The 132,500-nt window shown below is 37.6% G+C and overlaps 1 protein-coding gene across 2 annotated transcripts; it reads right to left on the reverse strand.

The window, feature by feature from the left end:
• Positions 1 to 33,976: 33,976 nt before the first annotated feature.
• LOC106883124 (BBSome complex member BBS4) lies at positions 33,977 to 94,347 on the reverse strand. 2 transcript variants are annotated; one of them, XM_014934019.3, is made up of 13 exons: positions 90,642 to 90,767; positions 89,310 to 89,418; positions 87,368 to 87,511; positions 83,699 to 83,810; positions 79,799 to 79,871; positions 77,691 to 77,744; positions 74,448 to 74,575; positions 73,129 to 73,183; positions 70,265 to 70,486; positions 62,847 to 63,018; positions 57,676 to 57,745; positions 40,461 to 40,599; positions 33,977 to 35,083 (listed from the first exon to the last, which is right to left on the reverse strand). In XM_014934019.3, the coding sequence occupies exons 1-13, from the start codon at positions 90,669 to 90,671 to the stop codon at positions 34,712 to 34,714; spliced, it is 1,680 nt and encodes a 559-aa protein (XP_014789505.1). In that variant the 5' UTR covers positions 90,672 to 90,767; the 3' UTR covers positions 33,977 to 34,711. The 2 variants fall into 2 exon arrangements, with proteins under 2 accessions (XP_014789505.1, XP_052828473.1); XM_052972513.2 differs by lacking the exon at positions 90,642 to 90,767 and adding an exon at positions 92,144 to 94,347 and having other exon boundaries at positions 34,685 to 35,083.
• Between the last annotated feature and the right edge of the window lie 38,153 nt (positions 94,348 to 132,500).

Here is a 132,500-nt window from a genome sequence, read left to right on the forward strand (position 1 = left end):
TATATATGTATATATATAGATATATATACTATATATATATATATATATATATATATATGTATATTATATATAGATATATATGTATATATATAGATATATATATATATATATATATATATATATATATATATATATATATATATATATATAGATATATATATATATATATATATATATATATATATATGTATATATATATATATGTATATATATATATATATGTATATATATGTATATATATAAATATATATGTATATATATAAATATATATGTATATATATAAATATATATGTATATATATGTATATCTTCTTTTCCAGTGACATTCTTCACTGATATTGAAAAGGTGAAAACAAGCAATGTTAATTCTCTAAATGAAGTATTAACAGTAACTGCACGATAAAGTGTAGTATATTGCCACTTAAGTGTGGCTGACCCCTAGGGGTGGATGTTACTGTTGCTTTTAGCCCCAGGAGGACATCTTCCTCCAGCTGGCTTATCGACACACGACTGTGTCCTGTTTGCCAAGGGAGTTATCCCTCTCACCACGACCAGCAGCACGAACGTATCCGGATTTCAGGGTTATTTCCCTTCTTCGGCGTTCGACAGCTGATGACCTTGGTGAGAGAGAAAAACCTGGCAAAATCTTATATCTTCTTTTCCAGTGACATTCTTCACTGATATTGAAAAGGTGAGAAACAAGCAATGTTAATTCTCTAAATGAAGTATTAACAGTAACTGCACGATAAAGTGTAGTATATTGCCACTTAAGTGTGGCTGACCCCTAGGGGTGGATGTTACTGTTGCTTTTAGCCCCAGGAGGACATCTCCTCCAGCTGGCTTATCGACACACGACTGTGTCCTGTTTGCCAAGGGAGTTATCCCTCTCACCACGACCAGCAGCACGAACGTATCCGGATTTCAGGGTTATTTCCCTTCTTCGGCGTTCGACAGCTGATGACCTTGGTGAGAGAGAAAAACCTGGCAAAATCTTATATCTTCTTTTCCAGTGACATTCTTCACTGATATTGAAAAGGTGAAAACAAGCAATGTTAATTCTCTAAATGAAGTATTAACAGTAACTGCACGATAAAGTGTAGTATATTGCCACTTAAGTGTGGCTGACCCCTAGGGGTGGATGTTACTGTTGCTTTTAGCCCCAGGAGGACATCTCCTCCAGCTGGCTTATCGACACACGACTGTGTCCTGTTTGCCAAGGGGAGTTATCCCTCTCACCACGACCAGCAGCACGAACGTATCCGGATTTCAGGGTTATTTCCCTTCTTCGGCGTTTCGACAGCTGATGACCTTGGTGAGAGAGAAAAACCTGGCAAAATCTTATATCTTCTTTTCCAGTGACATTCTTCACTGATATTGAAAAGGTGAAAACAAGCAATGTAATTCTCTAAATGAAGTAATTAACAGTAACTGCACGATAAAGTGTAGTATATTGCCACTTAAGTGTGGCTGACCCCTAGGGGTGGATGTTACTGTTGCTTTTAGCCCCAGGAGGACATCTCCTCCAGCTGGCTTATCGACACACGACTGTGTCCTGTTTGCCAAGGGAGTTATCCCTCTCACCACGACCAGCAGCACGAACGTATCCGGATTTCAGGGTTATTTCCCTTCTTCGGCGTTCGACAGCTGATGACCTTGGTGAGAGAGAAAAACCTGGCAAAATCTTATATCTTCTTTTCCAGTGACATTCTTCACTGATATTGAAAAGGTGAAAACAAGCAATGTTAATTCTCTAAATGAAGTATTAACAGTAACTGCACGATAAAGTGTAGTATATTGCCACTTAAGTGTGGCTGACCCCTAGGGGTGGATGTTACTGTGTTGCTTTTAGCCCAGGAGGACATCTCCTCCAGCTGGCTTATCGACACACGACTGTGTCCTGTTTGCCAAGGGAGTTATCCCTCTCACCACGACCAGCAGCACGAACGTATCCGGATTTCAGGGTTATTTCCCTTCTTCGGCGTTCGACAGCTGATGACCTTGGTGAGAGAGAAAAACCTGCAAAATCTTATATCTTCTTTTCCAGTGACATTCTTCACTGATATTGAAAAGGTGAAAACAAGCAATGTTAATTCTCTAAATGAAGTATTAACAGTAACTGCACGATAAAGTGTAGTATATTGCCACTTAAGTGTGGCTGACCCCTAGGGGTGGATGTTACTGTTGCTTTTAGCCCCAGGAGGACATCTCCTCCAGCTGGCTTATCGACACACGACTGTGTCCTGTTTGCCAAGGGAGTTATCCCTCTCACCACGACCAGCAGCACGACGTATCCGGATTTCAGGGTTATTTCCCTTCTTCGGCGTTCGACAGCTGATGACCTTGGTGAGAGAGAAAACCTGGCAAAATCTTATATCTTCTTTTCCCAGTGACATTCTTCACTGATATTGAAAAGGTGAAAACAAGCAATGTTAATTCTCTAAATGAAGTATTAACAGTAACTGCACGATAAAGTGTAGTATATTGCCACTTAAGTGTGGCTGACCCCTAGGGGTGGATGTTACTGTTGCTTTTAGCCCCAGGAGGACATCTCCTCCAGCTGGCTTATCGACACACGACTGTGTCCTGTTTGCCAAGGGAGTTATCCCTCTCACCACGACCAGCAGCACGAACGTATCCGGATTTCAGGGTTATTTCCCTTCTTCGGCGTTCGACAGCTGATGACCTTGGTGAGAGAGAAAAACCTGGCAAAATCTTATATCTTCTTTTCCAGTGACATTCTTCACTGATATTGAAAAGGTGAAAACAAGCAATGTTAATTCTCTAAATGAAGTATTAACAGTAACTGCACGATAAAGTGTAGTATATTGCCACTTAAGTGTGGCTGACCCCTAGGGGTGGATGTTACTGTTGCTTTTAGCCCCAGGAGGACATCTCCTCCAGCTGGCTTATCGACACACGACTGTGTCCTGTTTGCCAAGGGAGTTATCCCTCTCACCACGACCAGCAGCACGAACGTATCCGGATTTCAGGGTTATTTCCCTTCTTCGGCGTTCGACAGCTGATGACCTTGGTGAGAGAGAAAAACCTGGCAAAATCTTATATCTTCTTTTCCAGTGACATTCTTCACTGATATTGAAAAGGTGAAAACAAGCAATGTTAATTCTCTAAATGAAGTATTAACAGTAACTGCACGATAAAGTGTAGTATATTGCCACTTAAGTGTGGCTGACCCCTAGGGGTGGATGTTACTGTTGCTTTTAGCCCCAGGAGGACATCTCCTCCAGCTGGCTTATCGACACACGACTGTGTCCTGTTTGCCAAGGGAGTTATCCCTCTCACCACGACCAGCAGCACGAACGTATCCGGATTTCAGGGTTATTTCCCTTCTTCGGCGTTCGACAGCTGATGACCTTGGTGAGAGAGAAAAACCTGGCAAAATCTTATATCTTCTTTTCCAGTGACATTCTTCACTGATATTGAAAAGGTGAAAACAAGCAATGTTAATTCTCTAAATGAAGTATTAACAGTAACTGCACGATAAAGTGTAGTATATTGCCACTTAAGTGTGGCTGACCCCTAGGGGTGGATGTTACTGTTGCTTTTAGCCCCAGGAGGACATCTCCTCCAGCTGGCTTATCGACACACGACTGTGTCCTGTTTGCCAAGGGAGTTATCCCTCTCACCACGACCAGCAGCACGAACGTATCCGGATTTCAGGGTTATTTCCCTTCTTCGGCGTTCGACAGCTGATGACCTTGGTGAGAGAGAAAAACCTGGCAAAATCTTATATCTTCTTTTCCAGTGACATTCTTCACTGATATTGAAAAGGTGAAAACAAGCAATGTTAATTCTCTAAATGAAGTATTAACAGTAACTGCACGATAAAGTGTAGTATATTGCCACTTAAGTGTGGCTGACCCCTAGGGGTGGATGTTACTGTTGCTTTTAGCCCCAGGAGGACATCTCCTCCAGCTGGCTTATCGACACACGACTGTGTCCTGTTTGCCAAGGGAGTTATCCCTCTCACCACGACCAGCAGCACGAACGTATCCGGATTTCAGGGTTATTTCCCTTCTTCGGCGTTCGACAGCTGATGACCTTGGTGAGAGAGAAAAACCTGGCAAAATCTTATATCTTCTTTTCCAGTGACATTCTTCACTGATATTGAAAAGGTGAAAACAAGCAATGTTAATTCTCTAAATGAAGTATTAACAGTAACTGCACGATAAAGTGTAGTATATTGCCACTTAAGTGTGGCTGACCCCTAGGGGTGGATGTTACTGTTGCTTTTAGCCCCAGGAGGACATCTCCTCCAGCTGGCTTATCGACACACGACTGTGTCCTGTTTGCCAAGGGAGTTATCCCTCTCACCACGACCAGCAGCACGAACGTATCCGGATTTCAGGGTTATTTCCCTTCTTCGGCGTTCGACAGCTGATGACCTTGGTGAGAGAGAAAAACCTGGCAAAATCTTATATCTTCTTTTCCAGTGACATTCTTCACTGATATTGAAAAGGTGAAAACAAGCAATGTTAATTCTCTAAATGAAGTATTAACAGTAACTGCACGATAAAGTGTAGTATATTGCCACTTAAGTGTGGCTGACCCCTAGGGGTGGATGTTACTGTTGCTTTTAGCCCCAGGAGGACATCTCCTCCAGCTGGCTTATCGACACACGACTGTGTCCTGTTTGCCAAGGGAGTTATCCCTCTCACCACGACCAGCAGCACGAACGTATCCGGATTTCAGGGTTATTTCCCTTCTTCGGCGTTCGACAGCTGATGACCTTGGTGAGAGAGAAAAACCTGGCAAAATCTTATATCTTCTTTTCCAGTGACATTCTTCACTGATATTGAAAAGGTGAAAACAAGCAATGTTAATTCTCTAAATGAAGTATTAACAGTAACTGCACGATAAAGTGTAGTATATTGCCACTTAAGTGTGGCTGACCCCTAGGGGTGGATGTTACTGTTGCTTTTAGCCCCAGGAGGACATCTCCTCCAGCTGGCTTATCGACACACGACTGTGTCCTGTTTGCCAAGGGAGTTATCCCTCTCACCACGACCAGCAGCACGAACGTATCCGGATTTCAGGGTTATTTCCCTTCTTCGGCGTTCGACAGCTGATGACCTTGGTGAGAGAGAAAAACCTGGCAAAATCTTATATCTTCTTTTCCAGTGACATTCTTCACTGATATTGAAAAGGTGAAAACAAGCAATGTTAATTCTCTAAATGAAGTATTAACAGTAACTGCACGATAAAGTGTAGTATATTGCCACTTAAGTGTGGCTGACCCCTAGGGGTGGATGTTACTGTTGCTTTTAGCCCCAGGAGGACATCTCCTCCAGCTGGCTTATCGACACACGACTGTGTCCTGTTTGCCAAGGGAGTTATCCCTCTCACCACGACCAGCAGCACGAACGTATCCGGATTTCAGGGTTATTTCCCTTCTTCGGCGTTCGACAGCTGATGACCTTGGTGAGAGAGAAAAACCTGGCAAAATCTTATATCTTCTTTTCCAGTGACATTCTTCACTGATATTGAAAAGGTGAAAACAAGCAATGTTAATTCTCTAAATGAAGTATTAACAGTAACTGCACGATAAAGTGTAGTATATTGCCACTTAAGTGTGGCTGACCCCTAGGGGTGGATGTTACTGTTGCTTTTAGCCCCAGGAGGACATCTCCTCCAGCTGGCTTATCGACACACGACTGTGTCCTGTTTGCCAAGGGAGTTATCCCTCTCACCACGACCAGCAGCACGAACGTATCCGGATTTCAGGGTTATTTCCCTTCTTCGGCGTTCGACAGCTGATGACCTTGGTGAGAGAGAAAAACCTGGCAAAATCTTATATCTTCTTTTCCAGTGACATTCTTCACTGATATTGAAAAGGTGAAAACAAGCAATGTTAATTCTCTAAATGAAGTATTAACAGTAACTGCACGATAAAGTGTAGTATATTGCCACTTAAGTGTGGCTGACCCCTAGGGGTGGATGTTACTGTTGCTTTTAGCCCCAGGAGGACATCTCCTCCAGCTGGCTTATCGACACACGACTGTGTCCTGTTTGCCAAGGGAGTTATCCCTCTCACCACGACCAGCAGCACGAACGTATCCGGATTTCAGGGTTATTTCCCTTCTTCGGCGTTCGACAGCTGATGACCTTGGTGAGAGAGAAAAACCTGGCAAAATCTTATATCTTCTTTTCCAGTGACATTCTTCACTGATATTGAAAAGGTGAAAACAAGCAATGTTAATTCTCTAAATGAAGTATTAACAGTAACTGCACGATAAAGTGTAGTATATTGCCACTTAAGTGTGGCTGACCCCTAGGGGTGGATGTTACTGTTGCTTTTAGCCCCAGGAGGACATCTCCTCCAGCTGCCACTTAAGTGGCAATATACTACACTTTATCGTGCAGTTACTGTTAATACTTCATTTAGAGAATTAACATTGCTTGTTTTCACCTTTTCAATATCAGTGAAGAATGTCACTGGAAAAGAAGATATAAGATTTTGCCAGGTTTTTCTCTCTCACCAAGGTCATCAGCTGTCGAACGCCGAAGAAGGGAAATAACCCTGAAATCCGGATACGTTCGTGCTGCTGGTCGTGGTGAGAGGGATAACTCCCTTGGCAAACAGGACACAGTCGTGTGTCGATAAGCCAGCTGGAGGAGATGTCCTCCTGGGGCTAAAAGCAACAGTAACATCCACCCCTAGGGGTCAGCCACACTTAAGTGGCAATATACTACACTTTATCGTGCAGTTACTGTTAATACTTCATTTAGAGAATTAACATTGCTTATATATATATATATGTATATATATATATATATATGTATATATATATATATATATGTATATATATATATATATATGTATATATATATATATATATATGTATATATATATATATATATGTATATATATATATATATATATGTATATATATATATATATATATATATGTATATATATATATATATATATATATGTATATATATATATATATATATATATATATATATATATATATATATATATATATATATATATATATATATATATATATATATATATATATATATATATATATATGTATATATATATATATATATGTATATATATATATATATATATATATATGTATATATATATATGTATATATATGTAGATGATAGTTTACTCATTGCACCCTGTATATACAGGGTGTGATGGGTAAATTGTTGCCATTTGATATTTTTAATTTTATCAATTATACAGTATAGTAGGGTTAGTTGGGCACCATCTGAGGAAAATAGCACCATGACGCAACTCACTCTGCCAGAAATTTGGAAATGACATGCTGTACTGCTAGGCATTCATACCAGAAGCTCCAATATGAACATATCAGAATGTTTGTGTGTCAATCTGAGGACATATAACGAGAGTGATAAAAAGCAAACATCCAGTCAACATCATGGTGTTTGGAGTGATCACTAGCGATGGTGACGTTATGCCTCCATTCATTTTCCCACATGACCTCAGGCTCAACATGGAGGCCTACATCAAGTGCCTGGAGGAGGTAGTGCTGCCCTGGGTCAAGAGGGTGGCTACTGGAAGAACCTATGTCTGGCAACAGGACTCTGCACCATGCCACACAAGCAGGAAAACCCAGTCATGGCTGTCAGACAATTTCTGAAATCACACCACTGCTAATATCAGGCCATCTAACTCCCCAGACTGCAACTCACTTGATTATTATGTGTGGGTGCAGTTGGGCGAGAGACCAACAAAAATCCTTGTAACACCAAACATGAACTGAAGGCAAGGATTATGGCAACATTCACTAATTTAAAGAAGGAGACCGTCCAGAAGAGTTGCAGGAGATTCTAAAGTCGTCTGGAGGCCATGGTTGAAGCCAGTGGCGATTTTTTTGAATAAATTTACTGTTGAGTATTTCAATATATTTTTATGTAATTTTAGTAAATATATCTGTTAAAATGGGAGGTCAGTGTTATTTTTATTTTTGCGTAATTTAGACAATTTATTCACTGCACCCTGTATATATATATATATATATATATATATATATATATATATATATAGCACAGAATTTTGTCAGTGAACAGGTCGCGGTCTCAAAGCGACGAAAATATTTTGACAAATCAAATTTAAATGTTGAAGTGAATCGGACACAAATGGCTTATAAACACCTTCCACGCTGCAATTGTTTTCGTTCCAGCACACAATCTCAGATCAGGTCACTAGCTATGCAAGTACATCTATATATATATATATATATATATATATATGTAAGATAAAATAAAAAAGCAAGCTGAGTGTTGAATATAGCAGGCCCTTATCTAAATACTAAACTTGTCTCTGAATTCATTACTGATTTTCATCTTGCTGACTGCATCTCTGTACATGGCTTGTAATGGCTTTCAAAAGCCACTCATCTACACTTAGTTCCCTTATTGGCCACCAGATTACAAAGTGTGGCATCCTGTTAAAGGCCTTTTCCAGGTCAACAAAAGTTAAGTATAGTGGCTCAGTCTTAACTAAGTACTTCCCATGCAGGTGGTACCTCTGCTAAGTATAAATATAGTCAAACTGCATTTCATTTAGGTTAATTCTCAACCCAATTAGTTGAGCTATAACTCTTCTGTAACTTTCATAACTTAGTCCAATAGTCAGATACCGCTGTAATTATCTCTCTTTAAAGCATCACTATTGCTTTTGCAGCAGTTGGTGATGATACTGGTATACCAGTCATTGGCTAATGCCATTCCTAATCAAATGTGCTATGATTTTTTTTCAATAACATTCAAGATGCAGTCCAACACTATGATGTCTCTGTAATTGCCTCTTTCTACTGCATCTCTTTTGATCTTGTAGCACTTTACAATGATACTGCTACACCAGCCATTTGGTATGATACTTCCTGCATTAGCTGATTTACCATTTTAGTGAGTTGCACACACCTTACTTTGCCAATCATTTTCAGTATATCGACCACTATTCCTAATAGACAAGCAGCTCCCCAGTCACACTGCTGTTAGCTTGGATGCTTGTTTGTCTACATCAGAAGTTCTCAATGAATTTTTGCCTATGGATCCCTCTGATTCCTATTTTGCTCAGGTGGAACATCATAACTATTCAATGTTTAAAAAATATTATTATATAGGCGTAGGAGTGGCTGTGTGGTATAGGCGTAGGAGTGGTTGTGTGGTAAGTAACTTGCTTACCAACCACATGGTTCTGGGTTCAGTCCCACTACGTGGCACCTTGGGCAAGTGTCTTCTACTGTAGCCTCGGGCCGACCAAAACCGTGTGAGTGAATTTGGTAGATGAAAACTGAAAGAAGCCCGTCGTATATATGTATATATATGTATGTGTGTGTATATGTTTGTCCCCCCAATATCGCTTGACAACCGATGCTGGTGTGTTTACATTCCCGTAACTTAGCGGTTCGGCAAAAGAGACCGATAGAATAAGTACTAGGCTTCCAAAGAATAAGTCCTGGGGTCGATTTGCTCGACTAAAGGCGGTGCTCCAGCATGGCCACAATCAAATGACTAAAACAAGTAAGAGTAAAAGAGTATATTTTCATAATCAAACATTATTAGGAATTGTATAAAAAAAATGTTAAAATATTTTGTATATTGTAGAAGTATAACCAGTTCAGTGCACAAAAACTTTAACAATATCTTATATGGGCCCCAGTTGAAAACCACTGATCTGCATGATATAGACCAGACATGAGCACCTATCTATGCGATATAGTTCATCGTCAAACAGGTCACATGACTGTAAAAATTCAAGGTAATTTTTTGTTAGGTGTGCCGTTGAGAAAGTTTCACAGGCTACAGTTTACACATGACTGACATAGATCCTCTTTACCCATGCACTTTTTCTTTTGACAATCTCTCACAGTAGGAGTTCCACACCTCTTTCCTTTCAGCAACATTAACCCTTCAATACTTGAGCGAAGTCGTTGCCAGTGCCACTGGACTGGCTCCTGTGCAGGTGGCATGTAAAATACACCATTTGAGCGTGGCCGTAGCCAGTACCACCTGACTGGCCCTCGTGTCGGTGGCACGTAAGAGCACCCACTACACTCTCGGAGTGGTTGGCGTTAGGAAGGGCATCCAGCTGTAGAAACACTGCCAGATAAGATTGGAGCCTGGTGCAGCCAGTTGGTTTGCCAGTCCTTAGTCAAATTGTCTAACCCATGCTAGCATGGAAAGTGGACGTTAAACGATGAACGATGGTCATATCTGACCCAAATATTCTACTTTGTTTTGTTCAAACTAACCTGAGCTGTCCTCTCACACCTACCCTACAATGTCATTTTGAAAATAAACTATCATATCACCAAAATCTCAAAGCCACAAGATAATGCATGGTTAATTCAAATGAATAAGCATTACATTTAACAGATTAAACTGAATGCTAAAGAGTTAAAAGTGAGAATACATTGAGCAGTCTCAGTACATTCCCTCCTCACTGGCACCTTAGTTTTTTTTTTAGGCATACTGTCTTACAATCCAGAAAATCACATGATCCTCATATTGCAGAACATGTGCAAATCTCCTGTTTACTGCTTCTCCCTTAATTGAGAGACAAACATACAGAGAGAGAGAGAGAGAGAGAGAGAGAGTGGGGTAGAAAGTAACAATACACATGCTTTGGACAAAGACAAAACAATTTCCATACATATACAGACACACACATAAAAATACAAAGACAGAAATACACACAGACAAAAACACACACACACAGGCACAGAGACATATACAGATATACACACATTACAAAAATAGACATACACATATACACACACATAGGCACAAATACACACTGACACTCACATGCACAAATGCACTTAGATACATACACATAAACATACTCACTTACATATCCACATACCAATGCATACACAAAAATAGTACATACATACATGCTGATACACAGACAAATACATATGCTGAAGGCTCCTACAGTTTACAGTCTTCACATCATCAAGCTGGTTGTTGTCTTTTCTAACCACATTGCCTCCTGTAGAAATGAACATTAATGGGCTTTGTCTGCAAACAAGTTCAGCACTTCTTGCCAAATATACATTTTGCCATTTTCATTGAATAGAAACTGGCCCTTTGGATAAGCATAAATATCCAAGTTTCAGTTTCCTTCTGCAATGAAATCAATATAGCCAATCAAGCTTTGATGGACAACTGCAATCTTTAAAGGTCAAGCAGTTGATATTGTCTACCACATATTCAGTGCATTGAAGAAATAAATCACAAAGTAAACAGAAGTGATGCCATCAGACATATGGAATGGTAGGTAGTGTATATACGTATACAGAAAGAATATAAATATTATGTCTTAAGTGGGGATAAGGTATTTAAAATTATAATCATTTGTTCTCAACTAAAGGAAAAATAGATCAATGGTTTCTTTTATTTTTTTTTTGCATTAGTTATTACCCAATCCAGCAGACCTATGACCTGAAGATGAACAGTTGTGGTTTTCCTAATTTTCTAAAAAAATACAACATTTTTTAATAACAATAATAAATATAATGGTATCAAATTTTGCTACAAGGGCAGCAATTTTGGGGGAGTGTTCAACTTGACTCCGAAAAGATGAAAGGCAAAGTTGACCTTGGCAGAATTTGAACTCAGAATGTAGTGACGGGCAAAATACTGCTAAGCATTTCGTTCAGTGCACTAACAATTGTACCAGCTCGCCACCTTAATCATAATAATAATAATAATTTCATTTATTTGCCACAAGGGTAAAGGATGAGGGGGACAATACAAAGACAAAGTGTGGGGGTTTACATATAATGAAATAAAAAAAAGGGAAAAAATGGAAAGAAAGAAGTTCAGTATACACTGAAAAAGAAGGGACATATTCATAGTATATAAAGGTTAAAAGAAAAGTGGCAGGGAGGATGATAGAGATGTGACCCTCCTGATACAGGAAGGTCTCTAGGGATAATGGAGGAACCCCACTGTCCGAGATTCCCCTGAAACTCCCAAGAGCAAGTGACCTCTCCAATTCCTTCTCCCCAACTCACAGGTCTACACTTAGAGAGGTACCATCCATTCTTACGATTTTTGCAACTTTCACCCACCTTTCAATAAACTCACTCAAGGACAGCACTTCCCTCTACACTCTCAATTTCTTTTTCAAGTGAAACTTAAAGAAGTCAATGAGAGCTCTACTAATGAGGAATGTATCTGTCCTCATGCCTTTCAGCCTTGCCTGCCTGATTGAAGGAGGGCAGCAGTGCAATCATCACTAGACTTGGCTGACAGATCGATCTGTCCCATACGTAACAACTGTTCAGCATAACTCCACAAGTCAGCAATGCCCATACACTGAACGAGGGCATGCAGAATGGTTTCGTCACTCTGCATGCACTTTGGACAAGTCCATCTGACAGCACATCCATGCCTGTAGAGTTTACCTCGAACCAGTAGTGCCTCCTGGTAGAACTGTAAAGCCAAGCACATCTGAACATTATCCATGATAGTTCCCGACTGGAAAGTTCTCCAGAACAGACAAGCCAGTTCGTTCTAATAATGTGGAATGGGCTGCTCAACATGAAGAAAATTCTAACTGGGCCCTACCTGCAAAGTCATGCACTGTTTATCTTGATATGAGATCACCATGTTGCGCACATATGAATGTAATGCATGTGCATGGTGTACCCTTATCAGATGGGTAGTTATGATGGGTACATTGGGCTCCATATATTTGTACCCCAGTGTCACTTTGATGGCATGTGCTGCTCTCTTTCACATCATTGTTTTAAATGTCTGCTTTTCTATGCTTGCATGGGTTGGATGGAATTTGTTAGAGATGGATTTTCCAAAGTAGAATGCCTTTCTTGTGCTGCCAACCCACTCCTGTTTCCAAGTAAGTTAATATTCCTTATGACCAAGCATGTTTTCAAGGGAAACAGGAGACAAAAGTATGCATGATAGTAGTGCCATGCAGTGGAAATGAACCCAAGATTATGTGGTTGGGAAGCAAACTTCTTACTACACAGCTGCATCTGCACCTATAAGTTTTCTTTTTTTAAGTAAGGTATGATTTAAAATAGATGTGTTGAGTTTTGCTAGTTGGGTCATAGACAATCGACAGCCACACCAAATAATCAAACTCAAATAGCAATTTTCCTAGATTGGCACAAGGCTACAAATATGTAAAGCAAAGGTTATAGTTAAACAAATCGACTTCAGTACAAGACTGATAAGGATATGAATGAATGTCAAAGTCAACACTAGGTGAAAAGTGTACTTTTCACAACCATTTTCTTCTGAACTTGCTTCAAGCCAGCTTCTTCCTCCTTTCTTCACTTTCGAAAGGACGAAACCTGAAATATTACAATCTACATATATTCTACTACTGACCTTATGAAATTCAAGATTAGCCAGATTTGAACTAAGAATGTAGCAGACAAAATGAAATACAAGCTATTTTGGTGTGTTGTTCTATATTTTCTGTCACTATTTTCCTTTTTCTCCTCCTCCTCCTCTTCCTACCATTAATGTCGACAATTTGTTTCCAACAAAAGCACAAGGCATGAAATTTTAGAAGTGGAGCGTAGTTGATGTTTATCAACCTCAGAGGGATAAAAGGTGAAATTTGAATCTGGAATGTAAAGAGTTGAAAAATAACACTAACATGTTAACCTACTCCAGCACTCTCTATACTCTTCCCTGTCACCATTAAGTAAACTACTTGAACTACGGCCATCTATGACTAGACTTGGGATGACTACGGGAGAGGTTTTTGGCTGTCTTCTCCAGGCAGGTGGGATTTGAACTCATAATGTAGAGAGCCGGAAAATATACCTGAAAGCACTTTTGCCAGTGCACCAATGACTCTGGCACCCTTCCACCCACTAGAGCAATGTCTGGGAATTGAACCCATGGTCTAGCGAACATCCTAACCACTAAGTCACTTGCCTTCACAATACAAATAATAATAATTTCTAACATTTACACAAGACCACCTTGTTGGTGTGGGTTAGCCAAGGGTTTGAAACACAGTAAATATTTCACTTGTCTAGAGCCTGGGTTCTCTCTTCTTTGATGTCCAGTATCTATCTTAAAAGGCTTCTTTATAAATTTTTTTAAAATCTGCCATAGACTTATATTCTATACTGGATATTTTTATGCATTTGGTAATGTCTTCAGTCACAATTTACAACACATCTTGTTGCTACTCAGAGAAATATACAGAACTGAAGTAAATTTTTATGGTGCTTTCATTCTTCACAATATTTTGTATTACTAACAAAAAGGCATTTGAAATATCCTTTGATACTTTTGGCATTCACATTTTAATTTTAATGAGACAAAGCAGCAGTGAAACTATTAAAAGTACAAACTTTAATAAATCTTCTTTGGAATTCTGTATAATTTACCCAGTATAACTGTAGCTAAGCAAACAGTCATGTTCATTTTTATGTAAAAAAAAAAAAAGAAAAAAACTAGAAAAATGAAGAATTGAACTTTTGCAAAAGCATACATGCTTGAATTTCTCTCTCTCTCTCTAAACTTTTCTATAAAGATATTTTCAGTAAATCTAATTTCAATACTGCATGTCTGCAATTTTTCTTTTTTCATATTCTTCCTTTATATATCTTGACATTTTGTTGAATGTCAACGAAAAATTTTGACATATAGGAATTAGAATATCAAAATGAACTTTCTATCTTTTAACATTCCTCATTGGGTTACAAGTCTACATTCGTAAAAATGAAGCCTCATTCGAATAGATACGAAGATTTAATTAAGAAGTAAGTATATAAGTCAACTGAATTAATAACCCTAACCTAAATAAGCTATTGGTTTTTTAATTTATTTATCCAGGTGTGACAGGATGGAAAACGTCTAGAGCTGCACAAAATATCTTTTATTACCTATGTGGCTATGCAGGAACCAAATTTGCTTAGTGGGTGCAAACCCAGGTCCAAAATTTCTCTTAGAAACAAGGTCGATTTTCTCAACCTTTGTATAAAAAACAAAAACAGGTATAATAATAATAATAATAATAATAATAATTGTACATCAATCAAATCGTATAAATCCAATTATGGAAAAGTAATGTTTCAAATCAGATCAAAAACGTTTCTACGCTCGTTCGTTTGCAGGGGCATGTTCAAAATGTTTTCACTACCCTAAAAAAATTATCGAGGGTGCAAACGTACCCGCTGTGTTTCTGAGCCAATGATCGAAGTGGACACAATTTGAACTAAGAAACATGGGACACAAATTAAAGAGTAAATAATAAACATGTAGTCTTGTTTTCAAACTCCACCAAAGTCTATTGGATCGGAGTTAAATAACAAAATAGGGCAGATATACAGTCTAATTATACTATCTTCATTATTTACATTTCTATTCAAATAAATGCTGTATAGAAACACAGTTTGAATTGCTCTTAATTAAATAGGACCAAGTTTCACGTGCTTTTCTATTTGTTAGACATCCTCAACATCTGTCTACTTGCAAACAAATAAGAGTACTCTGGGAGTATAACGTACCATTCAAATTTTCACAAAAGCTTTTCGCCCTCAACCTCTAAAACATTCTAGTTGCCGGGCATTTGAAAAGAATAATGTTGATATAGCTAAATATTATTAAGAATTGTATTAAGATTGTTAAAATATTTTCTGCATTGTCTAAGTATAACCAACTTTAAGGATACGGTTGAGAACCAAGAAGCAACAGTTACATCATCATCATCATCAATATTTGTGGAACTTGGTGGTGGGGTGTTAAATTTTACGAGAGAATGAAAGCAGCATGTCATGCTCCGTTAAGAAAAAAATTTTTTTTTTTTCATATTCGTAATCTCCGAATCTAAAACGTAGGAATCCGAAAAATCTTTTTTTTTTTTAAATGCATTTTTCAAGGAGAGGTGCGAAACTGCATTAGCCCCGGAGGTTTGGCTGCTATTTCTAACAGATGGAGCGACAATATAGAAGCTCCTTCGTTGGTGTTTAACCACGAAGCCCACATTGTCGAAAGCCCTATAATTAAATGTCCAGCGATGACTATCCTGTTTCATATAATTTAGGACTGCATTCTCCTATGTGGCATTTACTTTCTGAGAGAGAAGACGTGTAGTTTGTGAGATATTTGGCTGCTGAGACTAGCAGGTCGAGCGACTGCGTAGGGTAGATAAGATACTTTCACAGTGGTTCGTTTTATAGTTTGCGTTATAAATAAATGTGCAGGTAGTACTTAAAGATAATAATAATAATAATAATTTCAAAATTTTGGTACAACACCAGCAATTTGCGGAGAGGGGATAAGTCCATTACGGCGGAGGTAAAGACAATGGACCGCACCCCCTTTGGGATGTTTTTTCAATTTTTTTTTTAGAGGAACCCACTATATCGAGTGCAGAGATTCCGAATCTGCAAAAAAATCTGCATTTCAAAATTTAAATCCCCCCACCCCAATTTCTTAAATTTTCATTAAAAAAAAATTTTTTCTGGCGAAATACGTAGAAAAAAATACGGAGATTATGATTCTGAAAAAAAAAATTTTGTAAATTTTCAATTAAAAAAAGATAATAATAAATAAGCACACCCTCCCCTCCGCCCCTATGACAAGAAGTGAAATTAAAATGTTATCTCTACTAATGTTTCATGACGAACATAATAACCCAACATGTGGTCAGGGTCTTTTGGAATTGAGAGATTTATGTAAAAATCAGATCTTTTGTTGACACACACAAAATGACATTAAAAATTAAAAATTTCTCTTTTGGTAATTCGTATTTAGAAAGTTGATCCTTGGTTTGGCTGTTGTTTCTAGCTTGTCAGATTTCCGATTGGGGCGATTTAAATTTTGAAAACGTGTTTCTAGCATATCAGGTTTTCTGTTTAGATACTTTTTGCGTCTGCTATTTTATAATTCTATGCATGCGTGAAACATTAGTAGAGATAACACTTTAATTTCATTTCTTGTCAGAGGGCAGAGGGCGTTTATTTACCTCTCTTTTACTTGTTTCAGTCATTTGACTGCGGCCATGCTGGAACACCGCCTTTAGTCGAGCAAATCGACCCCAGGACTTATTCTTTGTAAGCCTAGTACTTATTCTATTGGTCTCTTTTGGCGAACCGCTAAGTTACGGGAACATAAATACACCACCATCGGTTGTCAAGCGATGTTGGGGGGGGGGGGTCAAACACAGACACACAAACATATACATATATATATATATATATACATATATATATATATATATATATATATATATATATATATATACATATATATACGACAGGCTTCTTTCAGTTTCCGTCTACCAAATCCACTCTCAAGGCTTTGGTCGGCCTGAGGCTATAGCAGAAGACACCTGCCCAAGGTGCCACGCAGTGGGAATGAACCCGAAACTATGTGGTTGGTAAGCAAGCTACTTACCACACAACCACTCATTTATTTTTTGGAAAAATAGAATTTTACAAAAATTTTTTTCAGAATCATAATCTCCGTATTTTTCTTGGAATTTTTTTTTTAAGTGAAAATTTAAGAATTTTTTTTAGGGGGTGGGGGAATTAACATTTTGAAATGCAGATTTTTTTTTTTGCAGATTCGGAATCCTCGCACTCGACATAGTGGGTCCCTGAAAAAAACAAAAACCATCCCAAAGTGGGTGCAGTACATTGTCTTTACCTCTGCCGTCGATTACATCGACTCCAGTGCTCAACTGGTATTTATTTTATCGACTACGATAAAGTTAAAGGCAAAATCGACTCTGCGAACACTTGGATCCATAACGGAGTGGATGAAGCAAAGATATATATATATATATATAAGTAGTTATGAAAGATGACATCGGTATAGAAACCAACAGAAATGTTACCAGGGAAAATACCAAAATACAACTGAAAATTTGGCGATCTTTAGTAGCATCACCAAAAATGTTCAGATAAGTTTATAATAAATTACAAACTTACTGTACGCAAGACACTACTGTGTATATATATATATATATATATATATATATATATATATATATATATATATATATATATATATGTGTATATGTGTATATCTGTCTATCAAATTTAACGTCAAAATTACATAACGTTTATTCCAGCGGATTTAGATTGTATGTTTTCTCCCCTCCATTCGTCAATTCAACACAAGTTGCTCATTATAGGGAATACTATAACATGCTCTCCCGTGTTAATTATTTAGCAAAATAAAAAAGATCCAGCAGCAAAATGATATTTATTATGCTTCGTAGTAAACATGACTTGTTTAAAAATTATACTCACTGACAAATATATATATCTATAACACTATTTGAAGCTTTTAAACAATATCTGCCGTATGTAAACACCATTTTTTCATGCATACAAACATACACACGTACATATATATGTACAGTTTTATTTCCCGTTGCATCAGAATATAAAACCACGATGAGTATTTGTTGTCAAATGTGTGGAATGAATTTTCCGATTAGCAGTGCTTTATAATTAAGAACATCTTTATATATATATATAAGTAAAATCCCGCTAGTATTAAAACTGAAACAAAAGGGGGGAAATCAGACACGTGGAGACACAATATCTATCAAATGGAAAAAAAGCACAGTTTCCTTCTTTTAAAAATATTTTTGTTGTTCAGCCAGACTTAGGGTAAAAAGTGCAAAAGCGTTCCAGCCGTGACAATCTCGTCCTTTTTTTCAGGCCTAGGAGATTCTGGATTACATTTTTCAATGGGCATCTCCTTTTTTCAAGATGGTAGGGTGTAATTTAAAGGATATTTGGTTGTAGTTTCTCAGCTTTTAGACATAGAAGTTTCATCATTGGTTCGATAATTTCTGTAAAACTAAACAGAAGCAGTCGCCCATTTATTCAGACACATAATAAATAGAGATTATATAAAGTATCCCTTTCTTTATCTAAAAAGTTTTTCGAGGCAAAATAAATTATTAATATTGTTGGAAAACATTAATTCCACCTTTAAGATTTTTGATTCACAGAACGTAATGTTGCTAAATAAAATCTCACAAATAAATAATAATTTCATATTTATATATATATAATTTGATTACGAAATTTCAATAGCTTCAATGACAATAACATTTCGTAAGTATACACAAAACAGCAACAGTAGTCCGATATAAAAAGAAAAGACAATCATACCTGCATTTTGTGCTTTGTAACAAGATATACAGCAGAGATATAGTAGAAAAATGACAAAGTTCATGGATAGAAGAAAATTAGACATGGTTGCGGTAGTAGTTTCCACCGACTTACAGAATGAAATGGATCGACGATCCTGACGGCTGGTTCAAGTTTGGTTAGCAGGTGATTTGCCCTTGATTTAGTGAGACAGCGAAGAAGACAACTGAGATACGTGTGATACACTTTATGTCTTAATGTTCTGTTTGCAATTTCATTTCACTCACAGTTCTTGTTGATCAGAGAGATTTGTGTAGAAAATTATGGTTTTATTGTGTAACCCTTCGCAACAATTTGAACATGATAATATCTCTTAAAGCTGCTACTGCTTGATAATTTGCATTCTTGATTGAATTTGTTAATGAAAGAAGAGACAATATATTTTATTTATACTTTTCCTTGTGTATCATTCACAGACAATTTCAAACTAATAATTTTTTTTTTTACATAAGCGTAATACCTCAGATTTATTGCGAGGTGCGATACGAAGATGCAACATTCGCATATTTCCTATAGCTAATGATTGAAACTGATTCTCAACGTTAGCTCGTCGGACATAACCTCCAACACCCAACTAAATAACCTACAACCTCGCACATAAGGATCAGTGCAGCAGTATGCGGTTATTGTATTTTATTTGGATAATCTAACATTTTTTTTTCCTTTTGCTTTAGCGTGTTGAACTTTTCCTTTCAGAAGTTGCGACGTCACTGGTGTCAAGCCGTATCAGCTTTTGCCTTTCCCTTGCACAACATTGGTGGCGTGGAATGGGGAGAGTGGTATGCATAGGCGACTGCTGGTTTTCCACTAACAATTTACCCAGACACGTGCCTCGGAGGGAAACTTTCTAGGTGCAATTTCATGGTCATTCGTGACCGAAGTGGGTATTTACTTACACACACACATGTATATATGATGATTGGTAATTGCTTCATCTTGAGAGATAATAGCCGTCCCATCAACACACACACCACAGTACAATCACTCCGTTGACGAGCCCTTAGATAACTTTTAAGACCAGCTGCTGACTGACAGAGTTTAAAACCCAAGTGATAGATATTATTCAAGTTTCTTCTATAACTTTGCCCTTTGGAATCTGATTTTGAAGGAATGTTTTTGTGAACTCCAGGCGTCCCTGTCGTCTCATCATCTCCCCAGCCAAACTCTCGGCCCTTCGATCTCTCCGACGCCGCACTGACATCATTATAAAACCGGCCGACAAGGGTGGAGCCGTGGTGGTATGGCGCGCGGACCTCTACAAGTCCAAAGCTTTCCGTCAACTTCAAGACACTGCCTTCTACTGCCCTCTGACTCCACGCCCAGCTACCAACAGACTGTGTCCTCTACTATCCATGACCTCATCTCCGCCTCTCGTCTCCCCCGCCTCCAACCTCATTGTCCGCACCCCCGCACTCGCACCATTTACTTCCTCCCCAAAATCCACAAACCTAATAACCCTGGTCACCCCATTGTCTCCGCCTGTAACTTATCTCCAAATACCTTGACCATGTCCTTTCCCCCTCCTCAGTGGCTTCTCTCCCTTCTCACATTCATGACACCAACCATGCGCTTCGTTTGTTCAACTCTTTCTCCTTCCTTCCTGGCCCCTCTAAACTCTCGACATCCAGAGTCTTTACACGGTGATCTCTCACCATGAGGGACTGCGTGCACTCAAACATTTCCTTGACCTCCGACCCAACCCCCAACCCGACACCTCCTCACTCGTTCGTCTGGCCGAACTTGTCCTCTCACTCAACTGCTTCTCGTTCGCGGGCAATTTCTACCAGCAGAACTTGAGAGTGGCCATGGAAACGAGAATGGGCTCCAACTATGCGAACTTGTTCGTTGGCTATGTTGAGGCCCAAACATTCTCAAGTTTCACTGGTCCCACTCCCGAACTATATGGCCGTTATATTGACGACTGTATCGGTTCAACCTCACTCTCCCGCGAACATCTAGACTCCTTCCTCTCTTTTGTCAAATCTTTCCATTTTGCCCTCCACTTCTCCTGCACTATCTCTGACACTTCTGTCTCCTTTCTTGACATTTCAGTCAGCATTCACTACTCCACTCTTACCACCCCCATCCACTACAAACGCACAGACTCACACTCATACCTCAACTTTTCCTCCTCCCACCCTAAACACACCAAGCTGTCCAACCCCTATTCCCAATTCCTCAGTCTACACATGCTCTGTAGTGACAACCATGACTTTGAGACTCAGTCTCAACTCATGGCTCGCCACTTCGTCCTGCGTGGATATCCCCTCATCACTATCCACACCACCCTTGCCAGAGCACATTCCATGGACCGTGCATCTGCTCTCTCCCCCAAACCCACCCTGCCGTCTCCCACCTCCCTTTTCCCCTCACCTACTACCCCACCACCCTACCTCTCCAACGCACCATTCACCGAGCTTTCTGGCGTCTCCAGTCCGACTCCTCCACCTCACACTTCTTCCCTAACCGACCCCTCCTCTCCTTTAAACGAGCACACAACCTACGAGACCTCTTGGTCCACAGCTTCTTCCCAACCTGGCTCGTTCCCCTGCTCCCGCCCATGCTGCCGCACTTGCCCTTACCTCTCCAACACCACCCTCCTCACCGGCACCCATCATCAACCCTATCACATCACCGACTCCTTCACCTGCACTTCTACCAATATCATCTATTGCATCTCCTGCTCTCTCTGCCATTCTCTGTACATCAGACAAACGGGACGTCGCTTGGCTGACTGGTTCGCGGAACACCTCTGAGACATCTACCTTGGCAATGACACCTCGGTCTCACGCCATTTCCGCTCTACCTGTCCGTGTTCAGATTGTCCTTGCACAGGGGCCATCCGGACTCCTGTTTGTGCCGTGAACAGGGATTAATCTTCTCTCTTCGCTCCTTTGCACCACATGGGCTCAACTCTCCTCCCCTCTTCATCTAAGCTCCTCCTCTTGCCTCTCTCTCTCCCTCCCTCCTACTTCCTCCCACCCTCCTCTCCTCTCTTGCTCTGATTTCTACTTCTCCACCCCTACTCTCTTTCTCTCTTCTTTCATACCCACCTTCCCTTTCCCACCTTCATCATCAACCCTCCTTCATAAGCCCACCCCACGCCTACACATTCCTACCCCACTTTCCCTATCCTTCCCATCCCACCCCATCCCATCCCCTGCACCCTCTCCCACATACCCCACCTCTACCCCACTCTTTGCCTACCCACATACCCTACCTCTTTCCCCACCCTCAGCCTAATCCACAGGCCAAAGGTGTTCTCCCATCAGGATAATGCTTAGTCACATACAGCGAGGATGACATTCCAAAGGTTGGAGCAGTTTGAATGAGAAACAATGCCCCATCTGCCATATTCACTGGACATTGCCCCATTTGATTATCATTTATTCTGCAGTCTTCAAAATTATTTAGATGGAAAAAATATGAATTCTGTAGATGAGGTCAGAACAGTACTAGAAGAGTATTTTTCATGATGGACAAGTGAATTTTGGAAGAGGGGCCTTACAAGTCTACCAGAAAGATGGAAGAGCGTTGTAGAAAATGAAGGAGAGTAAATTTTAGATTAAAGAAGAACTTTGTTTATCTTAATTTTGAAAAATAAAAGAAGTATAAAAAAACTGCATTATTTATGGGATGACCCAATACATACATCATCATCATCATCATAATCGTTTAACGTCCGCTTTCCATGCTAGCATGGGTTGGACGATTTGACTGAGGACTGGTGAAACCGGATGGCAACACCAGGCTCCAGTCTAATTTGGCAGAGTTTCTACAGCTGGATGCCCTTCCTAACGCCAACCACTCAGAGAGTGTAGTGGGTGCTTTTATGTGTCACCTGCACGAAAACGGCCACGCTCGAAATGGTGTCTTTTATGTGCCACCCGCACAAGCCAGTCCAGGGGCACTGGCAACGATCTCACTCGAAAATCCTACGGGAGCCAGTCAGGCGGTACTGGCAACGGCCATGCTCAAAATGGTGCATCTTATGTGCCACCCGCACAAGACTCAGTCCAGGGGCACTGGCAACGATCTTACTTGGCTTGCCGGGTCTTCTCACGCACAGCACATTTCCAAAGGTCTCGGTCAGTAGTCATCGCCTCGGTGAGGCCCAATGTACGAAGGTCTTGCCTCACCACCTCAGCCCAGGTCTTCCTGGGCCTACCTCTTCCACGGGTTCCCTCAACTGTTAGGGTGTGGCACTTTTTCACGCAGCTATCCTCATCCATTCTCACCACATGTCCATACCAGCACAATCGTCTCTCTTGCACACCACAACTGATGCTTCTAATGTTCAGCTTTTCTCTCAAGATACATACACTCTGACGGGTATTCACATTTACATTACACATCCAACGGAGCATACTGGCTTCATTCCTTGCGAGCTTATGTATGTCCTCAGCAGTTACAGCCCATGTTTCACTGCCATGTAGCATGGCAGTTCGTACGCATGCGTCATACAGTCTGCCTTTTACTCTGAGTGAGAGTCCCTTTGTCGCCAGCAGGGGTAAGAGCTCTCTAAACTTTGCCCAGGCTATTCTTATTCTAGCAGCTACACTTTCAGCGCACCCACCCCCACTACTAACTTGGTCGCCCAGATAGCGGAAGCTATCGACTACCTCTAGTTTTTCATTTGTCAAATTTCTTGGTACTCATAAAAAATGATAAAATAAATACTAATTTTCAAAATAGAAATATTTATTTCCTGAAAATAAAATTAAATATTAAAACAGTAAAAAACTTAAAAATTGAAAACAAAATTACTCTCTGTATTGATTTTACATTACAGAAATTCACATATCTGTCTGTTTGTCTGTTTGTCTGTCTGTCTGTCTGTCAACTATCTATGCATACCAGCACAAGTGTGTCACCCCAACTTTGTTTTATTCTTTTATTCTTTTACTTGTTTCAGTCATTTGACTGCGGCCATGCTGGAGCACCGCCTTTAGTCGAATCAAATCGACCCCAGGACTTATTCTTTGTAAGCCTAGTACTTATTCTGTTGTTTTGTTTTTGCCGAACCGCTAGGTTACGGGGACATAAACACACCATCACCGGTTGTCAAAAGATGGTGGGGCGGGACAAACAAAGACACACAAATATATATATATATATATATATATATATACATATATAACACGGGCTTCTTTCAGTTTCCATCTACAAATACACTCACTAGGCTTTGGTCAGCCCGAGGCTATAGTAGAAGACACTTGCCCAAAGTGCGACGCAGTGGGACTGAACCCGGAAGCATGTGGTTGGTAAGCAAGCTACTTACCACACAACCACTCCTGCGCCTCCTAATAATTTTAAGAAAAATTGATATTGTTAAATGGAATTTTCTGCAAATACCTTTCAAATAGTTAAATTATGATTATATCAGAATTTAAAGTCTTAAAAAGAAAAAAATGGTAGGTGCATATCTATAAATTGGAACTTAAAATTTTGAAAGAAATTATATGATGTCTGTTTACATTAAATTCTGAAATACTTGGTATCTATACCATCTAAACAGTTTTTGTAGAAAATTTCATTAAGAAAAACATCCATTTTCCTGTAAGTTACAAGGAAACAAGGTTGGGGCAGTTTGAGTTCACATTCCACCAAGGTTGACTTTGATCGACATCCTTTCGAGATCAATAAAATAAGTATCAGTTGGGCCCTGGAGTTGATCTAATCAATTAACTCCCTCCCTGAAGCTGTTGGCTCTGTACCAAAATTTGAAACAAATATTAGCCAAACCCTAGTAGCTTTCCTAATCACTGTATGTAATCCTAAGATGGTTATTTATGATGTTAAGAATATTGGAAATAATGAAACCCAAATTTTTATTAACCAAATATGTATTTTTGAGTTATGATGCTAAGTATTAATCCAAAGTATTTCATTAATTTTCTCAATGTTGTTGATCTTCTATATATAAGACAAAATTATTTTCATAAAATGGGGAAATATAAAAAAAAAATCATAACTATTTATAATTTTAATATGCTTTTCTCCTTTTTTCTTTTATCTCTTACGTGTTTCAGTCATTAAACTGAGGCCATGTTGGAGCACCAAAGAAGTTTTAGTTGAATGAATTGACTCAAGTACTTATTCTATCAGTTTCTTATGCTGAACTGCTAAGTTATGGGAATGTAAATACACCAGCACCAGTTGTCAAGTGGTGGTGGGGGACAAACGTAACATATGCACAAAGACACATACATGTGTGTGTGTATATATATATATATATATATATATATATATATATATATATATGTGTGTGTGTGTGTGTATATATTATATGTGTGTGTGTGTTACAAGTTTCTTTCAGTTTCTGTCCATCAAGTATACTCACAAGGTTTTGGTAGGCTCAAGGTTATAAGTAAAAGACAATGTGCAAGGTGTCATGTAGTGGGAATGAATCCGGAACCATGTGGTTGGGAAGCAAACTTTTTACCACTTAGCCACACCTGTGCCTACAGAAAAAAAAACAGAGAGAGTAATAATTAAAGTAGGAATAAATATAAATGCGTCACCCACTACAGTAACAGGTTTTTATTTGTATAAAAATAATTGCGGCTTGGTAGTTGTGATTTGATGTATTCATATTGAATTCAGAAATAACACAAGACTATGCATTTGTAACTCACTCTTATCTTTAGAATGTGCACACACACTTGAAATATGGATATGAGACATCATGGCACAGCTGTTTTGGTGCTGCCTATTTGGTGTCGCTTTTTCAATACTGACTTATTTGACATTAGATGTTTTAATATGCTTCTCTTTTTAATGTTTTATCTGTTTTGATCTCTCTCTCTCTCTCTTTTTTAAGTGTGTGAGCATATTTATCTGTATGACCGAGACCTTGACTACTGACCGAGACCTTTGGAAATGTGCTGTGCGTGAGAAGACCCGGCAAGCCAAGTAAGATCGTTGCCAGTGCCCCTGGACTGGTTCTTGTGCGGGTGGCACATGAGATGCACCATTTTGAGCGTGGCCGTTGCCAGTACCGCCTGACTGGCTCCCGTAGGATTTTCGAGCGAGATCGTTGCCAGTGCCCCTGGACTGGCTTGTGCGGGTGGCACATAAAAGACACCATTTCGAGCGTGGCCGTTTTCGTGCGGGTGACACGTAAAAGCACCCACTACACTCTCTGAGTGGTTGGCGTTAGGAAGGGCATCCAGCTGTAGAAACTCTGCCAAATCAGACTGGAGCCTGGTGTTGCCATCCGGTTTCACCAGTCCTCAGTCAAATCGTCCAACCCATGCTAGCATGGAAAGCGGACGTTAAACGACGATGATGATGATGATGATGATGTATAAGGAATGAGAAAGTGTTTATGTCAACCATGTTCAGTTAATAAATTGCAGTCTCTCACTCTCTCTCTCTCTCTCTCTCTCTCACTGCCCATATCTGTATGTCTATATTTCTATGCGAGCATATGTGTGTGTGTGTCAGTGGTGTATGGTGGTTGCTGTATTAGGTGTGCAGCCACATCCAGTGCCACCAAATTTCAAGCAGGGGTATAATAAAAATTTTCCATTAAGATTAGTGATTAAATTAATGAGTAAAACGCTAACGTTAAACTCAACTTTACGATGAAAGTAAACAAACAAAGTTTGTTCTTTTTTAGAAGCGTTGAGATGTATTGTAAGAACAGAAATAAATTTATTTCTCAAATGCGTGATAATGCTATAAATAGCGTGATCAGGATAAATTATCCATATAATGCAGAAAAATACGTTGCCAGCCAGCCATGAGACTCGAACTCACATCCATGTGATTACGCGTCAGTAAGGTTAATATCTATAATGAATCTGCCATTTTCACTGGGTGTGTAATGCACACCTAGCACATGCAGAATATACACCCCTGGTGTGTGTGTGCTTGTCTCCAATGCCACAAACTTCAGTTGCTAAAAAAGTCATCACCAAAATGGGTTCAATGTCCAGTCAGCCATGCCAAATTACCAACATCCAAACAGCTACACCCATTTATCTCATTCTGTTGAAATATGGCTGCTATTAGAAATGCAAGGCTAATGCTTCAAAATTTCCCTAACATACTTGATTTCAAAACTAATGAGAAAAACAGAAATGGAATTTAAAAAAAATAAATTTTTAATTGTTTTTTGCTTTGGGCTTGTTTCATATACTTTGGTTTCAGAAATCTTCCTCTCCTGCCAGTGCCAAGTTTGGTTTATGACAAACATCTTAGTTTTCTTTATTTGAATGCAAAAATAATAATGAAAGGAAAAGAAAAAAAATCTAAAAGCAGGGTCTTTGTGACTGCATGGTTTTGGGTTCAGTCCTACTGCATGGCACTTTGAGCCAGTGTCTTCTGCTATAGCCTCAGGTTGACAAAAGCCTTGCGAGTGGATTTGGTAGACAGAAAGTAAAAGAAGCCCATCATCATCATTATCGTCGTTTAATGTCTACTTTCCATACTGGCATGGGTTGGACGGTTTGACTGAGGGCTGGTGAGCCAGAAGGCTGCACCAGGCTCCAAGCCAATCTGGCAATGTTTCTACAGCTCGATGCCCTTCCTAACGCCAAGAAGCCCATCATATATATATATATATATATATATATATATATATATATATATATATATATATATATATATATATATATATATCTGTCTAACTTAGATCCAAGGCTCCTATTTATTTATGTATGTATGTATGTATGTATGTATGTATGTACGTATGTATGTATGTATGTATGTATGTATGTATGCATGCATGTATATGTATATGCATGTATGTTTATTCATATATCTTTTATCTTTTACTTATCTCAGTCTTTGGACTGTGGCCATGCTGGGGCATTACCTTGAAGGGTTTAGTCAAATGAATAATCCCCAGTGCTTACTATTTTTACTAAGACTAATACTTATTCTATTAGTCTCTTTTTGCTGAACTGCTAACGTGTGGGGGATGTAAATAAATCAACACTGGTTGTTGAGCATTTGTGGGGGAACAAACACAAACACATAGACATACACACACACACACACACACACACACACACATAGACATACACACATTGGTACACAAACACACACAAACACAGACATACATATATTGGTACACACACACTTAAGTTGCTTTGACAGTCATTAGGCTCAAGGACCTCATCTACTGCAGCCCCTTGGTTGACGCACTTTTGGCAGGCATTGAAAAAAGGTTTAGGACCCTCCTGGAAGATGAGGAATGCTAGCTGGCTGCTGCCTTCCACCCCAGGTTTTGCCTCATCTGGTTGGATAAGTATGACAACACCAAGGTTGCCAAGGTGGGGAAAAGCATGGAGGGTAAGGTCGAGAAGGCCATGAGGCAGCAGTCTGATGAAGTGAGCAGCAACAATGAAGAGGAGGATGACTTCTTCGGTGGTGTCACCCAGCCAAAAGAGAGCAGCAGGAGTCACAGGTCACTCAAGGACAAGGCCCAGAATTTGGTCAAGACATGGTTGGAGACCAACTCCAAGGACTTGCTGACAGATGCTGCCTTCTTGGGTGAGCAAGTGTTGGTAGACTTGTTCATCATGTTCAAAACAGCCATCCCCTCCAATGCTGCAGTGGGGTGTTTGTTCTCTATGGGCAAGGATATCTTGAGTGCCAAGAGATTATCCCTGTCTGATGAAAACTTTGACATGCTAATTTTCATGAAGGGCAACATGCATTTCATGAACAAAATGGAGAATAAGAAGAACAGGCAAAATTAAATTATGTATATATTGTGTTTTTTATTATTTTTTATGGCCAGTTTATAAATAAACTTTTTTTAGTTTAATACTAATATTGTGTTTCATTTGAGGTTTTTTTTCTGCCTTTAAAAACCTAAAAAAAGGGCCAAAACTATAAAGTCAGCATTTTTTAACTCTAAAGCAAAAAAAAAAAAACAACAAACAAACTATAGTTTTGGGGTTCTAAAGCCGTTAAAAAGGCCAAAAAAGGCTGATGTTATAGTTTTAGCACTTCTTGAAGGTGTTTTTAGAGCAAAATGTGTTTTTTTTTTCTATAACAGAAATTAACATTAATGGTTTATCGATAATTTCCATTACATTCTTAAAGAATTAACTGATTAACAGTTATCGAAATTAGCTTTTTGGTTAACTGATTAATGGTTGACATAGTTAACTATTTGATTAATGGTGTACACCTTTGATATATATATATATATATATATATATATATATATATATATATATATATATATTAAATATATACTTTTATAAAACAAATTTTACAAAATATATAGTATCTGTTAACAGTCTTAGCCAGAAACTCACAGTTGAGTTTTTGTATATATATATATGTATACATGTCTCTTAAAGGATAGAGCTCAAAATCAATGCATTGAAGATACTTTATTGCAGCAACAATTATAATAACAGAAACACCCACAATAAGCCAAACCTATGCACATTTCAATAGGGTATCCCGGAAAAATAATGTGGTTTATTTTTCCGGGATACCCTATTGAAATGTGCATAGGTTTGGCTTATTGTGGGTGTTTCTGTTATTATAATTGTTGCTGCAATAAAGTATCTTCAATGCATTGATTTTGAGCTCTATCCTTTAAGAGACATGTATATATATATATATATATATATATATATATATGGTCTGTGATGTGTATGGACGAGGACAACTGTGTGAAGAAGTGCTGATCTGTAAGAGTGGAGGGAACTGTGGAAGAGGCAGACCCAGGAAGACATGGGATAAGGTGGTGATACATGATCTTTGAATGTTGGGTCTCACAAAGGCAATGACGAATGACTGAAACCTTTGGCAATATGCTGTGCTTGAGAAGACTTAAGCCAAGTGACATTGTAGTCATGGTCGATGCCGGTGTTATGTAACTGGCACATAAAAAGAACCCTTTGAATGTTGGGCTTCATGGAGACAGCGACAAGGGACTGAGACCTTTGGCAAGATACCCTGCTTGAGAAGATCTGCCAAGCCAAGTAAGATCATAGTTGTGGCTGATGCTGGTGTAATGTAACTGGCACCCATGCTGGTGGCACATAAAAAGCACCCACTACATTCTTGGAGTGGTTGGCATTAGGAAGGGCATCCAGCTGTAGAAACCATACCAAATCAGACTGGAACCTAGTGCAGCTCCCTAGCTTACTAGTTTTCAGTCAAACTGTCCAACCCATAGCAGCATGGAAAACGGATATTAAATGATGATGATGATGATATATACATATGTATCATTAGTAAATAATAAATCCGAAGGAGAAGCAAACTCTATGTAACAGAGTAGTAGAATATTTAGATAAAGATATGGCTGGTTCATAGGGTTACCCAAGATTTTGCGTCCCTAAGGCGCTCAACGTTACACAAGTCACATTAGACCCTAATGAATTAGCCATAACTATCTTTAACTAAATATATATACATATATATATAACTAGAAAATTGCTCAGAGCGGTGTTTCTTCAAGTATTTATAAATAGAAATAACACAAAGACAAATAAGGCAGTAATATTTGTTTATATTAATATAATAATATATTTACAAATGGGAAGTAAATGTTATCCATGTATTGTTATTTTACAAAGATGAAGTGCAGACATAGAAAACAATCATTGGTACATCACTGCTATTATGTTTGTCATAATGGGACCAGAATTTATATAATTGCATGCTTTCACAAAGATAAAATGAGTAATTTACTAACTATTACTACATGCTTTCACAATGTAATTGAACATAGTAGCATGTATTTTCAATATGTGTAGAATTTTCAATGACTTGCTAGAAATAGAAGCCTAAGTAATTTTTGGTCAACAATGTACCAGAAGTAAAGTTACTTCAATAAAGAATCCCTTACTGATATATATATATATATATATATATATATATATAATTAGATAGATAGATTGATAGATAGATATTTACTCTGAGGTTTATCTCTAGGTATTCACTGTCATGAAGTAGACTGTAAATTTTAGTTATAATAAATATATCTATCTAATCTACCCAACATACTGAATTCTATAATTGAAAATGTTTGCACTACACAAAACAGAAATTTATATACTTTATAAATCTAACATTACAATATATATATATATATACATGCATATATATATATATATATATATATATATATATATATATATATATATATATATACATGCATATATATATATATATATATATATATATCTTATCTATAAAAGGCAGATTTTCTGTGTGTGTGTGTGTATGTTTAAAATTCATACATTTACACAATTCCAAATTTCTTGGATTAAAGAATCGAAATTAATATTCTAAATACAATAAGTTAGGTTACAGCATCATTTTTTTCAGTCAAAATAACTCCTAATTACGAATAAAATCCATAAAATTACATAATCTATTTTTTATTCTATTTTTTTTGGAGCAACGTGAAATGAAGTGTTTTGCTCAGGAACACAATGCGTCGCCCAGTCCAGGAATCGAAACCACAATCTTACAATCATGATGCTGACACCCTAACTACTAAGTCATGCGCCTCCTTGTATTGTAGTCTATGATTGGATTGTTACTATGTTGCTCTTCAAAAAATAAGAAATTATAATTATTAATTTTAAAATTCTTTTTTCATCTGTCATATGATCATCAAAATCATGGGAAGCATTCTTAGAAAATTTTTTCTGTATTTAAGTCTTAAGATTGCATACCTTGGTATAATTAAGATAAAAATGAGTATTTGAATAATTTTCTATCAGCTTTTCAATGTGTTTAGATAAATATATTTACTTACTAAATACTTATAAGTGACAGAGGCAGTATTAATACCAAGAGGTAATAGTTATCTCCACTTAAACATGGATGTTCTGGTAGAACAAACTACACTGTGGTAGTAACCATGAGAGAAACTCTTGTATTGGCTTTTGGTCAAAATGCACTCTTGTGGTTGAACATCCAACACTGACAAGACCAAGGAAGGCTGAAATCACATGATCCGGTGTCTTGGTGCTGGAGGCTGTGGGAATTTATCTCCCTGCTAGTGATATAAACAAGAATGTATTTTGCACCAAAAGTCCAAATGAATTTCTCTTATGGTAACTGCAGTATAGTTTGCTCTAACAGAATATCCACATTTAAGTGGACATAAATATTACCATATGGTATTAATACTGCCTCTATTGCTAATATATATTTTTTAACAAGCTCATTGGCTAATTGTAACACCAATGCCTTTTCTGACACTGTTATTCTTTATATTGCTGGCAGGGAGATGAATTGCTGCTATCTCTAGCAGTCGAGCATCCATCATTGAGAAGGCTAAGGAAGGTGGAAATCACATGATCTGGTTATCTCTGTGCTGGAGGTGTGGAGATTTACCTCCCTGCTAGCAATATAAATAAGAGTGCATTTTGCACCAAAAACCAATATGGGAATTTCTCTCATGGTAACTATTGTAGTAAAGTTTGTTCTAACAGAACATTCACATTTAAGTGGAGATAAATATTATATTTATTTATATCTTATGTTGCTTTTGTATTTAGTTTGCAAGATTTTTAATGTAAACTCATATGTTGAAATAGATTTTTTTATATCTCAGGAAGGTTGTTATTAACCAACTAATAATAATAGTTATTAACCAACTAATAATAATAGTTATTCAACTATAGGCACAAGGATGGAAATTTTGGGAAAGTAGGCTAGTTGATTACATTGCAAAAAAACCCAAAAAACAAAGCAAAATCCAATGCTCAACTGGTACTTATTTTATCATCCCACAAAAGGAATTTGAACTCAGAACATAAAACCAGAAGAAATGCTGCTAAGCATTTTATCTAGCCTGGTAATGATTCTGCCAGCTCACCAACTTCAAAGAAGTGAAATCTAACCAATGTGGGTGTTTATTAATGTCATAGGGTCCCTCTCAAGATACAACATTTACATCTTACACATACTTTTATACCCTTTAAGACAATGCCCCAGTATGGCCACAGTGCAATAATGTGAAAGCAGTAAAAGAATAAAAGAACATACATTAAATGGGTGAAGGCACATTTGATGCTTATACCCTTAAAAATGCAAAGTAGTATTAGATATGCAGTAAAAAAATACTAATTTCTTACATAGGCACAAGGACGGGAATGTTTTTGGAGGTGGGAGAGAACATTCGATTATATTGACTCCAGTATTTGACAAGTACTTATTTTACCAACCCCGGGTGAATGAAAAGCAAAGCTGACCTCAGCAAGATTTGAACTCAGAACCTAAAGAGCAAGACCAAATACAAACCCACAAGGCATTTTTGTCCAATGATCTAATGATTCTACTAATCTAACATTATTGACCAATATTCCTCTTACATTTGTATCGAAAAATATGGGAAGAAAAACAACAGTATGTTTCACTTTTATTGCAACTCTTCAGCGGGAGTGTTTGAATTTACTGAAGAATGACTGATCAAATTATAAAGATGTAGGCTCTTTCTGCTTGATATGTTAGACTTCTCTTCACCACAACAACATAATTTAATCTACATTGCAAATGTTCTGTATTTACTATTTGCTATCAGAGACTATCCTTAATTTTCTGGGTTTCTACATTTTCAGTCTACATAAATGTGTGCTGTTGGTATAAATTAAGTGAATTAATGGAAAAATAGAAAATAGAGAATTATTTTGAAATATCAGCCAAATATTAATTAATAGCTAAGTGATTAAGGTTATATTTAGTGTTTATTGCATAGATTTTTTTTTTAATGACTAAGTAGGATTAGATGACATATATATGTATATATACATATCTATCTATCTATTTATCTATCTATCTATCTATATACATGTGTATGTATGTGTGTGTGTGTGTGGGTGTGGGGATGTACACACACACACACACACACACATACACACACACACAGTTGTTTTGCCTAAACAAATGCATAAATTGAGAAATTTAAAAGTAATGATGCAAAAATCTTCACCATTGAATGAATAAATAAACTCTACTACATGTATTGAATGCTATATCTCCCATTTCCACACCCAAATGTGTGTAATATACATACATATATATACACAAACATACATACACACAAACATACATACATACAGACAGACATAATATACATATACATAGACATATACATGCATATATACAAGGGGGTGCTGAAAAGTTCCTGGCTTTAAGGGTATTGCAAAAGTCTTGGTTGGAGGCCCAACCTTCCGAGTTCTTTTATAGGGCTTAGAAAAATTGTGGGACCACTGCAATAAGTGTTTGAATCTGAGAAGAGAATATGTTGAATAAAATAATAATTAATTGATCCTCCTGTATTTTCTTTTACCCAAAGACAAGAACTCATCAGCACCCCCTCAAACATGCGTGCACACACACACACACACACACACACACACACACATAAACATACAGAATATATATATATACATACAGATGAAACTTTATAAAAACTAATTTAAAAAAAGGGTCTAATATATTCCTTCCCTGAAAGGCCAGTGGTTGTGTGTAGTATACAACTGATAATAGTATATGCCTTGTATTCTCTGTTTATTGTGTTTATTGTTTTAGGGATTAAAATTTTTTGCCAGAATTTTCAGACTCCTTCATCAATGTTGGTGTCTTAGAAAATGATAAAGTTTCTCTCAGTTTTAGAAGTTCACTACTAGCTTGTAAAGGTGGTAAACTAGTTAGTTTTGATTGCTTTGGTCTTGGACTAAGAATGTTGGATGGTTCCCAGTTTTCAACAGAAGTATTATTTACATCAGTAGTTGCAGACTCAGCTGGTATGGGATTAATTTTGGCTTCAAAATTGGCACTGTTTTCTTTAGTTAGTGGTTTTGATGTTGAAAAGTCACTTTCCATTTCATCAGAATTGGAATTCTCCCAAGCTGGGTTTTCATTATTTTCGACAGCAAAATTGAGTTGATTGGCAGTTACCAAAATCTAACAAAAGATGAAAAGATCAGAAAAAATTAAAATTTATTTTACAAACATATACACATATGATATATATATATATATATATGTGTGTGTGTGTGTGTGTGTGTGTGTGTGTGTGTGTGTGTGTGTGTATATGTACCCTGCAGCAGAAATGTTAAGACTGATCATGCTGGTGGTGTAAAGCACTTGTGGTGGTGTCACATAAAAGAACCTGTGTGGAGCCATGTAAAATTGCCCGTGTAGTGCCACATAAAAATGCCTGTGTGATGCCACATAAAAGTGTCCATGTGGCACCATGTAAAAGCACCCAGCACTCTCTGTAAAGTGGTTGGCGTTAGGAAGAGCTTCCAACCATAGAAACCATGCCAAATCAGACTGGAGTCTGGTGTAGCTCCCCAGCTTGCCAGGTCTGGTCAATCCATCCAACCCATGCCAGCAATGACAACAGACATTAAATGATGATGATATATATATATGAAAGATGACAAAAGAAGGAATAAATGATTATCTTATAGACTTCATTAGCTTACAGCTGTAATTTAATTCTTTCCCAAATAAACTGAACTTCATATTCAAGGCTCTGATAAAGCTATAAGGTGTTACTCAGGTACTCAACCATAAGTCCACTGCATCTTATAGCAGAAACAGCTGTAAGCTAATGAAGTTCATAAGATGATCATTTATTCCTTTGTTATCTCTCTTTTTTATTACCACTCTATACTCAGCAAACACTTCATTCTGAAATATACATATATTGAGTTCTATGTCAGGTTATTGGTCTCGCAATACCTAAGTGATATATATATATATATATATATATATATATATATGTGTGTGTGTGTGTGTGTGTGTGTAGGAAAAAATAAGTTCAAAAGAGAACAATTCAAACTTTTTGAAAGGTCCAACAAGAGAGAAAGAATGATTTCTAATAAAGATTCATCATATTTATAGAAAACAGCCAGAGCAAGTAATAAGAATATGAAAATAGTAGTTGGAAAATATCATTATAGATATAGATATATCATAAACAATTAAAGAAAAAAGGAGGAGAAAAAGATGTTGAATTAGATTTAATACAAAATAGGATTCAATACATACGCACGTTTTAAAGGACAATACAAATATGTAGGAAAAAATTATAACCATAGTAATTATAATTAAATTTATGCATTGTCATTTTCATCAGTGTGAGGAATTTTTGTATGGACATCAAAAAAGGTTTAATAAAATAAAGTAAATTAAATTTAATAAGGGAGATTACAAATGGGGTAATACGGAAAAAAAATTGGATATTTACAAGCAAGTTGTAAAAAGAGAAAAAATAACAGTAATAATGACAGTAAGAGAGACGAAAGAGAAAAAAAGACAGACATATCAATGTGTATGCACGTCTATATGTGTGGTAAACTATAACATAAAAATAAGAATAAAAAACTAACGGATATGTTTAAAAAAATGGTAACAGGTTGAGACAAAATATAATAAACACGGCGACGTGTGTATAATAGAATATAACGTAACAGGTGGACTAGTAGAAAAAAACCCCATAAAGAGTTATACATATACATATTAAAATTGAAAAATGAATATATATATATATATATATTTTACAAGAGGCTAAAAAGTGATAGGTAAAACTATGTTTGAAAAAAGTTACAATATTAAAGTGAAAATGTACATACATGCAGAGAAAAAAAACCAAAGAGAACTTAAGGAAAAAGCATCGATCAGACAAGACTGGCTGGTGTATTCAAGATAGTTTGCTTTATTTTATTAAACCTTTTTTAATATCCTTACAAAAATTCCTCACACTGATGAAAACGACACTGCATAAATTGAATAATTTTTATGGTTATAATTTTTTCTTATATATTTGTATTGTCCTTTGAAACGTGCATATGTATTGAATCCTATTTTGAATTAAATCTAATTTTGATTCAACATCTTTTTCTCCTCCTTTTTTCTATAATTGTTTATAGTATATTTATACCTCTAACGATATTTTTCAACTATATATATATATACCCGGTGCATAAGATGTACCCGGTGCAATAAGATGTACCCGGTGCAAGCTATGGACAATAAGATGTACCCGGTGCAAGCTATGGACACATAAGAGGTGCAGCAACATCAAAGGCAGGTTAACTAGCAAGTTAGTTTTTGTTTGTGGCAGATGTTCAGGTGCAATAAAGACTGCAAACAAACAGGAAACAACTTCTATCTCATTCCAGGGTGAAAAACTAGAGGTAGTCGATAGCTTCCGCTATCTGGGCGACCAAGTTAGTAGTGGGGGTGGGTGCGCTGAAAGTGTAGCTGCTAGAATAAGAATAGCCTGGGCAAAGTTTAGAGAGCTCTTACCCCTGCTGGCGACAAAGGGACTCTCACTCAGAGTAAAAGGCAGACTGTATGACGCATGCGTACGAACAACCATGCTACATGGCAGTGAAACATGGGCTGTAACTGCTGAGGACATACGTAAGCTCGCAAGGAATGAAGCCAGTATGCTCCGTTGGATGTGTAATGTCAATGTGAATACCCGTCAGAGTGTAAGTATCTTGAGAGAAAAGCTGAACATTAGAAGCATCAGTTGTGGCGTGCAAGAGAGACGATTGCGCTGGTATGGACATGTGGTGAGAATGGAGGAGGATAGCTGCGTGAAAAAGTGCCACACCCTAACAGTTGAGGGAACCCGTGGAAGAGGTAGGCCCAGGAAGACCTGGGCTGAGGTGGTGAGGCAAGACCTTCGTACATTGGGCCTCACCGAGGCGATGACTACGGACCGAGACCTTTGGAAATGGGCTGTGCGTGAGAAGACCCGGCAAGCCAAGTAAGATCGTTGCCAGTGCCCCTGGACTGGTTCTTGTGCGGGTGGCACATGAGATGCACCATTTTGAGCGTGGCTGTTGCCAGTACCGCCTGACTGGCTCCTGTAGGATTTTCGAGCGAGATCGTTGCCAGTGCCCCTGGACTGGGTTGTGCGGGTGGCACATAAAAGACACCATTTCGAGCGTGGCCGTTTTCGTGCGGGTGACACGTAAAAGCACCCACTACACTCTCTGAGTGGTTGGCGTTAGGAAGGGCATCCAGCTGTAGAAACTCTGCCAAATCAGACTGGAGCCTGGTGTTGCCATCCGGTTTCACCAGTCCTCAGTCAAATCGTCCAACCCATGCTAGCATGGAAAGCGGACGTTAAACGATGATGATGATGATGATGATATTTATATATATATATATATATATATATATATATATATATATATATATAATGAGCTCACTTAGGCATAGTGATACTAATACAACACCCACTTTTAAGTGGGAATAAATGTTACCTTTTGATATTAATACTGCTTCTATCAGTATTAATTACTTTTTAATAAGTCCACTGGCTATTTGTGACACCAGTGCCTGATGAGGTACTGAAATTGTATGTATATTGCTGATAGAAGAATCACTGCTATCTCTTTTGGGTGTCTACCAGTGACGAGGCCAAGGAAGGCCAAAATCATGAGATCTGGTAGTCCTGGTGGTGATGGTGGATGATAATCTTCCACTAATGATATAAGCAAGAGTGCTTATATGCACCACAAGTCCATATGAGAAGTTCTTTCATGGTAACTATCACAGAATTCTGTGTTCTAATACAACATCCACTTTTAAATGGGGATTAGTATTACCTTGTGATAATAATACAGCTTCTGTTGCTATTGATTATACTAATAACTAGTTGTCAGAATTCGATATACATATGCATTAGAATAAAATGTTAGGTGAGTACAGAGCATAATATAAATGACTGAATGACATAATCAACTTCATTAGCTTATAGCTGTTTCTGCTACTGAGGTCAATGTCAGGAAAATCCTGCAACTTGTATCATGCAGTCCAGTACTACTTGTTTCAGGGTCAGGTGGTTGGCAACTAAACCAGCTCTCCTCACCTGGTTTGTCAGGATTGATAGGTGAGGTGGGTGTGTCATGGATACTCAGCATGATTGCAAACAAGACCTGTCAAAGCTCATTGTGAGTCCATTCATATATGTGGTGTCTTGTAAAAACATCTTGTATTTGGGTTGGAAGGCCATGCAGTTAGACCACGACCAGAGCCACAAAAACTCCAATGATAGACATACTGTACTCTCAAGTTGAAGCTGATTTCCATGAATGTTGTGAATGTAGAGCGAGAAGTTTCTGCTATAAGACGCGGTGCACTCAGAACTGAGTGCTTGTGCAACATCTTATAGCAGAAACAGCAGTAAGCTAATGCAGTTGACTATATAATCCCTGTTTCCTTGTCATTCAATAATATATATATATATATATATATATAGACAAAACTTACTTGGAAAAGGATGTGTGGCGTTTGATCATATAACAATATAAATAATAGATAAATATATGCATATATACATACATATATGTACATACTTACATATATATACATATATACATGCATATATGGGTACAGGACATCAAAAAAACATTAAACACAATGAGAAACGAAAACATAGAAAACGAACTTTTTTCGAACAACGAAAAAAACAAACAGAGAAACGAGACATGCAACATAAAGAATACACCCCTTCTTCAGTTATCTCTGTTTCATCTACTCCGCGTTTCAAAGGTAAGGACAATATGCGACTTTGTTGAAACAGTCCTTCCCGCAAAGCAAATTAAATAAAATTTGGGATTTTTTGCGGAGGGTGAAAGTGTTAACAAGAACATGACAGTGAGAACAAGACAGTAAAAACAAACGGTGAGGGCTGTTGAGCCAAGACGATGGAAAAATTATTATGAACACAAGGAGAATGAGCCAAGAGAGGATACAGGTGAGGCATGTCTTTCCTTTAGGAAGGAAATAGACAGAAAGATAGATCCCCTTTTGTCACGTGTCAGCGACGAGAGAGTCAAGGAGGAAGAGTGAGAGAGAGAGAGGGAATGGTGAAGGGGAGAGGAGAAGAATAGGGAAAGGGTGGGATATATATATATATATATATATATATATATATATATATCTTAGAAGGTTTGGAGGTGATGCACAAGAATTATATATTAGAAAAAATAATAAGGTACTCAGATATCTGGATGGTTGTATATTTACAGATTTCTGTTAATATGCCACATGTCTTTATAAATTAGTGCTTGCATCTATTCTAGTAGATTCTCCAGATTTAATTTTCTCTCAAGAAAAATTAGATCTGGAGAATCTACTTGAATAGATGCAAGCGCTAATTTATAAAAACATGTGGCATATTAATAAAAATCTGAAAATGTACAATCATCCAGATATCTGAGTACCTTATTATTTTTTCTAATATATATATATATATATATATATATATATATATATATATATATGATATGTATGTTTGGATTTTCTTTACCTCTTGATCAATAACTCCACCTGCTGATGAATAAGAATCCTTTTTCTGTTCAAAAAGTGCAAATTGTTTGGCAGCTTCTTGCTGTATTCCTTGTTTGTATAAATAGAGGGCATAATTCAAGCAAATGGTGAGGTCATCTCTGGAAGAGGAAGAAGGAGGAAAGGAATATTAAATTTTTGTTGAATGTAAAAACTACAGACATGCATCCTTAGGCTTACACACACATGTATGCACACTCTTATGCACATGTGTGTATACATATACTCTTTTACTTGTTTGATTCTGAACCATATGGTACAATCCCAGTGTGTGGAATCTTAGGTGGAGGTATGTTGCTTAGTGGTTAGGGTATTGGACTCATGATTGTAAGATTGTTGCTTTAGTTCCAGGACCATGCAACACATGCTCTTGGACAAAACACTTCATTTCCCATTGCTCCAGTCCACTCAGCTGGCAAAAATGAGTAATCCTGCAATGGACTGGCATCCTGTCCAGGTGGGAAATTTATAGGTCATGGAAACTGGCCCTTATGAGTCAGCATGACTTGAGGAGATAACTTTATTTTTACCTTTGTGGCATCTTGGGAAAGTGTCTTCTACTATGGCCTTGAGGAGCCTTGTGAGTGAATTTGATAGATAGAAAATGAAAAGCTCACCACGTGTGTGTGTGTGTGTGTGTGTGTGTGTGTTTGCATGTGTAGCCTTACGCTTGACATCATGTGATGCTTGTAAATGAGCATCACTGTCACACAAATCATGTTGCTCATTTCCAGTCTTCCATGTCTGGCTATGGGGAAATATTGCTTTACTTTGAAACAGGTGAGGGCTGGTGACAGGAAGAGCATCTGGCCATAAGAAAAACTGCCTAAAAAATTCTTTCTAACCCATTCAGGTAGGGGAAAGTGGATGTTAAATGATAATGAAGATGACAATGACAATGATGGTGATGTTTTGATGATGATGATGATGATGATGATGATGATGATGATGATCTAATAATACACACTCAGAAATAAAGATTAAGTCAGAAGGAAATTGAATTATGTCTAGAAATAACTAAAAGTTATATATATATACATACAGACACATGTACCCATGCTGGTGACATGTTAAAGGCTCTTGTGCCAGTGACACATTAAAGACATTCAGTACACTCTATGGAGTGGTTGGCATTAGGAAGGGCATCTAGCCATAGAAACCAAGCCAAAACAGACTAGAGTCTGTTAGCTCTCTGGCTTACCAATTCCAGTCAAACCATCTAACCCATGTCAGCATGGAAAATGGATGCTAAGTGGTGATGATGATGATGATGATGATATCAGACAAGTAGGCAGTGGGAACAAAGATATTTTTGAGGCTTCCACCTTAATTAACTGGTAAGATAAACGATAGGAAATGTTCTGCCTCTTCACACCTGCACATGGGGAGTGAGGGAGGAGACTTCCTCCTTGCTCCCCATGTTAAGCATCTGATAGTAGATTCAACACAACAATAGCATACTCATTCACTACAGTCACCATATGTCATTTCATTTGTGTGTACCTTCCTGTACATGTACGCTGGTGTGAAAATGTGTGTGTTATGAATATCTATATGTGTATTTGTAATTATGCATGAGCCTGCATCTCATTATGTGTTTTTTAAGTGCATGTGTGTCAACTTTATCAGCAGACGTGTTTTCTTACACTATTAACTTGATAATTCAACTTCAAGGGTGATCTAGTGACACAGTATCTCAAATTATACCTAAAATATTCATTGAAAGTTCAAGCTTAGTACACAATGCCCAAAATTTGAAAGGTGAGAAAAAAAACCCCAAACCCTCAAGAAAATGCTGCAATATAAATATCCAAACTTTTTATTTTAATTTTATCAGGTCCACACCTGTTGGTTGGATGAATTAATGAATAAATTACAACATCTGGTGTGCTACAATTGCCAACATTTAAGATGAGAACCATTTTAATGCAAACAGAAGATAAGAGAAGGCATGATAGAATGGTTAAAAAGTTTGTTTTACAATCACATGGCTTTAGATTCTGTTCCTACTATGCAGGACCTTCAGCAAGGCAACAATCTTCTTTGTTTAGTGCGTCCTTTTAGGGGACGCCTAAAATATGTTACATGTTTAATTCGTTAGTAATGAATAACTACAATGACACAGAGAGTTCATGATGCATTCAACAAAAGATTTATTGTAACACAGTGAAAATGTACACATACAAATGGAAATTCAATTCAAATGTATTCATACAAGTGGAAACACAATTCAAACAAATGTGTTCATACTAAGAACAGTTAATGGTCAAGTTGTAAACATTAACCCTAGGAACAATTGAATACTGGTTGCAATTCACTTAAGAATTTGTTGAGTGCGTGTTGCCAGACTTCAGGTCAACACAACAAGCTAACACTAGAATAAGTCAATTGAAAGGTCAAACTCCAGTGTTTGACCTGAGTCAAAAAAAAATTTTAAAAGAGTGCAATAGGTGTAAAACAATATGTAGTGAACGAATATGAAAAAAAAATGCATGCTGCCGAACGGAGGGCAGGGGAGAGGACTCGGAAAATTCACACAATCCGAAAACTCAATGTTAACAGAGTCCTCTCCCCCACTCCCCGTTCACCAGCATGCATTTTTTTCATATTCATTTACTACATGTTTTACACCTATTGCACTATTTTTTTTTTTGCTTGGGTCAAACACTGGAGTTTGACCAAAACGCGACTGGTTTGAACCTGGAGAAAACTGTCTTTATAGCAATGCCATTCAGAGATAACTCAGGTAAATAAACCTAATCACATTAATGGTGTCACCGGTCTTCACACATGCCTATATTTGTATATAAGTATATGTGTGTATGTCTTTGTGTTTGTGCTTGAACCTCTCACTGCTTGACAACAGGTGTTAGTTTGTCTTTTATCTTTTACCTGTTTTAGCCTCTAGACTTTGACCATGCTGGGGCATTACCTTGAATCTTTAGTCAAATGAATTGACTCCCAGTACTTCTTTTTTTAAACTCAGTACTTATTCTATTGGGCTCCTCTGCCGAACCACTAAGTTACAGGGATGCAAACACACCAACACTGGTTGTCAAGTACTGGTAGTGAGACAAACACAGACACAAAAACACACACATACACGTATACATACATACATATATATATATATATATATATATATATATATATATATACATATTTGTTTTGCAAGATTTTTTATGTGAAATCGTGTGTTGAAACAGATGTTGTTGTACTTGGGGATGGTCATATTGCCAGTTTAGCCAATAAAAACACACGCACTGTATATTTGGTGTTAATTTTTTTTTTTTTTTTTTTTTCAGCTTTATATTACATTAATCTTAATCTTAATCTTATTTCGGCCAGAGTTCTTTCGTCACACTTCTGTGACCTCATCAGTGGTCCTTTGTTTCCTTCTTTTTTATGTGTGTCTCACCTTGCTAACTATCAGCCATTTTTGATACAAAATGGCTGATAGTTAGCAAGGTGAGACACACATAAAAAAGAAGGAAACAAAGGACCACTGATGAGGTCACAGAAGTGTGACGAAAGAACTCTGGCCGAAATAAGATTAAGATTAAGATTAATGTAATATAAAGCTGAAAAAAAAAAAAAAAAAAAAAAAAAATTAACACCAAATATACAGTGCGTGTGTTTTTATTGGCTAAACTGGCAATATGACCATCCCCAAGTACAACAATATATATATATATATATACATATATACAAATTATAGTAAGAATGGATACATAAGGGTGGAAGACCACAGGAACAATACCGTATATCCAACGCAAGATTTAATATATGTGTGTGTGTGTGTGTGTGTGTGTGTGTGTGTGTGTGTGTGTGTGTGTGTGTGTGTGTGTTCAATTCATTCTAGAATCAATAAATATATATAGTTTTAAATCTCTAAAATGTCTAAAAAGTAAGGTAAAATAAAGTATACAGGCATATGCAATGATATAAACTTCAGAAATATCATGAATGTTTAAAATATTTCATCATCATCATCATCATCGTTTAACGTCCGCTTTCCATGCTAGCATGGGTTGGACGATTTGACTGAGGACTGGTGAAACCAGATGGCTACACCAGGCTCCAATCTGATTTGGCAGAGTTTCTACAGCTGGATGCCCTTCCTAACGCTAACCACTCTGAGAATGTAGTGGGTGCTTTTACGTTCCACCAGCACAAGGGCCAGTCAGGCAGAACTGGCAACGGCCACACTCAAAATGGAGTATTTTATGTGCCACCTGCACAGTCCAGCGGCACTGGCAACGATCTCGCTCAAATGACTTTTCACGTGCCAGGAAGGTGACGCTGGTAACGATCACACTTGAACGGTGCTCTTAGTGCTCCACTGGTACAGGTGTCATCACGATTTCACTTTCGCTTGCCCCAACAGGTCTTCGCAAGCCGAGTTTAGTGTCCAATCAAGGAGAGGTTGGCATGGGGGCCACTCATCGAATTTAGTTCGATTTCGATTTTGATTTCACTTGCCTCATACCCTAAACCTGGGACACAGCTTGGTGTACACAATTCTTATATAAAGAGGAATACTTTTATGAGGCTTGTTTCCCCCCATCTTTGATCTATCTGGCTTTTGCCCCCACTTGAGATCAGCCCTAAATATGTATGGGAAGTAGCTGTGAAAAGTATGGAAGTCCCTGATCAACCACTTGTTATATCTTTTATTTTTTTACTAGCTTCAGTCATAAGACTGTGGCCAGGCTGGAGCAACACCTTGAAGAATTTTTAGTCAAATGAATCAACCCCAGTACAGTTTCTTTTTAAAGCCTGGTACTTATTCTATCGGTTTCTTTTGATGAACCTCTAAGTTATGGGGACATAAACAAGCTAACACTAGTTGTCAAGCAATGGTGTGGGACAAATACAGGCACAAACACACATACATGCATATGTGCATGTACACACTCACCCCCACACTTGCACCTTTGTAGATGATATTAAGTTACATGCCGAGTCCAAGATACTGCTTCAAAAATCTTTTCCAGGTTGCCAAAGCCTTATAGTTGTGGCATCAGTATGGCACTTGGATTTAATAAATTCACCTGTGCCACTTTCAAAAGGGGAAGGTTGACTATATTTATTAACACCCACTGTCTGACATTTCAAAGAAATGGAAGTAGATATGTCATGTAGAAATCTGATAATTAACTGGGATCAACCGATTCTGCATGCAAGAATGAAGAAAATAATCTGGAAGGAATGCACCCACTGGACTAGAATGACCCTGAAAAAATAAAAAATAGGGAACTCAACTCAGATCATAAGATGAAAGAGCACTTAACACTGCAACAGTTCCAGCAGCAAATTATGGATTCAGTATGGAAGACATAACTTGCTGCTATGGAATAAGCAAATAACAAAAACAAATTAAATGCAAAATCCGCATCATCATATCATCATCATCGCTATCGTTGATGTCATCATCATCATTGTTGTCATCATCATCGTTGTCATCGTCATCATCATCATCATCTGCTAATGTTCATCATCAGCATCAACATTAGCATCAATGTCAGCATGAGCATGGGTTGGATGGTTTTGCAGGATCCAATAGGATCAAGGACTGCATTGTGAACCAATGTCTACTTCAGCTGGAGTTTTACTCCTGGATACCCTTCCTGACATCAGCTGACCAAAGGAAAGTATTGACTGAATTTAGACTACATCTTCCAAAAGTTGACAAGTATCACATTTATACAGTTCTATATTTAAGAGATGAGGAATTATGTACATTGTTTACATTTGATGGATATTTATCCTCATCCTGCTTGTTGTCAACACAACATTCCAGCTGATACACCCTCCAGCCCCCACCAGGTGTCCTGGGGAAACTTCGAACCTGGATTCTCATTCCTAAGGTATTTTTCAATGTTGTTGTTATTATTATTATTATTATTATTATTATTATTATTATAAATCTTAGGAATGAGAACCCAGGCTCGAAACCTCCCCAAGACAACCGATGAAGGCTGGAGGGTACATCAGCTGAAATGCTGCGCTAACAACAAACAAGATAAGGACAAATATATCCGTCAATTGTAAATAATGTAAATAATGTATGACATTTATGTTCCAAGACAGAATGAAAAGAAGCTACCATGCTACCATGCTAGCAATGTCCATAATCCCCAAACTGAAAGCTCCCTGGAATGCACAGTCCAGTTTATTCTAGATTCTTCTAAGGTGGTGAGCTGGCAGAAATGTTAGCATGCCAGGTGAAATGCTTAGCGGTATTTCGTCTGTCTTTACGTTCTGAGTTCAAATTCTGCTGAGGTTGACTTTGCCTTTCATCCTTTTGGGGTCGATAAATTAGGTACCAGTTGTGTACTGGGGTCGATCTAATTGACTGGCCTCCTCCCCCAAAATTTCGGGTCTTGTGTCTAGAGTAGAAAAGAATATCTAGATTCTTCTACAGAATTTCATTACTTTTTCCCACACTTATTGACTACATGAGTTCATGTATAATCCAATACATTATTATCCAATTAGCAGAAAAGTCTGAATACCTAGCAACAATCCTGATACCAGGTGCCCAATCCTGGCCTTTGCTTGACTCAGGACTGTAGTTCCATCAAAGAGTTGAGGAACAATTTTGTCTTACAAAAGTCTACAACTCCTGTTCCCTATCATTGTATCTCTATAGTAGGAGTAAGTCTTCTATACATGCATGTAAAAGTACCTGTCCTGGTGCCACATAAAAATAAAAAAAAATCCTATATCAGCACCACATAAAAGCAATCATGCTTGTGCCACATTAAAAACTCCCAGTTACACACTGTAAAGTGGTTTGTGTTAGGAAGCACATTCAGCCATAGAAATCAAACCAAATCAGACTGGAACCAGGCACAGCTCTCCTGCCTGCCAGCTCTGATCAAACCATCCAACCCACACCAGCATGGAGAATGGACATAAAATGATGATGATGACGATTACCATTTTGGTGCAGTATAATTCTAGATTCAAATTCTGAAACAGCCTTAGATTATTTTCTTCTTTCAGAGATATTATGTGCTCATGATCTCTGAGTAAAACCTTCCATCTTTAGAATATACATAATTTTGATTTTCTATACACAAAAAAAAAAATATTTTCTTCTTACATAATTATTCCATTGCCTGAGTGTCTGCGAATCTGCCTGTATGCATTAAACAAGAACACATGGCTTTTCTATTTCTTTTTTCTTATCCAGTCATTGAGTTTACAAAATGTCATTCTTCTTCTTCTTCTTCCTCCTCTTCCTTTTCTTCTTCTTCTTCTTCTTCTTCTTCTTCTTCTTCTTCTATTCCTAAGCTTGTTTCATGCATTAGACAGGGCCATACTGGAGCACTGCCTTGAAGGGTTTTAGTCACTGAAATCAACAGTGGTTCTTTGTTTTGTTAAGTTTGGTACTTGTAGTAGTCTTACTTTTTTTGTTTTTGCTTAACCAATAATTCTTGAAGATGTAAACTAGCCAACGCTGGTTGTTAAGCAGACAGACAGACAGACACGCACACACACACACACACATACATGTGTGTGTGTGTGCATGTCTGAGCATGTGTGTGCATTTGTGTGTGTGCATGCGTGAGTGAGTGTTATTTTAACAAAGAAAAGGTTGACAGTAACTTTGAAGTTTCAGCTTAGTCTCCCTTGTCTGTAAAAGACTTTTCCAAGCCTAAAACTCAAAATGCATTGAGTGATCCTTGAATTAAAGCTCCATTGATTTTTCTCTTATATATATATATATATATATATATATATATATATATATATATATATATATATATATATATATATAGGGCATCCAGCTGTAGAAACTCTGCCAAATTAGATTGGAGCCTGGTGTAGCCATCTGGTTGCACCAGTCCTCAGTCAAATCGTCCAACCCATGCTAGCATGGAAAGCGGATGTTAAACGATGATAATGATGATGATGATGATATATATATATACATACATATACATATATATGCACATATACATACATATAGACATAATTAAAGGATAAAATCATTAAAATAAATGAATTTTATCAGTGGCCAGCATATAAAAACTACCTGAATAGTTTTATACAATTTTGGTCAGTAGACTTTTCCCTATTTCAACCTGTGTATATTATAAGGTGATGATTCAGAGTGGCTGGATGTAATTGGTGCCTATTTCCAGCATATAGACATGGTAGCTTCTGTACCCTTAATTATAGTTGTATCCTATAAAATTTATATATCTCTAAATATATAAACATACATATATATCTATCAATAGATAGATACATACATATGTACGTATGTATTTGCATATATATGCTTATATATATATCTATATGCATATATATATATGTGTGTATGTCATAAGATCTGCAAATCTAATGGAGGCTTCAAAAGACATCTTAAGATCCACAATATATCATCATCATCTTCACCATTTAATGTCCATTCTCTACGCTGGCATGGGTTGGACAGTTTGACTGGGCTGGCACACTGCAAGGCTGCATCAGGATCCATAGTTTTCTACAGCTGGATGTCCTTCCCAATGCCGACCATTCCAAGACTGTAATGTGTGCTTTTATGTGCCACCAGCACGGGTGCCAGTTGCATGACACCGGTATCTGCCATAATTGCAGTTTTGCTTGACTTGATGGGTCTTCTACACAAGCACGATATAATGCCAAATGTCTTGCTCGTTGCCTCCATGAAGTCCAACACTCGAAAGGAGCTAGGCCACTTTGCGCCCATGAGACCCGATGCTCAAAAGGAATTCAGCCACCTTGCTACCTTGAGGTCCACTTGAAAGGAGCTCGGCCACCTCGCTTCTGTGAGGCCCAACACTCAAAAGGAACTCAGCCAATTTTCCCCCATGAGGCCAAGCTACAAATCCATTTAATACTTAAGTGCAAAGAATAATTCTGTGAGTCAGACTTGAGTATTGATGATGTTTTAAATTTCTGAAACTGACTTTTTTTGCTATTCAAAATTAATTGGAAATTCATCACTGAAGTAAGATATATAGACAGCAGACAGACAGACGATCAGAGAAGCACTCTGAGTCAAACGCAATTATCTATTACATTCCAGTACCACCTGACTGGCCTTCGTAGGATTTTCGAGTGAGATCGTTGCCAGTGCCCCTGGACTGGCTCTTGTGCGGGTGGCACATAAAATACACCATTTTGAGCATGGCCGTTGCCAGTACCTCCTGACTGGCCCTCGTGCCGGTGGCACGTAAAAGCACCCACTACACTCTCTGAGTGGTTGGCGTTAGGAAGGGCATCCAGCTGTAGAAACTCTGCCAAATCAGATGGGAGCCTGGTGTTGCCATCTGGTTTCACTAGTCCTCAGTCAAATCGTCCAACCCATGCTAGCATGGGAAGCGGACGTTAAACGATGATGATGATGATGATGATTCCATTAGTAAAACTTTTCTTTTATTTGTTTTGTATGTTTTACAAAATGTTGATTTCATATATATCAATATATATATATATATATATATATATATATATATATATATATATATATATATATATATATATACATATATATATATATATATATATATATGTGTGTGTGTGTGTATGTGTGTGTGTGTGTGTGTATTGATATATATATATATACACATATACATACACACACACACACATATATATATATATATATATATATATATATATACACATGTATATGTATATATTTATGTAAATATGTGTGTATGTGTGTGTGTTTATGTATGTATATTGCAACTCATGCCAGCATGAACAAAGCACCCATAAAATGTATGTGATGATGATGATTATGATATATATATATATATATATATATATTGTTGTGAACGCCCACGCGGAGCACCTCCTTAACGAAGAGAAAACTCGCGCGCACAAACGAAGACGCTCAGTGAGTCAGGATGTTCGTCACGACTAAGCCCGGCTGGAGCACGTAACAATGACAACAGGCAAAAGGAAGAAATAACACGGACCATGCGTTGCGTAGTGAAACTAACTTTTTTTTTACATCATCAAAACAAAACAACATTGCATAACAATAATTCATGCTTTTGAAATAACATGTAACATTTAGTTTCCAAGCATTTAACAAAGATTCCAATCATTGCATAATCAAAAGTTTACAATCAAAGTTTGTGTCTCAAAAGTCAATTAAAAGTTCTTTTTCCTCTTTTGTTTTTCTTTTCTTTTTAACCACATGTAACAACAAAGTTCTTTCTTTTCTTTCTTTTCAACCAGTTAATATCACAATTAACAAGAGTTAACGAAGTTCTCTTTCTTTTAAAACATGTAACAACAAAGTACATTTTTCTTTAAAAATATATACACAAACCTTTACCGTAACCAATTCAAATCTCCCACTACAGTGACAAGAACTGACCAACGTAGTCTACTACAATCTTTTGCCTGCCACAACAGTTCCATCTCTCTGTCCCTCTCTCTCTCAGACTCTATCCATTTCTGCTGACTGGTACCTTCTGACAATAGCCTCTCTCTGTCAGACTTTCTGTTCATCTTGCTTCTCCACTGGCTGCTGGCCTTCACACACTCGTTCTTCACTGGCTACTGACTTGTACACCGACTGCTCTGTCCATCTTCACTGGCCAACCGCGCTTACACCAACTGCGTTCGCAAATCTATCCTACCGTATTTATGACAGAAACCATACCCAGCAGTCCTGCGATACCCCTTCCAAAGCTGGGTCAGTTTAGTACAATTCCTAACTTGTTTTTCTAAACTTTCGATGACCAGAAAGGGTCAGTGATCACACTCCTACGCTATAAATAGCCGTGCTTATTGACAGGACAAAGGAAATACCAATATCCTGAACAACTAGAAACGGTTTCAAACCCAGCTCGGGGAATAGGGACATAACATTATTTTGTTTTTTGGCGGTCCGTATCACCACCCCTTCCCTAGATCTTTGTCGTCCCGACAAAAGCAAACAACATTTCTAACTCCTTCCTCGATGCTTCTTTGCTTTTTCCTTAGTGTGTAGTGATTTCGACTCGTCTGCATTTCTCCGCTTGACACACATCCAGTCACTGTGGCACGTTTTCACTTTTTGCTGCGCTCTTCTCTTCCTGCACAATGCTTGCAGTCCGGTTCACAAGGACGACGACTCAAACTGTCTGCATTACTATGTACACGCCCTGGATGGTGCTGTACCTCAAAGTTGTGTTGATCTAGTTTCCATAGCCATCCGCAGTGTCCTCAGCCACTTGAGTGCTGCATGGTCTGTTCTGATGACAAACTGGGAACCGTACAAGTACGGATGGAAGAAGTCAACACTCTTCATCACCGCCAAAAGCTCCTTACGGGTTACACAGTAGTTCCGCTCAAGTGGACTGAGCTTTTTGCTGTAATATGCCACCATATATTCCTTGTCGTCCTTCCTCTGAGACAGTACTCCGCCAATACCATAGCTACTGGCGTCACAGTCCAGTATGAAAGGCTTGCTCAGGTCCGGGTATGGCAACACTGGAGAACTCACCAACACCTGTTTGAGCCCGTCAAAAGCGCCCTGCGTCACAGCATTCCACTCAAACTTTTGGTTCTTCCCCAGTAGCTTGTGCAACGGTGCAGCCACTGTTGCAAAGTCTTTCACAAAGCGCCTGTAATAGGTGCACAGTCCTAGGAAACTCCTCAAATCCTTTATACAAGTCAGGACCGGCCAATCCTTCACGGCTGTCACCTTCTCTGGGTCAGTATGGACACCGTCTTGGCCCACAATATGTCCCAGGTACTTTACTTCCTTCTGAAACAGACTGCACTTCTTCGGGTTCAACTTGAGGTTTGCAGTTCGAAACCTCTCAAACACCCCCGATAACCTTTCCAGTTCCTGATCAAATGTCCGACCAAAAACTATTACGTCATCAAGATAGATGAGGGCGGCCTGCCAGTGTAGGCCCTCCAGTACTCGGTCCATGAGACGCTCAAAAGTTGCAGGGGCGTTACACAAACCAAATGGCATCACTTTGAACTGCCACAAACCCCGTCCGTATGAAAATGCAGTCTTCTCCCTATCCTTTTCAACAACCTTGATTTGATGGTATCCGGCTTTCATATCCAAGGTTGAGAACCACCGAGCCCCAGCCAAAGCATCAAGCGTGTCGTCAATTCTTGGTAGAGGATACGCATCCTTAACTGTCACCTCATTCAGCGCTCGGTAATCCACACAGTATCTCACTGTGTCGTCTTTCTTCTGCACTAGAACAACTGCTGAGGACCAGGGACTGTTTGACTTTTCAACTACTCCCTGTCGTCGATATTCCGCCATTACTTCCTCCATTTCCCGTCGCTGAACTGGAGCCATCCTCCGAGCTGGCTGCTTGATCGGGTGATGGCCGCCCGTGTCGATATGGTGCTTCACCAGGTCCGTGCATCCAAGGTCTAGATCTCCTGCAGAGAACACATCAGCATACTTCACTAGTAGCTTCCTCAACCGCAACACCTGAGCGCCATCTAAGAACTGGCGACTCCGTGCGAACAGATCTTGCAAATGCACAGGCAGATTACCACCTCCTTCCACTACTCTCCTGCAGTGACGCAACTGCCCCTGCCGCTGTCTCGAGTGTGGGGCTTCTTTGGAATGTCTGGCTGGTGGTTGCCCCTTAACACCAGCTCCTCTTAGTTTTCCGACTCTTTATTTCTGGTTGGGCAGTCATAACTCATGTGTCCCTTTTTCTTGCAACTCCAACACTCGCCCTCAAAAACAGACCCTGCTTTACCGTTCTGTTTCTCTCTCCTCAAGCTGTAGCAGTCCAGCCGCCTGTGTCCACGTCTCCCACAGTACCAGCAACACACACCAGTCATCTCCTCCTTCCTCTCACTAGGTCCACGACTATTCCCAAGTCCTTCAGCTTCACGGACTTTTCCTCTCCTCGCCTTGAATCCAGAGCTGCCACTCACCCAGAAATTTCCGGTGCTAGATTTGACGCAGGATTCGAACTCCAGAGCCCTAGCCAGCACCTGATGCATCGTACCTGGCCGTGTCTGCTTCACCTGGACCTTCATATCTACACTGTCCAGCGCATCTATGAACTGTTCCTTTAAAAGAAGAGACAAGAGGTCGGGGGTCGTTGTCGGGTATGCTTTGTGCACAGTGCTTTCCAAGTCTTGGGCAAGCTGTTGTAGGGGCTTCCCTCGAGCCCTGACACGGGTGCAGAAACGTGCCCTGTACATTTCACTCTGACACATAGTGCCATATTTCCTCTCGAGAACTTCAACTAGCACCGAGTATCGATTCCTGCCTGCTTTCGACAGCTGGCCCAGCATCTCCAATGCAGGACCCTTCAGACTAGTGGCAAGCTGAAAGGCTCTTTGCCCCTCGTCCCAATCGTTTTGGTCCGTTAGCATCTCGAACTGGATCCGGTAGGCTTCCCACGATACCTTGCCATCGAACTCCTGTGGCTTCTTCCTAATGGGGACCACACCGCTACTTCGAACTCCAGGAGACCCGCGTTCAGACGTCGGAGCATCACAAGATGACGCAGCAACAGCAACTACTTCGGGTTTAGCAACCCCAGGCTTGGCAGCACAGAATTTTTCGACGCGCTCCATCCTCTTGTTAAGCCTTTCCATCTGCTGTTTGCACCATGCGACATCGTCACTCAGTCCACGGAACTCCTCCTTAAATTGTCGGTGATCCTCCTGCAACCTCTGTTGCTCTTTCCTGAGTTCAGCGAAACACTCCTTCTGCTCTTCCAGAATTGAGTAATGTATCTGAAATATTTATTATCAGTGAAGTAGTTTATGCTTACATTTAATTTGCCGTTCGCGAAAAGAATTGAGTAATGTATCTAAAATGTTTATATCAGTGAAGTAGTTTATGTCTACATTTAATTTGGCTTTCATGAAAAGAATTTAGTAATGTATCTGAAATGTTTATATCAGTAGTCTATGTCTACATTTATTTTGCCGATCGTGAAAAGAATTGAGTAATGTATCTAAAATGTTATATCAGTAAAGTAGTTTATGTCTACATTTAATTTGCCGTTCGACAAAAGTATTGAGTAATGTATCTGAAATGTTTATATCAGTAAAGTACTTTATGTCTACATTTAATGTGCTGTTTGTGAAAAGAATTGAGTAAAGTATCTGAAATATTTATATCTGTAAATTAGTTTGTCTACATTTAATTTGCCGTTCGTGAAAAGAATTTAGTAATGTATCTGAAATGTTTATATAAGTAGTTTATGACTACATTTAATTTGCCGTTCGTGAAAAGAATTGAAGAATGTATCTGAACATTTATATCAGTAAAGTAGTTTGTCTACAATTATTTTGCCGTTCGTGAAAAGAATTGAGTAATGTATCTGAAATGTTTATATTAGTAAAATAGTTTATGTATGCATTTAATTTGCCGTTCGTGAAAAGAATTGAGTAAAGTATTTGAAATGTTCATATCAGTATAGTTTGTCTACATTTAATTTACCGTTCGTGAAAAGAACTGAGTAATGTATCTGAATGGTTATATCAGTGAAGTAGTTTATATCTACATTTAATTTGCAGTTCGTTAAAAGAGTTGAGTAATGTATCTGAAATGTTTATATTATTAAAGTAGTTTATGTCTCCATTTAATTTTCCGGTCCCGAAAAGAATTGAGTAATGTATCTGAAGTAGTTTATGTCTATATTTAATATGCCGTTTGTTAAAAGAGTTGAGTAATGTATCTGAAATGTTTATATTAGTAAAGTAGTTTATGTCTACATTTAATTTGCCGTTCGTCAAAAGAATTGAGTAATGTATATGAATGTTTATATCACTGAAGTAGTTTATGTCTACATTTAATTTGCCGTTCGTGAAAAGAATTGAGCAATGTATCTGAATGTTTATATCAGTGAAGTTGTTTATATCTACATTTAATCTTCCGTTCGTTAAAAGAGTTGAGTAATGTATCTGAAATGTTTATATTAGTAAAGTAATTTATGTCCACATTTAATTTGCCATTCGTCAATAGAATTGAGTAATGTATCTGAAATGTTTATATCAGTAAAGTAGTTTTTTTCTACATTTAATTTGCCGTTCGCGAAAAGAATTGAGTAAAGTATCTAGAATATTTCCTGAAAAGAATTGAGTAAATTATCAAACATTCTTATATAAATAAATTCATTTGTTTATACTATTCCTTCTTTTTATATCAATATGTGAGTGTTTAAAATATTTATTTAAAAATATTTATAAAGATGTATAGTTTCCAAGTTGTGATCTAATTTAACTTATCAACCTATGCTAATTACATATTACTATATATTCTTTTTTTCTTTTTTCTATATACATATGCATAATTCTGCAATCGAGGTAGAAAGAGCCATGATGTAATGTATTAGGTCCATTTGTCTTTACATGTATGTTAACATATTGTATTATATCACTGTAACCTTTTTATATTTTTATTTTTTCCTCTCTTTCTGTACAATGAACATCCTGATGAAGGGAGCATCTAATTTCTAATATGTGTACTACACCATATTAATAGACATATTAATGGTCCGTAGATGAAAACTTTTAACATTACCTCAGTATTGTACGGTTTTTTGATGTACACGTTTTTAATATAATACATGTAAATTTATAGTATCATATCAAATTGTATCATATTGTATATATTTACCCTTTATATGTTAAATCATACTGTACGTTTATATATCGTAATGTATTATCTTAAATTGTCAAATATTTTTATACAACTTGGAAACTATGCATGTTTATAAATATTTTAAACATTCATGATATTTCTGAAGTTTATATCATTGTATATGCCTGTATACTTTATTTTATCTTACTTTTTAGACATTTTAGAGACTTAAAACTATATATTTATTGATTCTAGAATGAATTGAACACACATATACACATATATTAAATCTTGTGTTGGATATACGGTAGTGTTCCTGTGGTCTTCCACCCTTATGTATCCATTCTTACTATCATTTGAATTCTAGCTCATGCTGAGCACTTCAACTCTAGCCTGTTTTTATGTATTGTTATATTAACAATATATAATTATACAAAGAATTTACAGCTTATATATATATACACAATGGGTTACTTTCAGTTTCCATCTATCAAATCCACTCAAAAGGCTTTGGTTGGCCTGAGGCAATAGTAGAAGACACTTGCCCAAGGTGCTATGCAGTGGGACTGAATCCGGAACCATGTGGTTGGGAATCAAGCTCCTTACCTTACAGTCATGCTGTGACTTAGTGGTTCAACAAAAGTAAACCAATAGAATAAGTACCAACCTTGAAAATAGAATAAGTACCGGCTTTGAAAGTCCTGGGGTCAATTTGTTTGACTAAAACCCTTCAAGGTGATGCCAATGACTGAAATAAGTGAAAGATGAAATATTGATTTCAAATTTTGACACAAGGCCTGCAATTTCGAGGAGGGTTAAGTTGATTACATCAACCCCAGTGCTCAACTGGTACTTATTTTATTGACCCCCAAAAGGATGAAAGGCAAAGTTCATCTTGGCAGAATTTGAACTCAGAACGTAAAGACAGACGAAATGCTGCTGAGCATTTTCACCAGTGTGCTAATGGTTCTACTAGCTCACTGCCTTAAGTAAAAGATTAAATATAAAAAAGATGTTTGCAGTGTTCATCTTCTGCTTGTAACTAACAACCACCCCCCAAAAAAACAAAAAAAAAACAACAAAAAAATGTTTGTAGCATTAAAAGAAGTTTAAAAAAAAAACATAAAGCAAAATACAAAGTTAACAAAATGCATCATGAAATAACTGATGTTTCAAACATCAGGAGTCAAGATACCTGGAAGGCTGTAAGAATTGCAAAGTTGTAAGCCTAATAAAATCAAAGCAGCATAGGGGAAAATGGGACGTAAAAAGCTGAAGTAAAATAAAGTCAAAATGATAATAATAGACTACAACAACAGCAACAATAATAATAACAAGCAGCAGCAGCAGCATCACTGCCACTGCCACTATGACCACTGATAACTAACTTAGCTATGATTGGTGGTGGTGGCGGTGGTGGTGGGGGGATGCATAGTGGTTTGTGGTGTATAGTAATTTCTTTACAACAAATTGAATTTTCAGTGTGACAAAATCAGAAGGGAATCAGATTCTGACTTAATTTGTAAAGTGTTGTTTGGGTATGTGACAGATCAAATGTTAGATGCGATTCTGAACTCATAAAAGGATATACAATAATGAAGTTACTTACGGATCAAGCATAATGGCATGTTGGTATGCTTTCTGTGCATTGTCAGCATCATCAAGATATGTTAAACAAACTAGCAAGAGAAGAAGCAGTGAGTTACGACATGTCTTTTCGATTAATTCAGAACATTATGTATAAACAGTTTGCAAATATCAATGGTATCGAAGTGGAATAATTTGGGCTGTTTATTTATTTCATCACTTGAATGATAATTAATATTGGTTTCAAATTTTGGCACAAGGCCAGCAATTTTAGGGGAGGGGTAGATGATTACACTGATCCCAGTACTTGACTGGTATTTTTATTTTATCAACTTCTGAAAGGACGAAAAGCAAAATTGCCCTTGGTAGCATTTGAGCTGAGAACATAAAGAGCTAGAAGAAAAGCTGCTAATCAATCTGTCAGCTCACCACTTTCACTCTTTGAATAATAATAATAATATTGGTTTCAAATTTTGGGTACAAGGCCTACATCAACCTCAGTGTTTGACTGGAGTTATTCTTATCAACCATGAAAGGAAGAAAGGTAAAGTCGAACTTGTTGGAATTTGAACTCAGAACATAAAATAATGGATGAAAAGCCACAAAACATTTTGTCTGGCATGCTAACAATTCTGCCAGCTCACCACCTTAATAATAATAATAATAATAATAATAATAATAATAATAATAATAATAATAACATTGGTTACAAATTTTTGCACAAGGTCATCAATTTCAGAGGAGAGGGTAAGTCAACTACATTGACTCCCAATGCTCAACTGATACATATTTTTATTAACTCCAGAAAAATGAAAGACAAAGTCACCCTTGATGGAATTTGAACTCAGAATGTAAAGACAAATGGAATGCCACTAAAGCATTTTTGTCTGGTATGCTAATGATTCTGCCAACCTGCTACCTTTGAATAATGGCATTAGTTTATATGTTACACCCAACAAATAAGATCTGAAACATTCATGAAATAAACCTTCTGCCTATAGTTTATCATCAAGAATTGTGCATATCTCTGATGCAATCTATCAGCATACTTTCACCAAAATAGACTAATTTAATTTTTGTTGCCAAGGGTGGTATTGTTGGGCCTCCATCCAGGTAGTAATGTTATTAAGCTGTAACTTACATTAATAACTTAATGTTTTAGCGATATTGTAATCAATTACAATAGCCAAACCAAATAACAAGTTTCTCTGCATAATGTTTCCAACATGGCACTGGGCATAAAAGTTTTGTGCCAGGGGTTAGCTGATTGTATCAACCTTGAAAATATGAAAGGCAAAGTTGAATTCAGCAGGATTTGAACTCAGTATGTAAAATAATACTACAAGGAATTTTACCAACTTTATTTTACTGACCTGGAAAGTATGAAAAGCAAAATTGACCTTGTCAGGATTTGAACTCAGAATGTGCCAAAATTGGCTTCAAATTTTGGCACAAGGGCAGCAAATTCAGTGGGATGGGGCTAGTTGATTATATTGATCCTAGTGCTTAACTGGTACTTTAATGAAAGGCAAAGTTAGCCCCAGTAGAATTTGAACTCAGAATGTAAAGATGGACGAAATGCCACTAAGCATTTTGTTCAGCACGCTAATGATTCTGCTAGCTTGTTGCCTTAAAGCTCGAATAAATATTAGTTTCAAATTTTGGCACAGAGCCAGCATTGTTTAGGGGTGGGGAAATTCAATTACATTGAGGCAAGTGAAATCGAAATTGCACTAAATTCGACGACTGGCACCCACGCCAACGTCGTTTCCTTCATTGGACACGAAACTCGGCTTGCGAAGACCTGTTGGGGCAAGCGAAATCGTGATGGCACCTGTGCCTAGCGTCGCCTTTCTGGCACTTGTGCCAGTGGCACGTGTAAAGACATTCAAGTGAGATCGTTGCCAGTGCCGCTGGACTGGCTCCTGTGCAGGTGGCACATAAAATACACCATTTCGAGCGTGGCCGTTGCCAGTACCGCCTGACTGGCCTTTGTGCCGGTGGCACGTATAAAGCACCCACTACACACTCAGAGTGGTTGGCGTTAGGAAGGGCATCCAGCTGTAGAAACTCTGCCAGATCAGATTGGAGCCTGGTACGGCCATCTGGTTCATCAGTCCTCAGTCAAATCGTCCAACCCATGCTAGCATGGAAAGCGGACGTTAAACGATGATGATGATAATGATGATGATGATTGACCCCAGGTACTTAGTTTATTAACCCCAAAAGGATGACAAGCAAAGTCAACCTTGGAGAATTTGAACTCAGAATGTAAAGACAAATGAAATACCACTACACACATTAAAGATTCTGCCAGTTCACTGCCTTAAGGCTTGAATAAATAATACTATAAGGAATTTTATCAACTTTATTGTACTAACCTGGAAAGTATGAAAGGCAAAGTTGACCTTGGCAGAATTTGAAATTAGACTATAAAAAACTCTAATCAATACCAGTTCACTATTCTCATAATTGTTTCTACTTCAGGTATAAGCTTAAGAAATTTGAGGGGAGGGATGGTTATTTGATTACATCAATCCCAGTAATTCACAAGAAATTTTATTTCATTTACCTTGAAAGGACAAAAGACAAAGCTGACCTAGATTAACAGCGTAAGATTTCAGTGGTATGATTAATTTTAATAACCACATCAAATAAAAATATCTTCTTATAATGAAAAAAATTAAAAAAAAAAAAATTCATGAAGGCTGTGAAGTTCTCAAGTAGTACAGAAATTATAAAGTTTTCAACATAAGAGCGCTTAAAAATACATTAACAGAAAATTGTTTGCTTTATTGTACCAAGACTCTTTAAGAAAGAAAAAACAAATTGGCTGTTGGATCTGCAATGGATATTTAATTCAACTAACTTTTCTTGAAAAGAACAGACAGTTGGGTGTATAAGAAATTTACTTTTTAATGCTTGAATAATTGAGTAACTATTTATCTATTTTATTTTAGGTCAACTTAAAATAAACAAAAACAGTAATAATCCCAAATCTTTGATTATAGGTTAGCTCAATTAGAGTCAATTCAAGGCTGGTCTGCAGTAACAACGCCCCCCCCCCCACCACCATTAACAGCACAAAAAACCCATTTAAGACTGAATTCCTAAGTTGTCACAGGTTAGATGTTGCTGTTGTTGTAGTATAGGACAAGATCAACCCTAATTAAGCAGACCCATTGCATGTCCACAAATCCATAGCTATGGATATGCCATACCTTGTAGTGTAAGATGAAGTTAAAGTGTTTATCTATCCTTTTGATAGCCACAAAGACCCCATGGGTCAATAATGACCACTTTGCCAACTCCTGGCCTTGACATAAGAGAGGCAACATAAAGTAGAGGTAGGAAATCTCTAGTTTTGAAAGGGACAAGGTAACACCTCTTCCTACTTCCATTTTTCTCTCTCTCTCTAGTATTGGTACTAAGATAAAATACAGTTGATAGTTAGCAAATAAACAAAGAAAGAGAAAGAAAACACAGGGTATAGGGGACTGTTCAGTTGTGTTGAAGGAATGATAACCTCTGTAACAGTGTTGCCATGATTTTAAGCATTAAGGGTACTGAATCATTATAAATATAACTAAATGTTTATTGTTCTTTGTCAATTTCTGTTAAGTATTTTCATTACATTTCTATAAGACTGTGCAATCATGTACAGGCTGCTTCCTTGCAGTGTGGTTGGTTAGATGTATTGAAGTTTGAAAGGTTGGATAATTTTTCCTAATAACAGTAATTAGAATCTATTTTCTACAGCAGTGTTGCATGAGATAAATAATGTGGCCACACGAAATATTTAGTGAACTAGTACAATTTGTACATCTAGGAAAAGTCTGTATGCACAAGGCCATGAGTTTTTCATAACCACCCTACCTAATTAATATTTTGCTTGTTTCAGTCATTGGAGAGCGGCCAAGTTGGGGCACCACCTGGAAATGTTTAGCCAAACGAATCAATACCAGCATTTGTCTTTTTTAAATTTTTGTCTCTTTTGCTAAGTTATGAGAACAGAAACAAATCAACACTGGTTCTCTAGTGAAGGTCGTGGTGGGGGGACAAACACACACACACACACAGAGTAAGAAGTCACTAAGTATAAATGACTATGAAGAAGGAGAAATTAAGATGAAAGGAATGAATTTATTTTGAACTTGAAAGAGCTTGGGTCATAAGAAAGAGGAAAAAAATGGTATGGAAGAGAATTTCAAAGATATGGTCAGTTTAAATGCTAAAGGGTTAAATTATGCAAATTACTTAGGCCATAAACGTGTTCTATTATTATGTATAAGTTTAAGTTTCTTGGCTGATGGAGATAAGGTTGGACAATTGTTGTGCTGATGATGTCTGTTGGGGCAGAAACACAAGTCTACAACTGGCCCCTTATTTCAAATTCCTTAGTGATATAGTACCTTTGGAAAATTCTAGATTCTTGAGATTATTTCTCTTTCTCATATGAAATTAGTCTTAACTGTCATTTGGTAATTATGACATATCCTCTAGAAGCAGAGATAATTTTAATAAATCAAGAATTTATGCTGTATGGCATTTGATATATCTGGACTTGACTCTGTTGTTTATATCTATGCCACTGGCCATTCTGTGCTATTTCTCTTAGTGCATTTTGTTTAAGACACATAACTCTGCTTGCTTTATTTTATTTAACTAACAACAGGATCTTGTCTCATTAAGTATTTAATTAGTTAGCAATAGTAGAACAACTGCTAGAAAAATATCATTTTTATCCATCTTAGCCAGATTAAAAATGGATTCTAAACAATGAATTCTATAGGCGCAGGAGTGGCTGTATGGTAAGTAGCTTGCTTACCAACTACATGGTTCTGGGTTCAGTCCCACTGCATGGCACCTTGGGCAAATGTCTTCTAGTATAGCTTCGGGCCGACCAAAGCCTTGTAAGTGGATTTGGTAGACGGAAACTGAAAGAAGTCCGTTGTATATACGTATATGTGTATATATATGTGTGTTTACGTCCCCGTAACTTAGCGGTTTGGCAAAAGAGACCGATAGAATAAGTACTAGGCTTACAAAGAATAAGTCCTGGGGTCAATTTGCTCAAATAAAGGCGGTGCTCCAGCATGGCCGCAGTCAAATGACTGAAACAAGTAAAAGAGAAGTAAAAGTAAAAGTTACTAAAAGAAGTAATTGTGAAGGAAATGAAGGAAATTCACTTACTAGCTAACATCATAAATGCTTCAGGATCTTTTGGTTTGTACTTCAGCATAGTACTAAGAAAGTGGAATGCAGATGCATATTGTTGCATGTGGAGATGAACTAATCCCAGATTATACAACACCTTTGTGTCAAATGGAGAAAGATAATTGGCTCGTTTTAAACAGCAGATTGCCTGTAAGGGAATGAAAAAAAAAAATATATATGAGACTATGTATTTGATACTTGGTTGTTAATGATATAAATTAAATATGTAAAAAGCATCCAGTCCACACTGTAAAGTGGTTGGCATTTGGAAGGGCACCAGCTGTAAAAACCATGCCAAAACTGATCTCACCTGTGCTGGTGTCATGTAAAGAGCACTCAGTCCACTCTGCAGGGTGGTTGCTGTTAGGAAGGGCATTCAGCCATAAAAACTATACCAAAACAGACATTGAAGCCTGGTGCAGTCTTCTGCCTAGGCAGCTCCTCCCAAACTGTCCAACCCATGCCAGCATGGAAAGCAGACATTAAACAATGATGATGATGATTATGATGAATTTCATCTACTGCCTATAAGCTGTTTCATTAAGTATCAATTTTGCATTTTTAACTTCAATCTCAAACAACTTGTGTCTGTGCGTGAGGAGACCCGGCAAGCCAAGTGAGACCTAAATCCAAGGCCTCTGCCAGGGGTGTAGCCAGCCCACTTATGAGTACCTTTCCTACATTGGACACTAAACTCCGCTTGCGAAGACTTGTTGAGGCAAGTGAAATCGAACTAAATTCGACGACTGGCACCCATGCAAAACGTCGTCTCCTTCATTGGACACGAAACTCAGCTTGCGAAGACTTATTGGGGCAAGCGAAAGCGAAATCGGGATAGCACCTGTGCCCAGCGTCGCCTTTCTGGCACTTGTGCCCGTGACATGTGTAAGGATTTTCGAGCGAGATCGTTGCCAGTGCCCCTGGACTAGCTCTTGTGCGGGTGGCACATAAAATACACCATTTCGAGCGTGACCGTTGCCAGTACCGCCTGACTGGCCTTCATGCCGGTGGCACGTAAAAACACCCACTACACTCTCGGAGTGCTTGGCGTTGGGAAGGGCATCCAGCTGTAGAAACTCTGACAAATCAGATTGGAGCCTGGTGTAGCCATCTGGTTTCACCAGTCCTCAGTCAAATCGTCCAACCCATGCTAGCATGGAAAGCGGACGTTAAATGACAATGACGATGATGATGATGATGATGACACAAATGTGGTTGTGTAGTTGAGACACTTACTTCCCAACTATGTGGTCTCGGGTTCAGTCCCACTGTGTGGTACCTTGGGCGAATGTCTTCTATTACAGCCCCAGGCGGACCAAATGCCTTATGAGTGGATTTGGTAGATGGAAACTGAAAGAAGCCCACCGTGTGCCTGCATGCATGTGTGTGTGTGTGTGTGTGTGTGTTCATTTTCATTCTTCCATGAGAAAAATGTCTGAGCATGGGGAAATATTACCTTGCTTGGAAGTAGGGTTGGCAACAGAAGATCTGCCTGAACAAATTCCATTTGACCCATGCAAGTATGGAAAAGTGGATGTTAAATAATGATTCAATCTCATAAGCATATTTCCGGATATAATAGTTATAAGTGTGCATACTTGACAGAGTGTAAGCACCTTGAGAGCAAAGTTGGACCTAAGAAGCATCAGTTGTGGTGTGGAAGAGAGACGATTGCGCTGGTATGGTCATGTGGTGAGAATGGATGAGGATAGCTGTGTGAAAAAGTGCCACACCCTAGCGGTTGAAGGAACCTGTGGAAGAGGTAGACCCAGAAAGACCTGGGATGAGGTGGTGAAGCACAACCTTTGAACATTAGGCCTCACCGACGCAATGACTAGTGACCGAGACCTTTGGAAATATGCTGTGCGTGAGAAGACCTGGCAAGCCAAGTGAGACCTTTGCCAGGAGTTTAACCAGCCCACTTATGCCAACCTTTTCTTCATTGGACACTAAACTCTGCTTACGAAGAACTGTTGAAGCAAGTGAAATCGAAATCGAAATCGAACCAAATTCGTTGTCTGGCACCCATGCCAACCTTTTCTTCATTGGACACTAAACTCTGCTTGTGAAGACCTGTTGAGGCAAGTGAAATCGAAACAAATTTGATGACTGGTACCCGTGCCAGTGGAGCGCTAACAGCACCATCTGAGCATGATCATTGCCAGAGCAGCTGTCTGGCTTCTGTGCTGGTAGCATGTAAAAAGCACCATTTGAGCGTGATCATTATCAGCGTTGCCTTACTAGCACTTGTGCCGGTGGCACGTGAAAAAACATTCGAGCGAGGTTGTTGCTAGTGCCGCTGGACTGGCTCCTGTGCAGGTGGCACGTAAAAAACACCATTTGAGTGTGGCTGTTGCCGGTACCACCTGACTGGCCCTCGTGCTAGTGGCATGTAAAAGCACCCACTATACTCTTGGAGTGGTTGGCGTAAGGAAGGGCATCCAGCTGTAGAAACTCTACCAAATAAGATTGGAGCCTGGTGCAGCCATCTGGTTTGCCAGTCCTCAGTCAAATCGTCCAACCCATGCTAGCATGGAAAGCGGACGTTAAACGATGATGATGAAGAAATACATATTCTTAAAAAGTCAGTTGAAGAAGTGTTATGGTAATTTTGTTTTAATTAGTTTGACCTTAAGTTTTAAGTAAGCATTACAGAGGTTATCTATATTTTGCCTTCAGATAAAAAAAATCAGATTTTTCCACCATCAAACAGATATCAATATTGCAAAGATAAAATACACTTTTGTTTTCTTAAGTGGTTGGGTAAGTGATATGGATGTAAACATTATAATTCTTAATTTTAAAGACAGTGATATGAGGTTGCTTATTGACAAGAAGAATGTACTTAGAATATGTTAAGTGGTTTCAAGTAGTGCAGGAAATATAGTTGGCAGTGGAGGCTTAGGTCTCGTATCAAAGGTTAAATCTATTGTGATTATCATTCACAAGTTTTATATTACTAGAAGAGTTGTCTATAAAACAATATAAAGGAGGAAAAAAAATATGTTAAGCAGTTTGCTTTGCAGCTAATGCAAATCTAAGTGTAACATTTGTCATGTGGTTTGCTAATTGCTTGAGTTGAGCCGGTCAATTATGATATACTTTAAACGTCTGAGTTGCCATTGTTGAAGTGGATGGTATTATTATTGTGGTAGTAGTGTATGTGTGGAATGTTGTTGCTGGCTTTGTGAATAAAAACTGAAGCAAACTCATGAACATTTAACTGTGATATTCATTACTGGACATAATGTATTTGGTGTTGGCTATTTACAATTATCTTTTATTTTTTACTTGTTTCAGTCGTTAAGACTGTGGCCATCCTGGGGCACTGCCTTGAAGAATTTTTAGTCAAATGAATTGACCCCAGTACTTATTTCATTTTTGAAAGTCTGGTACTTATTCTACTGGTCTCTTTTGCTGAACTGTTAAGTTATGAGAATGTAAGCACATGAACACTGGTTGTCAAGTGGTGGTGGGTGACAAACATAGAAACAAACACACACGCAAACACACAATGGGCTTCTTTCAGTTTCCTTCTACCAAATCCACTTACAAGACTTTGGTCAGCCCAAGGCTATGGTAGCAGACACCTGCCCAAGGTGCTACATAGTGGGACTGAACCCAGAACCATGTGGTTGGGAAGCAAGCTTCTTTATTTCATTATATAGGTGATGGTTAGTAGGTTTGACTGAGGGCTGGCAAGCCAGAACACTACACCAGGCTCCAATCTGATCTCACAAAATTTCTACAGCTGGATGCCCTTCCTAACACCAACCGCTCTGAGAGTGTAGTGGGTGCTTTCTATGTGCCACCGGCATGAGGGCCAGTCAAGCAGTACTGGCATTGACCAAACTTGAATGGTGCTTTTTACATGCCACAGTTACAAGAGCCAGTCAGGCAGCACTGGCAACGATCACGCTCGAATGGTGCTTATTATGTGCTCCCAGCATGGGACCAGTCAGGTGGCACTGCTATTGACCATGGTCGAATGGTGCTTTTTATGTGCCACCGGCAAGGGTGCCAGCCAGGTGGTACTGGCATCGGCCACGACAATGACTTCACATGACTCAACAGGTTTTCAGAAGCGCAGTTTATTACCCAATGATTGAAGGGTACTCTTAAATGGGCTGGTTATGCTGCACTGGCATAGGCCACGGTTACGGTCTTATTTGGCTTGCTGGGTCTTCTCAAGCACAGCATATCTCCAAAGGTCTTGGTCACTTGACATCGTCTCCATGAGGCCCAATGTTTGAAGGTCGTGCTTCACCACCTCATCCCAGGTCTTCCTGGGTCTACCTCTTCCACAGGTTCCCTCCACTGTTAGGTGTGACACATTTTCACACAGCTGTCCTCATCCATATACAACACATGACCATACCAGCGCAATCGTCTCTCTTGCACACCACATCTGATGCTTCTTATGTCCAACTTTTCTCTGAGGGCGCTTACACTCTGTTGTGTATGCACACTGACATTACACATCCAGCAGAGCATACTAGCTTCATTCTTTGCAAGCTTACGCATGTCCTCAGCAATCACAGCCCATGTTTCACTGCCCTGTAGCTCTCACTAACCACTCATCTATCCCTACTTTCCACATTGACCACTAAATAAGAGATCGGGGGACCATGTCAAAGGCTTTCTCCATGTTGATGAAAGCCAGGTACAGAAGTTTATCCTTGGCTAGGTATTTCTCCTGCAGCGGTCTTACCAGAAATATAGCATCAGTGATGTTTTTCCCTGGCACAAATCCAAACTGCATTTCATCTAAACTAACTCTCTCCATAATTAGTTGGTCTATGACTCTCTCCGTTACTTTCATTGCTTGATCCAACAAATTGATACCTCTGTAATTATTTGTATCTAATGCATTACCTTTACCTTTGTAGCAGTTGACTATGGTCCTGCTACACTAGTCATTGGGTATGACTCCTTCCTGTATCCCCTGATTGACTATATGGGTGACTAGACTATAACTGACACCGCCAGATATTTTAAGCATTTCTGTGGTGATTCCTAATGGGCCGGGGGCTTTCCCTGTCTTCATGCCCTTAATTGCTTTATTTACCAAGATACTGTCAATTCCGATAGCTGGTCCCCATGTTGGATCGACTGCTTAAATGTTCTAGTGCCAGTTTATCATAAATTTCACAAGAAATCACACAGATTTCTTTCCCTTTGTCTCATGGTAAGTAGATAAGGATTTTGTTTTTTAGTTTTGTCAATGCTTCATGTTGCACCCTGGTTAAGTTTGGAATCAAAACGTTGGAAATAGACTTCTTGTGGTTGAGTTCTCGGTTGGTTGGAGGTGGGAAGAGTGGGTGGTCTAGTTGGTACATGGGAAATTTGCTGAGTGTGTTGTTGCTGTTCTTTATTACTGACAGCCATTTGAGTTGGTAGGCTATTTGGAAAAAAGTAAGATTTTCTCGTTCAGCTGTTGGCTCAAGATAAATTTAGGGCTCAGACCGAGGAGTTCTAGTTCTTTATGGGAGAGTGACCCACTCAAGTTTGTGACTAGGGGTTTCATTGTTGATGGTGTGCTGGTGTCCTTGATGTTAGGGTTATCTTGATTGGTGGACGTGTCCCGTTCATCTGTGTTGGTGTAATAGGCCGAGTTATGGTATTTGGTGCAAAGCCACAAGAATTTAAGTTTCAGGCATTTCTTCACTTGGTCGAAGCAGTGGTGATAGCATTGATCAATAGCTGCAGTTGTTCTTCGGAGTGTAGGTTCTGGGCTGACGTGATGCTGGATATTATTTCAGAGAATTTGCGTATGTGCTCATGGAGTTGGTGATGTAGATAGTGTATGATTTTTCTAATGGTGAATGTATGTATGTATTTCAGTGATCGTCGAAGGGTAAGGTTACGGAAGCACATGGGTAAATGTATGTTCCTGATGGTGTTGGGAATTATGTTGTTTTTTTAGGCAGTGTTTTAACATCCACTTTTCCATGCTTGCATGGACTGGATGTAGTTTATCACTTTTTCAACTCTATCCCTCACTTTTTATCAACTCTTGCACTAATCGGTTCCTACTCCCCTGTTTCCTGCTATATTTCCCTGTCTTCTCTTATTTGTCATCTTCATCATCCCGCTCTCTTTAGTTCCTCCTCAGGGGTTGGCTTTAGGAAGGGGACCCAGTCATTGAAACCATTCCAGAATAGACATTGGTATATGATGCAGCCCTCCAACTCATCAGACCCCATCAAATTGTCCAGCCTTTGCCAGCATTAAAGCTGAATGTTAAATAATGATGAAGATGATGATGATGAAGATGATGATGATGAAGCAGAAGAGGAGGATGGTGGTTCAAGACCTGAAATTTGTAGTAGAGGAGCATAGTTAATTGGAACTATGCAGAATACGACTATTGATCACTGAAGTATAAAACATGAAGTTAATTTACTGTGAATTTCATTAATACAGAGAATAATCATCATCATCATCATCATCATCGTTTAACGTCCGCTTTCCATGCTAGCATGGGTTGGACGATTTGACTGAGGACTGGTGAACCAGATGGCTACACCAGGCTCCAATCTGATTTAGCAGAGTTTCTACAGCTGGATGCCCTTCCTAACGCCAACCACTCTGAGAGTGTAGTGGGTGCTTTTCCGTGCCACCGGCACGAAGGCCAGTCAGGAGGTACTGGCAACAGCCACGCTCGAAATGGTGTATTTTACGTGCCACCTGCACTGGAGCCAGCGGTACTGGCAACGAACTCACTAGGAAACTTATTATCATAGTTAATAAAGTACCATGATAAACTGACTTTTTTTTGCAAAACACATGGTAAAATTAGCAAAAGAGAGTGTTTAATTAATAACTTGACTTCAGTATATTACTGATATTTGTACTTATTATATATTTTGCAAAACAATGAGCCAGGGTACATTGAAACCACGGGATGCAGCATAGCAGATGTGAACTATTTTGGCAAATTAACTTATTGAATCAATGCAAGTATTACTGGACTGTAAGTGAATGAACAGACAATGAACTGTCAACGGTCAAGGTCAACCAGTTCAGTTTGTGAACTACTACTGTTACGTGTTGTCATGGCATGCACAGATGAGATATTTCAGGTAGTGAAAGATTAGTGTGACTAAAACTCAAGGTAAATGTTCATGTAGCATTGTTTGATCTGGCATTGAAGTGTTGCATTGGTCAGATCAAGCTACATTGGTCTGGGAAAGATGCATTAGTCTGGGCAAGTTTCCCAACAAGACAGATCAGGCAGCTTTTGAATCTGATACAGAAAGAGATAATAAAATATGAATTTTTGATTCATAAATAAATTAAAAAAAAAATATGGTTACAAAAACTCTTTTGAAACAGACTCTGCTCTATCAAACTTTGAAAATAAGCAAGAATTAAATAGCGTTTATACTTACAGCCACATATTTAGCTTTTCCAAAGAAACACATAGCAATATTATTCCATAAAATGGCACTTTCAGGCATAGAACAAGCCACAATTCTATATTTAGTGAGAGCAACATCAAAGTCCCCATGACTTTGCATCATACTTCCAGCTGCTAGAATAGCTTTTATGTGAGTTGGATCAAAGCTCATGGCATTACCAAGGCTTTCACAGGCTTTTTGAAACTCCTTAATCTGGATCAGATACAAAACGAACAAATAAATAAGCAAAAAAAAATACACATTATAGGAACTGACATAGTTATCATCATCATCACCATTGTTGTCGTTGTCATCAACAACAACATCCACTTTTCCATGCTTGCATGGATCAGATGGAATTTTCTGAGACAAATTTTCTACAGCCATGCTCTTCCTGTCACAAACCCTCACATGTACACTTTTTCACACAAAGAGTTGCTGAAGTATGGAACAAACTGCCGGCATCAGTTGTTAGTTGTTGGAGCACTGCATCCTTCAAAACTTCCGTGCTTCCTGAGATTCGCCAACACTACACCTGATTTTCTCCCCTCCATACACACACAAGCATGTATGACTCATTCACTGTTCACTTTCCAGACATTTGTACAATAGTGCATATGCTTTATGTGCACTTTTGACAAGTTGTAGTGCACCTGAGCACTGTATACAACAATTTCATTATTATTATTATTTTATGATAGTATTTCCCCATGGCAGACCAGTTTTCCATGGAAGATTGGAAATAAACAACACTGCTTGTATGAGAGGGTGCTCATCTACAACCATCACAAGATGTCAAGACATAGGTACACACACACACACATATGCGTGCACGCATGTGCACACACACACCTATAATGGGCTTCTTTCAGTTTCCATTTATCAAATTCATTCACAAGGCTTTGGTTGGACCAGGGCTATAATAGAATACACTTGTTGAAGGTGTCACACAGTGAGACTGAACCCAAGACCTCATGGTTGGGAAGTAAGCTTCTTCTTAACCACACAGCCATGTCTGCCCTCCTTCTTGGCCAAACAGTAGATCAGAAGTTTACCTTGCTACAACCATGCATTTCTAGATTTGATCCTACTGCATGGTGTCATGAGCAAACATCTTCTACTGTAATTTTAGGTTGACCAACACCTTGTGAGTGAAATTTCAAAGGTGGAAACTGTGAAACCCCTGCCCCATTATCATCATCATTCATTTTTTCCATGTTGGCATGGCTCAGACAAAATTTACTAAGAGCTTTTCTATGGTCAGACGCTCTTCCTGTCATCAACCCTCACTTATTTCAAAGTAATATACTATTCCCACCTTGGTTCTTCAAGCAATGAACAGCTCAATGACTGGTCTTGTTTTTATGACAGATTGTAAAACAAAGACTTTGTCATATAGGTGACATAGTTTTTATGCAGTGTGCAAACATCATGAAGACAATGGGAAGTCACAAATATACTCATATGCTTGGCACATAAAATACACCATTTTGAGCATGGCCGTTGCCAGTATCGCCTGACTGGCCTTCGTGCGGGTGACACGTAAAAGCACCCACTACACTCTCTGAGTGGTTGGCGTTAGGAAGGGCATCCAGCTGTAGAAACTCTGCCAAATCAGATTGGAGCCTGGTGTAGCCATCTGGTTTCACCAGTCCTCAGTCAAATCGTCCAACCCATGCCAGCATGGAAAGTGGACGTTAAACGATGATGATGATGATGATTATATACATATATAAGCATATATGTATATTTACACACATGGCAAGCTTCATACACTTTCATTTTCCAATTCCACTCACTAAGCATTGGTCAGCTGGAGACCATTGTAGAAAGCACTTGGCCACAGTAACATGCAGTGGTATGTGTGTGTGTGTGTGTGTGCATATATACATGTATGGTGTATTCTTGTGTGTGTGTATATATATATATATATATATATATATATATATATATATCTATATATATATACATATATATATATATATACATAATAATATTATTAGGGACAAAATCCAAAATTACAGGTAAAAAACTCAATTAAAATCAATTTATAAAAAATTAAAATTAAATTGAGCCTTATAGATAAAGTATATATATTAATTTTTCTATATGTGATAGTGGATTTTCATCGATGAGTTCTTGAAAATTGGTTATTTTCCCTAAAACTATATATATATATACATATATATATATACACACATATATATATATATATATATATATATATATATATATAGGCGATGACTACTGACCGAGACCTTTGGAAATGTGCTGTGCGTGAGAAGACCCGGCAAGCCAAGTAAGATCGTTGCCAGTGCCCCTGGACTGGCTCTTGTGCGGGTGGCACATGAGATGCACCATTTTGAGCGTGGCCGTTGCCAGTACCGCCTGACTGGCTCCCGTAGGATTTTCGAGTGAGATCGTTGCCAGTGGCCCTGGACTGGCTTGTGCGGGTGGCACATAAAAGACACCATTTCGAGCGTGGCCGTTTTCGTGCGGGTGACACGTAAAAGCACCCACTACACTCTCTGAGTGGTTGGCGTTAGGAAGGGCATCCAGCTGTAGAAACTATGCCAAATTAGATTGGAGCCTGGTGTTGCCATCCGGTTTCACCAGTCCTCAGTCAAATCGTCCAACCCATGCTAGCATGGAAGGCGGACGTTAAACGATGATGATGATGATGATGATATATATATATATATATGTATGTATGTATGGTGTGTATGTATGTGTTTGCATGCATATGTGTGAAAGTGAGTGTGAGTGTGTGTGTGAAATACACATAGTCATACATTGGCAGATACAAACACACACTCCCACTCTTCAAATATATATAGAAAGATATTGTCACTAACCTCCATATATAGTAATCCAAGAAAAGTAAGAAGTTCAGTATTTTCTGGAAATATTCTACATAAATAAAAGAAATAACAAAAAGCAACACACGTGAGAATTTTGATGAGAAAGACTATTACATAAAAATGACAAATCAGTACTGATCATGAGAGTTACAATTATTTCACAGTGTATGTTTGTCTGGGAGAAACAGTATTTCAAAGACAGTATTGTAATAGTTTTGGCATCCTCCTCCTCCTCCTCCTCCTCACTGCCACCACCATCATCATCATCATCCTTCCCCCCACCATTCCTCCTCCCCGTCATCACTAGCATCCATTTCTATGCTGGCATGAGTTGGCTGGATGGTTTGGCAGGAGCTGGCAAGCCAGAGAACTGTGCCAAGCCCCAGTGTCTGCTTTGGCAGTCCTTCCTAATGCCAACCACTTTTACAGGGTTAGAATATGCAGTAGAAACTAATAGCATCTCTTGCAAAATATTCAATAATTCTCAATGCTTTCCAGAAGTGCCCATCTCTTGTATTCGTTTTAGTATACTGTTACCATATAAACTTCTGTATTACATTTGTTTCTTTTTCCAAGTTTTAGCTTAGAGGAACTTTGGATGTTATTGCTAAAAGGGCAAACAACCACATTGTTTTGGTGTGTCATTTCATAATAGCTGCATATTTAATTGCAAGAGCTGTGCATATTGGCGAAGTCAGTAGACACAAACTGATCTCTTCATATGTCTAAACAATTTTTTAGTTTCAGAGGCTCAGACATGTTCATATGGTTAAGAAGTTTGTTTTGTAACAATGTGTTCTGGGTTCAGTCCCACTGTACAACACCTTGAGCCAGTAACTTCTTTCATAGCTTCAGGTTGATCAAAGCTTTGAAATGTGGAAACGGAGTGAAAATGTGTTTCTATCCATGAAAGGTTGACATTAACTGTTGTCCAGTTTACTGCCATCTGGCCTTTGGTTATTTGTAGCAGAGTCTCTTCTGTTGCATGTATTTAGACCCGATTTCCAGCCAGAGGCTAACTTCCTTTGCTGCAACTAGTCATAATTTTCTCATGAGCCAGACAAAACTTACGGAGACAGTTTTTATATAGCTGGATACTCTTCCAGTTACCAATCCTCAAGTGTTTTCAAATGATACACTATTTCCTCTAGTCCTTTAAACAACTCAATGACTGGTCTTGTTTTTATGGCATACAAACAGAAGCATTCTGACAGACCATGAAAAAATTCTGACTAAACCATAAAGCTATATAGAATTCAGATGAAATATATGGATGGTAAGTAAACAATAAATAGTGCAAGGCTAGAACTTACTCAACAGCTTTGATGAATACTTCAATGGCTCGTTCCACATTTCTTTCCAGCATGTACACTTTTCCCAACATGATAAACGATATTTCATGATGCTTGTGAGTAATTGCAGTCTGGAGAAATTCTTTGGCCTAAAATACATCAAAATGAAAACACTTTTCATGTCCATTTTTCCATGCGTACACAATAAGACTGTTTATTTGTTTTGAGTAATTAGCTTTCACAGTTGGATTGTCTTCCTACTGCTAAGTAGTTAAACATGAAGCAGGAATGAAGCTTTTCTTTTTCTTTTTCCTCAGCAGGTAAACTAGAGCAAGCAAAGTTTAGGTACCATGATCTAAGATACAACACAGTGACAGGAGTAAGAACTGAACTTATGCCCTAATGGTCATATAGCAATTGTGCCTTATAAAAATATAGAAGGAATTTTGAGCCCAAAATAGAGCATCTGCATGGTCACTTGAATGCACAGACACTCAATAATTTATGCTGAGAAACAGCAGCTAGATCTCCCACAAACCATTCCCAACCATCTTACAAAAAAGCAAAAAAAAACCCACACTTTACATGATATGGATAATATAATGCAGAGAACACAATGAGTGAAAATATGATTGGAAGTAAGATGTTTTGTTCGTTCTCTAACATAACATGTCATTTGTGTATTATGTGTATAATTTTGTGGTCACCAGTTTCATCATTTCATATATATATATATATATATATATATATATATATATATATATATATATATAATTTTTGGGAAAAAAAACCATGAGTTTTTTTCTTTATGGGGTTTTTTTCACGCTGACTACTTGATGAATTCTTATAAAGATTTTATCCTATATTATATTATATATATATATATATATTGAGTGGTGTACAATATCTGTACACCACTTCTAACACACTCTCTCACTCTCTCTCTCTCTCTCTCTCTCTCTCTCTATATATATATATATATATATATATATACGTGAAGTATATTTGCCACTTAAATGTGGTTAACCACTAAGGGTGGATGCTACTGTAGCTTGTAGCCCCATGAGGACACCTCCTCCAGCTGGCTATTGACACACTTTCTGTGCCCTATCAGTATTTGCAAAGGGAAGCAATCCTCTCCATCTTCGACCTGATGTGATATGCATGGACCCGTGTTTCTAGGTATTTACACGTCATCAGCGCACGACAATCACCGGTCTTCGATGCGAAGGGGTCCCAATGCAAATACACATATCCTTTTTCTAGTGATGAAAAGTCACTGATCTTGAAAAAGTGTAAACAAGCAATAATAAATCTCTGAATGAGGTATAAACAGTAATGAACCAACTGTATTCAAGTTGTGTTCAGAATTAATGGAAAAGCTGCAAGGTTTGCATTACTGGAGCAACTCTAAATTTATCTGTATGTCTAATTTAAATGTAATAACTTGTAAATAAAATGCTGCTCCTCTGACTAATATTGTTAAGTGGACATGTTTGTTTCTCTTCAAGCTGAATTATCATTTCATTTTTCATTTAAAGCTACATCGTTTTTTTCATGCTGATGCAGGTCTCATAGTTTCTTAATATCTGCCACTGTCTTTTGTCTTACACCCAATCACATTGCTTCGTCACCTGTCATACAGAGCAAAGAAATACCAACCAACTTGTGCATGTCTTACAGCAATGGTTCTCAACCAGGGTTTATATGGCCCCGATGGTTCATATAAGAGTTGTGGGGCCCACATAACAAAATAGTAAATTGGGGATCCACAATAGTATTTTAAGGGCCCCAAAGTACCCTTCAACGTTAGGCCTCATGGGGGAAGTGACAAGTGACTGAGACCTTTGGTGATATACCATGCTTGAGAAGACCTGTCAAGCCAAATGAGATGGTAGTTGTGGCCAATGCCAGAGCTACATAAGTGACACCTGTGCTGGTGGCACATAAAAAGCATCCACTACACTCTTGGAGTGGTTGGGATTAGGAAAGACATCCAGCCATAGAAACCGTGCCAAATCAGATTGGAACCTGGTGCAGCTCCCCAGCAGGGCCAGCTCAAGGTACCAGCAACTTGGGCAGTTGCCCAGGGTGCCATGTACTAGGGGACGTCAAGAAGGGCATGACAAAGACAAAAATTATACTTGTAAGGGCACTGAAGTTCAGCTTGCCAGGGGCACCAGCAACCCTAGGGCTGGCCCTGCTCCCCAGCTTACCAGTTTTAAGTCAAACTGTTCAACCCATGCCAGCATGGAAAACGGACGTTAGATGATGATGATGATGATGATTATGGCTAGAATACCTTTCATCAAAGATCAGCTTCATCAGGGCTGACCTAGAGCTGAACAACAACAGAGACATGCAAAATACATTTCTAAATATTCAATAAAGAATGGACATTTGATATTTGGAAATAAAATGGGTAAAAAAAGAAAAAAAATGTTTTTAATCCGGTTTTATAAAAATGTATTCTTTGAGAACAATCCTATTATTTTCTTTCTCCACCATTTGTTGATGAAGATCATGTTTGATCAACAGAGTTACCTGCTCCTGAATTAATATCTAAGCAGCTGAGCATTCCACAGACATGTATACCGTTAATATAATTCTTAGGCAGAATTAGTGTGGTATGATGTGTGACAAGGCTGTTCTCTTGAATTACAGATACAATTCACCTGGAGGGCTTCTTTCCATTTAGCCAAATTCACACATAAGCTATGCGTTAACCCAAAGTTACAGAAAATGACATTTACCCAAAATGCTATGTATCAGGATTGAACCTGGGACTCTGTGGTTGTTGTGAAGCAAACTTCTTAATTATTCAGCTATACTGCACCTACAATCCTAGTTTAATGATAAACTGAGGAACATAAAGAAAACTTGTTAATTTTTATATTTTTGATTTTAATAAAGAATAAGATTTGGTTTTCATTCTTTATTAAAAACTGCCACATCTCTTTTTGGATGTAATTTGTTATGATTGTCATAGTGTGCTAGAAAGCTTGCACAATAGTGATTTTTGACAGCCTTTTTCAGTGAAAAACCTACAAAATTTGGAGAAAGAGTTGTTGAAATAGCAGTGAAATCTCTCTCAAATCACAACTTACTTTCTTAATAAAGATGCAGTACACATTGGCTAATGTAACCCTAGATACACAATGTCTAAAAAAAAACAAAGGGATGACCATAGCAAGAATGCCTCTGATCATAAATCTGTTAGATCATGGCTGAGCTGCAGCTAAACAATAACAATGAGATACTCACCCTTTCATAATCCTTTAGGTGCATGTAACAGATCCCAACATTGTGTGCTATCTCCTGGTAAAATAAATATAATACATAAATATATATTTATGTATATATGATGCTGAAATATCTAGTTAGATGGGTGATACACAAGTTATGCACATAATCAAACAGGTAATACAGAAAAGAGTAATACTCAATGACGAGTGTAGAAATAAATAAAGCAAGCAGAATCTGTGTTAGATGTATAATGTTAGTGTGCATGAACAATGAAACACAACTGAGCTGAGAGAAAATCTTGATATAAGAGGTATCAGAGTAAGAGTGCCAGAGAGGTGTGCTGGTATGAACATGTGATGTAGAAGGAGGGAGAATGGCAGCTGTATAAAGCAGGATTCTCAAAGTGGATGGAAGGTGTAGAAGAGGGAGACCTAGGAAGATATGGGACGAATTGGGGAAGACTGATCTTAAGGTGCTGATCTGCACAAAGGGGATGCCAAAGGACCACAGTGATTGGTAACATAAAAAGTTAGATAAAATCTGTTCCCTGGTACAAACATGGTCAAACAAATATTGTAGTGGCAATGATGGATGCTGGGTTATATATATGAATATATGTGGGTGCATATATATATATATATATATATATATATATGCATATACGTGTCTCGAATGTCTTTTCATGTGCCACTGGCACAAGTGCCAGGAAGGTGCATATATATATATATATATATATATATATATATATATATATATATGATATAAATAAAGTTAGATAAGGCCAGTTTATGGGATTACCCAGGGTCTCACGTCCATAAAGCATTTAGCTTTGTGGCTTATCATCAGATCCCAAAACCTGTTGGCTTAAGGACTCTCTAGCGAGTGGCATCCTTTTGGGATTTATGCTTTACTAACGATCTCTCTCTCTCTCTCTCTCTCTCTCTCTCTCTATATATATATATATATATATATATATATAAAAATCAAAATAAGTAACCGGATGTCTAGTATTAGTGCAATAAGACCATTTCAAGCAGCTCTATTTAATTGAACAATGCAAGCATGATAGCAATTTAAAATTATGTAATGCTTGCTTTGTTCAATCAGATGGAGCCACTTGAAAGGGTCGTATTGCACTAATACTTAACATCCTGTTACTTATTTTGATTGTATTCACCTTACTTTGGACTGTGTGGATAATACTGGACTGACGTGGTGCCTCAACTTAAGTACCTAATTCAAATGAATCTTAATTATTTCTGATATATATATATATATATATATATATATATATATGCATACACATATGGGTATGGTTGTGTGTGTGTGTGTCTCACTACACTCCTGTTAAGCCTCTATTTGCTTCTCCCCAGCTTCTTTGGTACCTTCTCCCCTCTCATTCATCTCTGTTGCTCATCGATCCCTAATACTCATGCTTTCTACTACAATCACTCATCTCTCCTACTCCCTATAATGCCATCCATGTAACCAGAGATAGTATTGAATCTAAGCAACTCTCTTAACTGTCTGACAATTATCTGTTCTCCTACTCACTGCACTATGCTGCCTGCATAGCATGGGACAATATTGGACTAATAACCTGTGTCTATTCTACCATCATTTTATTTACCATAACTTTCTCTTCCACCAAAATGCCTATGTGTGAAGGATAATACTGGATCACACTTTCTGTGTTACCAACAATCAATTCCCCTCTCTGAGACTATTTGTCATTGGCATTAATCATTCTGCTTTAAGAGGAAAGCACTGTATCCATGGTCTTTGCAGGCCTGCTGAGAAGACTGAAACTAATGTAGTCACTGTTTCTCTTAAACAGTTGCAAGTTGATAGCTGCAGAATAAGAAGGAAACTTCTGAGGAGAGACATTTTGTGTAGGAAGGACTGCAGGAAAGGGAATCGTGTGACCTGGGGAGGCTGTAGACACAGTATGCAGTTATGAGAAGAGGAGAAGTGAATGGGGAACAATTTTTCTTTTCTATCTTGATGCTTGTTTTATCATTAATCACTCTAAGACAACCTACTTGTAGAAATAAGACAGACTTATAGCCTTATGATATTCAGTTTTGATTTATTGTAATAAGAAGGGAAGTTATAAAATTGATTACCCAATCCTTTTCACTGTATTTTGCAGCTTCTTGGTAAACACCTATCGCAGCTTTGTGTCGCGCCAACAAGAATCTAAAAGTAAAATAGATATATGTCAGAATTATGTTTCATACTTTTATCAAGTCACTTGATCAAATTATGATGAAACCCCCAGGTATAGTGGCTTATTTCTAATTAAATACTTCTTGTGCATGTATCTCACTAGGAAGAGGGTATTGCTAGTCTCTCTTCCTAATACAAAACTGAACTGCATCTCATCTAAGTTAATTCTTTTCCAGATGAGTTTAATTGTATTATCATCATTTTACATTAGCTTTCTCAGCTTGCATAGGTAGGATGGTTCTCACAGTGTCTCTCCTTTATCATGCCACTAATACTAGAGAGATTGTCTTTAGCAGGATTAAACAATATTATCTATCCTGTAAGTTGTTGTTCACAGTTACTGTCCTCCTAGAGATATTGCAATGCATATATATCCACACCCATCACCAGCTATTATATGAAAGGAACATAAGATACATGAGTATGATTTGAAGGCAATTTGGTTGCTATTTCAAACATGTCTTTGTTTAGTCAATAAGCATTTTTCCCTATTACATAAATACAGGAAAACATTCCTTGAGAGTCTTTTTTAGCTGTGCATCTAGCATAAAGTAATATTAATAATGCAACATGAAAGCGGTGAGCTGACAGAATCATTTGCACGCCAGGAAAAATAAAATGCTTAGCAGCATTTCTTTCATCTGTACATTCTGAGTTCAAATTCTTCCAAGGTTAACTTTGCCTTTCAATTTTTGGGGGTTGATAAAATAAGTACCAGTTGAACACTGAAGGAGATTTGTCCATAATGCAACAAAACTTTTTTAAAAGGCAAATCTATATTGCTTAATTTAATCAGACTTGTATCATCCAAAATAGTTCCCTTCACAGCCCCTCTCAAATACAAAGGACATCCAAATAAAACTCTTTATTGATTGTTTGACTATATGGAAGAAACCCATGATGAAAAATGTTCTTCCACAAAAAAAAAAAAGACATTTTCTTTACATCTGAATGACTTTGATACTTTTTTGTCTGGCAGCATTATAGCTCAGTGGTTAGAACATCGGGTTCATGAGGTAGTGAGTTTGATTCCCAGACTGAGCTGTGTGTTGTGTTATTGAGCAAGACACTTTATTTCACGTTGCTCCTGTTCACTCAGCTGTAGAAATGAGTTGCGATGTCACTGATGCCAAGCTGTGTCGGCCGTCGCTTTTCCCTTGGATAACATCGGTGGCATGGAGAGAGGAGAGGCAGGTATGCATGGGCGATTGCTCGTCTTTCATAAACAATCTTTCCTGGACTTGTGCCTCAGAGGGGAACTTTCTAGGTGCAATCCTATGGTTATTCATGATTGAAGGGGATCTTTACCTTTTACCCTAACAATGATCCAACTACTGTAATAACTGCCTTTTCTTTTTGTTTCAAAATTGTAACTATACATCCATATCTTGTCATCTTGTCAGAAAATTTTTTATCAACATTCAAACAAATAAATCCTGACTGTTCATAATACTCTTCTCTTTCTGTTTGCATGTCAGCAGAGATGCAGCACAAACTTTGCAGCAACACAATGCATTTTCCTATTTCTTTTTTCAAGTTATGCGGCATAAATTTTTACAGATCCCTATTTCTGAAACTTCATAGGAAGTCAGGCAATGATTTTTCCCAGATCAGAGCAAACACATTTACAATATGATCATTGCTCATTGTCATGAAATGTTCATATTTGGGATAACTGTCTGTGGATACTGTGCATGTGTGTGTATCTATATCTACTGGCAACAATATATCTACACACATGCACACACACACACAAACACTTATTTATAAATAGACACACTTATTTATAAATACACAGACACACATACATATACATCATCATCATTTAACATACTTATATACACACACACATATAGATACATATAGATGTATACATACATAACACACACACATATAGATACATATAGATGTATACATACATAACACACACACATTACATACATACATAACACACACACAAATATACATACATATATTTGTATGCACATAAATAAATGATTCATTCAAGAGTAGATTTGCATTTTTCTGACTATGTTCATATTTTAACATGCTTTGTACTAATATCTTACATCTTGTACAAGAAAGCTGTCAACATTAAGTGAAGAGAATTGACTGCAGCTGAGAGTCAAAAGTGAGTTGATTTGATTTGGAATTATGTATGACTATTTGCTGTAAGAAAAAAAAGCTACACATAATTAGGTAGTATTACACTAATATTTCTAGTTCTTAATAAGAAAAGCTATGGATAAAAATACATATTTTTATGTAATTTTGTAAATCAGTATATTTGCCATATGATGTTATTAAATACAAAGAAACCTGTCTCTCTCATGTTACCAGAATAAATTATTGTTTTTGATTAAAAAACAAAGCCATGACTATGAAAAGGAAAAAGCAGAAAATAGTAAGTGTGTTACAATGTTTGTACTTTACACATAACAGCTAAATAAAGAGGGAAAAAAAAAGTCTTTCAAGTGAGTCACTGAATGCTTATGGTGTTCTCAAGAGAATAGTTATAATAAAAGGTTTTTTCACATGGGCCCAAATTTACTTTCATAAATATTGGTTTCTGACAAGAGAACAAGGTGGCACACCTCAGATAGAAGAATGGGAATGGTTGATTATATTGACCTACTATTTGGTTGGTATTCATTTTACCATCTCATAAAGGATGAAAGGTGAAGTTGACCTCGGTTGAGTTCGAACTCAGAAGAACATAAAAGGATACAATTAAATACTGGAAGGCATTTGAGCCAGTGGTTTACCAATTCTGTTAATCTATCATCCTTAATCTCATTAATTAATATTGGTTTTAAATTTTGGCACAAGGCCAGTAATTTCAGGGGAGAGGTTAAGTCAGTTACATCCACTTCAAGGTTCAACTGGTACTTATTTTGTTGACCCTTGAAAGGATGAAAGGCAAAGGTAACCTCAGGGAACTTTGAACTCAGGATTTAAAGACAGACAAAATGTGGCCGAGCATTTTGTCTAGCATGGTAACGATTCTGCCAGCTCACCACCTTATCTCATTATTTCATATTTCAAATTTAGGCACAAGGCCATCATGTTTATGGGAGGGGGTAAATTCATTACATCAACCCCAGTGTTCAGCTGGTACTTATTTTATTGACCCTGAAAGGATGAAAGGCAAAGTCTACCTCAGTGAAATTTGAACTCAGAATGTAAAGACAGATAAAATGCTGCAAAGTATTTTGTCCAGCATGGTAATGATTGGGCTAGCTCACCACCTTATTACTTAATATTAAGACATCTTTTCGTATCTTTATCCTTTATCTCTTACTTGTTTTAGCCTTTTGACTGTGGCCATGCTGGAGCATCACCTCAAGCAGTTTTAGTCAAGCAAATCAACACCAGTACTTATTTTTTTAAAGTCTGGTACAGATTCTATTGGTCAAGTTTGCCAAATCACAGTTATGGGGATGTAAATAAACCAACTCCATTTGTCAAACAATTGGTGGGGAACAAATAGACACAAAAACACACACATATATATACAAGGAGCTTCCACACAGTTTCCATCGACCAAATTCACTCACAAGGCATTGGTCAGCCTAGAGTTATAGTAGAAGACATTTGCCCAAGGTACCACACAGTAGGACTGAACCCCCAAACTATAAGATTGCACCTATGTATGTCAATTAAGAACAAAAAATTCCATTTTCCTTTTGTGCAAATTGGAGAATACACCCAAATATCTGGATTCTAGGTGGTAGATTAAGGCACATGCTAAATATTTTAATGTGTCATATTTAGAAATGTAATTCTGAAATACTCACAAAGATCTTGCCACTTGTTTTAAATTGTCCGGACAATGAGGGTTTAGAAAAACACAGTTTTGGAATAAATCTAGACTCTCTTGAATTTTTCCTTCTTGTCTGAGAATCAAAGCTAAAAATAATCATAAAAAGATTACATCAACATCATTGTCCCCACCACCACTACCACCTCCTCCACCACCATCATCACCATTATCATCATCAATTTTACATTCATGCTGGCATGTGTTAACCAGGTTGTTACAATCTGAGTCAGTTCTTATTTGGAGTTATTGCTCTCTTTGATGGGTAGAAGGACATCTTGCTAAAAATATTCCACTTTTTGGCATGGTTTCTTTGGCTGGATGCTCTTCCTATTAGCAATTTTGTTATAATGTGTACTAAGCAGATTTTAAGATGGTATCAACATTAGAGTGGTTGACATGCTTGTTTATATTTTATTTACAAGGTGTACTGGCTACAATGGCCCAGTGGTTAGGGCAGCGGACTCGCGGTCGTAGGATCGCGGTTTCGATTCCCAGATCGGGTGTTGTGAGTGTTTATTGAGCGAAAACACCTAAAGTTCCACAAGGCTCCGGCAGGGAATGGTGGCGAACCCTGCTGTACTCTTTCAACATAACTTTCTCTCACGCTTACTTCCTGTTTCTGTTGTGCCTGTAATTCAAAGGGTCAGCCTTGTCACACTGTGTCACGCTGAATATCCCCGAGAACTACGTTAAGGGTACACGTGTCTGTGGAGTGCTCAGCCACTTGCACATTAATTTCACGAACAGGCTGTTTTGCTGATCGGATCAACTGGAACCCTCATCGTCATAACTGACGGAGTGCCAACCACCACTGGCTACAATATATCATGGCAACAGTATTATTGAATTTGTCTTGCTTGAGCCTTGCAAGATGAAAGAGTCATTACTCCTCTTTGACATGATTAAGAGGGGTGAATGGAAGAGAGTGGAGACTGAGAGTATGATGGGGAGGGAACAGTGGAGTGAGAGAGTATTACAGGAATCAGAAGTGGAAGAAGTACAATGTTGGAATGGGAGTGTGATGTGAACAACAGTGATAGTACAATGGATAGAAGGAGTCGAGTGGAGAGGATGAGAAGGGGAGAGGTGAGTGGGAAAAAGTAAATGACAGGAAGTGATAAAAGATGAGAGGGTATCAAAGAGTCAGAATACAAAGAGCACAATGAGGTTCAATACAAGGAGGAACGACAGGCACAAACACTGATATATATATATAGTTAAAAGAAGAAAATAAAATGGTGGTAAGGAAGTTAACAATTGTTTATTATTAACAAATTGGTCATCTTTGCTTCTTACAGCCGTTTCAATTAATACTCAATAATTTAATTACAAGTTTGTATATTAAATTTGCGTTTATATGACATGAGCAGAATTTCATCAGAGGAAAAAAGATGTACCTTGGGATGTTATATTTGAACCTATCAATTCATTTCAGCAGACTAAATATTACGGTTTATGACTTGTATTATCATATGCTAGGTTGAAGGGTTCACAGATTGATTAGAATATGATTAGGGATAAAGTAAATAAAACTAGAACAATAAATAAAGTAAAAATAGAGATGATTGAGGAAATATAAATATAAATAAGGTAAGTTTATAGTTATTAAAAAGAATAAAATATTCATTTATAAGGTATAAATAAAATTATACAAATTTATATATGTATATATATATATATATATATATATATATATAAGTTATATATTATACTCGTTTATTGTGCTTTTAATTATTAATTTTTCTATATGTGATAGTGGATTTTCATCGACGAGTTCTTGAAAATTGGTTATTTTCCCTAAAACTATATATATATATATATATATATATATATATATATAATACAGAATGGGACAAGAACACAAAACATCCAGACAGTTAGGTGATTCAAGAAAGGGACAAATCATCCAGATAGATGATACAAAGAAAACACGACACATGCTCACACACATATATAACAGGCTTCTTTCAGTTTCCGTCTACCAAATTTACTTGTAGTTTGGAAGCAAACTTCTTACCATATTGCCACACCTGTGACAACCTTCCTTATAACGTTTGCTTCATCATACTCGCATGGTGGGCATGCCTATTCAGCATTGCATGTCATTAATTATCATGAAGCTGAGTGATTTTCTTCATGAGGCTTAACCTGTAGTGAAGACTAATCTCAGTCTTTGTTACTTTGTCCTCTTCAACAGGTTCCATCTACTTTGAGTACCATGCATACAGCTGTCATCTTCCCTCTGTATCATGCTTGTACCATTGTAAACTTCTCTCTTGCATACAGCATCTGATTCATCATATATCCAGTTTTCTTCTCAGCTCATTTGTATTACATTGGTCATATACGCTAACATTACATACCTATATGCATTTATTATTTCTATTCTGTAAATCTTCTACATTCCTGGTTTATATTTCTTTATCCTGTTTGTACATAAATGTCATACAATCTAACCTCCCTTTGAGAAAGAAACTCTTTGTTAATAGCTGTTGTAATAGTACCCATAACCTTTTCCATCTCACTTTTACTATGCCTACAATAATTCCGAAACACGTACCACCACAGTTAATTCATTCATTCAGGAAACAAAAGCTAACAACTACTTCTCAGGAACTGTCAGGTATTTAAGGAAATCTCTTTTACATGTAGTAGTCTTATTGCATTTGTACATATGTTATATAGTTTACTTTTGCTGTTAACTTGCCTGTGATCCCACTATGCCTCTTGTGTGTCTATAGATTACACTGGGTACATTGTATGAAGTTCCTGCTTATTGAGCATAGCCACATTGTAGATGGTAACAAGGTACTATTTCTTTTCTTCCTGCTAAAACTTGGGTCTTTGCTCAGTTTACTTTAAGTCTTCTTGATTCCAGGTTTTGCTTGCAATTCTAGAACTTTTTCCCCTCTAAATCTGCTGCAGATCCAGCTGTAATATCTAAGTTGTCAACAAATAGGAGTTCCCACAAACAGTTAGTCTAAAACTATTCAAGTATGGCATGGAGCACTATAATAAAAAAGACAGGGTATCTACATGCATGCTAAAATTGTTGATGTACTCATTATTAACCCTCACCTTGCTAACTACACTTCTGTAAATGGTTTGCACAGCCCTTACAAGTCATTCATTTATCTCTAATTTCTTTAGTGACTATTTTTTTACAGAGCATTGAATCCTGTCAAAAGCCTTCCTCAAACTGATGAATGATAAATACAGTGACTTGCTCTCAATCTATCATTTCTTCTGCAGTTATCTCATTAGGAAGAGGGCATTAGTATTGTCTCTCCTTTGTTCACTAACAGACAGACAGACTGAAAGTCCTTTTAACTGGAAAGCTATCTTTTACTCAAATTTTCTTTTTTTCTGGTTAAAATTAAACTATCACCATCTGATGTGATATTATGTTAATCAACTTTGTTATTAATGGATACGTACTTTTCTTCTATCAAAGTAGCTGAATAATATTCAGTACATGTACTGATATTTTTGTCCTCTTCGTTCCTATTTATTGGGAACAAAAAAGCATCAACAATCAACATCATGCCCTTAATTTATGCCCCAATTCATATATAAACTTGTGTCCATAAAACCCCAGAAATATACAAAACATAATAACCAACAATAGCAACAACATATTTACCTTCTACAAAAACTGCAAATTCACATAATCCTCCTGTTTCAGTGAGTTGCTCTTTGTTTAAAACTTTACAAGTTTCAAAATCTTTTCTAATATAATGAAGGTGAATTAGCCAGTTGCGTGATTCAAGAGCTGGTAAATCTGGGGCTAGAAAATATTGCAGATATACATGTAACAAACTTTGTACACTATATAACAAAGAAAGTACAATAAAAATATTAACACTTTATATTTGTTCATTTTCCATGTTAGTGTGGGTTTTGACTGGGAATTATTTGCAGCAAGATATTATGTCTGTATGTGCTTCCTGTTACCAACACTTATTTATCAAATAAGGTATTTGTTTTAGTCCAAAGGTTTCTGAAAGTATAGACTGACTGATCATAATGTTAACAAGGAAAGTCAGCATCACCATCAGTTCACTGAAGCAGTGACAATGTGGAATATCAATATTTCCACACATATGTTGTAATTCCAATTGATCAGATTACCTTACAAAGCATTGGTTGACCCAGGACCATTGTAAAAAGCATTTATGCAAAATGCAGCGCATGAGGACTAATCTTGAAACTATGTGGTTGCATAGTGAACTTCTTAACCACACACACACACAACACGTGTGCTTTTCTCAATGAACAAGTAAATATGTTTTGTCTCTCCTACCTTTCTTAGAATCAATTCTTTCTGTAAACTAAATTGCAACAGTATATGAGTCTCTGTTACTCCAATTCTCCGTGTTTTAAATCAATGTATAAATAAATATAATATACAGTAAAATATATATCTTATATAAATATATAACTATAATATATATATATATATATATATATATATATATATATATATATATATATATATATATATATATATATATAATATAATAGATATAGAAGATGTATATTATATATTGATAATTTAAAAATTGGATTAATTTTTAAGCCTCAACAAAACTAAAACTTCTGCTCTATTTTTTGATACCTATTATTTGCTAACCAAAGATAATGAAAACAAAGAATTTTTGTAAGCAATATCATGTATTCAATAAAATTGGCAGACTGGATGAAATGAGGCTATGAGCTAGATTTGGAACATGGGTCATAGTTTGCCAATCTTTGGTGTAGCAGATTCAGTATACTTCAGTATGTTAGTGGTACTTAATTTATTAAACTCAGAAGAAAAAAGACAAAGTTGACTCTGGTAATTATTGAAATTCAGAATAATTAAACAATGATACTGCAGAAAAGATTAATGCAGTCAACATTATTTTATTTGAAAAATTCAATATTAAAACACAAGACAAAACCCCACAAAACTTCAGTAGTTGTTTCACTTCTCCTTTGCATCATGGAAGGAGTAGTTTTATATTGTTTTTACAGCTGACTATACTTCTTGAAGTGGCAAATTGTCAGAGTCATTAGAGCAATGGATAGAATTCTTTGTAGTATTTGTTTCAACCCTCTGTACTCTGAGTTCAGATCTCATTGAGGTCAGCTTTAATTTTCACCCTTTTAGGGTTAATAAGAAAAGTATCCCATCCAGGGCGGTGGATTAAGCAAAATGTTAGAGGGTTTGGTAAGATGCTTTGCAATATCTCTTTCAGCTCCTTGAGTTCTGACAACAATGCCCAGTGCCTGCAATGAAATTGGTTTCATGCTGCATTGGCCCCCAGCTGGCAGCCTGCATAAACATTAGAGGCAAAAAGATGAGTGACTTGCATGCATGGTCCAGTTCTCCTAAAAGAACAAACAAAAAAACCTGCCTAGGCCTGCACATACCTGCAGCTGCACAGGTACATACAGATCTTGCATCTGCACAAGTATGTTCAGATGCATGACCAGCCTTCACCTACAGAACCCTTTTCCTATCACTAAACATTCAACCAAGAAATATGAGGTTATTCAAAATAATATAAGAAATTTGTGTATAAATGAGTGGCATTACTGACGTTTTTTTTGTTTTGTAGCTGGTCGATGAGCTTGTGATGTAGTTGATGATACTGAATCAGTTAGTGAACTTGATGATGCATTCACAACTGGTGTAGAGGTACCATTTTGCTGTGGATACAAATAAAATAAACCAGACATTATATAAAACAGTATTGTTTGTTTATTATATTGAAAAAAAAAAAAAAAAAGAAAGGAAAATTCAGCTTTTACCCTCTTCAATCACTGTTTAGCTGAAGCTAAACAGTGGTTTAGCTTCAGCTAAATTGTGGGTTTAACTAATCATAACTGATATGAATATCAGTTATGATTAGTTAAACCCACAATTAAAGGCATTCCAGTTGCAAACATTCCATTGTATTTAACTAGGATTACCAATGTGTCTGTTCATTTTTAAGATGATAGGGTGTGATTATAGTGAGATTTGGTTGCTATATCTAGCATACATGCATGCAAATATGTATGAGTGTGTGCATGTGTTTGTGTGTGTGTGTGTGTGTTAAAGTCTTTGTTCCCACCATTGACAATGATGTTGGCTTGTTTACATAACCCATAATTTAATAGACGCAATAAGTAATAAACTCAAAAAAACAAGTACTGGAGTCAATTCCTTCGACTAGAACCTTTTATAGGCATAGCTGCAGCCCAATGATTGGAACAAGTAAAAGACAAAAGATAATGACCCTAAAACGCCTAGGGAAGGGGAAACGGGAAGTTTTGACATTCATATTTAGCCATGGCTTCCCGAATACGTAATTTAAGATGATGGCAATCTCAGTCACCTTAATTTACATATTAAGAGAAGTGACTGAACAACTGTTGTACTTAAAAAAATATTACTTTATTAATATAGTTGGATGGTTATACAAATTTGTGTATTAACTTGTAGTATTAGACACCCCAACTCCAATTTCTTCTCTACTGCCAGAAAATTGCAATAATGATTATAATGAAGATGCTGTTAATGATGAAGATGATGTTGATGTTGATATATCTATTAAATTTTATTTAGCCCGGAAAAATAAAAATTAAAATTGACTCCGACAGAGTTTAAAGGCAGAAAATAAGAACGATAACAATAATATTCATTTCGATTAACATAAAACTAATAGTATATTGCAGTTAATGCGCCGTGGAAAGTATAAACAACAAATTAGTTATCGTTGTCAAGGAGGCTCACGAAATTATATAAACAGAAATCATTCTAATGGCTTCTTGTAAAACAATTATAAAGCATTCCTGAATATTACCAAATCTATTTCTTTGATAAAAGATGTAAATATTAACTCTAATATCATGCTGGATTTAATATTGAAACATATTCACAAACTTACATTTAACTTTTTAGCACCGACGTCTGCCATATTTAAACAGTGGTTGCCACCGGTGTTAGATACACACCATTCTATTGGCTAATATTAATCTGTTTAGAGTTACTGTCCATGGGTACTTACGAGATAATCCTCTCCGTGTGTTTGTTGTTATCCTCATGTCAGCCTAGCTCTGGCAGACCTGTAATGGAAGCTATTCCAACCGTGACCACCTCGCCTACTTTTCCAGACATAATATATCTAGAATCACATTATTTACAGTGTCTATTTCATTTTCCCTTTAAGTGAGGTGTGACTACGAGAGAGATTTGGCTGTTATTTCTAGCAGGCTAAGAGTAAGTGACTGCGCATAGGTTCCTCTTCATTGGTTCCTTATATATTGATAGCTAAGGGTTTAGACTAGTGGTTCTCAGCCTTTTTAATATCCAGGCCAGATGTAAAACCTGGATTTTTTTTAGGGGCCGCACAAAAACATGGACTAATTCTAACAGGGAGATGGATGAAGCTCTATTACAGTAACGAGAGCTGGGTTTGTCAGTTCCTGTTACAGTTGAGGATAGACGGAAGTATGAGATAATCTGCTTTCAGGTACCACTTTCAACCCTCTCCTTGATCAATCTGATCAATTTTCAAGGTGTCGCCTACTTTCAGCTGGAGCAAAATTCTCGGGATTGATACCCTGCCTGTGGTCATCGCACTCAGAGTGGGTGCTGACGTCTGCAGGAGACTGAGATGCTGCTGTTGTATACCCTTCGACTCCATAGGTCTTCACGGTCTGTCTTGTCGCCTAAATGCTGGTCGCTTCGCTCGTCATACCAAACTAAACCTAACCATTAAGCGGGCCCTGACTTGGATTAATATCCCCTCAGTTCTGAAGCCAACGGGGTTATCCAGATCTGATGGAAAGAAACCAGATGGTCTTAGCCTCTGTCCCTAGGTTAGAAGTAGGTGCCTCATTTGGGACGCCACAGTCTGTGACTCTTTTGCTCCCTCTCACAACCTGGATGCTGCAGTAAATGGGAGGGTCACTGCTTCCGTAGCCAAACGGAATAAAACCCTGAAGTATCGGGACCTAACAATGAACTATCTCTTCCAACCTATGGTGTTTGAGACGTTCGGAGGGACTGGGCCACTAACAACGAAGTTCTTGTCATCGTTAGGAGCTCGCTCAGCGATGTGTCAAGTGATAGTCGTGAAGGTGCTTGGCTTTTCCAACGCCTTAGCCCCACCGTCGCTCATGGTAATATTGTGAACATGCTGGTTTGGTTCAGTAGGTTCTGCTGAACCTTGTGATGCGCGACCAGTTGAAGCGCTTGGTGCTGCATTATTTTCTTCTCTTTCTTCCCCACAAATGGTTTCAATATAGTTTTAGCAGAGAGATCTAGAAGAATTTGAAGAAAGTTCTCCGGTAATTTTCTTTCATGTAAATAAATGTTTGTCAATTAACAAAAAAACAAAAAACCAAAAAAACCCAAAAAGTCAATCAAAGAAAAATTTATATTTACAGAAGGAAGATCGTTGAGAGCCGCAGTAAGGCTACTTGAGGACCGCATGCAACCCTGGGAACTGCTGGTTTAGATAGTAAAACGTTGAACTAGTTTTGTCATTGTAACCTCTCAATGTTGACTTCACTGTTCATCATAGCCGATATTCATCATAAAAGTAGCAAGTTGGCAGGATTGTTTGAGCGTTGGTTAGAGTGTTTTGCGGTATTTATTCCGGCTTTCTGCACTCTGAGTTCCAGTTTCACTGAGGTCAATTTTGCCTTTTATCTTTTCGGGGGTCGATAAATAAAGAATCAGTCCAGTACTTGTGTCAAGTAGCATCTTAAAACATGGACGCACTTTTGGAACTAACTTACTTTATTATATGAAATATTATCTAATTCTCTGACTATGGCTATGTAGTGGATCTTGCAGGCATGATGTAGATTCGATCCTAGATTGACAAATTTAAATTAACACTTCAACATCACATTTCTCACGGTAAAACAATAGTTTTTCTGTGACAGCAGTTTACATTTGCCAGGCGCCTTATCTTAGCAAAATAATGTCTTCACCACTTGACCCTTCTAACCTCTTCTATCTCACCAAAAGCTAGAATTAAGATAACAAGTACCACCAACGAAATCCATTGTTCTCAACGATATGTCTATCCTTCTGGATAGTTATAAAAACAAGAACCCCCGAGCAAGGTGACGGCTATAACCCAAACTTGGTCTGGGAGGTCGCTATCCTTGCTAGGGAGGGCGGAAGATGCGCGGGTGTTTATAGCATCTGTGATAACCTACTGCCTAACCGTTGTGCCTTTCCCCGGTTTGTGGCTGAACAAGTTGGAACGGATCCTTTTCCGTTTTTTGTGGGAGGGGAAACCACCACTTGTGAGGCGCCCCATCTACTGCCAGAAACCGCTAAAGGGTGGGTTAGGGATGCCTTGGCTGATGATGCGCATGTACGCGCTGAGGCTGAGACACCTCTGGCTCTACCTGGACGGTGAACGGGTGTGGTCACCTTGAAATTGATCAGAGTGATCAAAGAGAGGGTTGAAAGTGGTACCTAAAAGCAGATTATCTCATACTTCCGTCTATCCTCAACTGTAACAGGAACTGACAAACCCAGCTCTCTTTGACATATATAGCCTTCAATTCTTAGGGCAGGGGAAACAACAGAAAGTGTTTTCATTCATATTTATTCATTTTATCAAATAAACCACAAACCTACGTACATATTTCATATACATATACAGACATTATTATTATAGATAGGGTGGTAGTTTGGCAGAATCGTTGCATTGTCAAACAAAATGCTTCGCGGTATTTCCTTTCTACGTTCTAGGTTCAAATCACAGCAAGAGGTCGATAAAATAAAATATGAGTCAAGTACTGACGATCAATATAATCGATTAACCTCCCTAAGAAACCTCTATGTGTGTGTGTGTGTGTGTGTGTTTAGTGTGTTTTCCACCACCGCTTGGCAACCGGTGTCGACTTGCTTACGCTCAGGTAATATAGCAGTTCGGCAAATGAACCGATACAATAAATACTAGTCTTAAAAAAAAGGACTGGGGGGGGCGTTCTGTTTGACTAAATCCTTCTAGGCGGTGTCCCAGCTTGGCCGCACTCAAATGACTGAAACAAGTAAAGAATAAAAGGCAAACGAACAAAGTTCCAAGTCATATTGTGTGGAGGTCTATTAAAAGATATAAAAAGGGACGCAACTACATAACTTGAAAAGTTACTTCCCTTGAATATAACATACAGTGTGTTTGTTTTTTTTATCAATAAACCAACTCATCTCGCAACTGACTAATATCACACGCTTGTAAGTACCAGCTGATCATTGGGATCGATATAATTGGCTTATCCCCTCCCCAAAACTGCTGGCCTTGTGCCAAAAATTGAAACCATTATTACTCACTTAAACACATCTCTTCGAAGAAGCATTTGCGCGAAACAACTGTCCTCTCCTTTTTACGAATTTCATTAACTGTATTTTTTTTTTTGGCTGATGGAAAGCATCATTATTTTCCATGGTTTTCTTTTACTAAAAGCAAATGGACCGATCTTTAGTTGTCGATCAATGAAACTACTTACTCATTGAATTATAATGTACGTGGCTAAGGATTTCGCAGACATTTGTACCCTTTTACGCAATAATTAAATAGAATTAATGACAAAGCCGAGCCTTTAATTACAAGCACAATACAACTCGCAACACACTCACACGCGCTCGCACATTCACAGTTATCTATCTATCTATCTATCTATCTATCTATCTATCTATCTATCTATCTATCTATCTATCTATCTGTCTGTCTGTCTGTCTGTCTGTCTGTCTGTCGCTCTGTCTGTCTGTCTGTCTGTCTGTCTGTCTGTCTGTCTGTCTATTACTCTTATACAAGAATGTTCTTGACAGTGACTTCGAAGTATCGGGCATCGTCGGACTACAAAAATATAGAGTTACCCATCGGATTAATGTGAAATTGTTATTATAACTGAACATAAAAACATATATATATATATATATATATATATATATATACGTTTTTAGAAAAACATAAATCCGGAGAAGCACACTCCAAGAAGTAGAGCAGTCTATATTTTTTCCTGGTGAAGGCCGGTTTATGGGGTTACCCGGGTTTCCCGTCCATAAAGGGTTAAACTTTATGGCGTATGACCTGTTGGCCTATGGCCTCTCTAAAAGTATTTTAAAGAGGTCATAGGCCAGAGTAACCCATATACCGGCTTTCACCAGAAATATATATATATATATATATATATATATATATAGGTTAAATAAAATGAGACAACAAAACCAAGGTAGTGTGAAATTTTTAGGACATTTTATAAAGAGAAGGGTAGTCTTACATCTGTTTCAAGATATAAATATATCCCCTCATCAGAGACGATATGAGAGAGTTAAATAGAACGAAATAGTAGAGTTCAATATAAGAAGTCATTTTGGAAAGGGAGAAATACAGGAAGTATAAAGGGAAATATAAGAATAATATATAGATATATATAGTCAGTAAATCATAAATCCGAAATAGAAGCACACTCTTTTATAGAGCAATAGAGTAATTAGATAAGGATAATTATGGCCGGTCTATGGAGTTACCCAGGGTTTCACGTCCATATAACGCTTAGTTTTACAGCGTTTCTTCAGACCCTAATATTGTATCTCTCTCTCTCTCTCTCTCTCTCTCTCTCTCTCTCTCTCTCTCTCTCTCTCTCTCTCTCTCTCTCTCTCTCCCACACACATATATGTATAAGCTTGCTCCATGATACCGAATCAAGATTGCATACTTTAACTTGGAAGCTTCAAAATAAAGGTGAAAAATATTCATAACAATATGTGTGTGAGAGAATCAAAATAAAAAAAGAAAAATAAAAGAAAGAAAAATCGGTATTTCAAAGAACTCATCCTTCGTCCAAGCCAAATCTGGGATTTTTATGAAGGCGGGAGATGCAAGGGAGGTTATAGTGTTCTTTTCGCTTCACCTGTATAGATTCATAACTAGAGGAAGTGAAATGCCCTAACTGGGAATTGAAAACTCACAACGGCCTAGACTTTATGACAGAATAAAAACAACAACAATAAAAATCTAGCGAAGGTCTGATACAACTGAATAGTTGTCATCGCTGTTGCTGTCTTGTAATAGTAACCATAGTAACATTAGCAGCAGTTTTGAGTTGATTGTCCACGCCCACATACTTGACACACAAACAGTAGCAGGAGAACAACTACCTGGATCCGCCTTCTTGTGGTAACGCGTGATCATAGGAAATAAGATTGTACTAAAACTAAATAACAACCCATATTTTGGGCTACAACAAAGTACCACGTTGAGTGAGTGAATGAGTGAGAGAGTGAGAGAGAGAGAGGGAGAGGGAGGGAGAGAGAGAGAGAGCGAGAGAGAGAGAGAGAGAGAGAGAGAGAGAGAGAGAGAGAGAGAGAGAGAGAGAGAGCAGTTCACTGATGTAACGGTTGAGACACGGTACAATTGACAAATGTTTCCCCGGCTGTTCCTTGATTCCAACCGGCGAAGTCAATACATGCAGAGCCGTCTTGAAGCATCGGCACACTGGACAGTTACTTGAGGACCACACAAACTCAGGCCCAACATTTATCTATGTATACTGTGATTTTTATATAGGGGTCCCTGTGCGCTGCCTTGCTCGAGGAAGAGGTTTATGATGCTTTAAAGACGAGCCTGCAACAAAGGGAAGAAGTTGTGAGAAGTAGCAGCAAAACAACAGCACCAGGAGCAGCAGGATCTAGAGTAGAAGTCTCATAATGCCTTTTTCTTCTATCTGACACTGCATTCAAGGTACACACATTGAAAAGAACAAATCGTTGTTACGGAAAGATTAGTGTACTCTACAGTGATACTTTATATTTCATTCTCGTATAATAACAGTTCACTACACTACATTGGGTTCAAATTTTGGTAGAAGGCTAGCGATTTCGGGGAAGGGGTTAAATCAATTACATCGACCCCAATACTCAACTGGTACCTATTTTATCGACATCGAAAGGATGAAAGGCAAAGTCGACTTCGAAGGAATTTGAACTCAGAACGTAAAGTAGGATGAAATGTCGCTAAGCATTCTGTCTGGTGTTGGTTTCAATTTTGGCACAAGGTCAGCTGGTTCTTATTTTATCGACCCCGAAAGGATGAAAGGTAAAGTCGACCACGGTGGAATTTGAACTCAAAACGTAAAGACGAACGAAATGCTTCTAAGCATTTATCCGGCGTACTGACTATTCTGTCAGCTCTCTGCCTTCACTTCACTACAGTATATTACATTGTATCAAAGATCTATAACCAAAGACACGCTAGCAGAGACCATTTAATCTATTTGCATACTAAGACTTTGTTGTTTAAACGTCATTCTTTTTCAAGAAGAGTAGAGTGTGATTTCGGTGAGATTTACTTGCTATTTCTAACAGGTCTATGACAGCTTAATAAATCCCTAGTTCAACAACAGTAACAACACCACCACTATACTTCAGCACTATATACATCTACACTACATAATTACGAGTACTACATTTGCAGACCACCTGGTCCACGGACCCCAGATGGTCTGCAAAGGTAGTACTGGTGGGGTCCGTGAACTAAATTCAAAATTGCATATATATATATATATATATATATATATATACTAGCAGAGGCACCCGGCGTTGCTCGGGAATGAAATTGTTGCTTATATACTTGAAGAAAAAAAGGCAAAATATGCTGTATAGAAATTTGAGGACATTCTGTAGATGGACTCTCAGATGAATGATGGCTGAGCGCCTCTCATGAATGGGGAAAATTGAAGATGTGCCAAAAAACCTCATTGGTACTTGGAAACTTTTACGAAAATTAAAATGGGGATTAAATGAAAAAAATGATTTACGTGAATATCCTCACATGAGTAATTGAAATAAATGGCGATTGTGGAACCCCCCACGCACGCACTCACGCGCGCGCGCATACACACGTGTGTCTTTGTAAATATGTTTGTATACATTTATGTATGTGTGTGTTTCTAAGAGACAGAGTGTGAGTGAGTCAAGGGGTGTGTGTGTGTGTGTGTGCGTGTGTATGTTTGTGAGACAGAGTGAGAGAGCGGTGTGTATGTAGTATTTACTCTTTCTCTCTCTCTCTCTCATACACACTCACACACACACTCACACACAAAATAGAGAGTGAAGCTTTTTGCCGTTGTTACGTCAATACCGGAAGTTGACATTGAGGAACCTTTTTAAAGAAGTGAATCTTAAATATAAAGCAATACTATTTATTTTTAATTAAAAAAATCAAATGAAGAGCCTAACATTTATTCGAGGTCAAATTATTCATGCATCACAAGTATGGAAGCATTTGGTGAAGTCGATTTCACGTGAAAAGCGATTACACACACATCTCTGTTTTATATATAGTATATATATATATATATATATATAAAGATTGGCATATTAAAAGGGGTCCGTGGGAAAACCCATTTAGATAAAAGGGTTGGGAACCACTATTGGGAACCACTGTTGGGAACTACTGCTCTATGAGATCACTCAACTGGCTAGAAATAGCAGCCAAACCTTCTACAGTTCAGGAACACGTTGAATTATATTGCTAGTTATGTGTCTAAACAGCTGAAAACTGTATTCTTATGACTAGAAAGCCTTTGATTATACGTGTCATAGATCGAGGTTGAGCCGGGTTTAAAAACATTGTACTGTAACATAACTTACATAACTTGAAACAAAAAGTACTACACTATACAGGGTGCGGTGGATAAATTGTCGGTTAAATTACGCAAAAATGAATATAACATTGACATCTCATTTTAACAGATATATTTATCAAAATTACATATAAAATATCTTGAAATACTAAAGAGTAAATTTATTCAATATATTCGCCGTTGGCTTCAACTACGGTTTCCAGACGACTTTGGAATCTCCTGCAGTTCTTCTGAACGGTCTGCTTGTTTAAGTTGGTGAATGCTGCCATAATCCTTGCCTTCGGTTTATCTTTGGTGTTACAAGGAGTTTTATTGGTCTCTCGCTCAACTGCGCCCCACACATAATAACCAAGGGGGTTTCACGAAGTTAGGTGGCCAGATGTTAGGGGTGATGTGGTTGCAGAAATTGTCTGACAACCATGACTGGGCTCACTTGCTTGTGTGGCATTGTGCAGAGTCCTGTTGCTAGACATAGGGTCTTCCAGCAGTCACCCCAGGGCAGCACTATCTCCTCCAAGTACTTGATATAGGCTTCCGTAGTTTGTATTCCCGTTCAGCATTACGACGTTCTTTCCAGGCAAATCTGACTGCTAGAGTCTCCTAAATTGGAATTTTGGGATATTTTTGTGCTTACGTGATACTGATGCTGCACATGCTGTCCATATTGAGTTCAGGATGTTCTGAAGTATAGTGTTCACATCTCCAGAGACGTAAAATTCCTACCAGTTTGGGCGTTGTAGCTCGGAGCAGCAAGAGTTCCAGTTTGCGTTGTTCCGGTCAAAGCGAGCAGTTTGGAGATGACTGTGGTTTTTGTTTTACTGCCCATAAGGGACAGATTGACAATGACCATAGCATGATCAGAGTTGCCTAAAGGTTCCTCAGTAGTAACACTAACAACCGTTTCAGGGGTAGATCCAAAGTTTTGTCACCTCTTGTTGGGGAGTCGACCACTTGGAACCAGTTCGAGTCCAGCACTAGCTCAATGAAATCATTGGCACTTTGCTGCCAACGAAAGGTTTCCCAATCAATCTCAGGGTGATTGAAGTCGCCGGCAATAAAAACATAAGTGGCTGTTTTCCTGGCGGCACTTCTGAGGATATCACAAAGATGTGTGTCCTGATGGTAATTTGGGGGGCGGTAAACAACTCCAAGTAGAAAATTGGTTCAAATCAACGCAAGGAATTACTGAAAGGTTTGAACGAACGCAGACCATCACACCACCATCACTACGATTATTGCGGCCTTTGCGAAACAAGTTGTAGCTAGCTATGCTGAAAACCCCATCTCAGAGTAAGGAACGTGCCCATGTTTCCGAGCTTCCGGCGCGAATGCCAAGCAATACATGTCGTTTCCAAATTCCTGGCGGAGTGAATTGCGCCATGGCGCTATTTTTCTCACAGACGGTGCCCAACTGACCCTATTATACTGTGTAGTCGACAAGACCAAAACCAAACAATGCGCATGCATGAAATTGAAAATATAAAATCACGACAATTTATCCATCGCACCCTGTATATAGCTTAAATATTTCATCAGGTACATAAAACTGCATCATCAATGTGTAGTAAGGGTAACAACTTTCTGGACACCTATCAACACCGTTTATTATTACTGCTACAAATTAGTTGTGACATCACTGATCTAAAGTGGTGACTCATTTAACAGCTATTTCATTTCAGATTGGTGACTCATGCAATATCGATATTTTATTTCTTGTTAAGGCGGCGAGCTGGCAGAGTCCTTCGCATACCGGACCATGTGCTTAGCGACATTTCTTCTGGCTTTACATATTGCGTTCAGTTTCTGTAGCGGTCGACTTTTTCTTCCATGGTCAACAAATTGTGAAATATGTAAATTTATAAACACACACACACACACACACACACACACACACACTCTTTTACTTGTTTCAGTCCTCAGACTGCAGCATGCTAGGGCACTATCTTGAAGAATCCTGGTCGAATGAATTGACTCCAGTTTAATGCTTGGTACTTATTCTATCGGTTTCTTTTTACCGAACTGCTAAGTTATGGGGGCCTTAAATACACCAACAGCGGTTGTCAAGTGGTGGTGGGGGTACACACACACACACATACACACACATACACGCACATACACACACACACACACACACATACGGCGGCGAGCTGGCAGAATCGTTAGCACGCCGGGCGAAATGCTTAGCGGTATTTTGTCTGCCGCTACGTTCTGAGTTCAAATACCGCCGAGGTCGACTTTGCCTTTCATCCTTTCGGGGTCGATTAAATAAGTACCAGTTACGTACTGGGGTCGATATAATCGACTTAATCCATTTGTCTGTCCTTGTTTGACCCCTCTGTGTGTAGCCCCTTGTGGGTAGTAAAGAAATAACACACACACACGGCGGGCTTCTCATAGTTTGCGTCAACCAAATCCTCTCACAAGGCTTTGGTTGGGTCAAGGCTATAGTTGAAGACACTTGTCCAAGGTACCACGCAATGGGACTGAATGCGGAACCATGTGGTTGGAAAGCAAACTTCTTACCACACAGCCACTTCTAATATATTTATTTATACATACATAAATTTATATATACATACACATACACATATACAGTGCGTGTCCGGGTTTGTGCTTTCGGATTTACAAACGATAAAAAAATAAATAAAACTTCTGCATGTTTTAAGGTTTGTTCGTAATGAGGATAACTCAGAATTGTGAAGACTCAGCTTAAAATGAATGAATAAATTTGTTGTTGTTGTTGGCACTCCGTCGCTTCCAGTTTATCCGATCAACGGAACAGCCTGCTCGTGAAATTAACGTCCAAGTGGCTGAGCATTCCACAGACACGTGTACCCTTAACGTAGTTCTCGGGAATATTCAGCGTAACAGAGTGTGACAAAGCTGGCTCTTTGAAATACAGGTACAACGGAAACAGGAAGAAAGAGTGAGAGAAAGTTGTGGTGAAAGAGTACAGCAGGGTTCGCCACCATCCCCTGCCGGAGCCTCGTGGAGCTTTAGGTGTTTTCGCTCAATAAACACTCACAACGCCCGGTCTGGGAATCGAAACCACGATCCTATGACCGCGAGTCCGCTGCCCTAACCACTGGGTCATTGCGCCTCCACTCGAATGAATAAATATATAAAAAAAACTGTGCTTCCCCCCCCTAACTAGCACTCCGTCGGTTACGATGACGAGTGTTCCAGCTGATCCGATCAACGGAAAAACTTGCTTGAAAAATTAAGGTCATATGGCTGAGCACTGCACGAACACTCGTCCCCTTAAGGTAGTTCTCAGGGCGAATCAGCATGACACAGAATGTGACAATGCTGGCTCTTTGAATTACAAGCGCAACTCATTTTTGCCAGCTGAATGGACTGGAGCAACGTGAAATAAAGTGACTTGCTTGAGGGCCTAACGCGGCACCAGGAATCAAACACACGACTTTACTATCGTGAGCCTAACCACTAAGCCATGTGCTTTCACACACGCGCGCACACAACACACACACACACACACACACACACACACACACACACACACACACACACACACACACACACACACACACGCATGCACACATGCACGTACGTACGCACATACATACACTCACATACACACACACACATATGTACATGCGAGCACATAGGTGCAAAATAAACTGGAGAAAATAACACTCGAATAAGGTTTTATGGAAGCTGAAAAACTTCACTAACTGTTACCCTGAGTTTCACGAAAACGAGCATCAGACAGAAGTAAACTTTGTGGCTTATAAATATTTATAAATAGAGCAGCGATAATTATTTAAATAACTTATCAAATAAGCATTTAAAGCTGATTGGACAGGGATTATTCATTTTGAAAATGACTGGAATTTATTGGATAAAAACGATTTAGCGATAAAATTAACTCCAGATCTCGCAAGAGTAGCATTAGAAAGGCATCGTGGTTCAACATTAATTTAGTATGCATGTCAAAACTAATGTAGATAAAACTTTTAAAGTTTAGTACCTGAATATTTTCCCAGAAGGCATAAATATTATAGATTATTTAATAGAAGAACCCTGAAAATCAGATTTGCTTCTTTTGTTAACCAGCATTATATGAGTAAACATGATACTTCAAATGAATATGATGACAATTCTAAGAGCAACTGTAAAGACTCTAGTAACTGTCCACTTAATAGTAATTATCCAATAAAAGGAGTATACCGGAGTTGTATAAGTCCATGTCGATAATAGTCCTACATGTAAAATTTACACCGGTGTTACGGAAAACAGTTTCAATACGAAGTTTTACCTACATAAAATTCCTTTGAATGCCCAGATAACAGGCCCTCAACGTGTTTATCCAAACATGTATGGCAATTAAAAGAAGCTGGTTTTTCCCTTTACAAGATACACTGGTCAATCTTGGAAAGAACAAGCCCACACATGTATGGATGGATCCTACCGCCATCCTGTGAAATGTTTGTTATACTTAAACGAGAAATATTTTATTCTGTTTCAAGACAATTCGATCCTGAGTCGAAAATCTGAACTATGGAACAGTTGTAGACATTCTTCGAAGTTTTTGATTTCGAAGCCTTCACCACAGATCGATTAATGTATATACCCATTACGCACTATCGCATGTGTTTTACAGCTTTTTGTTATTATTTCGAATTTGTTTAATGTATTTTTTTATATTTTTGAACTGACATTGTCGCATCCAATTTTAATGCGATTTTTTCCAGTTTTAACATTTACCTTTAGCTTTTTATATGAGCTTTCATTGACAAGGTCATAGTTTATAAATATGTTTATTACATTTTATTTTAATTTATTACTTTATTACTCCTTTTTAAAACTATCACTCCAGCTTTGAATTAATTTGATTGATTTTATCAACATATCCCCAAACACTATTTCTATATCCTTATATATTTCGAAGTTGGATTTTGTTCGATTTATTTTCGATGTCTCTATTTTTTTTAACCCAGAGTTTGCTTTTTGTTTTTGTTTCTGTCACATCCTACAAATAGAGTGCAAAGGAAACCTACCATCAAGTCTATCTAATTTCCCTGTCAAATGTATCCTTTGAAATCGCTGCTACCTCTCCTCTGTACACACACACACACACACACACACACAGACGTGTGTATTTCTCTTTTATCTATAGTTATACATGCCTTCAGTTGTAACTGATAGTATTTTTCAAACTTAGCTATCATCTTTTTTTCTCTCTCTTTTCTCCCTCTTTTTCACTTTTTCTCTTTCTTCCCTGCATTTGATTATTTATTTATAATTTACTTGTATTTCGTGACACTCGTTCATCTTTGTCTCGATTTATATTTTTTTACAACATATTTTTCTTAAACTCTTAATTGCTAATGACATTTTTTTCAACCTCACTGCAATTATTATGAATGATACCATGTATATATATGCGAATTATTTCTTCAGGTTTATATTCGACTTTGACTAGTTTTCAATGTTTATTTATTTTTCGTCAATCGTTTTTATAAAAATTCCTGTAGATTACAGATTCCTGAAATTTTGAAAAGTGATGATCCCTGTCTAATTAGCTTTAAATGGTTATTTGATGAATTAATAAATAATTGCCACTATTACATTTATATAAATTCATAAACCATCGTATTGTTCCAAAAGCTCAACCTTGTCTGATGATTGTTTACATGAAACTCTGAGTAATAGTCGGTGCAGATTGTCACTGTCAATAAAACACCACACACACACACACACACACACACACACACACACACACACACACACACACACACACACACACACACACACACACACACACAATTCACTGTCACTAAAAGTGACCAAGGGTGCAGCGAGCATCAGCATTGCTAGAAATAAGACTCATAGATATTTTAGCCACATAAAGTTCTATTTGAACTGACAAGGGGAGACAACCTCCCCACCGTAAGCAAGGTGTATTAGATTAGCATGCTAATTTCGTATGCAATTTAATACTCATCAGTAATGCTTTCTCCATTGTGGGTGGTGAAGCTGAACTTTCGTCTATTAGTATTATAGAAAATGCCATAGGAATCAGTGGCTGAGTCCACAAAAAGGCAATGTGAAAATTATAAAACAATTAAGGTGGCTAGACACAATTTAAAGGCTGCTCCCTTCACCACTGGTCACTTTTAGTGACGGTGAATTATTCCCTTTTTGATTTTAAATTGCGTCTAACCACTTTAATTATTTTATAATTTTCACATTACCATTTTGCAGAATCAGCCACTGATTCCTATGGTATTTTCTATAATACCGACGGCAATAAAAAAATACCAACTGATAAAATTCGAAAATTATCCAAAAACTTACAATACTTAATCATATCGGCGAGGAGCTGCGCCTGCGCAGTAGATTTGAGAAAGTTAGGATGTATAAACGGGAAGCATATAATTGATTGCATTGTGTTTATATATTTTAATCTAAGGTGTATCTGTTGAAAACGACTTCACCTACCAAATTATCTTAGGTACTACTAAAGCAGCGTGGTCCCGAACGCACAGCCGCGCAGTCGTGCGCCCGCGCTAGCTAGTCGTGAGTGGTCGATCCTAACCCTAACCCTAACCCTATCCCTAACCCTAACCCTATCCCTAACCCTAACCCTATCCCTAACCCTAACCCTATCCCTTACCCTATCCCTAACCCTAACCCTATCCCTAACCCTAACCCTAAACGCGTATTCATTTGCACGCGCGCACACGCGCACTTTTTGTAGGATCGACCACTCACGACTAGCTAGCGCAGACGCGCGACTGCGCGTTCGGGACCACGCTGCTTTAGTAGTACCATTATCTTATATGCTAAACTAAAGTCAGAAACCGATTGGTCCAGGAAAATAGATGGTAAAAGTTTTTATTTTTCCATTTCGTTCCTTTCGGGATTTTATCCCTAATTTTGTGGCTCTAGAACCTTGCCGTTCTTTCTAGCGTAAGGAATCTCATAAGTGGATTCCTCTTATGTGTTTAAATATACACTGTATCTTGTGAGTGATTCATAGTCTTTGGACTAAATTTTTATACGCTAGGTCACTGGAAGTATATATGTAATACATAAAAATACATAAGTACATGTGCGTATATAAACATACAAACTCACATAAACACATAGACGCGCAAGTATACACACACAAACACACGCATGCACAACCACACACACACACACACACACACACACACACACACACACACACACACACACACACACACACACACACACACTATAAATCCTTTACCTCCCTGTTTTGAAATTTATCCATCTACTTAAACTGTTGTTATGTCTCTTTCTTTCTCTCGCTCGCTAGTGCATGCGTGGAAACGTCATACTTTTCGGCATCCATGGACTAATATGTAACTTTTATTATTTTTTTTACCAAACTCCAGTATCTACTTATCAATTTCGGTGTTTCTCTTCTGATTCCAACATATATTAACCGTCACCCTGCTCCTTCTATATGTATAAGACAACAAGAAGAAAATGCTTTGAGAACTTTATCATAGATAAAAGAAAGTATTTACATTCTTATTAAAATATGCTACCGGTTTCAATCGCTTAAAAGGAAGATTTATTGATGCTTCAATAATATGAAAACGTTCATATGATTTACTTGCAAAAATCACAAGGTGTTGAAATTTTGTTTCGTTCTGAAGAAAATGGAATTTCAGTACCATGTGATTTTTGTTAGAAAAACATTTGAACTTCCAGAACTGATATCATGAAGCATTGATTTAATTTGCCTTAATCCAGTTAATTTTCCCTTATATATATATATATATATATATATATATATATATATATATATATATATATATATATATATATATATATATATATATATATATATATAGCGGTTCGGCAAAAGAGATCGATAGAATAAGTACTAGGCTTCCAAAGAATAAGTCCTGGGGTCGATTTGCTCGACTAAAAGGCGGTGCTCCAGCATGGCCGCAGTCAAATGACTGAAACAAGTAAAAGAGTAAAAGAGTAAAAGAGTATATGTATGTATGTATGTATGTATGTATGTATGTATGTCTATTACATTTGATTATTATGTATGAGCATCAACAGATATCAATGTATTTGTGTATGCATCTGTATATATATACACACATACACAAGCACGCGCGCATATATGTACATCAGCCATTGTATGTTTACCTCTTGTTATACATACAAACCTTCCCTTGTCTCACTATCCCTCCCGCTATCTATTACAACTCTACTTAAGCCGTAACCCTCACCTTTCTCTCGCCTTCCAACACTTAATTCTTATTTCTGCAACCGAATATATCTGCTCAAAAAATTTTAATTTCGGAAGTAAACATTACCTTTCTTCACAAAAGAGCTTATCCACTTGAAAACCCACCTGTCTATATAGAAAAATATCGACTATATATAGAATTCTCCATACATTATTAATATCACTCGTACAAACGAAATTCAATGCTAGCTCAATTGATTCTTGGTTGCACCCATTCACACGAAACATCTCAAACTGACAGTTCACTCTCTCCAATTTATTCTAAATAATTATTCTTTTTAATCCCCAAAGCAGACACTCACCTCCACATACGGTAATCAGTCTCCCAGTTCACACTCCCATATGTTCAAATTGAAAATTATCATTTAATAAAAGCATATAAAGATAAAAAAAAATCACTCAATAAATGAAGTACATCATATTTCGAGTCAAATGCAGCCTCCATAGTAAAAAACAAACAAAAAAAAACATAACAAAAAACAAACAAAACACATATAAAAGTCTCACAATCAGAACTTTTGATGAAATTTCTAGTTACTCTGTGAATTTCCAGTAGCTGTAAAACGATCTTTACATATTTATCGAGTTCTTATTTTGTTTGAGGTATTCTATCTCTCTCTTACACACGCGCGCGCATATCAGCACGTATATATGTACATAGTCTTGCATATGTTATTTTGAAAAATAACTGCAAAGTAATCATGTAAAAGAGAGAGAGAGAGAGAGAGAGAGAGAGAGAGAGAGAGAGAGAGAGAGAGAGAGAGAGAGAGAGAGAAAGGAGAAAGACGAAATATTCAATCAAAAGACAATTTATATTCTGCTGATGTCCTATAGTGAAGAGAAAACTGTTGCTATCATCTTTTGTCATAAAGATGTCAATTATGTTAAAAAAACATCCTACTGAAATACCATTAAACATAAAAAATAATACAAATAATTTTTATTTCACGAAAAAAAAGTTGACCACTTAAATAAATTAAAGACGATAAAAATTTTGATCTCTTACAAATGAGTGAACTTTTTTACGAAAAAATACATATTTATTTATTTTGCTTTTACTTTGCATGAACAAACTTGTTTTGAAATCCAATTCCTACTCTAGAGTTCATTGCAAGTCTTTCTCTAGGGATTTTCTAAACTAGATAGGTACAAAAACACGTATTTTGCGAAAAAGAATAGTCAATTTGTATGATAATTCAAATGAATTCCAGGACTTGATGTGATAAATTTTCAAGTTTATTCTTTCTTTCTTGTTGTTTTCCCAGAAGTTTGAAGGAATGATCGGTGGAGCTCACCATGAGAATGATATTTTTTGTTGGTCTCTCATGAAACCGGTTCGGAGAGAGAGAGAGAGAGAGAGAGAGAGAGATAGAGAGAGAGAGAAAGAGAGAGAGAGAGTATGACAGAGAAAGATTAAGAAAATCTACTTTAGTATCTGATAGTTTATCGACACCGAAGAGATGAAAATAAAATTGGCCTCAGTGGGATTTGAACTCAGTGTGTAGAGAACGGGAACAAATGTCGCAAGGCGTTCTATCCAACATTCTAACGACAGTCTACCAGTTCACTACCTTGCATAGTTTACTGCAGAAGCCTTACCACTTCCATTGGGTAATATTCAAAATGAGTTGTTCGATAAAACTGAAATTACAGATATCAAAGCAGACAGCTTGTTTTAAGGCAGCTCTCGCCGGCAACAGTCATTAAAAAATAACTATTATACAATATAGAGACATCGGTGTTACCTGATATTATATCATTACCAATATGTTTTGTTACGCAATGCTGGCAACTAGTTATTTGTAAAATGATTGCAGGGATTGGACCAGTTGTTCGAAAATCCGGCCTTTTTCACATTGTCAAAACGACTCTGAATATTGCATTAAGTGTACTAATGTCTACGGACTGATCAGCCACTTTCACTATAATACAATAAGTAGTTTCATTGTTGTTTAGCCCCAGTTCAGCACCAACCAAATAAATTTATAACCAAAGACGACAGTTCCAGCTTTCAGACACAATGAACTTAGGATCGCATTATCCAGTGTTTCCGTAGGATAAATGATGATGCGTCACTAAAAGTGGCTACCGTAGAGGAGAGCGAAATAGAACAAGTAGAAAACTACATGTATTTAGGATAAAAAATAGATGTGAAAGAAAAAGACCAAAAGAAAGAAATAAAGGGGAGATTAATGTTAGGCTGGGTTTCTTTCAACAAGCACTGCAGTGTTAAGAAATCAAACCGACAAGTTCGCCTTAAAAGAAAAAATTCTAAACTAATGCATAACACCAGCAGTCTTTACAGATTAGAAACGTGGACCCTAACAACAGCGATGGAGAGAAAACTGGCAGTGTACCAACACGAAATGTGCGATCAATGTTTAGCATAACATTAAAGACAAAAAGACAAACAAACGGGTAAGAAAACGAACGAAAGCAGACGATGTTCTTACAAATGTAAAACGGAGAAACTGGATGTGGGTAGGACTCATCAACAAAAGGAGAGACAACCATTGCGAAAAAAATCATCACGGAACAGCGATCGATGACGCGCCAAAGAAGCATTATTATTGATTGTTGCGGTTGTTGAAAGTTCTTTCTGCTTTCCATAACAAGCAGATACCTCGTGTAACACTCAATTCTGTTTTTTTTTAAAATTTCATTCTACGCAATAGCTTTCAAAATAAATAATAGTCTCGAAGAAAACATAATTCTTGAGGAGAAAGAGAGAGAAAAACTAGAAAACTTTCTATTAATAAAAATGTTGCATAAAGTAAAGCAATAGCTTATACGTTTTACTCTATATTTAGTTCAGTGTTTTACTATTTTAACTTTAAATGCAGCAAAGATTTAGTTTTGACTTTTCAAGTTGTTAAATATCAGTAATATTCTCTTGTTCAATTAATCAACTGCAATGTTTTCGGTTGTTGAATTAAAAAAAAAAAAGAAACGGATTTAAGCCTGGTTAGAAACAAATACCGCACTGCCAGGACTTGATTTAAACAAGCTGGAGCCATGAGCCAGGGATTGGGGAACAACATGTGAATTATTCAAATGGGGTAGAATAAAAATAAAAGCAGTTGGTGGTAGTGCATACTGTCAGTTGGGTTATAAATCCCCTTTACTGTAACATTGTTGACGTACCTGTCGAGCTTTGAATGATTTACAGAGCACCTCTTGTACTCAGCACCAATAGTAAAGCATTAATGGAACTTGAGAACAAGGGTGTTCTATTTTTGGTCGTCAAAAAGTACAAAGGGCTTCAAAAATGCACACGTAGAAGCGACAAAAATACTGTTGCTTTTTGAAACAACCTACTTTTGTTAAAATAAGATTTTCTGCACTTGAGAAATTGAACACAAAGACCAGAAATCAATTGACTCCTGCAACTAGCATCCAAGTTGCTTTAATATCAACAAACCCTGAAGTTTGATGTTATATTAAAAACGAAACAGCATCATTTTCCTAAAGTCTAAATGACATTCTTCAGCTTTTTTAAGTAATCAATTTTGTTTATGTGCTATTTGTATGTCAGCATCTTTGACTTTTTCCTTCGATACTCATGCTTGTGAACTGGAAAATTGATTCATAGTAATCCTTTTTGGCTTGGAAATTGATCCATATTAATTTTTGTGAAATAATAAATTGATCCATATTAATTTTTGGGAAATAATAAATTGATCCATAATAATTCTTGTCAACTATTTTGTTTTTTCATTAATAATGCTTTTAAATCTAATTAAAAAATTAAAGAAATAAAATCAGTTGAACTTTGAAAACACATAAGTTACTCTGACATTAAAAACATCCTGATTTTGATGTTATATCAAAAAAATGAAGCATCATTATTTTTCTCAAACCTGAAGTCAAAACGTTTTGAATAAAATTCTTTCGTTCTTCAATTATTTTTGTTCTTGTACTATTCATAATGTTACATTTCTTTATTTCTTGATAACAATTGGTCCAATTGATATCTTTTTGAATATACAGTTATATGAAACAATTTTATGAGCAATACATATGTTTTTCAATCTTAGATGTCTGAAGGGTACTTTAATATCGAATGGGTTTTTGGATAATAGCTAAGGAAGATTTTTTTCTCTTGCTTTGAGCTATGGATTTCTGTAGGGACTTTAATTAGCGATTGTCTGTAGAGAATGAATGGATTTGTCGCTTGTCACTGGCGATCTAAGTAATAGCAACCGAAAAGTTTCTGAAGCGTATGTCTGAGCAAGGTTTTTCTGGAAGACTAGTAGTTACACATGCATGCAGGTCTCTTCTCTCTACGCCACTTAGGATATCTAGGAGAAAGGCGAGGACAACATAGTTCGCTACAAGTGTCGCCGCGGGCGTTGCTGTCATGGTTCGAAGAGTTGACTGGAAGAGATATTGAAAAGCATTCCATTCATCGCTGTAAACAATTCCATCAGTCGTTCGCTCTGGATTGGTTTTATTTATTCATTGACTAGGCAAAAATAGAAATTGAATTGGGTAGGACTTGATCTGAGGACGAAGAAAGTCGGAGCAAATACCGTAAAGCAAATCTAACTGTCGCTCTGATAACTCTGCTACTTCATCGCATTTAACAATTAGAATGCTACCCAGATATTGGTTTCTGATTTCGGCATAAGATCAGCAATTTTAACGGAAAGGGTTCATCGATTTCACTAACACCAGTACTTGACAAGTACTTTATATTATCGACCCCTAGAGGATGAAAGACAAATTTGACCTCAGTAGGATTGGAACTCAGAGCGTAAAGAACTGAAACAAATACCGCAAAGCACTTTTCCGACATCCTAACGATTCTGCCAACTCATTCAATGTCTCCAGGATACACAACACATCCTTGTGAGCGGGGCGGAAACGAGTGTAATGTTAATGTTTTAACTTTAAAAATATACCTTTCACTATTAGATTTCAAGTTATTCATCAGTCAAAAATTAATACTGGAAAGTCGTTGCCCGTCAGTCATAAAATTATTGAATGTATTTAATTCTTAAGAGAAAAAGTACTTTTGTAAACTTGTAATTGTCTGAGAATGAAATGTAATTTTCAAACGTGATTAACTGATAAAAAAATTCATAAAAGATAAGATCTATTTATATCAATTTCTAAAATTATTAATTGGATGTAAAAGTTAAAATTTTTTTTTTACATAAGAGCAAATATCACATAAATATAATAAATAATACAATCATAGGTAAAACAAAAAAGACTAATGTCGAATCTAAGTAAGAAAACAAAAAGAAAGGTAATACTTGATATTTTAGCATAATTTTAAAATAACGAAATCCTACAAAACCTGTGTAAATAATGATTTATTTCCAATAATTACGGCTAATTTGTTAATTGTTGATAATTAGATTAAGTGAGTTAAGTCATCACTCCAATATATTGTAGTAAAATTATATCCAATAAACGAAAAGGCGAGATTTTGAGAGGCCCGTTTCAGATTGTGAGACCGTACAGCTTGTTTAGATTCTGCCTAAATCCAGTCCTGCATAGTATATATTCTAATTATAATTCTATTTTGTTTAATCCTAATTCTGTTAATTTCACTTTCGTTTGAGACGAGTTTGATATCGTTTTTATTGTAAATGCATTGAGCTGAGTTGTTATTTTACCCTGGCTTAGATCTGGTCGAAGTGATTTATGACCAAAAGTATTTCAACTGTGATCATCTCGTCTTCTTTTTCTTGAACAATGTATCTAGCTACATTATTAATCTTGTGATAAAAACTAATGAGCCTATGAAATTATTGTGAACTTAAATGAGACTTATCAAGAGTGCTTATGACTGTTTGTTAACATATATTCGAAAGAAAGAACGAAAGTTCCAGATTGATAAAGATAACCAGTATTTTTTTCCTGTGTACTGCACAGGCCACATATTTGGCTGCAGCTTATATAAGCAACTATATCTTTAAACAATTCTGCAGCTGATGTTACTGTTGGTAGTTTATCAGAAGTAACTCCAGAGCCTTACTGTATTTCGCTTATTGATGTTTCTGAAAGAAGACGTATGATTAAAAAAACTATTTTTGAATGTTCCTTCTACTATACCAATAAAGCACATTAGGATGGTCCCAAGGTTCGGGTTTGTTGATTTAACACCCACCTTATATATATTGGGCTCTGTAAAATGTTCTGATGTTCCGGTATGAATAATCGGCCTCAGTGGCTGGAGTAGGTTTATGAGATATAATTTGCTTCATGTGAACAGTGCAGCTAAAATTCATCTTTGGGTTATGTTTGTTGCACAGTTTCCCATATCTGTAGCTAGTGGGGAAGTGCTTAACTGTTAAACTTAGGGCGGTTTTGTTACTCTACGTAACACTTATCGTATACCGGGGTTGGGAATTTTTCGGTAGAACATGCTGCACCAAAGACTATAATATTTTGATAGCGTTGGTATATGCAATCTTATAGGATTATATATTCTAGATACCATAGGTTAAAGTTCACCTGAATAGAACTCGGCCTGTGCGGAGATGAAGGTATAATACAGAAATACAAAGCTAAGGAAGGAAATTATCCAAGTATTCAAATCTTTCAGTATTAAAATCACTATAAAGACAAATTTAATCATAATTTACTGGATGTTGCTCTAGATTTATGCACTATCTCATAGAAACCGTTTAGAAAGTCAAATGAAATGCTTATATAAAACATAGTTTCATACCACCTAAAAATAGTATTTAAAATCCTAATCAACATAAGGATTTCGAATCTGTCCTTTAATAAAAAGATCTTTGATATAGCAATTCTTTACTATAACGATGCCATAAAAGTAAGTAGATTCAAGCACAAAAGACACACACGTAGATACATACACATACTCACTCACATATATACACACATACACGACGGGCTTATTTCAGTTTCTGTATATCAAATCCATTCACAAGGCTTTGGTTGGATCGGTACTATAGTAGACAACAGTTGCTCATGGTGCCTCGCAGTAGGACTGAACCCAGAACCATGTGATTGGGAAGCAAACTTCTCCCTTCATTTTTCCCCTTATATTTTTCTCACTCCAATCCAATTCTTATTCTCTCTATCAAATTCCCTCTTTAACGTCTGTCTTCTAGGAAAGTAAATAAGTAAAGAAAAAAAGTGAAACAAAAAACATGGGAAAGAAAGATAGAAAAGTCGAAGCTAATTCAAAAAAGAGAATATAAAGGGAAAAGAGGAAAAACAAAGTAGAAGGCAATGAGCAAATGAAATATAAAAGATTAGAGAGGGGAAGAGAGAGATAGACATAGATATAAATAGACAGATATATATATACACACACACACACACATATATATATATATATATATATATATATATAGAGAGAGAGAGAGAGAGAAAGAATGAAAAGAAGGAAAAAAGATCAATAAACGAGGAGCAAGAATGCTGGCTTCTCTATCACATGATTGATAGAGTAATTGATAATGAACCGGATGTAAAAGTACGAATTTAATTTAACAAACGTCAAGGCAATAATCTTAGATTCGTTGTAATCTCATGAGCTTATTTCACATGAAAATATTTGTTCTGCTAGCGGGTTTGTGTAAGTAATGACATTCAATGTTCGCTTGCATATAGTCTCGAATCTGAATTTCGCTTGAGGCGAATTAACTGAATAACAACACATACAAATAATAACGCTTCAGTTTAATTGCTAACGAAAAAACTTGTACGCAGTCCCAGGCGAACTGTGTGAAATATTAACCAAATCTCACCTCAAATCACCCATCATTTTAAGGAACGACAGAACACATTGAACATTGTAATCCTCAATATACAAAAAAGATAGAGATGGCCACTGCTAGTACATTTTTACTCATAACTCTGTTCGATTCGGACTAAACAAGATATACACACCACCGTCACCTATAACTCCTCCTTACCGTCAACGACAAAAAAAAAAAAAAAAAAAAATCTCACTTCTGATAAAATCTCTCACCAATGGTACAAATCCATATGGAATACTTTAAAAAATAAACGTTTCAGACTCAAAATAGACTTTATATATATGCGGCAAAATATCTAAAAATTCTGTACTACAATATTAACGGCAATAATTCAGGAAACACTCTTACAGTCGCGACACAGAACTCACTGTAGTCTAAATTCTTCCAAAATCAAATGAAAAAGATAGCCTTCAATAATAGACATCTAATCACACATATAAAACATTTTATGTACTGATATCACGAATGACTTTCATATACTAATGTGAAACGACATTCACTAAAAATGCAGGTTTTCAAAATGACAACCATTTATATAATTAACATATAAATTCGCAAGCGTGGCTGTATGGTCAAGAAGTTCGATTTGATACTATGTGGTTTTAGGTGCAATCCCACTATAGTGAAAACTGGGCACATATCTTAACTGTATCAAAGGCCTTTGTCAGATCGACAAAAACCTGATATAAATCGAGACCCTGTTCCACACACTTTTCCTGAAGCTGTCTAGCTGAGATCACATCAGCAGTGCCGCGTCCCACACGAAAACCAGATTGACTTTCCGGAAGAACACAATCTGCAACGTGTTTCAGCAGACGGTCCAGAAGTACCCTGCATAAAACCTTTCCTACGACAGAAAGCAATGATATTCCCCTGTAGTTACCACAATCATTCCTGTTACCCTTTCCCTTATATAAGACCACCATTACTGTATCTCTCCAGTCTTCAGGTACAGATTCACTATCCCATATTCTGCCAAACAAGGAGTGAAGTTGCTGTAGAAGTTTCTCACCACCATGCTGCAACAACTCTGCATGAATGCCATCCATACCCGGAGACCTCCCATTATTCATCCTTGAGACAGCCACTGCGACTTCTTCCAACATAGGTGGCTCTGCAAGTGCTGCTCTCACAGGTAATTCAGGGATGCGATTGAGAACATCCTCACTAACTATAGACTGCTGATTCAAGAGTTCATCAAAGTGTTCTTGCCACCTTTGCAGAATTGTGAGTAGATTTGGTAGATGGAAACTGAAAGAAGCCTGTCGTATATATATATATATATATATATATATATATATATATATATATATATATATATATATGTATATGTTTGTGTGTTTGCCCCCGTAATTTAACGGTTCGGCAAAGGAGACCGTTAGAATAAGTACTAGGATTACAAAGAATAAGTCCTGGGGTCGATTCGTTCGACTAAAGGCGGTGCTCCAGCATGCTCGCAGTCAAATAACTGAAACAAGTAAAAAAGTAGAAGAGTAACTGCAACAAAAACAATACAAAAACAAAGGAAAAAAAAACAAAGACAAGAAAAAACAAAAGATAACAAGGACAGTTTTAAAGGAAATAACATCAATTAACAACATAAGAATGGAAGAATCTTAAAACAAGCCGGTTGTTTTAAATATTTGGGAAGCATCATTGCATCAGATAGGAAAAACTTCAAAGGAATTAAGTCAAAGATGAAATAAGTCAAAGCTGCTTATAGTGAGATCAAACATATATTGTCAAGTAAGCGACCGCCAATAATAGTGAGAAAAAGAGTCCTAGGGACACTCTCTCACACACACACACACACACACACACACACACACACACACACACACACACACACACACACACACACACACACACACACACACACACATTAAGAAAAAGGAGGTAGTCAGAATTTTGGATGATTATATATATATATATATATATATATAGCAAGAATTTACAAAAAAACAAAACAAAAGACGAAGACAGGTGTGTAAACAACAAACAGATGTATTACTTTAACGCTTGGGAAGTGAGAAAGTCTTTTACGTTTCGAGCCTACGCTCTTCTACAGAAAGGAACACAGAAATAAACAGGGAGAGAAAATAGAAAAAGGTTTAGTGGCTAGCGATCTGTCATGGCGGGTGCCGGACAGAGGGGTCACACAGGAGAGCTAGGAAGAAGGGGGAAATAATTAAGGTGCGCGTGCGTAAGAGTGCGTATGTGCGTGTGGAAGGGGACTGATGACATTGACGTGTGCGTGTGTGCATGTGTAGGTGTGTGGATGATGGTGTAGGTGCTAGGAAGTGGTCAGTGCTAGTGTGTGCGGGGTGGTGTGGAAGTGTGTGGTGTGGAAGTGTGTGGTGTGGTGGTGTAGGGTGTGGTGGTGTTGGAGTGTAGAGGAGGCGAGAGTGGGGGAAGCAAGGGTGGCGGTCTAAACGATGGGGTGGGGGTAGGATGGGATGCATAGGGATTGTGGGGTTGGAATGTGTAGGGGTGGGGTAATGAGGGAGGAGGTGACAATGAAGGGAGAGGGTGGAAGGGAGAAGGTGGGTAGGAGTGAAGAGAGGAGGTAGGTGCCAGAGCAAGAGAGGAGAGGTGGGTGGGAGGAAGTAGGTGTGAGAGGAAGAGAGGAGAGAGGAGGAGGGTTAGATGAAGAGGGTAGGAGAGTTGAGCCCATATGGTGCAAAGAAGCGAAGAGAGAAAATTAATTCCTGCTCACGGCGAAGATGGGAGTCCGGATAACCCCGGTGCAAGGACAATCCGAACACAGACAGTTGTAAAAAGTGACCGGTAGAACGGAAATGGTACGAGACCGGGGTGTCGTTGCCGAGTCGGATGTCTCGGAGGTGTTCCGCGAACCGGTCAGCCAAGCGGCGTCTCGTTTGACCGATGTATAGAGAAGGACAGAGAGAGCAGGTGAAAGAGTCAGTGATATGATAAGGTCGATGATGGGTGCCTGTGAGGAGGGTGGTGTTGGAGAGGTAAGGGCAAGTATGAAAGCGTGGGCGAGAGCAGGGGAACGAGCCGGGTTGGGAGGTTGGGTTAGGGAAGAAGCTGTGGACCAAAGCCATTATAGTTGTGTGAGTCTGAACATCAACAAGCTAGTGCCAAAGCTTAGCAATGCTACCGAGATGTGGTTCCTTAGAAGAATATTGAGAGTATCCTATGCAAGTAGAGTGACAAATGTCGACTCCTTAGATGAGAAAAGACCACCAGACAGCTTCTCAACAACATAAGGAGATAACAGGACCACTTCATAGGAGACAGTACGAGAAGAAAAAAACTCTTGAGTGTTCGATGACACTAGAAACTAAAAGGAAGGAGGCAATGAAGACAAAGAAGATGTTCGATGGTGTTATCTTCTGGCTAAGTTGTGAGTGGGAAGGCATGGAAGTCCAAATCGTTGTTGCCTGTTGGCATAACACTCGAAGAGAGGGAGAGAGAGAGAGAGAGAAAGAGAGAGAGAGAGATAAAGAGAGATAAAGAGAGAGAGAGAGAGAGAGAGAGAGAGAGAGAAAACGATTGCTCTCACTTATATCTTGGAAGTTTACACACCACAACTACGACACCTTAACACTCTCATAAGCACCACCATTGAGGAAAATCTCAGAGCCATCAGTACCTCCTCATTTTCAAATGGTACAGACAGCAAGAAACATTACACAATAAATTTACAACAAAATTCCCTTGGAATCCTAAATAAACCACTGATACCTCATCAATCCAATACCACCAACATTTCGTCAGACATAATATTTTTACTTCATACACCAAGCTAACACAACCGCATGGCAAACAGTTCCCCAGATTTTCTCGACCCGCTTAACAATTATCAAAGCAGACTCAATGAAGAAAGCAAAATCCCTTTCACTGTCCTGGGAAAAAAAACACACTAGAATAAGTTATATTGAAAAAAAAAAAAAGAAAACAGAACCAAGATTTTCGGAAGTCAACAATGTCCCAATCATCAACAAAGACATCGACTGTTATCGCAGCCAAAAGACATATTCCATAAAGCAACATAAAAGATACTATCTGAAATAAACGCCAGAAATAGCAAATCTCTTAAAAACTAGAGACAATCTCAATCACAACACATTCATGCTACACATAACCGAAATAAAACACTGCATCAATCAGCTAAAGAAAGAAAAAAATACCATACAAAAAACACCTCCGGGAAAACTGTTGTATTCGACTTAAATCAGAGTACTAACAATAAAAAAGAACTATAAAAAGTAATAAGCAGCATCAAAATAGACATCAAGGATCACACCACACCTCATGTCACAATAACAACATCAAATAATGTATTTACATTGCAGTATCAATCAAATGCCTTTCTTAGATAGTTCTCAGAAGTCAACCATCAAAACCACACAAAATTGAAAATACTCGAATTCCACTAAGTCACGATTTTAACCTCCTTTTCCCCGCTAGACACTCGAAAAAGAAAGGAGAAAAAAAGATCACTGCACTTACTGAAATCTATGGCTATTCGTACAGATATTGTCAAATTTCTAGAATCTAGAAGCTTGGCAAAATAATGGCTTCAAATTTTGGTACAGGACCCTGCAACTTTTTATGTCGATTATATCGACTCTAGTCATCAACTGTTACTTATTTTATCGACCTTGAAAGGAAAAAGATCAAAGTCGACCTCGGCAGAATTTGAACTGAGAACGCAAAGCTTGAAGAAATACTGCTAAGAATTTTTTGTCCAGCGTGCTAACGATTTTGGTAGCTCTCTACCTTAAACTGGGTATAATAATCCTTTCTATTATAGGCATAAGGCCTGAAATTTGGAGGAGGGGGATAGTCAATTACATTGACCCCCAATACTCAACTGGTACTTAATTTACCGACCCCGAAAGGATGAAATGTAAAGTCGACCTCGGCGGAATTTGAACTCAGAACGTAGCGACGGGCGAAATACTTCTAAGCATTTCGTCCAGCGTGCTAACAGTTCTGCCAGCTCACAACCTTAAAACTGGGTAAAATAATGGTTTCAAATTCTGGCACAAGGCTAGCAATTTAGTGGGAGGGGTTAAGTTGATTACATCGACCCCAATATTCAACTGGTATTTATTCTATCGACTCCGAAAGGCTGTTAAAGCAAAGTTGATCTTTGGCGGAATTTGAACTCAAAGCGTAAAGACGGACGAAATGCCGTTAAGCATTTTGCCTGGCGTACTAATGATTCTGCTAGCTCACCGCCCATAGCTGGGCAAAATAATAGCAACTGTAAAGCTCGACGACACATCTCTCACCTATGCACGTTCTCAAAAATTTCAGGAAAGCAAATCGTTGATATCATTGATCCATACATTATCGTCTGTAAATCGCAATATCGATTCAGACCACTACATCGAAACATCTCACAGTGCACAGACCTAACGCAAAACATATATGCCGGATTTCAACAACATAACACAATCTGTTACGGTGCTGTCTGGGACAAGCATGCCCGTCCGTTTAGAGCTCATTTATTGCACAAACGTTTACTTGGCGACTCTCGTCCCTATTTCTAGAGTACAGGCTCTACCGATTTGTGAGCTTATGATATATAATTTTTCAAAGATTTATTTGACGCTGCATCGAAGAGGCCAGGGAACAGAAGAAAGAAGACATGCACTCAACACCAGAGCTGAAGACACCTCCGAAAGGGGGGACCCGACACGTCAAAACGGTAGAGGAATAGGGGCCGAAACCGGACGTGGTTCCTCCTGATGATGTCTTGAGCTAACTGGATCCTATAAAGGAGCTGTTGTGGTAGCAGACCACGAAACATGGTTGAACTTCCTCAGAATCATAGATTTGTCTACCAATTAATTATTCTTTTCTTGAACCACTGTTCTTTTGTCAAATGTGTGGGACGTTCATGCTTTCTTCAATGCCATGGATGATGTGAGTGAAGTAAAAGCGGTTTCAACTGCATGAAGAAACCGGGCCATAGATACGGCTCCCCTTTACGGGGCACACAACAGCAGCAGCAGAAGTAAGCCGTAGTAACATCATCATCAAGAAGAGGGACTACTACTACTACTACTACTACTACTACTACTACTACTACTACTACTACTACTATGCCACCAAACACCACCACCACTACTTATAGTGGTAGTAGTAGTAGTAGTAGTAGCAGCAGCAAAAATTCACAGCGTCAGAAGACTGAAACAGTTCAATCAAAAGAAACGCTCGCCTTCCCGTTTCGGAACGATCGATTGGGAGATATTTTCTTTACACTATTGGATGTCTGAGATTATTTTGTAATCGATGAAAGCAGAATAGAACCCAGAACGAGGGGAAACAACCATCGTTATTTTTGTTACTTGTAGCTGCTTCTCGAGCGATACTGGAATTGATCGTTTGCCTAATTCCGTCCCATCCCAGTAAATCCGGATGCTGGACGTGCGCACTGAATGGACAGAAGTCATTAATCAGTAAATAAATAGCAACACCGCTGCTTGATTGCTAGCTTTGGAGTTAATGAACATTGCCTATTCTATTATATATGGAACGTGTTGGGCGTCTCTCTGTATGAGGGAATGGATGTCTACATGCGTTTGTGTGTGTGTCTGTGTGTGTGTGTATGCTTGCTTGAGTGTGTGTGAGTATGCATGTGTGAGTATTTGTGTATGTTCGTGCGCAGGTGGTTGCGCATTTAAGGATGGGTGATAAATGATTTTGGTTCATGTATGTGTATGTGAGTGGCAACAAAGAGAGAAAGAGAAACAGAGAAAGAGAGAAAGAAAGGAAGAGATAGAGATAGAGATAGATAGATAGATAGATAGATAGATAGAGAGAGAGAGAGAGAGAGAGATGTAGTTTCGCGTAACTCGACATATGGAAGCGTTTAAACCAAAATATGGAAACATGCTTTGATCATCTCATGGTACCTTATGACACAGTAAATGGTCATGCAATCGTTTTGAAGTAAAAGTATGTGCTTCCATGTGGTCGCTCGATCTGCTTGAAATAGCAACCATATCTCCTAACAATCGCATCCTCACACTTTAAGAATTGAATTAAGCTTTAGTTTCTGGTAATCTGATGATTACAAACTTTATATATCATTTTGTTCTTAATATGAGTCTAACAATCCTAAGGCGGTGAGCGGCAGAATCGTTAGCGCGCCGGAAAAAATGCTTAGCAGTATTTCTTCTGATGAGCTGGCAGAATAGCTAGCGCACCGGGAAAAAATTCTTAGTGGCGTTTCTTCCGACTTTACGTTTTGAGTTCAAATGCACCGGAGTTGACTTTACCTTTCATACTTGGAGGGGGGGATAAAATAAGCACCAGGTGAGCACTGGGGTTGATGTAATCCACTTACCTCATCCCCCGGAATTGCTGGTATTGTGCAAAAATTTGAAAGTAATGTGTCTAACATCCATACATTCCGAAAGTCACAGGTGACTTTTAACTAGGATCGAAACTTGCTCACCCGCCATATATAATTGGATAATAAGCTACAAATTTTGGCACACGCCAGTTTTGGGGGAAGGGTAAGTTGATAATAAGAATCATCCATAACATCAAAAGGAATTACTACCATGAAGTCCCGCATATTTCAACGTAAGCCACGAGTTTTATTCTTTCATTCTTTCTTTTGCTAATGCCAGTTATTAGATTCTGTTCATGCTGGGATTTCATGTTCATCTTTATCACATCTCATGTCTTCATTTCTAAGAAGTAATTTTGTATTTCTTCACTCGGATTATTAATTAATTTCTCAGCGTTTATAAACATCAATAACATTATTTTAATTATATTTCACATTTTTATAGGGTTCTGAAATTAGTTTTAATAAGTGCCATCGTCGCCATCTTCTACGGAAGCTTTAATATTTCATTTGAGAAGTGAAACAACGAAAACCGATTAGAGAAAATAAACGAAATGAGTGACCTTATATGGAACTGCATCATAGACTTAGTAAGTTTATAAAATCAGGAGCCACTTAGTAGTGGTAGAATGTATCATAACAGAACACAACTTTACTATATATCGGCATGAAAGCAGTATTGAAAACTGTGAACGTGCTATTTTGATCTATGTTACAGATGGGTGAACAGGATTAAGCTATCAGGTAAGTTTAGTTTTTTTAAGTTTAATAGTTTGTCGAAAGGATGCCATTGAGGAGGAAATCAGCTTTCTGAAACAATCCTAGTCATATGCAGAATGCTTGATATTCTATCATATCAAAAATAGGTTTCGTAGGCCAAGGTTGACCCTGCATATACACCTGTATATACAGGCTTGGGCAAGATTGCTTAAAACAAACTAGCAGTTGCCCAGATATGTAAGTCTTTCCACCCCACGCATTTGATGTTTATCCAAGAGAAAGGCCACCGATTTGGACCGATACAACTTGGTACCAACGTTGTCGCAGCTATTTCTGTCAGAATGCAAAGAATGAGAACAGATAACACAAGGTATCTAGTCCAGCCTTTTAACAGTTCTATTAGTTCATCTCTCACAGTCTATCCATCTATCTATCTATCTATCTATCTATCTATCTATCTATCTATCTATCTATCTATCTATCTATCTATCTATCATCTATCTATCTATCTATCTACGTTTTGTGACTTCCTGTACCCATATATATATATATATATATATATATATATATATATACACACACACACATACATATATTATTTATATTATATGATTGAACGCCATGCGTCCATTTCCAAGTATGTTTATCTTAATAATGTTGATGCGACTCTACCATGTACTTTTCTCTTTCATCCTCTCTCTAATTCTTTTTCCTCCCCTTCTCCCCCTTTCGTTTTCTCTCTCATCCTTTCTCTAATTTTTTTTCTCCCCTTCACTGTTTTCTATGTCTCTCGCTCTCTCTCACTCTCTCCCTCTTTCTTCTTTACTCTCTCTCGTTGCTCACACGTGACCATCGTCCACCTTTCTTTTCCTCACGTGATCATCTTTCTTTATCTTGAGTCCACACGTATTCTTATCTGTCTCCTCTTCTATCTTTTCTCTTGTGAAAGATAATATTTCTCCAGCGTTCGCTACTTTACCTCGTCCGGCCTAACGGCCCTCCGTGTTTGTTTTCGTTTGGTTTGTTGTATGTTTCCACTGTCCTGTTTTTGTTACCAGCTTTGACCTTCCGCAAATCACAAATTTTATTTTGGTTCGCGGGAGCAACTGCCTTTCGAAGTCTTATTATAATTTATATATATATATATATATATATATATATATATATATAATATAATATATATATATATATATATATATGTATGTATATATATGTATGTATGTATATATATGTATGTATATATATGTATGGGTATAGGTATGTATTTATATATATGTTTGTATATATGTACGTATATATATATACATGTATGTATGCATATATATATATATATATATATATATATATATACACGTATTTTTATGCATACATTATATACGATATTATTTTTAATTTGTTTATATATGTACTGTCCACGTAGATATACAAACACATACATGTGTATATATATATATCTTTATGTATATTTATATAAATGGCGTTAAGGAAATATATTCGTCGTAAAAAATATAACTATATGCAAAAAGTGTGCATGTGTGCGTATATGTGTGTATGTGTGTACTTATATCTGTATATGTTTATAATCATTATTATTGTTGTTATTATTAGTTGTTTCACTTAATAATGCTATTGAAAATTAGATTCGATTGAATTCCCATGATGCATATCGGCAACTTAAAAAAGTGATGCAAACAAGATACAGAATGAATGGTTATGACAGGCTTTTTTTTTATCGAAATTAATGTAGGCGTCGGCTAAATGATTGAGTCGTTAGCGCGACGGATGATGTGCTTTTGTATTTGATACATTTGATTTCTGCAGCCGAGGTTGTTCTCACTTTTCATTCCTTGTGGGCGATAGTTAAGTAATAGTCGTGTGCAGGGTCGTTCCCGCCTTTCTCTCTCTCTCTATTTCAGAATCATAAGCGATGAAGGTTACAAGAAAGGAGCACTTACATCAGAGCCTCACCTATTCTTTCAACACCAGTCTGTGAAGTAGATAAGAAAGATCAGTATCCATTATTATTATTATTATTATTATTATTATTATTATTATTAACTCAAGGTCGCTGACTTCACCTTTCGTCCTTTCGGGATCGATAAAATAAATACTAGTTGAGCTCTGGTGCCTATGTAATCGACTAATTCCCTCTACCAAAATTCAGGCCTTGTGCGTATAATAGGAATAATTATAATTATTAGTATATAGAAAGGCAGCGAGCTGGCAGAATCGTTAGCACGCCGGGCAAAATGCTTAGCAGTATTTCATCTGTCGCTACGCTCTGAGTTCAAATTTCGCCGAGGTCGACTTTGCCTTTAATCCTTTCGAGGTCGATAAATTAAGTACCAGTAGAACACTGGTGTCGATGTAATCGACTATCCCCATGTTTCGAATTTCAGGCCTTGTGCCTATAATAGAAAGGATTATTATTATTATCATCATATATCAGGTCATTAAGAATGAAATATCCGATTTTGAACTGAAAGTTTATTTTACTTTATCTCAAAAAAAAAAAAAAAAAGAAAAAAAAAAAGAAAAGCAGTGCAGTTAATCAAAGTATGTACCTAAATTATCAACACAATTTTGTTATTTTATCAGCAGCTTATTTATGCTGGCAGCGAAGAATTCTGGAGAGCAGGAGGTGATGAAATCACGAAAGGCTGTTTTTGCATCTTCAGATTTGAAGCTTTTTTCTTGCAAAAAGTTGTCTAATGCCTGGAAAACGTGATAGTCAGTTGGTGCAAGGTCTATTCATTATGGTGTATGACAGAGTACTTCCAAGTTCAGTTCCTGTAACTTGAGTAGCATTCTTAGTACAACATGTGGTCGAGCATTGTCGTGCAAGAGAATTTGGCCTGTCTCTATTGACCAATCTCGGTTGTTTAATTGCAAGTTCACTCATCGTTTCATCCAGCTAGTGAATGTACACATCCGCTGTAATTGACTTACCAGGCCTCCTGAAGCTGTAGTGTATGACACCAGCGCCTTTATTGGTGAATATTCTTTTTTGGATTGTGATTTGGCACCTCGTCTCTCTCCAACCACCGTGCAGAACGCTTGCTATTCTTGAAAAAAATCAATTTTTCATCACACATAACAATACGATACAAAAGTAACTCGCTTTTATGCAGTGACAGCAAAGAACAGCAAGTTTCAAGACGACGTGTCATTTGATGTTAGTTCAGTTCGTGTGGTATCCACTTGTCCAGCTTCTTTACCTTGCCGATTTGTTTCAGATGGTCCAATACAGTTGGAATCGAAACATCAAACCTTGCTAGCTCACACGTAGTTTGAGATGTATCCGCTTCCAGTGCAGTTTCCAGTTCATCATTATCTACCTTGGTCTCAGGTCTACCACGAGGCTGATTTTCAAGAGTAAAGTCACCAGACCAGAATTTCTCAAAACATCGGCGTACAGTGCACTCATTCGCCACATCTTCACCAAACACCTCATTGATGTTTCGAGTCGTGTAGGATACATTGGTTTCACGACGGAACTATATTCATAAACAACACGAATTTTTGATCTATCCAAGGGTTCACAAAAACTGATTTACAAGAGAAAGCTCACGATATAATGAGACACCATGAATTGCATTTCGAAAAGTGATGATGTGACTCTTCAATATTGTAAAACAAAAAATTGTCAGGATAAAACATTAGAATTAACGACTATCAAACTTGGTGCATAAGAAAATCGGATATTTCATTCTTAATGACCTGACAGAAAGGCGGTGAGCTGGCGGAATCGTTAGTACGCCGAGCGAAATGCTTAGCGGTATTTCGCAGGTCGTTACGTTCTGAGTTCAAATTCCGCGAAGGACAATTTTGCCTTTCATCCTTTCGAGGTTGATAAATTAAGTACCAGAGGTAAACTGGGGTCGATGTAATCGACTTAATCCCTTCCCCCAAATTGCTGCCCTCGTGGCAAAATTTGAAACCATTATTATTATTATTATAGTTTTGCTTTTCATTTGTCAATATACGACAGAAGAATGTTAAATGAATTTATTGAATTATTTCTACCCTTAGGGATGGAAATATTTGTTATTTTGCTTCCGTTTTGTGCAAAATGTTTTACGATGTGGTTACTGTGGAGGCGGCGAGAGGTGATTCCGTTAATGGTAGTAACCATCTTACTCCGGAGGAGGGAAATATTTTAAATATTTTTATTTTTAATGTTTTTAATAATTTTAAAATTAACACAATTATATTAAAGGCGGATAATAATACTATACTGAATGGTGAGCAGAATGGCAACGGTAGCAAAATGTGGAATCTGAAAGCAAAGTGTATTTCCAGATGCTGTCGCTTCATGCAGGCAGTTTGATCCAAATTTAATGGAAGAAAAACATTCAAAATATTCGGTAATACTTCACATAACAGAAGAAATGCAAAAACAAAGCTTCTTGTTACTTTTGGATCTCTCCCCACATGATGACACACGTAGATTCGCCTGAAGAAGATTATGAGAAAATTATAAAATAACACCAGACATTAACCATATGATGAAAACTCTTTCTTGCAGCTTAGTTGATGTGTTATTTAATTATAAACAAAATGAAAAACATTAATGCTTATGCAGCACGATTATCCGATGGATATACAAACTTGTGTCCCTTTTGTAAACAAAGCGATTGTTTGAAAGCGGGAAACAGTAATATTAATAGAAATCAATTCTCGGTCTGTTGATGCCTTGTTGCATGAGTTTTGTTACATAGAAATGGATAAATTACCGACATGCCTACAGTGTTTGTTTTTCATACTAAATAGTGTTTTTCAGAATTTGGCACAAGGCCAGCAACAGTTTCGGGTGAGGGGCTAGTGGATTACATCGACCTCACTGCTCAACTGGTACTTATTTTATCGACCCTGAAAGGATGAAAGGCAAAGTCGACCTCGGCGGAATTTGAACTCAGAGCGTAAAGGTGGACGAAATGCCGCTAAACATTTTGCCCGGCGTGCTTACGATTCTGTCTACTCGCCGCCTTTTTTTTCATAATGATTTTAATCGTCACTGAGTTTGTAAATTAATTAAATTAATTGAATTTGCTGAATACATTCAGTATACATCATAAAGGCTTCTCATATTCAGTATACATCTTGTACACGAATGCAGTGAAAGCTAAAATCTTAGGATATATCCCACAATAACCTTTAGTATAAATCATGGATAAATACAAACGTTAACTTTAAATAAACGTGTATTCCGTGGTGATGGTGATGTCAGAGAAATACTGAGCCATTCCATGTATTCTCCAGGTAAAGACCCAAGGGTAAATAGTTTGAGATTGGTGGTAGTGAGTAGAAAATCCAGATGGTTCAAGTTCAGGGACAAAGGATATTTAAAAACCTACTTTCAGAAAAAAAAGCAAATTAAGCAAAAAGTTAACTGGGAAAATTTGACAGTTTTTGTTGGCACCAATCTTCCATCCCTAGGTACATGGGTAGATCACGTCACTCAAGTTCTCAAACCATAGTTTAAAATCCTCTTGAGCTTTTAAACAAGCCAAAGAAGAGGTGCATCAATTTTTTTCGATACTTCCTATCCAACACAACGTTAGGCAATCATAAGCAGTAAATGGGGATTCGTATTAAAGAAAACAAATTAAAGCAGAATTCGTCTGTTTTAGTAAGGCTGAAGCAGCAAAGAACAGCAAACTGAAGGGGAGCTAGTTGTCAGTTTAAAGGATGTTGTTAGAAAAGGCATCGAATTCAGTGCCCTTTCTGATGTATCTGATGCGATGGCAGTGGGAATAATCAATGACCATTTCTTAGACGCGAAACCCAACGATCAGCATGGATGTTAATTTTTTAGAACTTATTCTTTTAGTTTAGCGCTTCGTTCACAAACGGTAGCAGTGGTGATGATGGTAGTAGTAGTAGTAATAGTTGTTGTTGTGATGATGATAACGATGATGATCTTACTGCTACTGTTGCTGCTGCCGTTTTGAACCATGGCCCGGTTTCTACATGCAGTTGAAACACGGGTGTGAAAGCTGCTTGATAGGTCTGAGTGAAAGGAGTAGATGTGTGTAGTTTTCTGTAGCATAATCCGATATATTTTGATAAGCAATTGACTGGAAAAAGTGGACTTTAATGTCTACCTCCGGCGTAAATTTCAACTGAAGAGATGGAATGCGGTGAAAAACCAATAATAAATCTGAGCTATAGGTGGCTGCCAATGCATACATTACTGATGATATGCTGTAAGCATCACAGCGAGTCCATGTCACAAGAAGTATTACACCAAATGTCAGTGATTCCACTTTTTATCAAAAGTTCTAGTAACGTTTTTTCAAAGGGTTTATCTGGTATCAGCACTCACTTCGTGAGATCTCGCTGATACACAGTCTCGTGCTGAAGCTGGGTCATCAGCAAGATACTCAGAAGAATCTTTAAATTTTCTAGTATAGAATCCATTTTGCAAAAGAAAGTTATCTCTCAGCTCTTATCGTTGACAGAATTACAGTCATGGGTAAGATGTAGACCGGCGATAGGAGTTTGGAATCTGATGTAGCGTCAGACACTTAATGCTGTACCGAATGGATAAAGCAGACTGTGATGACATGATCGTTGCATTCTAAAAATGATTAGCGAAACAAACAAGCAAAAAAAAGCAAAAAAAAAAAAAGCATACACTTCCGGAGTACTTTGAAGGTAACTATGAACAACTTCCAGAATTACTTGTCATAACTGTGGTATCGAGGAGTACTATACGTTCGGAACAAGCTGTACAGATATGGTAATGCGAATAGCAGAATATACTCCATATGCAGTGGGATGCATAAAACGGTCATGCACACTCTCACCAACTCTAAATCACCTCTGTTGCTAGTCTGCTATGAATACTTGCTGCATTGTAATTGACGAATATAGTTATTCATCAAGTACGAAGTAAACCCTCTCTCAATGTCTTTCTTTATCTTTAACAAAAAATATCAGGAAGTGTCTGGTGTATTTGTGTTAAGTGAATATGGTAATTTTGTTCTACAGATTGTGTGTCTTGTGAATATGGTTGCGTAGTGAACGAAAATGAAAGTTTTAAAGTAAATTATTTTCCGCTTAAAGGAATGTTTCTTGGTATTCTTTCAGTGCCTCTTGAAGTGGAAGGTAAGGTTGATAAAAGAAGTTCTGACCTCCAGTAAATTTTATGAAAGATGGATGAATAGCAGGTATCGCTTGGATAGAGGCAGAGACAGGCTGAGTTCTGTATTTTTTAGCCACCTTTGAGATTTTTTGTACCCATTCCCCTCTGTTCGGTCGCATTGGATGTTGGTTATGTAGGAGCTGTGTTTTACCATGACATTTTGTAATGCTGATTTCAATTTGATTTTTCATTTGTTTTAAAAAGTAGTTTCCTCTTGTGTTTCTCTACTCTCCTCTTAATTTCTGTTGTTACCGTGGCCCTGTTTTATATTTTTCTGGAAGCAGAAAACAATTTTCGTTTTGTTCATATTTTATAGAATTTTATATTAGTTTCTCTTTATTCGCTCCTATTTATTTTTGAAGTTACACAATAGTTAATTTAGAATAGCTGCCAGCAACCACTCTGTTTGAGTTTCAGGTGGCACTCTTGCTATTCTGAACCGGACATGGCGCCTTCCCTTATACGTAGGTAGCAGCGCCACCTTGTCGGACCTCAGGACAGCAGTGGAGTGTGAAGCCGCCTTTTCTTTGGTGGCAAACCTCACTTCCACTGTGCCATATCTCGTCCCTCTGTTGACAAATGTCGCCTTCTTCATAATATCGCCTAAGCATTCCTCCACGTCTTCTGATAGCTTTTCTATTTTGTTTGTTGCGACCGCTTGCGTATGGTACACCATCGTTTTCTCGCTCTTCTCATTCAATGATTCCTGTATGGGTGGGAGGACCAGCTTAATGGTGTCTCCCTCCTTCTTCACAAACTGTTCACTTTTCTCGATTTCTTCTCTGTTAACCTTTACGTTCCTTGCTTCTAGCGGCGTAGCTGCCTTTGCCGTAACAGTTTTTGCGTAGCTTTCCATGCTACGCTTTTCCTCACCCACATTGGGGAGAAAAAGAGCAAAAACAATTACAGCAAATAACAACAACCCGCGCGAGTCGCTTCAACTGTAATAATAACAATAGTAACAACAGCAGTCTCAAACACACTAACCTTCTTCTCTCGCACCATGGTCACAAAGGCTAACTATACAACGACGGGCTAACGATTCTGTCAGCATCGCCTTCTCGTGGTTATAACAAAAGCGTGAAATATGAAGGTAATACGAAAATGTATTCTTTTTGAGTTCCTTTATATTATTTCATCTATATTTACAGAACTAGAGGGCTTAAGTCCAGCCGTTTATTTAGATTGTCACAATTTTTATCGAGCATCAGTTTATTTATTTTAAGTGATGAGAATTCTGCATCTGCTTTATGAATTAATTTCAAAGTATGCATTTATGAAAAGAATTTGTGATGTTGATCTGTTTTGTGCCCTGTTAATGCATTTCTACGCAATGATTAGTGCGAACATTTGCAATGCATAACTTTTATTAGGCAAAGAGTAACGCAATTCAAATAACATGATACAGATATCCATTAGCAGTTTTCTTATTAAAAAACAAACAAACGCTATTTCATCAATGTTAATGCATGTTGATATTTAACTAGATACTACTTCATTTAAGTGTGATTCGTTATCATCACCATCACTATTATGTTTTCAACAGTTTAAGGGATACTTCTACCATACCACTAGGCACATCTCTGTGTGTGTGCAGTATAATCTTTTGCAAATATAGGATTGTATCTGTATGCTACATCTATTTCTTTTGTTTCTGGTTCCTTGATGAATCATAGTGAACGTTTTCTATTCAATTCCGGTTTCCAGTATCATTTAGCCTAGCTATATGGGGACAGTGGAGGGAGGCAGGGGGGGGGGCAACTGGCGATGGAATTTGGTACCTACCTCGATGGACTGCCGTGATTCTCAGTAGAAAAGGTAGAGTTTTGTGAAAAAATATAAACAGCAGCTGAAACTGGTTCTGAAACTCTGGTCTACCAAATCAGAGTTCACCTGAGGTTCTTTTTCTTCTTCTATTACAAGAAGGAGTAAGTTTTGGATTCATTTTTCCAACTAAGTAGCAAATTTCAATTCTTTAAATTTTTCTTGCGTACATCTTTTAGAACATTACGGCCTACCTGAATTATCTAAATTCATACCATTAGCTCACTTGAATTATTTCCTTTAGCTCACATTTCATGATACTAAGGCCACCTATTTTGGGGGAAAGGAATATACTACCAGTCAAGTAGTCTAGTTACCACTTATGGGTAAAAGGAAAAGTCAACCTAGGTGGGACTGAGCTCTGAACTTAAAATAGAAATGGAATTAACTGTCCTTATATTGATAAATAATAATTGTTTTTAACTTGGACCAAACAAAGACCTGAAGTTTTAGGGAGGATGGGTAGTCAATTAAATCGATTTTTGCTGACTCCCGAAGCAAAGCTGTCCTCAGCGGGATTTAAACTCAGAATATAAAGAAACGGAACAAAAACTTCACGGAATTTTGTTCGATTCTCTAACGATCCATCACCATTTAACTAATTGTTTCTAATTTTGGCACAAGGGCAGCAATCTTCAAATGAAGGGTTTAGTCGATGTCATCGACTCCAGTACTCGACTCGTGCTTTATTTTGTCGACTCCGGTAAAGTTAACCGTAGCAGGATTTGACATCAGGATGTAAAGAAGCAGAAAAAAAGTAGCTCAAGGTTTTTTATTCGACGCTCTAAAAAACTGTTTCTTATTTTGGAACAAGGCTAGCAGTTTTGAAGTAAAGGTATCAGTCGATAGCATCGATTCCAGTACTCGACTGGTACTAATTTTATCGACCTTTAAAGGAAAAAATATGGTAAAGTTCATTTCTGAAGGATTTGAACCCATAATATAATGAATCAGAACTTAGAACATTGGTTTCCTGACACTCAAACGAGTCTACCATCTCACTGCCTGACGCTCTAAATAATCCTGTATACTATAAGCAAAAGGCCTGAAATTTTGCGGCTGGAAGTTAGTCGATTTCATCGATTC

This window comes from Octopus bimaculoides, chromosome 1 (assembly GCF_046866305.1).
Source record: "Octopus bimaculoides isolate indiv1 chromosome 1, ASM4686630v1, whole genome shotgun sequence".
Taxonomy (NCBI): Eukaryota; Metazoa; Mollusca; class Cephalopoda; order Octopoda; family Octopodidae; genus Octopus; species Octopus bimaculoides.

Coding starts and splice junctions, on each gene's coding strand:
- LOC106883124 (XM_052972513.2), bottom strand. CDS start 92,191: ATGCGGTCCTCAAGTAGCCTTACTGCGGCTCTCAACGATCTTCCTTCT. Junction 57,746..62,846: donor AGCATTTATGATGTTAGCTA/GTAAGTGAATTT, acceptor TTCTCTTGCTAG/TTTGTTTAACATATCTTGAT. Junction 40,600..57,675: donor CATGCCATTATGCTTGATCC/GTAAGTAACTTC, acceptor TTCCTCTTCCAG/AGATGACCTCACCATTTGCT.